General features: G+C 47.2%; 1 protein-coding gene across 1 annotated transcript; it reads right to left on the bottom strand.

The window, feature by feature from the left end:
- Window positions 1-32,108: 32,108 nt before the first annotated feature.
- Window positions 32,109-109,611, bottom strand: OTC (ornithine transcarbamylase). Its single transcript, XM_056862049.1, has 10 exons — window positions 109,535-109,611; window positions 106,597-106,741; window positions 50,484-50,565; window positions 48,246-48,333; window positions 42,420-42,573; window positions 38,516-38,638; window positions 37,365-37,418; window positions 37,131-37,280; window positions 35,524-35,661; window positions 32,109-32,168 (listed from the first exon to the last, which is right to left on the bottom strand). The coding sequence occupies exons 1-10, from the start codon at window positions 109,609-109,611 to the stop codon at window positions 32,109-32,111; spliced, it is 1,071 nt and encodes a 356-aa protein (XP_056718027.1).
- Window positions 109,612-116,680: the final 7,069 nt, after the last annotated feature.

Genomic DNA, 116,680 nt, shown 5'->3' with positions numbered 1-116,680 from the left:
CAGCTCTTGCTGCTACATGCTGCAGATGTTCCACAGCTGAAATCATGGCTGAATCATACAATCTACAAATGGATTTCTCCTATCATTGTGAATGAAATGCTTGAGATCATGGCTCACAATGTTCTATGTACACTAGTGGGAGAGATTAAAGCAGCTGTTTATTACAATATAAGTGTTGATCTGAGGCGCAGAGTGGTAAGCTGCAGTACTGCGGTCCAAGCTCTGCTCACTACCTGAGTTCAATCCCGACGGAAGTTGGTTTCAGGTAGCCGGCTCGAGGTTGACTCAGCCTTCCATCCTTCCGAGGTTGGTAAAATGAGTACCCAGCTTGCTGGGGGTAAAGGGAAGATGACTGGGGAAGGTACTGGCAAACCACCCCATAAACAAAAGTCTGCCTAGTAAACGTCAGGATGTGACGTCACCCCACAGGTCAGTAATAACCCGGTGCTTGCACAGGGGATCTTTACCTTTTAATAATTGTTGATGAGACCACAGATATCACCACACAAGAACAGGTTTCATTTTGCTTCTTCATTACTACAGTGGATATGTTTGTGGAGGAATCTTTTTGGATTTTATGAAACTGAATCCACCTGTCAGGCCTGCTCTCTACTGAGGCTGCTGGACTGGGATTGTTTTGGTTCCACCAGGTGCTGTTCAAGGACAGCTCTGTCAACCGCCAAATTCCTAGTCTGACTCTGTCCCCCGTGGGAATCTACCCTCATTGGGAGGGGGGTTGCCGTGGCTCTGTTGCTATCTTGATATGACCATTGCTCTTTCATATAGGCCCTGCACCATGCTTCTAATCCCCATTAGTGCCAATCTAACTGTTTGCTGCTGTAAACCTGTAGATCTTCCAAATAAATCAACTCTCTTTTGGACTATTCATCTGTGAATGTTGTTTATGGTATTATCATGGGACAAGTGCTCACATTTTGGCACTAAACTCCTTTCTTCTCAAACTGGTTTTTCGTCCCTGGCTGGAGCCCTGGAGGGATCGCCGGGATCTCGGGTTGGAGCATAGGACGTGCTCCCCTAGTGGACTGTCTCTGGCTGGAGCCCTAAGGGGATCGCCGGGACCTCGGGTGGAGCAGAGGACATGCTCCCCGAGCGCATAGATTGTGGCTGGAGCCCTGGAGGGTTTGCCAGGATTCTCGTCTCCTCGACGGGAGGTACGCGATGAGGATCCAGAGTTGTTGCAAGACATTTTGGAAGAAACGCTGAGGACTGACGCGGAGGCCACCAGACTCATTGGTTTCATGGGTGACCAGTGGCATCGCCTGGCTGCGGCATCCCCCTGGAAGTCTGGGGACGCTGATCAACTTGCCCAGGACGACCTTCGGCAACTGGACATTTTGCTTGAGGAAGTCCGGCTGGCGCAAGAGGACCTCGCCACCTTGATTCGTTTATTGGCGGAGCTCACCCTTCGTGAGTCACCACAGACACCAGTGGCCCCGATCCAGGGGCCGGAGGATTTTCCCACGATGGCGGATGCTGTAGGAGAAAATGTCCCGTCAACTGTTCCTGATCCCGTTTTGTGCCGCCAGGATGCACAGAACATGGCAGCCCGGACAGTCCTGCTCCTCATGGACTTACCGCCGGCCACAGCACTTCACATCGAGGAACCGGACCATGAGCCTTTGCCAGCGGACCCGTCAGGGTCCCGGATTACAATTACCCCCGCAGAGGATGGCTGTGCATCGTCGGAAGAAGTCCGCCACTGGGACCCCCCTGCCTTGAATCTGGAGTCTCCCCTGGATCTATCAAAAAATGGACTGGGTCTGTGGTGAGTGGAGCGACACCGCAGACCTCCGCAGATGTTACTGCAAGACCCAAGGCTTCCCTAATGGTGAGTGAAGTGGCAGAAACAGTGTATGTGGATGTAATATTACATCCCCCGTTACAAGTTAAAGCCCTTATAGACTCGGGGTGTGCCCGCTCTTTGATTAATGAAACAGTCCTGGATAAAAGCTTTCCTGAGCTTGGGATTGTCAAGATGTTCCACTGTTCAGGGTTAGATGGGCTACTACCACTGCAAGGCATTTCATGAATGTCCTGGGAGCTGTGGACAATCCAAAAGGCAGCACTTTGTATTGATAACATTTCCCATTGCATTCGGACCTCAGGTACTGGCGACACTCTTTATGAATTGCAATGAATTGCAATATGGAAATAGGCATCGTGGAGATCTAACACCACAAACCACATATGTGAATCCAGGAGGGGAAGGACGTCCGGAAGCGTAAGCATACGGAACTTCCTGGTCTTGACAAAAATATTCAGGTCCTGGAGATCCAGGATAGGCCGTTTTCCCCCTCCCTTTTTATCAACAAGAAAGAAGCAGGAGTCCTGGAGATCCAGGATAGGGCGTTTTCCCCCTCCCTTTTTATCAACAAGAAAGAAGCGGGAGTAAAACCCGGAAGGTGGAATCTCAGAAATGGCCCCCTTGGAAAGAAGAGTGTCAACCTCTTGTACAAGCAATTCAGGAGCCGGCGAGTGAACATGGCCCGCAGGCCTGTATGGAGGTAAAATATCAAATTCTATAAAGTAACCAACATTTATTATCTTGAGAACCCAAACATCGGTGGTAATAGCAAACCAAGAGTGATAGAAAGCCGACAGGCGATCACGAAAACAAGTAGACATGACTAGTCATGCCTGCTTCTGTTTGTTAAAGCGAACCCCTGGGGCCTCTGCAGGCCCTTGGTTTGGGTGGACATTTCCTGTCTTGCTGCTGGCGGGGAACGGATGGATGGAAGGAGGACTGATGGAAGGAACCCTGGAAAAGGTAAGGGCTGATTGGTCTGACGACCAAATTAATGCCATTTCATGGTAGGAGCTGGGGGAGCAATCCCTAGCAATTTAGCATTTGTCTTGTTTTTCTTCAAGCGATCCAAGAAAGTATCAGTTTGGTCGCTGAATAAGGATGTCCCTTGAAAAGGGAGGTCCTCAATACGGGCTTGAGTGTCAAAGGGGAGAGCTGATTGTCGCAGCCAGGCATGCCTGCGGATAACCACAGCCGCAGCAATGGCCTTGCTAGAGGAGTCTGCCACATGGCGAGCAGCCGTAAGTTGTTGGCGTGCTAGTGACATGCCTTCAGCCTGAATGGCCATTGCTGAAGGCCGTTGGTCATCCGGAAGGATGGAGATTTGGGGGGAAATATGATCCCAAAGGGCGTATTGGTACCTGGCCATAACAGCAAGGAAATTGGATATGCGGAGGCCCACAGACAAGGAAGTGTAAACCTTCCTGGCAAGGATGTCTAATTTACGGCCTTCCTTGTCATGTGGGGACGAGTGTGCTCCAGACCTATATTTACCTCAACAATAACTGAATTGGGAGGAAGAGGGTACCGAAGCTGGTTTAGCCCAGTTGGTATGTGTCAGGCCTGTATCTCAGTTGATGTTTACTTTCGCTTTCCCGCCGACCAGACTCAAGGACTGTTATGCCTACTGAACTCTGTTTGAAGCTCTGGGAACACAGCTTTGGTTTTGATATGTAATCTCTCGCCTTTTCAGTGCTTTTATATTACCAAGTTCAAGCCAGCCAGCTTCATTGCTGTCACCCTTTCCTATTATGCTCTGTTAATCTGTTTGACCAGTAAAGACCAGCTTCTTTGGACCTGATTGTCTATGATGTGGTTTCTGCTTCTTTTGGACCAAGGGCTTACATTGTGACAGCAATCCTTCTTTCCTCTGTCAGGCTGGAGCCCTGGAGGGTTCGCCTGCCACTCGGATGGGAGCGAGGAGAGCGCTCTCTGAGTGATTCGACAGGGGCTGGAGCCCTGTGTGGTTCGCCCCAAACCCGCCGGTTGTGATCCCCGGGTTGCGGGTTCCTGGAAGAACCCTGGAAGACGATCCCAATCTCGTGCGGGACGTTGTAGCTGAACTGAGCAGGACTAGCACGGAAGTTAGTCGCCTAAATGGATTAATACAGACCCAGTGGCGTTCTCTAGTGACTTCTCCCTGGATTTCTGACGTTGAGGATGCCAACACCTGTTTAGACCTCCAAGCCCTTGATCGGTTGGTGGATGATGCCCGACTGGCAGTGGAGGATTTACAAATATTAACTGGTTTGTTGATAAACTTATTGCTCGTGAGACTCACTCAACAGGAGCCATGGCAGGAGCCACGCCGGCAAGTTTTTCTTTGGTGCCGAATGCAGCTGACTGTCAAGCGGAGGCGAAACGGATCGCTATCCAAACGGCACTCCTATTTGTGGAACTAACAAAGGATACCACGGTAGCCACTCTATCACAATTGTTGTCCCCAACTTTCGGGGCTGATGCACCTGCGCTAGCAGTCCAGGTTCAACCGCTGCTGGGCGGGGAGTCCGAACCGCTCCTCGCCCTCTTGGAGAAGGAACTTCTATCGCTTGTGACTGCAGCTGCTGCCCTGAAACTCGAGTCCGCCCAAGTTCTCGCGGATAGAGAAGCAGCTATGGCAGCGGAGGTGGCGGCCAAAGCTCAGGCCGCACGGGAAAAGGAGCAACAGTTGGCTACGGAACGGGCACGGGCGGGTGTGCGCCCCAACGACCCCGGTCGAACCGGCCCTTCGTGGGGGCCAACGTTTTCCCCAGCTTTTGCCCCGTCCCGCACTGCCCAACGCGCGCGGCGCCTCGCAGAACGGCTTCAGGGATCCGACGATTCTGACGAGGAGGACTTGTATGGGGACGGCTCCCAATGGGCCATGGGCTTCCGGGCCAGCCGAGCACATCGTACAGGTGGACCTGAGGAAGAGGTGCACTTATTGCGGGCTCAAAACCGAGAGTTATATGATCGTGTAGACCGTCTCCACGATCAAATGGAACGTTTGTTCCAGGAAAACGAGCACTTGCAGCGGGTGCTGATGACTCCGGCGCAGCCCATTCTTCCTGGGCCCGCCTCACCGGTTCACCTACCAGGTACGCCAGTTGTGCCAGCTCACCCAGCTCAACCACCCGCTAATCTCCCCGTTCAGCCACTGGTCCCCGGAGCGCCAGTCGCACCAGCTCCCGGGGCACCCGTACAGCCGGGACAACCCATACACGGCCCATGGAAGCAACCCCGGTTGAAAACGACCTATGATGGCTCGCTTGAGACTCTACCCTGTTTCCTATATCAAGTGGACAGTTACATGCGAGAACAAGGACAATTCTTTCCCACAGAGGATAGCCGGGTTCGTTTTGTAGCTTCTCTATTGACGGGGAAAGCAGCTGACTGGATGGTCCTCCAATTTGACACTCGGTCCCGTTCCATCCGCTCCCTCAACAATTTTATGACTGCCTTGCGGAGACGGTTTGAGGATCCCTTTATGGGAGAATGAGCCAAAGCAGAACTTCTGCAACTCAGGCAAGGTTCTTCTCCAGTCCGAGAGTTTGCAGATTAATTCCAGAGACTACCCAGTAGAATAGTGGACTGTCTGGAGGCCACCCTAATCCACTACTTCAGGGAAGCCTTACACCCTGACATTCTGAACTGGTCATATATGAAGGGCGATCCTGATACCCTCGAAGATTGGATTTTACTGGCTGAAGAGGTTGAAAGCCGCAGGCATTTCATTTCCCTGGTCCGGTAACGTAACAAGGATAAGAGCGCCCAGAAGCCCCCGTCAAAAGCACCGCTCCCCAGCCTGCGGAAACCAACTCGACCACCTCAGGATCGCGAAACAAGGTTCCAGAGGGGGGCTTGCCTCGTTTGCGGTGAACTGGGTCACTTTGCGGCAACCTGTCCTCAACGCCCAGAGACTTCTCGCCCCAGCATGCCGCCCCGGGCTTGAGGGAGACCTCAACGCAGAGGCACCGCGGCTACCCACAGCGCAGCGCCGGGACGACCCTCTGCACTTCATGTTGGGGAATCGGCTAACCTTTCTGCACCAAGTGACCCCCGCAGGGTCCCAGATTACAAGTGCCCCAATAGGGGACAACTCTCCTTCTTCTGACGAGGATAACCAATGGAATGCTCCAGCGCTAAACCTGGAAACCCCTCTTGATCTGTCAAAAAACGAATACGGTCTGTGGTGAGTGGAGAATCTCCACAGACCCCTGCAGAATCTTCTGCTAAACCCAAAGCTCCTGTCAAGGTGAGTGAAGTAGAAACCACTGTTTATGTGGACGCAGTGTTGCAACACTATAGAGGGGGTCCCCAACTGCCTGTCAAGGCACTTATTGACTGGCTGCGGCCGCACTTTAATCAGTGAAGCCACATTTGCAGCCCTCAAAGTCAAGTCCGAGGCTTTACCAGCTCCCGTCCAATTTGCCCAAATGGATGGGAGCCACTTCAAGGGGGGACCAGTCGATCATCGCACACGGGGAGTAGCGATGGGTATTGGTTCTCATTGGGAACAAATAGACTTTACCATAGCCCCCATCCGGTTCGAAGTTGTCCTAGGGATTAATTGGCTTAAAGGACATAGTCCCTGCATAGACTGGGAAACTGACACTATTACCTTTGCCAATCCCAAATGTGAACAGCACCGGCAGGGAGTCGCGGTGGTGCCTCCACCCGCTCCAGCTTTAACCTCCGATGCCGCATCGCCACCGCCTTTGCCCGAAGCATACAGAGACTTTGCAGATGTCTTTGATGTTAAAGAATGTGATGCCTTGCCCCCCCACCGTACCACTGACTGTGCAATTGAGGTGGTAAAAGATTGCACACTGACTAAGAGCAAGATTTACCCCATGAGCGTTTCCGAACGCGCTGTGTTACGTGACTTTTGGGATAAAAATCTTGCTTGAGGGTTCATTCGGCAATCGAACGCTCCCAACTCAGCCCCAGCGTTCTTCGTCCGGAAAAAGGAGGGTGACCTGCGTTTATGCATTGACTTCCGAAAGCTAAATGCAGTTACCCAAGCCAACGCCTACCCCATACCGTTGATTTCAGATATTATGGGGCAATTACAGGAGGGTCGCTTTTTCTCCAAATTGGACTTAGTGGAAGCTTATTATCGCGTCCGTATCCGCGAGGGAGACGAACCTCTCACTGCCTTCTCTAGCTGTTTTGGAATGTATGAATTTCTTGTGATGCTTTTCGGATTAAAAGGGGCTCCGGGGGTCTTCATGCAACTCATTAACGAAATCCTCCATGATTTGCTGTACCGCGGCGTGGTAGTTTATCTGGATGACATTCTTATTTATTCAAAAACCATGGAGGAACATGTTGCTCTGGTCAGAGAAGTTTTACAACGACTGCGTAACCACCAGCTCTATGCAAAACTGTCTAAATGCGAATTTCACCAAAAGCAAATAACTTTTTTGGGGTACATAATCTCTCATTGTGGCCTTACCATGGACCCCGCTAAAGTCCAATCGGTACTTGACTCCACCCTCCACCCGCAAGCAAGTGCAGCAATTTCTGGGCTTTGCTAATTTCTACCGCAGTTTCATTCCCAACTTCGCTCAAGTGGCGTTGCCGATCACTGACCTCCTGAAAACAAAGGGTAAGGGGGTTTCTGTAATGTTGCCCTCTGCCAAAATACTGTGGACTGATCAATGCCAATCCGCCTTTGTAGCCCTCAAATGGCTTTTCACTTCTGAACCGGTCCTGCAGCACCCAGATCCGAACCAAATGTTTATTGTACAGATTGATGCGTCCGACGTAGCCATGGGGGGTGGCCTTCTCCAGAGAGGACCAGATGGTCTCCTTCACCCCTGTGCCTACTTCTCGAAGAAGTTTGCGCATTCCCAATTAAACTGGCCCATTTGGGAAAAGGAGGCATCAGCCGTCCACCATGCCCTTACTCTGTGGAGGCAGTTTCTGGAGGGATCCGGGGTCCCCTTCGAAGTCTGGACCGATCACAAAAATCTAGCTGCCCTCATGGGGACCCATAAATTGTCCGCAAAACAACAGCGTTGGGCGGACTTCTTTGCTCAATTCCGTTTTGTTCTTAAACATGTGCCCGGGAAACAGAACGTGCTTGCAGATGCTCTATCCCGATTGCCTCAATACCCAGTAAAACGTGATTGGCCGATGGACTCTTTGTTCACCCCGGCACAAAGAGAAGCCCTGCCCCTGCTGGCCGTGCAGACCCAGTCCCAAACCCGACTCCAGCAGGGGAATCACGCAGTGGCCGACAAGGTATCCAGCCCTAACCAGCAGGCTCCCTCGCCAGCCCCCCTTGCGCCACCTGTATCCGGCGCCCCGCAGCAACCAGTTTCTTCCCCCTCCAACACCACCAGCTCCTGGTTCACCCTCTTCCGCGAAAGGAGGGGGGTGATCATCTCCAATTCCTTCCTGGACTCCCTTTGGGCTCAGTGCTTAGCCGAACGCACTGCCCAAACCCTGCCCCAAGGTGGTTGTTGGTACAAAGACTCGAAACTATACGTGCCTAGGATACTTCGAAGAGAAGTTCTGCAGTTGGCCCATGGAGCTAAAACCGCGGGACACTTTGGGTTCCTGAAAACCATTCACTTGTTGCGCAGACAGTTTTGGTGGGGGGGAATGCGTTCTGATGTGGACTCCTTCATTGGCAGCTGCCCTATCTGTGCCACAGTCAAACGATCTCAGGGCAAACCCCCAGGACTACTGCAACCGCTGGAAATTCCCAGCAAGCCCTGGGAAGTGATTGCCATGGATTTCATGATGGATCTCCCCCTTAGCGGGGGCAAAACTGTACTATGGGTTGTTACTGACTTATTTTCCAAACAGGTACATTTGGTTCCGTGTGCGGGTATTCCCTCCGCCCCAAGTTGGCCCACCTCTTCATGTCACATGTTTTCCGTTTGCATTCGTTCCCGCGCAAGATAATCTGCGACCGCGGAAGTAGTTTCGTGGCTAAATTCTGGAAAGCGTTCCTCAAATTGGTGGGGGTAGAGCAAGGGTTGTCAAGTGCTTACCATCCCCAGACGGATGGACAAACTGAACGTGTCAATGCTGTATTAGAATGTTATTTACATTGTTATGTCAATTACCACCAGGATGACTGGGTAGAACTATTGCCTTTTGCAGAATATGCGTACAATAATGCTGTCCATCAATCTACAGGGTTCAGCCCTTTCTATGCTGTGTACGGTCAGGACTTCAGTCCTATTACCCCTACGGAAATTCCAGAGGGGGAGGGGGATCCCGATGTAGCCTCTTGGGCACATGCCCTCCGCACTACATGGCCCTGGCTAGTGAGCAACCTAGATAGAGCCAAGCACAAATATAAGGTGCAGGCAGATAAGCATCGGTCCCCCAGCAAAGAATTCCGGGTTGGTGAATTAGTGTATCTTTCCACAAAAAACCTGCGATCCACTCAACCATGCCACAAACTTAGTGCCAAGTACATTGGACTATATCCCATTGCCCGGATCATCAACCCTCTGACTGTGGAACTGACTCTCCCCAAAACCCTGAGACGTATCCACCCTGTCTTCCATGTCAGTCTCCTTAAACCTCATGTCGCCTCCTCGGAATGGCACCCAGACCCGCCTCCCGAGCAGCCCGTGATGGTGGGGGGGGGAGGAGCATTTTGAAGTATCAAAGATCCTGGATTCACGTATACGGCATGGATCTCTGCAGTACTTAATTCGCTGGAAACACTTCCCCCCTGCCTACGATGAGTGGATGCGTGCACAGGATGTCTCCACCCCGCACTTAGTGACTGCCTTCCACACCGCCTACCCAGATAGGCCGTCCCCCTTGCAAGGTGGGAGGGGGCCTTAAGGGGGGCAGGATGTCAGGCCTGTATCTCAGTTGATGTTTACTTTCGCTTTCCCGCCGACCAGACTCAAGGCCTGTTATGCCTACTGAACTCTATTTGAAGCTCTGGGAACACAGCTTTGGTTTTGATATGTAATCTCTCGCCTTTTCAGTGCTTTTATATTACCAAGTTCAAGCCAGCCAGCTTCATTGCTGTCACCCTTTCCTATTATGCTCTGTTAATCTATTTGACCAGTAAAGACCAGCTTCTTTGGACCTGATTGTCTATGATGTGGTTTCTGCTTCTTTTGGACCAAGGGCTTACAGTATGGATCACTTCCAGGATGCTCTTAATCATAGGAAGAGCTACTGGACCTACTTCAGGAATATGGAGGATATCCATGATATCAATAGGGCCAGAATCCTCCGGCTTAAACTCAATTTTGAGGGCTTTCGCCATGCGGATAAATTGTTCCGCATATAAACGGACATCTCCCGTAGGAGAAATTGGTTTAGAGTCCCCAACAGTGTCCTCGGGTGAAGGAATTGAAGTGCGGGATTCCTCATCCTCATCTGGAGAGAAAGAGGCATCATATTCGGACTGATCAGTGTCCCGTAAGACTAAAGGGGATCTAGACAGCAGAGGCTTCCGAGATGACTCTTGCCTTGGATAAGTGGGGTCCTTGGCACGGGAGTCGGAATGGCGAGACGGCATGGGCCGATGTCGACGGGAGCCTCCAGAAGGCAAATGAGATTGGGAACTTCAACTGGAACGGCAACGGTCGACAGGAGAACCCGAGTAGACCGACGGGGTATGATATCGGTTTCGGGGGATTTCTCGGTGTCGACGGGAGGGAGACCGACTCCTAGCGGACTAACGGTGCCCATGTGATATCGGACTGCGTGAGTGATATGAATGGCTATGTCCGGTGATAGGCTGTTGGATGACTGAAGCATGTGGTTGAAGTGAACGGCAATGTCCAGAAGTTGACTGCTTGGGCGATGTTTGAAGTTGATGAATGGCTGGTGAGCAGTGTGAACGGCAGTGACCTGAAGAGTATTGAGTGGATGAAGACCGGTGAGACCTGGAGCGGCAAGAGGTGGATCGGCGTCGAGGGTATTGTCAGGCCTGCTCTTTGCAGAGGCCGCCAGACTGGGGTTGTTTTGGTTTTGCCAGGTGCTGACCAAGGACTGCTTTCTAACCGCCGAATTCCTGTTATGACTCTGAGTTGCATGGGAATCTAACCTCAGCGGGAGGGGGGTTACCATGCCTACCAATGCTATCTAGATATGACCAATGTTCTTTCATATAAGCTGCACTGTGTTTCTAGTCCCCCATTCATGCCAATTTACCTATAGCTGCTGTAAACCTGTAGACGTTTTCCAATAAATCAACTCTATTTTGGACTCCTCGTCTGTGGATATTGTTTATGGAATTGTCATGGGACAAGTGCTTAGATTTTGGCACGAATCCCTCTCTACCTTTTGACTAACTCTACTTCCTGGCTGGAGCCCTGGAGGGATCGCCGGGATCTCGGATTGGAGCAGGGGACGTGCTCTCCGAGTGACTTGCCCGTGGCTGGAGCCCCGGAGGGTTCGCCTGGGCCCCGGGTGGGAGCAAGGAAAGTGCTCCCCAGGTAGAGTGTTCCTGGCTGGAGCCCTGGAGGGTTCGTCTGAACACTGGTGTCTTCCCCTGGGAACGTCGGACGAGTACCCTGACGACCCTACTCTGCTGCAAGATACCCTTGCTGAGGCGCTACGGACTGACGTGGAGATCATTCGCCTATTGTTCAAGTTCAGTGGCATCTCCTTGCTGAAATGACCCCCTGGATGACCCACGACGCAGATCAAAGTGCCCAGCACGACCTCCTGACACTGGATAGTTTGTTGGAGGAAGTTCGGCTGGCGCAGGAGGATTTAGCGACATTGACCCATTTGTTAGCGGGATTAACTTTACACGAAACGCAACAGGACTTGGCGGCGGCCCCGATCCACCCTGTGTGCGGCTCTCCCATGGTGGGAATGCGGGAGGAGGGTGTCCCGATGTCAACCGTTCCTGATCCCAATGTGTGCCTGAAGGAGGCACAGGATGTGGCGGCCCGGACAGCTTTACAATTTGTGGGATTGACCTCAGCCACGGTGGCCGAGATCGCAAAACGACTAACCCCAGAGTTTGGACCGGACGCAGCTGCTCTGGCAGTCCGAGTTCAACCGTTGTTGGACCAAAATTCCTCTGAGTTCCTTCTGCTTCTGGAGCAAGAGGCCCTCCCGATCGTCACAACGGCGATCGCCGTTAAGCTCGAGGCCGACCAATCGCTCGCCGATCGGAAGCGAGCCGAGGAACAGTTGTGGGCTGCCGATGCGGCTGCAGCTCAGACGCTGGCCGATCTGAACAAGGCTGAGGAGCTACGTTTTTCTCAAGCGGCCAACGCTCGAAGCATCGCAACAACGGCAGCGGACGTGCGTCCCAAAGAAAGCACAGGGTTCGGATTGTTCCCCTCATTTCCCCCGACCTATGGCCCGCCTCGAGACGTGCAACGCGCACGTTGGCTCGCTGGTCGCCGGGTCGAACCGGATTACTCGGATGAGGAGGACTTATACTGTGAGGAGTCTCAGTGGGCTACTGGCCTCCGAAACAGCCAGGCCCAACGTACTGGGGGAACTGGGGACAAAATGCGTCTCTTACGGGGCCAGAACCGGGACTTGACTGATCGTGTGGCCCATCTGCAGGACCAAATGGAGCTCCTAATGCGAGAAAACGAACATTTACAATGAGCTCAAATGCCCCCAGTTCGACTGATGCCAGGGCATCCAACTCAGCCGGCTCCACAGCCACAGGTTCCGCCGCTGAGACCGCCAACTCTGCCCCCTCCGGGGCAACCGGCTCAGCTGGACCCGGGGGCACCAGTTCTACCGCCTCTGGGGCAACCAGTTTTGCCTCCCCCAAGGGCAACCACCAGTGCTACCCCCAGCGCCCCCTCATATACAGTGGAAGCAACCACGGTTAAGGGTGACTTACGACGGCTCAGTTGAGGCTCTGCACTGTTTCCTACACCAAGTGGACAGTTATATGAGGGAACAGGGGCAGCACTTCCCCACGGAAGACAGCCGGGTACGATTCGTTGCCTCACGATTGACTGGAAAAGCCGCCGACTGGATGGTTCTCCAGTTTGACACTCGGGCCCGATCCATACGCTCACTCGATGATTTCATGCGAGGGTTGCGGCGACGTTTTGAGGACCCCTTCCTGGGAGAGAAGGCCAAGGCAGCCCTCCTGCAACCTCAGCAAGGCTCTACACCAGTGTGGGATTTCGCTGACGAATTCCAAAGGCTCGCCAGTAAAATAGTGGACTGGACCGAGGCTACCCGAATACATTATTTCCGGGAAGCCTTACACCCTGAGATATTGAACTGGGCTTATATGCAATGAGGCCCAGACACTCTAGAAGAATGGATTTTACTGGCTGAAGAAGTGGGAAGCCGCTGCCAATTAATTTCGCTGGCCCGACGTCGGGCCAGGGAGGGGGGCAACCAAAAGCCCCCGCCTAAGGCTGCAACTCCTACACCGCGGAGACCTGCTCAACCCTCACAAGACCGCGTGTCTCGGTTTCAAAGGGGAGCCTGTCTCGTTTGCGGCGCCATGGGCCACTTTGCTGCAGCCTGCCTGCTTCGACCGGACCGGTTAGTTCCTTCTTGACCAGATGGGCCGCCTCGGAATCGGGGGCGAACTCAGCGAAGAGGCACCGCGGCCAACCGTAGCACTGCACCAGTACGGACTGTGCCGTCAGCGCTTCACGTCGGAGATGCACCCAACGAGACTGCACCAATGACCCCACCAGGGTCCTGGATTACAAGTGCCCCGGGAGGGGACAGCTCACCTTCCTCGGATGAGGACAGAAGCTGGGACCCCCCAGCTTTAAATCTAGAGTCTCCTTTGGATCTGTCAAAAAACTGGTGGGGTCTGCGGTGAGTGGAGCGACACTGCAGACCCTCGCAGCTGTTCCTGCAAAACCCAAGGTTCCTGTACTGATGAGTGAGATCGAAGATACTGTGTATGTAGACATAGTGTTACAACACTACAAAAAGGGCCCCCAATTACAGGTCAAAGCACTAATAGATTCCGGGTGTGCCAGTTCCCTAATCAATGAAGCCATTTTCAAAGCGCTCAAAGTTAAGTCAGAGACTCTGTCAGCTCCCATTCAATTTGCCCAAATGGATGGCAGTGACTTTAAGGGTGGGCCAGTTGATCGTCGTACTCGCGGGGTAGCGATGGGCATTGGCCACCATTGGGAGCAAATAAACTTCACCATAGCCCCAATCAAATATGAAGTGGTGTTGGGAATAAACTGGCTCAAGGGACACAGCTCACATATTGACTGGGGGGCTGGGACTATAAAGTTCTCTGGTCCTGATTGCGACCAACACCATCACGAGGTAGCCATTGTACCTCCATCAACCCCGGCTTTAGTCTCAGATACCCCCTCTTCCTCTCCACTGCCTGCTGAATATCAGGACTTTGCAGACGTTTTTGATGTACGGGAATGTGATGTACTACCCCCCCACCGCAAAACTGACTGTGCTATCGAGGTGGTGGGGGATGGGAAACTACCCAAAAGTAAGATCTACCCCATGAGCGCTTCTGAACGTACAGTGTTACGTGAATTCTTGGACAAGAACTTGGCTCGAGGTTTCATCCAACCATCTACCACCCCTTCTTCGGCCCCCGCTTTCTTTGTGCACAAGAAGACGGGTGACTTGCGGTTATGCATCGACTTTCGGAAACTCAATGCAGTCACCCAGTCCAATGCCTATCCCATTCCTCTGATCTCAGATCTCTTGGGGAAACTAAAGGAGGGGTGTATCTTTACTAAATTAGACTTGGTAGAAGCTTATTACAGAATCAGGATCCAGGATGGGGATGTACCCCTAACAGCCTTTTCCAGTTGCTTTGGCATGTATGAATTCTTAGTGATGCCGTTTGGATTAAAAGGGGCCCAGGGGGTCTTCATGCAATTCATTAATGAGATCCTACATGACTTGTTATATAAAGGAATGGTTATTTATTTGGATGATATTCTCATTTACTCTAAAACTATGGATGAACACGTTGCCCTGGTGAGGGAAGTGTTGCAACGTCTCAATCAGCTCTATGCTAAGGTGTCCAAGTGCGAATTTCACCAAAAACAATTGACTTTCTTGGGCTATATAATTTCACACCACGGTCTCACTATGGACCCTTTGAAAGTGCAGTCTGTCACCAGTTGGGAGCCTCCCTCAACCAGCAAACAGGTTCAACAATTTCTTGGGTTCGCTAACTTCTACAGAGGTTTCATCCCCAGCTTCGCTCGAGTCGCACTCCCCATCACTGATCTCCTGAAGCCTAAGGGAAAGGGAAGTGCAACCACATTGCCTTCGACTATATATTACTCTTCCTACACCCTTGACACTAAGAGACACTGTCCTTCAGTGTTACTCCTCTGAAGATGCCTGCCACAGTTGCTGGCGAAACGTCAGGAAAGAAAATTCCAAGACCACGGTTACACAGCCCGGATAACCTACAAGAACCAATTTCCTCATTATCAGATGGAGGGACCACAGCATGGCCAAAGACGTTAGAAAAATAATCAACCCATACTTGAGGCGCAATACCTGAGTCAGGAGAGGGTTTGTTGTTTAATAGACAAGAAATTGTTCTCCAAAAGATTTTACTGTCACTTGATTTCAGAGATAAAAAGAGCTGGTCCCATCTTTTTTGATAATAGGCTTTCTTTTTATTAACCACTAATTCCTGATAAGCTTTTTTTGACGATAAATGTTGCTCCATATCGATTGTTTGGCCTCCTTTCCTAGATTTCCCAAAAAAACCGATCGCAAATTCCTTTTTTGAGTTAAACATTCATGATCAAACCAGGTCGATGTTTCAAAAGTAGTTTTACGTATCGGTTTGGCTATAGAGCTACATTGAGCCGGCTGAGTTGGATGCCCTGGCATCAGTCGAACTGGGGGCATTTGAGCTCATTGTAAATGTTCGTTTTCTCGCATTAGGAGCTCCATTTGGTCCTGCAGACGGGCCACACGATCAGTCAAGTCCCGGTTCTGGCCCCGTAAGAGACGCATTTTGTCCCCAGTTCCCCCAGTACGTTGGGCCTGGCTGATTCGGAGGCCAGTAGCCCACTGAGACTCCTCACAGTATAAGTCCTCCTCATCCGAGTAATCCGGTTCGACCCGGCGACCAGCGAGCCGACGTGCGCGTTGCACGTCTCGAGGCGGGCCATAGGTCGGGGAAAATGAGGGGAACAATCCGAACCCTGTGCTTTCTTTGGGACGCACGTCCGCTGCCGTTGTTGCGCTGCTTCGAGCGTTGGCCGCTTGAGAAAAACGTAGCTCCTCAGCCTTGTTCAGATCGGCCAGCGTCTGAGCTGCAGCCGCATCGGCAGCCCACAACTGTTCCTCGGCTCGCTTCCGATCAGCGTCCCGATGGTCGGCCTCGAGCTTAACCCTCCTACAGGACCACATTGGAAAAACCACTTCTTACATCAAAGATTCAACTCACTTCATCAACAAAATCAGTCCGTTGAGACTCAATCCACAGGATATATTAATCAGTTTTGATGTTGTATCCCTCTTTACCAAGGTTCCAGTAAAAGACACAATCTCATTGATTAACCAGATTTTTCCAGAAGACATAACAGCCTTATTTCACCATTGTTTGACAACAAGTTACTTCCTATGGGATCAAGAATTTTATGAACAGATTGATGGAGTAGCTATGGGAAGTCCACTCAGTCCAGTAATAGCAAACTTTTACATGGAATATTTTGAAAAGACAGCATTAGAATCAGCACCTTACAAACCTACAGTCTGGTTCAGGTTCGTATATGATACATTTACTATTTGGAGCCATGGTGAAGAAAAATTAATGGACTTTCTAAACCATCTTAATAATATCCATCCAAACATTCAGTTTACCATGGAAAAGGAAATTGAGGGTAAACTCCCATTTCTTGATACCCTTGTCATCCGTAAAACAAACTTTCAGTTAGGTCACAAGGTCTACTGGAAACCAACTCACACAGATCGCTACTTACACAAAAACTCCAACCACCACCCCCGACAGAAAAGAGGAATAATCAAAACATTAATGGACCGTGCAAGACGGATCTGTGAACCAGTTTCTCAAGGAAGAAACTAATCATCTAAATCACGCACTGCTAGCAAACGGCTACTCCAAGAATGAAATCAGAAGGGCCATTAAACCAAACAAAAATCAGAAAACTCAGGAAAAACAGTCTCCCATAGGAAAGGTATTCTTGCCATTTATTAAAGGAGTCACTGATAGGATGGAGAAACTTTTGAAAAAACATAACCTACAAACAGTGTTTAAACCCACCAAGAAAATACAACAAATGCTACGATCAGCAAAAGACAAAAGAGACCCCCTCACCTCTGCAGGAGTATATCGTATACCTTGCAGCTGTGGAGAAGTTTACATCGGGACCACAAAATGCAGCATACAAACAAGGATAAAAGAACATGAAAGATACTGCAGACTTGGCCAACCTGAGAAACCAGCAGTGGCTGAACATGGACTGACACAAACAGGACACAGGGTCTTATTCCAAGACACTGAAAGACTGGACAATTCTACCAACTATTTTGTCAGATTGCACAGAGAAGCCATTGAAATTCATAAACATCAGCACAACTTTAACAGAAAAGAGGAGAGTTTAAGAATGAATAAGGCTTGGCTTCCTGTTCTAAAAAACATCCAAACTAACAAAGACAACATTCAACAATAGCCATGCAGATTAGCTTTGGATTACACACATTAACAGATCACTTCAGGATACAATGGTTCCATATTAACATACCATACCATCATTAGCACATTGTCTTGATACTTACAGGACAATGATTAGCACATTACTTTTGCAGGACAATACTCAGCTCAAACCCAACCCCTTTCTGACTATATATTACTCTTCCTACACCCTTGACACTGAGAGACACTGTCCTTCAGTGTTACTCCTTTGAAGATGCCTGCCACAGTTGCTGGCGAAACGTCAGGAAAGAAAATTCCAAGACCACGGTTACACAGCCCGGATAACCTACAAGAACCAATGAACTCTGACCGTGAAAGCCTTCGACAATATAATGAGGAAATTATTCCCGCAAATATCCCTCCATGGCATGCAGTAAGTAGGGAAGAAATTATGACCCTAATTTCTAAACTAAAAAGCGGTCGAGCACCAGGTCCTGATGGGCTCCCTGTCGAACTTTTTAAGAAATATGCTGACTGGTGGGCTCCACTACTAGCCAGTCTTTTTACATCAATTGATCATTATGGTATCCTTCCTGATTCATGGCTGAACTCAATATTAATGCCATTCTATAAAAAGGGAGACCCCAATCTACCGGGAAATTATCGTCCTATTAGCTTGCTATCAGTACTGGGCAAGTTATATGCTAGACACCTTGAGACCCGCCTTTCGGAGTGGTCTCAAGCTAAATCCATTATTGGCCCAGAGCAAATAGGATTCACTAAGAACAAATCATCTTTAGATCACTGTATCGTTTTAGCCTTTCTTGTGGAAAAATACATGAAGATAGGTGGGGGGAAATTGTTTGCAGCTTTCATAGACCTAAAAAGTGCTTTTGACTCTATTCCTAGAGAGAAACTGTGGGACAAATTGTCAAATCTAGGAATTGACCCCAGGCTGCTAATACTTTTAAAGAAATTACACTTAAATACCACCTGCCAAGTTAAATACTCACCTAATGGTGGACTGACTAAGAAAATCTTAATTCAAAGAGGCATTAAACAAGGGTGTGTTTTAGCTCCCCTACTTTTTAATATTTTTCTTTCTGATCTAGCGCAGTCATTGGGTTCAGTTAATGGTCATCCACCTAAATTAGGGTCCCAGTCTTTACCTCTACTTCTTTATGCGGACGACACCGTCATTCTTTCTTTCACTAAAGTAGGCCTCCAACGATATCTAGATGCTTTTAATAATTATTGCCATTTTAATTTACTTTCTATTAACTCCTCCAAATCAAAAGTAGTGGTATTTTCCAAAAAATGGTCCTCATACAAATGGCACATTGGGAAGGATTCAATTGAACAAGTTAAAAGCTAAAAGTATTTGGGAATTACTTATAACTATAATCTCAATTGGTCTATACATCGACAAAATACTATTAAAGCCACCAGGATTTCCTTAAATCAACTCAAGTAGTTTTTCTACGCGAAGGGGAATCAGTGTGTTCCTGCAGTGATCAAAATCCTGAATTTGAAAATATTCCCCCAACTTCTGTTTAAGGTTCCCTTATGGCTTGGAACTCTTAATCAAGAAGTGGAGAACATCCAAGCCATATTTCTTAGACAAATATTGGGGATACCTAAATGTGTCTCATATTTCACAATTTGTCATGAAACTGGGCAAAACTTGATTGCCACCAAAGCCTGGATTCAAACAATAAGATATTGGCTCAAATTATATTTTCAAACTGAGCCAGGTTCCCTTTTATATTTCTTGAAAAGTGAACTTCATTATTTCTCATGGGACATATTGATTAGATCTAGACTCTGCCAAATTGGAATTGATTTAGATAATCTTGCTCTGGCCAATGAATCTTACATCTTTAAAAGAATCAAGCAACGTCTCCTTGATGTAGAATTGCAGAATTTTAACCCAGCTCTTCCTGCCATCTGCTCTCCGGCGGCCCTAGGCCTTAATAATGGATCGGGTAAAATGGCTAGGTATCTAGATAACCTAGAGATACCTTCTCAACGCCGTGCTTTTCTATTAGCTAGGGTTAATGCATTCCCATCTAGGATGCTCTTAGGCCGATACCTCCAGATCCCTAGACATGAACGCCTATGCACATGCGGTTTAAACTTGTTAGATACAATTGACCACATCCTTTTAGATTGCCCCTTCTATGTGACTCTGAGGGATAAACTGCTGTCTACTTTGCTCCAGTACAAGACATACAGGAGTAATGAAGTGAAATGCAAATTTCTTTTGAGTGACCATGATCCTAAAATTACGGCTACCGTGGCTGAATTTCTTACAGGAGTTCTTAAGAACAAGAAAAGTTTTATTAACCCGACTGTAACTCATATGTATTGCCCTTTGGAGGTATATTGTTGTTTTTTTCTATCTCTGTCTTTTGGTATGCCAATAAAGGTTAATGAAATGAAATGAAATGAAAAATGAGGCGAGCGCGGCAAATTGCCTTGAGAACGGCATCGAGGAGACGCTGAAGGCGACCGGCGTCGAAGGGACTTTGGTGATTTCGAAGGTAAATGACGCCGAGGCGATTTTGAGCAGGAAGCATGGTGCGATGAACCGCGGCCGCTGCCATCTTGAGAGACCGGAGCGATAAATTTCGCTGGCTGAATAACTACTAAGGAAGGCTTTTTAGAAGTGCCGAGCTTTTTGGACTTCTTTACAGTTGGTCCTGCCTGAGTCTGGGACTTACCAGTTGAAGTACTGGGTTCAGCAGAACGACCTCATGGACTAAGTGATTCCTTGTAGAGGTGGGAAAGTAGTCGAGAGGAACGAACCTTCAAGGCCTTATTTGTAAGTAGAACAACTCTTACAAGCAACCGGAATGTGGGCTTCGCTCAAACAAAGAAGGCATTCAGTGTGGGTATCATTCTTAGTCATTTTTGTACCACACACAGAACACTTTTTGAAAAGTGGAGCTTTTTGGGCTCCATGGCTAGAGAGAGGTGCTGACACGTTCTCTCTCTGTGGCGGCAGAAAGAGAACTGGAAGGAATAGTGCTCCCTCCTCCTTGGGTCATGTGACCGTGGGCGGGGAGATTGCATGCCCAAGGGGAGGGGAGCACTCTCTTTTAGATTTTGCTAGAAGCTGACAAATCTTATCCATGGCTGGCCTGCACCTGCGCAGTCCCAATGTGTTACTGCATAGGAGCCATTCAGATGAACAGTTTTTATAACACGATCTATCTGATTCAGTACAAATTTTTAAGCAGGCGATGGATGATTGCCTCTGAGTACCTGAGTCAGTGATTGATTTATGATAGACATTAATGACTCATTTATGTGGCCCTTACATGATTTCAGCAACCAGGATGGATCCAAAGCACTAGTGGTAGCATTCACAGATCCCAGGATCCTGTCCACATCTTCACAGTAATTGGGTCAAAATTGTCTATAAACAGGCCAGACAATGTTTTAGATATTTCTTCTGTTTGATCCAAGTTACAACCACCATCCAAGTTGGAAAGTATTCAAGAGATTTTATCAGCAAATTTTTTTGCAAGGGCTTTGTAACTAATTTCCTGTTCCTGTGACAATAAAGGCTCAGATTTAGGAGTCAATAGATGCCAAGATACCTTAAGCAGAAGGGATGGCCCATGAACTGGCTGATGTAACGATAACAGAGAAGTAACACTTCTTTGTAGTTGCTGCCGCTGCTTCATAGGTCTTCCAATAAGCTCTATAACACAATCTGTCAGATTCAGTACAAATTTTCCACCAGCCTTGTTGTATACATCTGTGAGCTCCAAGCTGGGAGCGCAGCTGGAGTCAAGGTCGCGTAGCTCAGCAGTTTGATAGCCGTAATCTATCATGGGAACCAGAGTCAGCCTGGTATCTAACGGTGCCTTTCTGATGTATAACTGATGTATATGTTTCAACCTGCCCACCTTTCTCCACTTGAGTCCTCATCCCTTTTCCTGTAAGTTGTTGCCTTTCACCTTAGGCTTCCCAAATAAATGGCTTCTTAGACAACTCTGTTTGGATGTTCTGTTGTTTAGGATTTGACAGGTGGACTCAGACCTTACAATAGAACTCAAGACATATTTTTTTTATTTTACTTTATTATTTTAATTTGTTGTATTCTACTGTCAGGAACATGGTTTTCCTCTCGTTCCTAAGGTGCATGGCAGCAGCACCTGAGTCCACTGATTCCTCGTTGGGAAGGGCAACTGAAGGGGGGGTCAACCAACAGCCTCCACCGCTCAAGAAATCCTCCGACAGCTCCTGCAAGGGGAGTCTGGGGATCAGTTCCGGAGTCTACAGAGGGAGGTCGACCGGCGCCGGCGTGAGGAAAGAAGGAAGGCTACCCGGTCTTACCTATTAAACCAGTTCCGCCGCTTGACTACTGGTGCTGCTGGGGAGGCGCCAGAGGAGCAGACTCTGCTCGCCCAAGAGGGGATTTCCCTACTGACACAGTGGGTCGTGCCCACCGCAGCTCTTGAGGATTTATTGGACTGTCCTTTCTTACAGGACACTATGGCTGAAGGCTCCGGAGGCGACCGCTTTCAGTTCGAGGTGAGTAACGCTGCCGCTAAGATTGTGTTACGCATCATGGAGCTACCCCCGTCGGCTTCGGAAGCCCAGATTGAAGAACTGTTACTGTCTGATTTTGGCTCCGCTGCTGCAAGCGTGGCTCGGCAAATAATGCCACTATTAACCAACCTGGAGGAGGTAAAACTGTTTTTAACTCCCCTGTTTGTGCAACTTCTCCGAGACACCGCCGCAGCTCAGGGGCAGAATCAGGAGCAGCTGTGGCCAGAGCCGAGGCCTGGATAGCAGAGTCGGTCGCAGCCCATGTGCTCGAAGTCACCACAACCACAGTGGTCGCCCTAGGAGCGCGGCCCAAGGAGACTGGGCAGCCAGGCTCGGGACCAGGAATGGGAGAGGAGGACTTCTCTCTTTCACTCTCTTCCGACTGGTCTTTTATGGCTCTCCCAAGACACTTAGCTCGTCGTCAACAAGCTACTGTACACTATGCCCTGACCCAGGATATCTGTGCATACCCGGGGGAGGGGGATTCTGACAGAGAGGATGCTGGGGACTGGAACGCTCCTTTCGATCTCTCTCAGGGACAGTACAGTCGGGACGCAACCAAGGATTGGAATACACAATTCGGCATTTCCCAAAGCCGGCACGGAAGCGGACCGCAGATGAAGTTTCTTGTTTGCGCCTCCAAAACCGAGAATTACAGCACCAGATGGCCCAAATGCAAGAGCAAATGGATGCGCTATGCCGGGAATGGAGGCAAAGATAACACTCCCCGGTAAAAGTGCCGCCGCCGCAGCAGCAGCAACCCGGCATCCCTCCGCTAGGCCCGCCACAAGCGCCGCCACAGGCTCTGTCACAAGCGCCCCCGCAGGCTCTGCCACAAGCGCCCCCCTGGCACCGCCGCAAGTCCCGCCGGGGTGGCTGGGGGCTTTCCTTCTGCATTGGCAGTACCCGCTGTCCCGTCCGCATGCATCCTTAAAAGACTTACAAGTGACTTTTGATGGTGCTGCGGAAGTGTTACCCTATTTTTTGCATCAAGTTGACAGCTTCATGAGAGAACAGAGGCAGTGGTTCCCTACTGAAGATAGCGGGGTGTGGTATGTGTCCTCACTATTACAGGGGGAAGCGGCGGATTGGATGGTCCAGCAATTTGATTCACGGGCCAGATCCATACAAACTTTAAATGGTTTCATGTGGGCCCTGAGACAGCGTTTTGAGGATCCCTTCAGAAGTGACAAAGCTAAGGCAGCCATCCTTCAATTGCGCCAAGGCACCAAGTCGGTCTGAGAATACGCCGGGGAATTCCAATGTCTGGCCAGCAGAATTACTGACTGGAATGAAGCTACTCGAGTGCAATACTTCTGTGAAGGCCTGCATCCTGAAGTCCTGTACTGGGCTTACATGCAATGAGATCCACCTAATCTCGAGGAATGGGTCCTGCTTGCGGAGGAGGTGGAAAGCCGCCGAACATCCCTTGCTCTCTCCAGGCTCAGAGTGAAAGAGACGGGTCCATGACCAGACCGTGCCGCCGCCCCTCCATGGAAACCAACAGCTCCTGCTTCAGACAGAGCCAAACATTTCCAAAAAGGAGCTAGTCTTGTATGTGGTAAGATGGGGCATTTCGCTGCTGATTGCCCTACCCGTTCCGCTCATCCCAACCCGGGCCTGCAAGCAGAGAGCCGCCCCCAGAGTGGTGGGGAGAGCCGTCGCAAAAGCACTATGCCAGGCGGGCGCAAACCACCCGTCGCCCTCCACATTACAGACAAGGTTTCTCCTAAAGGGTCACCAGCACTCCTTCCCACCTCGTCGGGGGCTCAGATTACAAATGAAGCCCCACCGGGGGCCCAGATTACAATCGCCGCTAGTCCCGCCGATGTGGATACATCAGAGGAAGAAGAAGACAGGACATGGGGATCCTTACAGCCCTGAATCTCATTCCCGCTCAGGAGCCGGCAAAAAACGAGCAAGGTCTGCAGTGAATGGAGCGTCACTGCAGACCAAAGTGACTGCACCGCCCACAGCTCCACTAATGGTGAGAGAAGTAGAAGACACAATGTTTCTTGATATAATATTACAACATTATAAGGGGGGTCCCCAAGTAGCAGTTAAAGCTCTAGTAGATTCTGGATGTGCTCATACCCTAATCAGTGAGGACACTTTTAGAACCCTAAACGTAAAAGCAAGTGTTTTACCGCAGCCCCTACGATTCTCCCAGATGGACGGGAGTGACTTGAAAGGGGGCCCGGTTGACAGGCGAACGGGCATAGTTGCCATGGGAGTGGGAGACCATTGTGAACAGATCAGCTTCACTATAGTGCCCAGCATCCACTTTCCAGTAGTCATGGGAGTGAATTGGCTTCGGGGGCATAGTCCCAGCATTAACTGGGCAGCCCAAACACTTGCATTCATCCAACCGCAATGTGAACAGCACCAAAAAGAGGTAGCCATCCTCAGTTCTGCCCTGATGGTAGAGGATGCTGACCCACAGTTGCCTCCCGAATATCAAGCCTTTGCAGATGTCTTCAATGTCAAAGAGTGTGATATACTACCCCTCCCACCGCTCCACAGACTGTGCTATTGAAGTGGAGGGGGGGAACGATTAACTAAGAGTAAGATTTATCCCATGAATCCCAAAGAAAAGGCAGTGTTGAAAGATTTTATTGACAAGAACTTGGCACGGGGCTTCATCTGCCCCTCCACAGCCCCCCATTCCTCACCTGCCTTCTTTGTACGTAAGAAGACAGGTGACTTAAGACTATGTATAGACTTTCGCAAACTCAACGCAGTCACGCAGACTAATGCCTACCCCATTCCCCTCATTCCAGATCTCCTAAGCCAGTTGAAGGAAGGACACATTTTCACCAAATTGGACTTGGTTGAAGCGTATTATCGCATACGGATTTGTGAGGGGGATGAACCATTGACTGCCTTCTCCAGTTGCTTTGGGATGTTTGAGTACCTTGTAATGCCGTTTGGGGGTCTTCATGCAAATGATTAATGGGGTCCTCCATGATTTGTTGTTTAGAGGAATAATTGTTTACTTAGACTCTAAGTATTTACTCTAAGAATTTAGATGAACACATCACCCTAGTCAAAGAAGTTCTACAACGACTCAGGGAAAACCACCTCTATGCTAAGGTTTCCAAATGTGAATTCCATAAAAGGGAACTAACCTTCCTAGGCTATAGAATTTCGCACCAAGGAATAGCCATGGATCCGGACAAAGTACAAGCAGTAGTTTACTGACAGCCACCATCTACTCGCAAGCAAGTGCAAAAATTTCTCGGTTTCACAAATTTCTACCGCCATTTCCTCAGAGACTTCGCACAAGTTGTGCTTCCAATTACTAACTTACTCAAAACTAAGGGTAAAGGCGTTGCTGCTACCCAGCCCTCCGCTAAAATAGAATGGACCCCAGACTGTCAGGTAGCCTTTGAGACTTTGAAACGTTTGTTCACAACTGAACCGGTACTGAAGTATCCGGATTGTAACCGCCCTTTACTTATTCAAGTAGATGCTTCTGAGGTAGCCATGGGAGGGGCCCTCATGCAAGAGGGAGAAGGTGGCCAGTTATACCCATGTGCCTATTTCTCCAAGAAGTTTTCTCAGTCTCAGCTCAACTGGCCGATTTGGGGAAAAGAGGCGGCAGCTGTAAAACATGCCTTAACAATCTGGAGACATTTCCTAGAAGCTGCACAGACTCCTTTCCAGGTTTGGACAGATCACAAAAATCTGGAGGCTTTAACTGGGACTCACAAACTCACCGCAAAACAAACCAGATGGGCGGATTTCTTTTCTCGCTTTCGTTTTGTAATCAAACACATCCCGGGCAAAAGAAACCTTTTAACTGATGCTCTTTCTAGACTTCCTCAATATCCTGTTAAGGTGGAACGACCCACCGAGTCCCTGTTCACTCCAGAGCAAAGAGGTATCCGTCCCACCTTAGCAGTCCTTACGCGTGCCCAGATGCAACAAGCCCAGGCCGGGAGCGACACCCCGCAACCCACTACGGGTGGTACCCCTCCTCGCCCTCCGCCCAGGATCGCTAGTGGCGACTCTCCTACCCAGGCTCAAGGGGGGGCAATCCTATTATTCCAGGGCTGCCCCAGTCTTTCTGTGAGACTTTGATACGTGAGTGCCTAACTGAAAGGAACAACAACGAACTGCCTTCAGGTCTTGAGCAGCGGGGAGAAATATGGGTTAAAGACTCAAAGTTGTACGTGCCTAAAACTTTACGAGCAGAGGTATTAGAACTAGCTCATGGAGCAAAAACCTCTGGACATTTTGGATTTGTAAAAACACTGCATTTGCTTCGCCGTCAATTCTGGTGGGCGGGTATGCGTTCCGATCTGGACTCCTTCATTCACAGCTGTCCAGTATGCGCCACTGCTAAACGTCTGCCAAGCAAGCCCACCGGGCTGCTAAAACCGTTAGAAGTGCCTTCAGGGCCATGGGAGGTAATAGCCATGGATTTCCTCACTGATTTACCACTCAGTCGTGGAAAAACTGTCCTGTGGGTGGTGACGGACCTTTTTTCCAAACAGGTTCATTTAGTCCCTTGTGCAGGCATGCCTTCCGCTCAAAGACTGGCTCACTTATTTGTGACACACATATTCAAATATCATTCCTTCCCATGCAAGATAATCTCGGACTTCGGCTCGGTATTTGTTGCCAGATTCTGGAAAACTTTCCTCAAAATGGTGGGGGTGGAGCAGGGTCTGTCTAGTGCTTTCCACCCTCAAACAGATGGACAAACTGAAAGAGTGAATGCTGTACTAGAATGTTATCTCCGATGCTATGTGAATTATCATCAAGATGACTGGGTTGATCTGTTGCCTTTTGCAGAATATGCATATAATAATTCTGTTCATCAGTCTACAGGTTTCAGCCCCTTCGGCCATTGTGTATGGCAAGGAGTTTGGCCCGTTGGGCAGGTGGATATGTCAGGGGAGGGGGGAAGTACTGAGTTATCAGACTGGATTCAAACCATCCAGTCTACTTGGCCTTGGTTAACTAAAAATCTGGAACGGGCCAAATGGAAGTATAAGGCTCAGGCAGACAAGCATCGGTCTCCAGGCAGGACGCTCAGGGTGGGGGATCAAGTATATCTCTCCACCAAAAACCTACAGTCTCTGCGACCCTCCCAAAAACTGAGTGAAAAATACATTGGCCCTTTCCCTGTCACCCGAGTGCTTAATGAAGTCACGGTGGAACTACAACTCCCCAAGAAATTAAGAAGAGTCCATCCAGTTTTCCATGTCAGTTTATTGAAACAGTATGTACCCACGTCCCAGTGGCATCCAGAGAAGCCCCCAGAGGTCCCCAAGATGGCAGGAGGGCAGGAATACTGTGAAGGTTCCAAAATCCTTGATTCCCGCATTCATAGGGGGGGCCTGGAATACCTAGTCCGGTGGAAGCATTTCAGTCCCGCCCATGATGAATGGGTTAAACATCGTCACATCTCTGCCCCTCGCCTGCTACGTCAATTCCATGCTATGTATCCAGATAAGCCTGCCCCGTCGACTGACGTGGGGAGGAGGGAGCTCTAAGGGGGGCAGAATGTGAGCTCCAAGCTGGGAGTGCAGCTGGAGTCAAGGTTGCGTAGCTCAGCAGTTTGTTATGACGGCCAATAGCCATAATCTATCATGGGAACCAGAGTCAGCCTGGTATCTAACGGTCCCTTTCTGATCTATAACTGATGTATACGTTTCAACCTGCCCGCCTTTCTCCACTTGAGTCCTCGTCCCTTTTCCTGTAAGTTGCTGCCTTTCACCTTATGCTTCCCAAATAAATAGCTTCTTAGACAACTCTGTTTGGATGTTCTGTTGTTTGGGATTTGACAGGTGGACTCAGACCTTACATCTCCCATCCTTTTCAGGTCACCCGGTTTCATGGTAAACCATGAAGCCAGGTTCTGCCCCAAGCACAGGAGAGGTTGATGAGGGGCAACCTTGCCAATAGTTTCCAGGATCTTCCCATTCCAAGCTCCCAACCACAGCCTCAACAGAGTATGTGTTTGGAATCCTGAAATCCCCCAGAGCAAAGTAGGATCCATGAGTCTCTATGTGGGTGAACCATTTTAACCGGGTCCCCTGTCCAGCACAATGCTGGAGCCACCGTCACCCTTGCTTTGAGTAGACAGTGGTCGGACTGTGGTTCAGGACAAATCTCCAACCCAGAAACCAGACCTTCACTCAAAGTTTCAGTGCCAAAAATTTAGTCCAAGGTGTGACTGCAGCCAGCAGTGTTGCCTAATGGTGACCATCTTTGAAAATTTCCATCCCCATATCTATCAGCTCCAATCTGCACTGAAATAGCCCATTCATCAACCATCCTGCCCCAGTTACAAATTTCCATCAGCACCACTAAGACACCTCCTACCCCATTTGGCTAACGACACAATATGATTTTTGGCAGGATGGGTCGGGGTCCCTCACTTTCCTTTCTACCACATAGCAACTGTGGGGAACATCATTTTAAAAACCAGTGGGAGCCTAATTCTGACTGGAAATGTGGGGGGAAGGGCTCCTGCTTTCCCGTGCCATTTTCCCAAGCCAAAACAGTCTGGGTGGGAGTAGATTCATTTTTAACTCCCGCTGACTGTTTTGCTCAGGAAAATGGCACAACAGAAAGGTAGGACGCTGTTCTCCCCTAACAATGCAGTTCCAAGCTGAATCCATTTCCCACCCAATTTTAAAATGATGTTCCTTACAACTGCTTTGTGGCTGCATGGAAAGTGAGTCAGGTCAGGGTTGCCCAGATCTAATTCACTTAAAACTTTGTTGTTTAGTTTGGCCCTAAGGCACAGTCTTTTGGATGTAAGCATTCCATTAAAGTATACCCAAAAGGATCTCTTCAAACTGGAGGAATGGGCATTAAAATGGCAAATGAGAGTCAATGTGAAGTAATGCATATTGGGGCAAAAAATCCCAACTTCACATATACACTGATGGGAACTGTGCTGGTAACGACAGACCAAGAAAGGGATCTTGGGGTGGTAGTGGATAGCTCAATGAAGATGTCAATCCAGTGTGCGGCTGCTGTAAAAAAGGCAAATTCCATGCTGGCCATATTTAGATGAGGAATAGAGAATAAAACTGCTACTATCATACTGCCCTTGCACAAATTTATGGTGAGACCACACTTGGAGTACAGTGTACAGTTCTGGTCACCACACCTAAAAAAGGATATTGCAGAGCTTGAGAAGGTGCAGAAAAGAGCAATCAAAATGATCAGGGGGCTAGAGTAACTGCCCTATGAGGAGCGGTTAAAACGCTTAGGGCTGTTTAGCTTGGAAAGAAAGTGATTAAGGGGAGACATGATAGAGGTCTATAAAATTATGCATGGTATGGAGAGATTGGACAGGGAGAAGCTTTTCTCCCTCTCTCATAATGCTAGAACGTGGGATCACCTACTGAAGCTGGAGGGTGAGAGATTCAGAACAGATAAAAAAAATATTTCTTCACATAATGCATAGTTAAATTGTGGAACTCCCTGCCCCAGGATGTGGTGATGGCTGCTAACTTGGAAAGCTTTAAGAGGGGGTTAGACATGTTCATGGAGGAAAAGGCTATCCATGGCTCCTAGTAAAAATGGATACTAGTCATGATGCATACCTATTCTCTCTAGTACAGGGGTGCCAAACATAAGGCCCTTTGAGAGCTGTCATCCGGCCCACAAGCCAGCTGGCAACCCCACACCCACACCCCCACAGCTCCGTCTGTGCTGGCGAGGCCCGGCCCCATCAAGTGACATTTATGTCATACCCGGCCCTTGTAACAATTGAGTTTGACACCCCTGCTCTAGTATCAGAGGAGCAGGCCTATTCTATGAGGTGCTGTGGAACACAGGCAGGACAATGGTGTGGCTGTATCTTGTTTGAGGGCTTCCTGGAGGCACCTGGTTGGCCACTGTGTGAACAGACTGCTGGACTTGATGGGCCTCGGTCTGATCTAGCATGGCTTTTCTTATGTTCTTATATTTTCTTTACTATATAGAACATGTAAACACTTAAAGTCTGAACTTTAGAAGACAGACCATATGACTTTCTTTCCTCTATTAGACCAAGAATAAAGGGAGGTATAACAGATCAATTGAAAGTGTGTTAAGAAGGGAAATAATTCAGATTTATTTCTATAGAATTTTGTTTGGAGAAAATGTCTTCCCTCTCCCTGATACATATCCCACTTCAAGGAAATATGACAGCTTTTGAGAAAACACAGTGTTTTTACTCCAGGACATATTTATGAGATCAATTCTACAACTGCATTGACAGAACCAGATCTATTCATTTCATTTCATTTCATTTCATTAACCTTTATTGGCATACCAAAAGACAGAGATAAAATAACAATATACCTCCAAAGGGCAACACATACAAGTCACAAGTCGGGTTAATAAAACTTTTCTTGTTCTTTAAGAACTCCTGTAAGAAATTCAGCCACGGTAGCCGTAATTTTAGGATCATGATCACTCAAGAGAAATTTGCATTTCACTTCATTACTCATGTATCTCTTGTACTGGAGCAAAGTAAATAGCAGTTTATCCCGCAGAGTCACACGGAAGGGGCAATCTAAAAGAATGTGGTCAATTGTATCCAACAAATTTAAACCGCATGTGCATAAGCGTTCATGTCTAGGGATCTGAAAGTATCGGCCTAAGAGCATCCTAGATGGGACTGCGTTAACCCTAGCTAATAGAAAAGCGCGGAGTTGAGAAGGTATCTCTAGGTTATCTAGATACCTAGCCATTTTACCCGATCCATTATTAAGGCCTAGGGCCACAGGAGAACAGATGGGGGGAAGAGCTGGGTTAAAATTCTGCAATTCTACATCAAGGAGACGTTGCTTGATTCTTCTGAAAATGTAAGATTCATTGGCCAGAGCAAGATTATCTAAATCAATTCCAATTTGGCAGAGTCTAGATCTAATCAATATGTCCCATGAGAAATAATGAAGTTCACTTTTCAAAAGATATAAAAGGGAACCTGGCTCAGTTTGAAAATATAATTTGAGCCAATATCTTATTGTTTGAATCCAGGCTTTGGTGGCAATCAAGTTTTGCCCAGTTTCAAGACAAATTGTAAAATATGAAACACATTTAGGTATCCCCAATATTTGTCTAAGAAATATGGCTTGGATGTTCTCCACTTCTTGATTAAGAGTTCCAAGCCATAAGAGAACACCAAACAGAAGTTGGGGGAATATTTTCAAATTCAGGATTTTGATCACTGCAGGAACATACTGATTCCCCTTCGCGTAGAAAAATTGCTTGAGTTGATTTAAGCAAATCCTGGTGGCTTTAATAGTATTATGTCGATGTATAGACCAATTGAGATTATAGTGACAGGTAATTCCCAAATACTTATAGCTTTTAACTTGTTTGATTGAATCCTTCCCAATATGCCATTTGTATAAGGACCACTTTTTGGAAAATACCACTACTTTTGATTTGGAAGAGTTAATAGAAAGTAAATTCAAATGGCAATAATTATTAAAAGCATCTAGATATCGTTGGAGGCCTACTTTGGTGAAAGAAAGAATGACAGTATCGTCGGCATAAAGAAGTAGAGGTAAAGACTGGGACCCTAATTTAGGTGGGTGACCATTAACTGAACCCAATGACTGCACTAGATCAGAAAGAAAAATATTAAAAAGTAGGGGAGCTAAAACACACCCTTGTTTAACGCCTCTTTGAATTAAGATTTTATTAGTCAGTCCACCATTAGGTGAGTATTTAACTTAATTGGGGAGGTAACATCAAAACCCATAGAGGTGGACCATTCCTGCTGGTTTGACCGAATTCGAGCATTTAAATCTTCCAAAAAAACAATTTGAGCCAACGGATGATTTTGAGCAATTTTAAAAGTGAATTTAGGGAGGTTGGACCACATAGTGTCCAAGTCCTTAATATTATTAGAGGGTGGCAGATAGGTATTAATCATAATAAGGCTCAGAGTAGAACCAGATCTATTTATTAAACCATAACTGTTTGGAAGAGTAATCAATATGCAGAATGTAGAGCAAAACATAAATCAAAGAAAGAAATGCAGCTGCATTGCTTAAATGTTTGAACAAATGCAGAAGTACAATATTCCCATATTATAGGCACCATCGCACTTCTTTTAAATAATTATCATTGCTTTTATCTTGTTTTTGAGAGAAAAAGTGATTTCATGGACCAGAATATTCTGCTAGTGAGGAATTTTTTCTCTTGGCAGAATCCTAAAAATCAAAATACAGGCCTCTTTAGCTGTGGTGAGTAATCTGTCAGCAGGGAAACCAGGACAGCCTAGAAGAAAGAATATGAATGAATGAAATAACCAATCATAGAGGGAAAGGTTACTGCATACAAAAGATCTACATACTTCAGAAGTTCCTGTGAAAATGTGTTAATAAAGAAGTGTGCCTATGTGCATATGCAGAGCACCTTTATCATAACATTGCTAATCTCTGCAGGATGGGTGGCTAAGAAAGGGGACCAAGAACAAAGAAGCATGGTGACTGGAGGGAGCATTCTGGGCAGGAAAGGAGGAGGCAGAATGTCCAAAACACTCCAAAAACTTAATCCATTATCAGCTCCATCACCAACCAAAAGTACTTATGTATTGTCTGTATTAAACTTAAGCTAATAAAACCTTTACAAAAGGTAAAGGTCACCTGAGCAAGCACTGGGTCATTCCTGACCCATGGGGTGACGTCACATCCCGACGTTTACTAGGCAGACTGTGTTTACGGGGTGGCTTGCCAGTGCCTTCCCCAGTCATCTTCCCTTTACCCCCAGCGAGCTGGGTACTCATACCAACCTCGGAAGGATGGAAGGCTGAGTCAACCTTGAGCCGGCTACCTGAAACCAACTTCCATTGGAATTGAACTCAGGTTGCGAGCCGAGCTTGGACTGCAGTACTGCAGTTTACCACTCTGCGCCACAGGGCTCCTGATAAAACCTTACCCAGTCCTTAATTAACCCCAGGTACTAGTTCAGAGCCTCAACTGCTTCTTGAGGAGATAAAGAGCTGAATGTTATCTGCATAATGAGGACATCTCTCCCCAAATGTCTGAATAATCTTAATTAACACCTTCATTCAGATGTTGAATAGCATGGGGGATCCTTGCAGGACCCCATAAACCCAATTTCATGGAGTGAAATAGCAGGTCGTCCAGCATCATGTTCCGGAACCTGTCCTCTGGGAAGGACTGGAGCCACTGCCAAGTCCTTCTAAATTCATCCTGGGCAGATGATCCAGAAGGGTATGGTAGTAACTAATCAATAGTAACAAAACCAGGAGAGAACCAGGAATATTATCAGGTCTTCCAGTGTAGTTTGTCAGCTACAGTGACCAGAGCAATCCCCCTTCCGAAACTAATCATGAAGCTTGTTTGAGAAAGATTCAGATAACTAGTATCATTCAAGAATCTCTGGAACTGAGATGCCAACACACGCTTAAGGAATGAGAATGTAATATTAGAATGGGATGGATAATTGTTCTCATTGGCACCGAAAGACCATTTCTTCAGGAGTGGTCCTGTGACCACCTTCAAGAGATCCAGAGATCCTTAATGAGCCATTAACCACCTCAAACACACAGCAGGCCAGTTTCCTCTGGCAGAGGTTTATTGCCATGATGGGAAAAGATGTAACACACACGACTGGTTTAACTTCTTCAAGGATCTTGTAATAGTATTAGGCAAATATTGGATTAAAAATATAGTAAATGCTTGCAAATTACAGCAATTAACAATATTAAAGTTATACTCCCGACTGGAACCTGGCATATATAGATTGTTTTGGCTTTGCGAAGAACTGAGAGTGAAGCAGATACTGAGGCTCCCTCTGAGCCTGGGCATTCAGCCAAGGAGAACTTTCTTAGAGTAAATAAAGATAACGAGCAAAACACTTTTGTCCTTTTAAACTGTGGGGGTAATAGAAATCTATTATTTTTGCATACAAGCATTTTTCTCACATCCTTGTAAGTGTGAATCAAAGTATTTCTCAACATATTGTATAATTAGCCATTCATATCATTATCTGAGTTGATGTTTGAAGTTAGTGAAAAGATGAGATTCTAGATTTTGTGAACCTACCTGCAAATGCATATTCTTATCACTGACTATGTCATTTTGCAGCTGTAACTTTTGGTACAATGGATGTAAAAAAAAGTAAAGGTCCCCTGTGCAAGCACCTGGTCATTCCTGACCCATGGGGTGATGTCACATCCTGACATTTTCTAGGCAGACTTTGTTTTACGGGGTGGTTTGCCAGTGCCTTCCCCAGTCATCTTCCCTTTACCCCCAGCAAGCTGGGTATTCATTTTACCAACCTCGGAAGGATGGAAGGCTGAGTCAACCTTGAGCCGGCTACCTGAAACCAACTGGGAAGATGGAAATGAATGCTTGCTGGGGGAAATTTTGTCTTTGTATTTTTAATACATGAGAATGATGTCTCTGATCCTGGGAAAAGATTTTATGTGAAAGCTGTTATAGATGAGAACAGATTTGAATTCTCATGAAGAAAGAGTATATAAAGGGTTAGAAATTGTTCAATAGTTGGAAATTCTTTGGCAGACTATGCTGTTTTGTGGTCTGTCTAAACAATTTTCCCCAGCATGGCCCATCCAAAGGTATGTGAACTTTGTATTTTTACTGTAATTTTTACTGAACAGATCTGGTCATATTCTGCAATATTCTGCTAATATTCTGTAATATGTTGTTGGATGTTTCATACAATATAACTTTTATATTGGTTCTTCTGGGTTATCCGGGCTGCGTAACCGTGGTCTTGGTATTTTCTTTCCTGACGTTTCGCCAGCAGCTGTGGCAGGCTACACACTTGACACTGAGAGACACTGTCCTTCAGTGTTACTCCTCTGAAGATGCCGGCCACAGCTGCTGGCGAAACGTCAGGAAAGAAAATATCAAGACCACGGTTACACAGCCCGGATAACCCACAAGAACCAATGAACTCTGACAGTGAAAGCCTTCGACAATAACTTTTATATATTCTGAAGTTAGCACTAAAAAGAGTCTTAACTGATTTAATTAGATTGCCTCATTGCTTTGGGTGGCTATTTTTAACAAGGAAACATACCTTTCAGTGAGGTATAAATCCTAAAGATTTAGTCACTGATAACAGTAATTGAGCTTCTTCAATCTTAGTGGTGTCAAGATGTATAAGATGAAAAGTAGCCACAAAACTGGATGGGAAGAATCCCCAGGTTGATCTAGCATTATGCGGTGGTGACACAGAAGTCCATAGGTTTGGGTGGGAGAACTACAGTCCTGGTGCAACATCACAACTGTTGTGTTAGTGCTGAGCTTACTACTCTAACGTAGCAGCAGGTCTTGATGGAACCACAGCAGTAACAGCATCACTGTCCAAAGCAGTGATAGATTTAAAGGGCATTATGCAGCATGGAAATAGGTGGAGGGCTGAGGTGGAGGCTAACTAGAGATGACCCACGAGCCATCCTGAAGGTCTTCTGACCCTGACTGACCCAGAGTCTCACCAGTGCAAGCTGAGCAATGTGTTGTCATAATAGTCATAAGGGAGTCTGTAACTGCTGAGTAGCACAGAATGTCACAGTGGCCATGGTGGCTCAAAATACTTGGTGCTGTGAGAGCAGTGCACTTCTGAGAGCACCTCGTACCATAACTGTCCATTTCCTGTTTTCAGCCTCCTGAAAAACCAGTGATTGTGGTGAAAAGAACACTTCGTCATCAACTTCTTCTGGCTTCCTGGGCAAGCAGTGTAGAAACGTCCAGCCAGGAGAAGCCACTTTCCCAGTCTAAGGATTGGAACGAAATATATAATTTGAAACTGAACAGAATTATAGGCTACTTTAATAACAAAAGACCATATATAACATGACTAAAGTGAAAGCTGAAATGCTACACAACGTAGGCTGCTTCCATGTGGTAACAATTCACCGTGTAGCTCTCATGGCTGCTGTGAATGCAGGAGCATCCGCAGCTGCAGTAGAGCTGCCACTCTGCAGTTTTTGCGGCATTTTCACTACCCTCAGTCCCTTGTGAGGCTGAAAGGAAAGAGACACTTTCCTTGCTCTCAGCACCCTGCAGCTGCCACCCTCTTGGGCCACTGAGGGGCTTTTTAAAAAATCTGTAATTGATATACGTGAAATCATAGAATCGTAGAGTTGGAAGGGACCACCAGGGTCATCTAGTCCAACCCCCGGACAATGCAGAAAATTCACAACTACCTCCCCACACACACCTCCAGTGACCCCTGCTCCATGCCCAGAAGATGGCAGAAAAACCTCCAGGAGTAGTAACTGTAGAAGACCTGGTGGAGTCTGGCAGATCCTTGAAAGCAGGGGGCAACTGTGTACCCTCTCACAGACCTCAGGCTGAAAGAGAAGGAGGTTTCCTTCACCTTGTTCTCTATCTCTCTCTTGGTCCTCCTCAGCCAAGTTACATTTACCTTATGAAGGGCTTGTCCTGTCTTGTGGCCGTCCCCTTTAAAGTCTCCAACCCTCTGGAAATGTCATGGAGTCTGAGCAGTTCCTGTGGGAAGCTGCTGCTGCCCCTCTACACCCCAGCTGTGCTCATTTTGCTGTTATTCCTTTTTATTTTATCAATAAAAACAAACTTTTAAATTCTAACTGCTCGTAACTCATATAATGCTATAGAATCAGCAACCTGATATGCCTAGCTTCTTATGTAATGTTTAGGATCTGTAGAAAAGTAGGGGCTTGGGAAGTCAGAAAAACACCATTCTAAGAGACCAGCTGTTATACATCTGTTCTTGTAGTGTACCACTCTATGCCATTTCTTGGGGCAAGGGGGGGTCACCTGCCTTGAAGGAGAAGTCATATACAGAAGGCTGATGGCAGCAATCTACCTCTGTGCAAAAGTCAAGAAGAAGACTTTTCAGTCAGAACTCATAAGGCTCCTCATAAGGGAGTGCTAAACTTCCTCAGGTGAGCAGGTTCTGGTTCATGATACCCAGGATCCAAGCAAAAAGGAGAGAGATTAGTGCAAACATTAACCTGCCTTTCCATGTCGGCACTTCAGAAAGGTGGGAAGGTACCTTCTTCATGGGGTGTTCATCCTTAAAATGTATTCACTGTCAGTAGGGATTTAAACACACTTGACACATCCCATTGGGGTAAAAGTTTCTTCAGAGTAGTTAGAAATACTCACTCTTCATAAACAAGAACTACAAATATGCATATTTTTTTAATATTTCTCTAGAATCCACAAAGCCACAGACTGAAAAAACCCCTCTGTATTTTACCTGCATTGTGATCTGATAACCATGGAAAGCTCTCAGTCTCTCTGTCTTCTCCTCTTCTTGCCCCATGCTTACCCACGTGTCCGTGATTAAAACATTGGCTCCACAGGCAGCTTCCAAAGGATCACTTGTGAGAAACAATTTGGTGCCACACTAATGTGAAGAAAGCAGGGGAAAAATGAGTCAGATTCATGTGCAGCAAAGAAGAAATTGTGTTTTAAAATTTCATGCTCATACCTTTATAGAGGACTCTTCAGCTATTTTGGTTATTATAGGATCCGGCTCAAAACCCTGCCAAAGCAAATTACAACAATACACTATATTCCAGCAATATTAAAAATTATTCACTTTTGTCAACGCTGATGATCTGCCCTGTAGATTCATGGTCACCTGATGCCCTTTATAATATTATGCATGTTCCTGGCCAGGGGCTAGTTGTTAAGACCCTTCGCAAGAAAAGTGTTCAACTGGAAGCTACAGGGTTTCAATCATTCTTTATTTTGAGATCTGCATAAATCCAAAACAGTTCAGGGTTACTCACAACCTGAATAGATGATATCTGCAGTCCTTTTCTAGATGAGAGTCCAGTTTGTAGCTATCCGTGAAAACATGATGGAGTTGTGAGGGTTCCCAACCTCCCTGTGCAAACTCCATAAAATCACTTGCTCAGACGGTCATGCAGAAACAAGGAACTTTATTGGAAGCTTCAGGTTAGTATAGGCCCTACAATGGCAAAGTTGCAAGTGCTAGCAGTTTCACAAAGACAGAATTATAACCCCTACAGGGAAGCAGATGTCAAATGCATGTTATGGGAATCTACGAGATAATTGTGCATGGTACAGGAACAGCAAAGATCTCAGGAAGCTCGTTAGTGCTATCTACACACCAAGGCCATAGCTGGTGGGAGGGAGTCGGAGAGAGTAAGGGAGGTGGATGGTGGGAAGAGACATTCCAACCTGGGGCCTGCTGGACGCAGCGCCTGAACTAAAGAAAGGCAAAAGGCCTGGACTGCTTTTATGAGCCCAGGGGGGGAGCACACAAAGCAAAAGCTTACAGACCCTTACATTGCAAAAGCTTACAGACCCTTACAGGAGTCACACACCTCTCTATTCCTCAGTCTCATTAACAGTAAGAAAAAAGGCGCCTAATGCCGGAACATGTGACTACTGAGTTCCCCTGACTACAATAACTAGCATGCACCTTTCTTAAAGGGCACGTACTATTTCCTATCATATAACTAATACAAAACATGAACTACAAATCTACACATTCTAGAAAGCTACTAATTCTGCCTGGGGGGCAGCACAATGAAGCTTAATTGAAAACCAAAGCACCTGAAAAACATCAGACTGAGACCATGTCACTAGACTTAGATAATGTGATTTTACCTTTGGAGTGGCAACCTGCAGATTCATCCCAAATTTGGAAGCACTCATCATGATGGAATTCAGGACATTATTTCCATCTCCTATCCAGCCTAAGGTCAGCCCCTTCAGAGACCCATAGTGTTCCTGCAGAGAAGGTGAGAGGAATATGGCTGATCAAGCCAGCACCGTCACAGTACAGTTACCTTCCAAAGCCGGTGGTTAACTATGAAGACTGACATTATAACCATATTTGCGTCCTGACCCACAGAAGCTTCCTCCTTCTGAATTGAAAATAAAATGGCTCATACTATAATGCCCCTATAGAGATCTATGATGTGGCCTCATTTGGAACACTATGTGCAGTTCTGGTCACTGTATCTCATAAAGGACATAATGTGCCCACGATCTCACCTCACCTCCACCCCAAAAACCTCCCTCTGGAAGAGAGGGGGGTCCTGGTAAGCCTATCCATTTAGATGGACACAGTAATCTCCTCAAGTAGCCAGCTAAGCCCTCTGACTCACCCTGCCAGAACCTTTCCAGCCTTACTTTCATTTCCAGTTCTATAGCCCTATGTTCTGACACTCAGCCACAAGTACCTAAATTCTGTTTCTGATCTGCCTCACCTCCAAGGTTCTCTTCCTCCTCCCTCCTCTTAATCCCATCTAGAGCAATCAAGCCTTTGTCACGGGCAATGACCAGCCATTCCCCGGCGCACTGAGACACGGCCTCCAGCAACATCCCTGGGGTATAAATAGATCCCCATTTGCCACAATGAATTGCTGGTTTCCCTTTGGACCCAAAAGCGTGAGCCCTGCACTTGTGTGCAGTTCCTCTTCTCCTTCCCTTCTTGCAGCTGCCATTCTGGACCTCACTCCCCGGACCAGGTAATTATAACCCCCCTGGGAACCTTCAATCCTTGTGTCCAACCCCTGATAACTTTACTCTCTGAGTTCTGTATGTATTGGGAATTTTGTGTGTAAGTGCAAACAAATTGGACTATTTTAATAAAACCCTTAAAATTCACAAAACGCTTCTTTATTGGGAACCTTTTCCACGCTCATCAGGCATAGAAATTGGTTTTAAAGATCCCCATGTCAACCTCTTGCAAAGTTTTACCAGTCTCAAGAAAGAAAGAAAGAAAGAAAGAAAGAAAGAAAGAAAGAAAGAAAGAAAGAAAGAAAGAAAGAAAGAAAGAGAGTGTGTGAGAGAGAGAGAGAGAGAAAGAAAAGGAGAGAGTGTGACAGAAAAAGAGGAAGAAAAAAGAAAAGCCTCCCCACACACACACATACCTGGCCGTGCACGTGGCCCCGCAGCCCGGCACAACTGGGGAAAGGAAAAACTGTACAGTCAGACATATAGGTTGGACTTTAGGAGAGCAAATTTTAAAAAGCTTAAACTTACGCTGGGTAGAATCTCATGGTTGGAAATACTTAAGGAGAAGAGAGTTCAAGAAGGGTGGGAGTTTCTTGAAAATGAAATACTGAAGGCTCAATCACAAACCATTCCCATGAGAAGGAAAAATGGGAGGTGCCTAAAGAGGCCAGGGTGGCTCCATAAATAGCTTTTTAAAGAGTTGAGAAATTAAAAAAAGACTCATTTAGGAAGTGGAAGGAGGGCCTTATAACCAAAGTGGAATATAAACAAATAACTAGTGCTTGTAGGGAGAGTGGAAAGTGAAATTATAACAGGAGATGAAGAGAGGGCAGAACTGCTCAATTCCTACTTTTCCTCAGTCTTTTCTTGCAAGGGAAGCGGTGCTCAACATGCTTAGACAAAATACCTGATGAGGGAAGGAATTTGCAGCCGAGGATTGGCATTGGGGTAGTGTTGTGCCTAGAAACGCTATCCAGATATATCTGATCAAGAATAGTGCACTGGAGATCAGGAGTTAGTTTATTATTTGATAGTACTAAGTTTTAAATTGTACAAGCTGGGATCCAAATCTCTCCAGCAGAAACACAAGGATTCAGACTGCAAAAATAATCACCTTGCTGTTCTCCATTGAGCAGCTTTTATACAATTCTTGACCATGAATATTAATTAGATACATTCATAATGTTCTCATGCGGTCATCCTTACCAAACAATGCTGCATTAAACCAGATCTTTTAGCTGAGACATGAAGGTCTTTTCCACCAAGATAACACTCTTAGCAAAGCACAAGAGAAGCCAGTACTGTTCAAGATGTTGTGAATATACAGAAGTGTTAGTGTATGTGTGTGCTTTTGTGCAACTGTTGAATAGAGAGAGAACACAGAAGGATAGAGGGAAGAGGGGGGGTTGATTCTTGACACGCGTTTATCTACACAAGTGTTCTGTCTAAAAGGAGGCTCCCCACACCTGTTCATGTACACCGGGCAGTTCATAGTGCCACAGGTAAAAGACCTTTATTGTGGGCACTTCAGTAGTGCACAAACACCTAGTTTCTTTAAATGAAACAAAGTCCCTAGGGCCAGATGAATTGCATCCAAAGGTAGGAAAAATCAAATGCATAATTATAGAATGGGGGAGACTTGTCTTAGCAGTAGTGTGTGTGCGAAAAGGATGTTGGGGTCTTAGTAGACCAAACACTGAACATGAGTCAGCAGCGTGATGCGGTAGCTAAAAAGGCAAATGCAATCTTGATGTATAGTGTCCAGATCACGCAAAGTGATGGTATCACTTTACTCTGCTCACCTAGAGTACTGCTCACCTAGAGACCTCACCTAGAGTACTGTGTTCAGTTTTGGGCACCTCAATTTAAGAAAGATGTAGACAAGCTGGAATAGGTCCAGAGAAGGGCAACAAAGATGGTGAGGGGTCTGGAGACCAAGTCCTATGAGGAAAGTTTGAAGTCTGAATAGAAGACTGAGAGGGGATATGATAACCATCTTCAAGTACTTGAAGGGCTGTCATATAGAGGAGGTGCCGTATTGTTTTCTGTTGCTCCACAAGGTCGGACCAGAACCAACGGGTTGAAATTAAATCAAAAGAGTTTCCGTCTAGACATTAGGAAGAATTTCCTAACAGTTAGAGCAGTTCCTCAGTGGAACAGGCTTCCTCGGGAGGTGGTAAGCTCTCCTTCCCTGGAGGTTTTTAAGAAGAGGTTAGATGGCCATCTGTCAGCAATGCTGATTCTATGACCTTAGGGAGAACATGAGAGGGAGGGCATCTTGGCCATCCTCTGGGCAAGGAGTAGGGGTCACTGTGTGTGTATGTGGGGAGGTAGTTTGGAATACCCTGCATTGTGCAGGGGGTTGGACTAGATGACCGTGGTGGTCTCTTCTAACTCTATGATTCTAAGCCACGTGATTACTAGAAAAATTGTCTACTCTTAGTGATAAAATACATTCTAACAGCATAAGGTTTATCAGACCAAGAGAACCAGTGAAAGTTATTTCCTTCACTCGCATTTTAATGAGATCTTTACTTTTATTTTTATAAGGACTCATATTACCTCTTTCTAAGCAGATCACAGAGGTTGACGAAACATCAGGGAGCTTAATTTTTATTTTTGCTTTACCCCACACAAATAATTGCTGTTTTACCTGCACTGAAGAATGCCCCTTCACAGCTTCACTTGTGTGATTTACCTTGTCAAAGGAGTTACTTCACACCTTACAGAAAGATGGTGCACTCAACAGATCTTATCTGAGTACCCGTTACAATTGCCCTGTAAGGTATTATTCATCCAGTGTTGCAGATTGGGGAGCATCAGCCTGGCTAAGGCTGCCTTGAGAAAGTGGGGCTTCAGTGAAATGTGAACTGGGAGCTTCTCAGTTTGCACCTCCCACTCTGGACTGCTGGACTGTATCCCTTTCTGTGTCTTTTTGGAAGCTTCTGGTTGCCTCAAATATTTAGGATTAATGTCCAAATTTCCAAATTTTTAGCAGAGTGCAGGATGATGAAAGTGTGCTGCTAATTGGAAAACAGACTAATATTACCTGAAGCGTAAGATAATCAGCTAAAATCTGGACCGGGTGGTCGGAATCAGAGAGTCCATTTATCACTGGGATTGAGGCCTCTTGTGCCAATAGTTCCAAATCAGTCTGTTTATATACTCGGGCCAGGATTGCGTCTGTCATGCTTGACAGTACTCTGCAGAAATGCAAAATAAATATCAGAATCAAGCCTAATAAAATCAGATTATGTCTACTGCCTGGATAATTCACCATATGTGGAGCAAATTTAAATGTAGGTCATTTAATGTATATTTTTGACAATTTAATACTTTTTTTTACAATCCAGCATACACAAGGAAAGAACAACTCACTCGTCTCTTTATATTTTGAACTATTTAACAATCAGCTTGTGTTTCTAAACAATTTGTATGAAAGAAATAATTCATTTAAATGGAATTCCCCAAATATACTCTACAGCTTCACACTGGAGAATAGAAAATCTAGGTTTTTAAGATCTAAATTTTTTTCTTCTTCAAAACTTTTTTCCAAAAACTTTTAATTTTTTTACACAACCACCAGGCATGCATAAAGGTTCTCCTTTCAATTCCACATTTCCAATATAGGTCCGAGTCTCCATTTTTCATTTTGCTTATCATCACAGGGGTTATATATAGTCTATAAAACATTTTATATAGATTCTCTCTAATTTCATTAGTAATTGTAAATCTATACTCTTTTTTCCAGAGATTTTCCCAAGTTTCCAAATCAATATTATATCCTAATTCCTGCATCCACTTTACCATCACTGGTTTAATTCTTTCTTGTTCCAAGTTTAATTCAATTAATAATTTATATATTTTCCCTATCAATCCTTTATTTCCCTTACTTAATATAATTTCTAATTTAGATTTATTTTTACTAAATCCCATCAACTTATCTTTATTAAATATATCTTTTAGTTTATAATACATAAACAAATTTTTAATTGTAAGTTCTTCTCTACTCTTTAAAAACCATTCCCCTTCCTTACAGTCCATAATTTCTCTATAGATATCCATATCTAAATTTAATTGTATACCTCTCTTCATAAAAGCTTCTACTGGATTAACCCATCCTGGGGTTTTATTTTCCATGAACCTTTTATATTTTTTCCAGATTTGGAATAAACCAGATCTAATAATATGAGAATAAAATTCTCTGTTCACTTTATCTTTTTCATACCATAGATATGCATGCCATCCAAAACGTAAATTAAATCCTTTCATTTCCAATATTTTGGGATTCTCTAAAAAGATCCAATTTTTTAACCACACAAAACAGGATGCTTCATAATACATTCTTAAATCCGGTAACACCAACCCTCCAGTCTCTTTTAATTCAATTAAATTATTATATGCTATTCTAAGTCTTTCTTTACCCCATAGAAAGTTTAAAATATCTTTCTTCCAACTTTTAAATATTTGTACTCCTTTTAGAATTGGTAAGTTTTGAAACAAAAAAAGCATCTTAGGTAGTACCATCATTTTAACTACTGAAATTCTACCCCATAATGATAAGGGTAATTTTTCCCAATTTTTAAGATCTATGACAATTTGTTGCCATAGCTTACTATAGTTACTTTGAAACAAATTAAGATTATTTGAGGTTAACCATATACCCAAATATTTTATTTTGTGTTCAATATTAAAACCTGTCTTTTTGGATAATTCTTGTTGTTGTGATAGAGTCATATTTTTAACCAATACCTTGGTTTTATTTTTGTTTATCTTAAAACCTGCGAGCTTTCCCTAAACCTCCACAATTTTATTCCAGTTATCAATTTGACAAGTAGGGTTAGTCAAAAAGCATACGAGATCATCTGCATAAGCTTTAATCTTAAAGTGATTTCTCCCAAATTGAAATCCAATTATGTCATGAGTTTGTCTAATCTTTTTCAATAAAACTTCTAACTAAGATAAATAACAAAGGTGAAATAGGGCAACCTTGTCTGGTGCCCTTTTGAATTTCAAAGTGTGAAGATAGTGTCCCATTATTCAGCAAACTAGCTGATTGATATGTATATATTTTTTCAATAGCTGTCTTAAAATTTACTCCGAAGCCCATATACTCAAATATTTTCTTCATAAAATTCCAGTTCACATTATCAAAAGCTTTTTCTGCGTCTAAAACTATCATAGCTACAGGGGAATACATGTTTCTGCATATTCCAAAAGATCTATCACTGTTCTAACATTTTGGCAAATAGTCTACTTGGTAAAAAACCAGCTTGATCTTCATGTATAACCTGGTTTAGAACCGTTTTTAATCTAGATGCTAAAATGGCTACAAAAAGTTTGTAATCATTATTCAATAATGAAATGGATCTATAATTCTTTACTTCTAACAGATCTGAGTTTGCTTTTGGTATTAATACTATATTTGCCTGTTTCCAGGTTTGAGGAATGGCTCCATTCTGCAAGCAAGAGTTCATTACTTTAATAAATGTGGAGATAATTGTTCCTTAAAAGTTTTATAATAACATGCTGTAAATCCATCCGCACCTGGAGATTTATTTAATTTACTTTTACCTATAAAATCATTTAGTTCCTCCATAGTTATCATGGAATCTAATAGCTCCCTATTTTCTTGTGATAATTTTTCCCAATCAAATTGTTTCAGATAGACATCTATTTCCTTCTCTGAAACTGGATTTTTCCTATATAAGTTTGTATAATAATCTACAAAGGTTTCCATAATTTTTTGTTTATCCATTATTAATTTGCCCTCTTTCTTAATTTTCAGTATTGGTACTCTTTTTTCTTTATGTTTAAGCTGCCAAGCAAGCAGCTTACCTGGTTTATTAGCATGTTCAAAGAATCTCTGTCTGTTAAACATTATTTTCTTTTTTATTTCTGAAGTTATTAAAAATTCATATTGGATTTGTAGCTTTTTAAAATTATTTATCTGTTCCTGTTTAAGTAATTTATATTGTATTTTTCTTAACTGTCTTTCTCCTTGCCTAATTTCTTCTAATATATTTTTCTTTTGTGCCTCTTTCTCTTTAAACCATCTTGTATTTTGTTGAATCAAGAGTCCTCTGATTACTGCCTTACCGGCATCCCATACTACCTCATCAGTTACTCCCTTATCTACATTATCAGAAAAAAATTGTATATCTATTTTTAATTTGTCTACAATTTTTTTATTTTTTAATAAAGATTCATTAATTGACCAAGGCCTATGTCTTCTGTCTCCTAATTTAACCCTGACTGAAAGAGCGTTATGATCTGACAATACCTTGGGCAAAATCATCACATTATCTGATTGATTTATTATTCCTTTGGAAATCCATAACATATCTATTCTTGAATAAGTAAGATGTCGAAATGAAAAATACATGTATCCCTTTTTGTTGCCATTTACCAATCTCCAAATATCAAACATTTCCCATTGATCTACAAGGTCGTTAAAAATGCTAAGTAATTTACCCTCAGACTTTCCCTTTTTTTCCTTTGCGGATCTATCCAGCTTTGGGTCCATTACCCCATTAAAATCCCCCATCTAAATCCTTTTTTCTTTAGCATATTCAGCTAAAATTAATGCCATATTATTATAAAATATTTTTGATTTATATTAGGCGCATAGATACCCACCAACAATATTTTTTGAAGACCACATACAATTTCTATCAACAAAAGTCTCCCCTCATTATCACAATTATCTTAGGTTCCAAGATAATACATTGCTATTCCATTAATTTTTCTTTTTTCATTACAAGATGTAAAATGTTTTCCCAATTTTAATTGTTCCAGTCTTGAGATATCCTTAGATAAAATATGTGTTTCCTGTAAGCAAAAAATGTTAGCCTTAGACTTTTGTAAGTGATGAAATACCTTCCTTCTCTTATTGGGAGAATTTAAACCATTAACATTCCATGATAATACCTGTAACATATTAAACTTTAGTTAACCCCCTTTCTTATTTTCCAAAATTATTACCTATATTTTTATTATTAATCCACAGAGGGGGGGTATGAAGTTTGCTGTTTAAAACATCAGTTTGAGTTCTACATGAAAACAACAACTGGGAATCCAACTTGTATTATAGTCCAGACCTTAGAGAGAAAGTTTACCACATCTTCTTCTTTAATTTGTCATCTCCTGCCAGCTGTTTTTCATCCCCCGCTCCTTATAGTTTATTACAATGGCTGGCAAAGCTGGCAAGGTTGAATTATAGCTGTGCCACAGCTGGCAAAAAGCCCAGTTTCACTTTGGATTTTGTTAGTGGAGTTATAGACAAGATTCAGAGTACTTTCTCTTAGATAGTAAGACTGTCAGACACCTTAGTTGTGTTGTTAGTAGAATTCAAATGAAGAAAAGAAAACTTGTGTTTTATTTTTCAAATCGGGGTCTCCCGCCGCTCATTCCGGCTGCTTCCAAGAATAATGGTGTCCGCTCTTCGGCTAGACCCGTCCGAGCGATCCCCACCGCTTCCAGGACAGGAAGCCCGCCGGGATCCAATCCAGCATCCCCTCGTACTCCGAGGGGTGCCGCTTGCCCGATGGTGGGGGGCCGATTTCCCTGCCCCCTGGCAGCTTAAAGCTGGAGCGCGATCAAACGCGCTGCCGCGGGCACCCCCGACCTGGAAGTGAAGATCTAAATTTGTTTAAAATTTGTAAATGAAACTGGGGGTTTATCATAATCCCAGATTTCTGTAAGAAACTGTTATAGAGTAACTTCTTAAGTACACTACCATAATGTTACCAAAATGTCCCTCAGCTTCTTATCCAGACTAGAAAATATAAATTTAACCCTTAATATTTTTTCAAGTCTGGTTGGACCAGTGCCCGGCTCTTAGGGCCAAACAAGACAAGAATGACATTTAACACATGACCACCACAGGGACTTGCAATCAGACAGCAGCTGCAAAATCCCTGTGGGAACTCAATTCCCAAGAGACATAGGAGCCCAAACTGGATCACGGCAGTGGCGTGAAGGAAGGGAGGGCTTCAGCCTTTCCCTTGTGCCATTTTCCAAACCTGAAATGGCCCTGGGGCACTATTTGACCTATTAGGGGCTGCACGTGCATAAATACTGCAGGTGCTGACCCAACTGGGGCAAACAGTGCCCCTTGGAGCTACTGTGGGTCAGGGAAACATGGGAGACAGCACTCGCCTCGCCTCTGCCTGCATCCTGATCCCAATCGGGCCTCGGTGGCTCTTGGGAATTGAGTTCTTGTCATGGGGAACTTGCAGCTGCTGTCTGACTGTAAGCCTCTGTGGTGACCACATTTTAAACATCACATTGACCCTTAGGCTCAAACATATGAGGCCAAGAGATCAGTTATCGATCTCCCAAACTTTTTAAAAAAGTGATTTGCAGTCTCACAGAGTTGTGATGACTAACCCTTTCCCTTTGGGCTGCTTTGGTGAAAAAAATTCACTCACCTTCCACACTTTTTTCCACAGTAAGCAAAAAAAAGTACACATTTTCCCACATATAAGAAAGCAGATTGGTGGGAGCAATTCTGATCTCACAAAAGTGGACTGAAAGATCATCTCCTCAAAACAGTACTACGTTTGCCATCACATTTGCAGTTCGCTGAGAGAAGGAACATGTGAGTCTGTGAATAAACCAGACTTTCAGGCTCATCACCAATAAAGTTTGTGATGTCTGAACTCAGCTTTAGTCTCAAACTACTCATCAAACTGGGGCATCTGGGACTGATATCCTACTCTTTTTAAATGTGAACTGTAGAATTGAGGAGGAAATTGGTTCTTCTGCTTACAGCAGAAGCTGGTTGTAGTCTGCCCACAATGGTTGGGGCACCATCAACAAACAGTCTTATAACACCTTTTGGAAATGGAAGAGTCACAAGATTATTACCAACCGTGCTGTGTCGGTGATGCTTTCATTAGTGCCCAGGTGAATATCTTGTGTTGTGAGGAAACAAGGATGTCCACCAAGGAGAGCAAATCCTAAAACAGATATAATGCTCAGTTCTTTCAGTTATCCAACCAATATGTGACATGTAATTTGTCACCACATTAGGGGAGAAATTCTACATTTTAAGCTTCTCCTGGCACAAAGATGCAATTAGGGGGAAAGTTTCACTTATTGAATTTCAGGCTATTTGACAATATTCTATATAGTTAAAGAAGCAGGAGTCCCTATGTCACCAAGGATCCTCTTCCTACATGTAGACTGTCTGCCCAACTCCATCTTGACTAAATTCACTTTGACAGCTATTTTAGGAACTAGCGCCATGTCACTTTGGAGAAAGTGAGGACATTCATCAGGCTATGCTAAATGAGTGGCCAAAACCATAGGCAGCAGACTGATTCACTGATGGGACATTTGTATGCCTACCCATCTCTGAGGAAGGAGTTCCATAAGTTTGGTGCCATGACTGAGAAGGCCGTCTCTTGGGTTGCCAGTTGTCTAACCTCAGAAAGTGGGGCATTTGAAGCAGGGCCTCAGAAGATGACTGTAGCAGTCTGGTAAGTTCATATGGGAATAGGTGGTCCTTACTCTATGCTAGTTCCAAACCATATAGAGCTTTAAACATCAACACCAGCACCTTGCATTGGGCCCAGAAACAAGTTGTGAGCCACACTAGAATGATGTGGTCCACACAACCCACTCCGGTCAGCATCTTGGCTGCAGAATTCTGAACCAACTGAAGTTTCTGAACACTTTTCAAGGGCAGCCCCACATACAGCAAATGCCAGTGATCTAATCTAGATGTAACCAGGGAATGCACCACAGTGGCTACATCTTTTCTGCCCAGGAAAGCCCACAGCTGGCTAACCAGTCAAAACTGGTAAAAGGCACGCCCGGTCATGGCCTGCCACCTGCTTATTCAGCAGTAGGCATCAGTCCAAGAGCACCCCAGACTATGGACTTGTTCCTTCAGGAGGATTGTAACCCCACTATGAACCAGAGAAATCCTGGCTCACTCATTCTTCTCCCCAGTAGCACTTCTGTCTGGTTGGGATCAAACTTCAGTTTATTAGCCTGCATCCACCCCAAAAATGCCCCCAGGTACCAGTTCAAGGTTTCTACCACCTCCTTGGGATCAGCTGGAAGTACAAAACAGAGCTGAGTGTCATCTTCATACAACTCAACCCAAATCTCTGCATGACCTTGACCCAGCAGTTTCGTGTAGATATTAAGAAGTACAGGGGACAAAATGGAACCTTGTGGGACCCCACAGAGCAAAGGGCTGAATAGTTGTCCCCCGGCACCACCTTCTAAAACCTGCTTTTATTGTACTGTAATCTTTTATATTTTAATGGTAGTTTCTGTGCTTTTTCATGCTGCTTTGAGGACTTGTAAAGCAGAAAAGTAGCCTATCAATGCAACCACTATTGCTAATTTTTAATAGAAAAAGGGCTAAAGTCTAGTATTAAGGAGAGAAAATACAGCACAAATCATCATTTTTGGGAACATTTTCACAGTACTTTCTGGAACAAAACATTAATTTTAGTCAGAAAAAAAGTGCCATAAGGTTTAAAGGTCATCTGCTAACTTATTAGGGTGAGAGCCCTTCCCCCACCTCCACGGGCAGTCTTCAAACAGCAGCTGGAGAAACACATGTCAGGGATGCTTTAGGCATTGAGCAGGGGGCTGGACTAGATGGCCTGCGTGTGGCCCCTTCCAACTCTATGATTCTATAATCTACAATGTATCTTCAAGAAAAAGGCAAAAAATTAAAGAGCTCCTTAATTCTCACCAGTAGACGGCACCATAGCCATTAGTTTTGAAAGCCTGCAGGTGCGCCTACATCACAAGTTACCTGATAAAGAATACAGAATGTATTTGTTTTTATAAAGAAGGAAATGGTAATTGCAACCCCAAAATTGGCACCGTCTTGTCAAAAATAAGGACTTCTAAAGTCACACTGATTGAACAACTCTGTCTAGACTCTGCCCATTACTTTCTGCTGTCACTTGGTTTTCTTGATATTAATGATCAAAGAGATGACCAAAGTATCAATGGCCAGAATTCGTAATAAAAAACTACAAAGCAACTGGTCATTTGTTTTAAACTTGCATCTTCTTTTGAAAAGAAATATTGTACATTTCATTCAGAAAAATTTACCGTCACAATATTGGTCTGTATTCACCTGTCTCAGTAGATAATCTCGTTCTTGTGCTTCTTTTCTCAAAAATCATTGTTAAAGATTTTCCTTGTAACAAAGGCAGATACTGAAAGACAAGAAGCAAAGGCACTTTTTGTCATCTTAGGTATGCATAATGACCATGGTGTATCTATTTGCCTTACACTCAATAGATTACTCAATAGCGTAATCTATAATAACTAAAGATCCATCCAGCTGTCCATCCAGCTGCCTGAGGCATGCATAACTCCACAGAAAATAAAGCCAGGGGTCTCAAAATTGGCCACTGGCTTCAGGATTGTCATGGGAGTAACAGTGCCAACGATGAAGGGAATTGGAACATCCTGGCCTACATAATCACCAGATTCTCCCCCCCGCCCAGCTTTTTGCATTGGAAGTCATTGTTTTTTATGGATGGCTGTCAGGCTTCAGTACCCCATTGCGTCTCAGCAATAAACTTTACTCCAGACGTACAGAGAGTTTAAAGATTTATTAAGGAAAGCTAACGGGTCAGTAGGTCTAACGAACTTAAGGTCAGAATGCAGGTATGGGGAATACAGGGTATCTTTATAGGGAACATACAATACATTTGGTTACATCATTGGGAGGACATGAAAGGGTAAGCTACATCAAAGGAAGAGTATTTGTCACCTCGAGAGCAGATAGCAGTTTTACCATTGGAAGGCTTACTTTGAAGTGGAGATCGCTGCCTCTGGTCTTCACACCAATACCTCAACTTCCCACGGGAAAGGAAGTGGCTTTGATACTGAACATATGCTTATCCAGGGTCCAAATGGATGCCCTGGCTGATACTCCGCCTCCCCAAAGACCCCTCCCCAGGACATCCCGGTTTGGCGGGGTAGAGTCGATGGAATTCTGCTATCAGGGTGGGGGCTTTTACATGCATAGCGGACACCCATTAATCGTGGCTAGAGTTCAGATGTTTCCAATGCACGAGATACTCCAGCTGGCTCCTCCGCACCCGAGAACCTAATACCTTGGAAATCTCGAAGTGTTGTTCCCCCTGCACCATGATTGGGGTCGCAGCCGCGGGTTCAGGGTGCCATTCAGGTGCCAGTACAAAAGGTTTTAACAGACTTACATGGAATACCGGGTGTACCCCCTGTAAAGTTTTTGGCAGCTCCAACTCCACCGTAACTTCATTGATAACCCGGGAGATTGTGAACGGCCCCACAAACTTCAGAGTTGGTTTCTTGCACGGATGTAAAGATCTGAGATTCTTGGTGGAGAGGTACACCTTCCCTCCGACCTTTAATTCCCATTGGGGTGATCTGTGTTTGTCTGCCTGCGCCTTGTACTTTTCCTTCGCCTGTTCCAAATTTTTTACCAGCCAGGGCCAATTGTTCCACACTGTGTTGGCCCATGCTGATACTTCGGGGGGATCGCCGCCCGGCGGGAGGGGTACGGCCCCTAAGGGTCCGAAGTCCATACCATAGATTGCTTTGAACGGACTTATATCAGTAGCAGAGTGTACCGAGTTATTATAGGCATATTCTGCCAACGGCAGCAGGTCGACCCAATTGTCCTGGTGGTAATTCACAAAACAACGCATGTAACATTCTACCACCGCGTTAACCCTTTTGGTTTGCCCATCCGTCTGCGGATGATAGGCTGAAGACAAACCCTGTTGTACACCTACAAGTCCTAAAAACGCTTTCCAAAATTTTGACACAAACACGGACCCCCTGTCACTCACGACCTTCCGCAGAAAGCCGTGCAATCTGAAAATCTGGTGTACAAATAAGCGAGCCAATTTGTGTGCAGAGGGCATCCCCTCGCAGGGGACGAGATGAACTTGCTTAGAGAAGAGATTTGTAACCACCCACAGAACCGTTTTGCCCTGGCTAGATGGGAGGTCAGTTACGAAATCCATCCCGAGCACCCGCCAGGGAGCCTCCGGAGACTCTAGGGGCTTGAGTAATCCAGGGGATTTCCCCATTAAGCATTTGCTTGTTGCACACACGGGGCAAGATTTTATGAACACATCGATGTCCTGGCGCATCCCCGGCCACCATCCCAACACCTCCCTTCGCAGCTCCGTGGGGATGTAATGTTTATCCTCGTGGGCGCCTTCTCCTAATAGTACCTGGGATGGGAGTGACTTCTCCCTCCGCTCTTGCTGAAGAGCCTCCCCCCACCTACGCTTGAACGCTTCTGGGAGCTCCTCTGGGATTGCTAAGGAGTGGGGGTAGATGCAGGCGGCCCCAGAGGGGGGACCAGGACCGACTCTACTGCCCTGTCTCCTTGCTCTCGTTGAGAGGACTCTCTCTCCCCCCCTGTGATCGTGACCAGAGGATCCCCTGGGATCGCCGGGGATGGGGGAGCCGAGGCAGCTCTCACCTGAGAGGAGTCAGGGGCAGACCCTCTCGCCACTGTGCAGGATTGGGCTCTGGTCAGGACTCCCATGCTACTCCCCTCTGTAGCCAAGCCCAGGCATTCCCGGGTGAAAAGGGAACCCACCGACCGCTCGACTTGACATTCGTATTGTGGCATCTGGGACAGCCCGTCGGCCAGGCAGTTGTCCTTTCCGGGCATGTGTTTAATGGTGAAGTGGAATTTGGAGAAAAAGTCTGCCCAGCGCAGCTGTTTGGCCGACAGCTTCCGCCGACCCAATATGGCCTCAAGATTTCGGTGGTCCATCCAGACCTCAAAGGGTTCTGCCGCCCCCTCCAGGAACTGCTGCCAGACCGTGAGGGCATGCTTGATAGCCATGGCTTCCTTCTCTCCGATCGGCCAGTTTAGCTCCGGTCCTGAGATTTTTTCCGAAAAATAGGGACAGGGTTTAAGCACCCCTTGTTCATCCCTTTGAAGGAGCGCACCTCCCATTGCCTTTTCCGAGGCACCTAATTGAAGGGTAAATGGTCTAGAACAATCTGGGTGAGCCAGGACGGGCTCGGAGGTAAAGCGCTCCTTCAGAGTTTCGAATGCCGCCTGACACCGGTTGTTCCAAGGCACTTGGTAATGTGCCAAGGTGGCCTCCTGCCCCTTCCCCTTGGTTTAGAGTAGATCGGTGATCGGTAAGGCTATTTCAGCAAAGTCTTGAATAAAACCTCTATAAAAATTTGCAAAACCCAGGAACTGTTGTACTTGCTTGCGAGTCCTGGGGGGTTCCCACTCCCATACTGCCTGAACTTTTTCAGGATCCATAATCAAACCTTGGGGGGAAATAACACATCCGAGAAAAGACAACTGGTTTTGGTTGAACGCACACTTGGACACACTTAGCATATAAATGATTATCCCTTAAGTGACGCAAAACCTCCTGCACCAAACCCCGGTGTTCCTCAGGGTCCCTGGAGTATATCAGAATATCGACCAAATAAACGATTACCCTTTTAAACAGGAGATCATGGAGGATCTCATTAATTAATTGCATGAAGCACAACGGGGCCCAAGAAAGACCGAACGGCATTACCATAAATTCAAAAAATCCGTAACAACAAGAAAAGGCCGTCTTTGCTTCATCCCCCTCTTTGATTCGGACCCGGTATTAGGCTTCTGCCAGGTCAAGCTTCGAGAACACACAGCCCTCCTGGAGAGCACTCAGGAGGTCCGGGATTAAAGGAATGGGGTATTGCGTTAGACTCTGTAACTGCGTTAAGCCCCCTATAGTCTACACACAGTCTGCGATCAGAGGTCCCCTTTTTTTCACAAAGAAGCAGGGGGAAGAAAACACAGCCTTGGACGGCCGTATGAAACCCCACTCCAAGTTCTTGTCCAGGAATTCCCGCAGTACCGCCTTCTCTTGGGGGCTCATGGGATAAACTCGGGCTTTGGAAGGCTTAATGTCCTTAAATAGTTCTATAGTACAGTCCGTCATGCGGTGAGGGGGTAACAGGTCACAGTCCGTCCCCTCAAACACATCCGCAAAGTCACTATACTCCGGGGGCAATGAGTGGGTCTCAATCGCAGCGGCATCCCCCCCTTCACCTCCGGGAATGTCGTCCCGGCCGTGTCTCTCGCACTGGGGAGCCCCAAACACAACCCGCCTCTGTTCCCAATTGATGCTCGGGTTGTGCCCCGCCAGCCAGTTGCTGCCGAGAACTACTGGGTAGGAGATCTTAGGTACTACTGTGAAGTGGATCTGTTCCCAGTGGTTTCCCACCCCCAGCAACACTTTCCGAGAGCGCAAATGGACGGGCCCCCCCCGAAGATCGCTCCCATCCATTTGATGGAAATACAAGGGTTGGTCCAGTTCTCGAGTTCCGACTTTCAGGCTACCACAGCCTGATCAATCAAGGTCCGAGAACACCCGGAGTCTAGGATAGCAACGACAGGTACAGGTTCCCCTCCCCGGGGGTTCCGTAACACAATGGGTAGCAGCAGCGTTTCTCCCTGGTCACTCACCCTAGATGGAGCCAGTTTGGTTTCTCCCGAGGGTGCCCTCCGTGCCGGCTCACTCACAGAAGGCTGTCCTCATTTTTTGCCGGTGAGGGTTCACTGTAAAGATCCAGGAGATTATGGTCATCTTCCGGTTCTGCTTGCAGAGCCGCCGTCCCGCGCTGGCTGGTAGTCCCCTCAGCCGTCTTACGATCCTGGACCTGAGGTGGCGTAAACTCTCATTCTCGGGTCGCCCGGTTGCCAGACCCTTCCACCGATGTGCCGGGACACTTGGCCGCGAAATGACCCACCTTTCCACACTGGAGACATGCTCCTTCCCTGAAGCGGCGCACCCTATCCAGGCTAAAAGTCCCTCGGTTCTTGCCCTCCCACCGCAGTTCCGCTGTGTTGCCCCCTTTGGTGGGAGTTGCGGGGGTTACCTTTGACGGGCGGTCCTTAGAGAACTGGAGGGTAAGCTTGCGAGTCTCCACCAAGGCTGCCAATTTAATCCAGTTCTCCACCGACTCCGGATCTCCCAGGGTCAAACAGCCGTCCAGCACTTCCCAACGCAGTCCTTCTCGGAAGTGTTGGACCTTAGTGGCCTCGCTCCATTCCCTTATCTTACAGGATAGGGATTGGAAGTCCTGAGCGTACTCACTTACGGAGCGGGTACCTTGCTTCAAATGATGCATGGCAATCTTAGCCTTCTCCCCACTTTGGGGATCCTCAAAACGACGGCGCAACACAGACATAAATTCCGTCAGGGATTTCAAGGTCCCAGGCATAGTTTCAGCCGCCGTTACTGCCCATTCTACCGCTTCCCTCTCCAGTAGGCTGATCACGTACCTGACCAGGGCCTCCTCTGAAGGAAAGGTTTCCCCTTGATCCTTCATGAACCCGGACACTTGGAGTAGAAAGTGGGGTAGCTGAGTGCTGGATCCGTCGAAGGACACCTTCAGATCTCTGGTGGTAGGTCGCCTGGGTGTGGGTGCCTCTCTACTGACGGGAGTTTCCGCGGTGGCCAGAGAGCCCGCTGGGGGTTGCTGTGGGGTTTGTCTGAGCTCCTTCACTTCCCCCAGAACAGTACCCAAGTCCCTCTGCAGTGCGTCCATCCGGGTCTGCAGGTCCTGATTCTGTACAACCAACATCTGGTTCTGGCCGCGAAGCAGAGCAACTTCCTCCGAGGTGATGACAACCGGGGTGACCGGGGAGCGGGTGAACGAGGGCTCCTCCAACCGTTCTGTAGGCACGGCCCCTTGGTTTCGTTCCCCCTCTTCACCGTACCGGGCGGTTAGTGACCCCCGGTAGAATCCGCCGCCAGGGTCCGACGATGCCCGTTAGTTGGCCCCGATTCTCCGTCGCTGCTCTGCTTGTGTGGGCAAGGAGGTCCACGTTAGCATCCCGGTAAGTCCGGACGGGCGCTGCTCGGGGGTCGCCGCCTCCGGACCAAAATCAATCAGGATTTCCTCCCCCGAGAGGAGCAAGGGCGTAGGTCACGTAGACATACTAATACTATTTCCTAAACACAAAAATAAAAAAGAAGGCTTGGAGATTCTGACCTACTGTCAGGCTTCAGTACCCCATTGCGTCTCAGCAATAAACTTTACTCCAGACGTACAGAGAATTTAAAGATTTATTAAGAAAAGCCAACTGGTCAGTTGGTCTAACGAACTTAAGGTCAGAATGCAGGTATGGGGAATACAGGGTATCTTTATAGGGAACATACAATACATTTGGTTACATCATTGGGAGGACATGAAAGGGTAAGCTACATCAAAGGAAGAGTATTTGTCACCTCGAGAGCAGATAGCAGTTTTACCATTGGAAGGCTTACTTTGAAGTGGAGAACGCTGTCTCCGGTCTTCACACCGATACCTCAACTTCCCACGGGAAAGGAATTGGCTTTGATACTGAACATATGCTTATCCGGGGTCCGAATGGATGCCCTGGCTGACAATGGCAAAACTCATCAGAAAATAAAACTAGGCATTTGAAAACTGGCCACCAAGGTCAGGATGATAATGGAAGTTGCACTGCCAATAAGAAAGGGAATTGAGAGATCCTAACATAGATTATTTGCAGAAGTCCCCCAATGTGATTTGTTACAGGAGCTACAGTTGTCTTTAGCAGGAGTAACTCATCCAAAAATAAAGCTAGGAGCCTCAAAAATTGGCCATGGGCTTCAGGATGGTAAAGGGAGTTGCAGCATTGACTGTGAAATGAACCGGAATATCATGGCTTGCACCATTCCCAGAACTCCCCCCCCCAACTCCCCTGCTCTTTGCATTGGAAGCTATGGTTGTCTGTGGCAGGCATAACTCATCAAAAAATAAAAGTAGGGTTAGGATTAAAAATAGGTGAGCAGCTTCAGGATGACAGTGGAACTTGCAGTGAACAAAATGAAGGGAATCATACAGATTATCTCAGATACAAACCTCTGGTATTTGGGGTGGGAGCAAAGGTTTACTGTCAAGAAGGCAGCCTGGGCAGTCAGCTCAGACAGGGAGGTTGGACAATATCCACTCTCTGACAAAACAAAGGGGGCTTAACAACTTCCCTGCTCAGATATTAGAGCCAGTGTGCTGTAGGGGTGAGAATGCTGGGCTAGGAGCCAGGAGAACCAGGGCGGAATCCCCACCCTGCCATGGAAGGTTGCTGGATGACTTTGGGCCAGTTAAACCCTCTCAGCAACACCTACCTCACAGGATTGTTGTGAGTATAAAATTGAGGAGAGGAGAACAATGTCAGCAACACTGATTCCCTGTTGGGGAGGATGGCAGGGTATAATGTCTGTTATGCCTTGACTTGGATGGCCCAGGCTAGCCCCATCTCGTCAGATCTCGGCAGCTAAGCAGGGTCGGCACTAGTTAGTATTTCGATGGAAGATCACCAAGGAAGTCCAAGTTGCTATGCAGAGGCAGGCCATGGCAAACCATCTCTAAATGTCTCTTGTCTTGAAGCCCTATGGGGTCAACATGTCAGCTGTGACTTGATGGCACTTTTCACCACCAATGTTTGTTATAAAACAAATTTTGGCTACAGAGTGTAGGAAGGAATGATCACTCTTGCTGTTGCTTCATCAGGTATTGCCGCAGCTCTATTGTCAGTAGGCAAAATGACTCATTCAGTTTTCAAGGGACCATTCAATATTGCGAGTGCAGCAAGCTTTGGGGTTGGCGAGCACAGCGAGTGGGGGGGGGCAGAGAGCCCTCCCCCTTGGTTGTAGTACTAAAAGTAGCCACTGCATCATGTCCAGAAATATGTTCTTCAGGTAATCCTTCTTGGATGATAAAGAAAATATTTGTATCCTCAGGCATTTGGGTTCTAAATGCAGCTTCTTCCTAATGCTTACATTGACTCGGAGAAAGCATTATTATTATAATGTTCACAGATAACTTTGCATGTATTCAACATCTTCAACATATATATTTCAATATTTGAAATGCTCACACTTTGCTTTTGTTTTTTACTTTTTGAGGAGTCCTTTAAGAATGATATTCTTGAATCAAGGTTCATTGTAACACAAAATATTATTAATATGGCAAATCCCATTCTTAGACATTTTTCAAATGCACAAGGTGCTGGTTTTTCCTTTCTCATCAGCAAGCCCTTCGCTAGCTGCCCCCCCTTCCTACATGCTACGCTTGCGTTGCGCAGGGCACAGACTTGATCACGCTGCTTGTTTTTTCATAACTCCCTTAAATTCAACAGAATAAATTCCACAACTGATTCTGCTGAACTGTATTTAGATTATGAGGATAAAAATTTGACTCTTCCTAAGTAATTTTGAGTTGAGAGGTGATTTTTTTCTTGTCCTTTATTTCAGCTGTAGTAAGATGTGCCACATTGTGAATGTAGTGAAATGTAATTTTAATTAAGGGGTTGGAACAGGGGAGGAGCAACTAAAAGGAAGCAGGAAGTTAGAAGACCGAGGAAGAAAGATGTCAGAGGTTGCCTTTGGTTCTTCACTGAATGTCTTCTGAGTTTTCGCCTAGCCATGCTGGGGCTGACCCGTATAAGCGGTCAGGCTCCTGGCATGAGTTAGGATGTCAGGCTGTTATCTCGGTTTAGATGTTTCCTTTCGTTTCTCTGCTGAACCGTCCAGACTTCAAGGACGGCTACACATACCAAAGCCTGGGAACGCCACTCCTGGGAAATAATGCTCTGTTTATGCTTTGTAATCTCCCGCCGTTTCTCTGCCTTATATTTCCAAATAACGGGCAAGACAAACCATAGCTGTCATCTTGCCTTCAATGAACTGTATTGCCTATTTGACCAGTAAAGCCATCTGCTTGGAATCTGATTGTCTCTGTGGTGATTTCTGGTTTGATGGGTCAAGAGCTCACATTATGACAGCTATCCCCCACTCTTCTTCATCGATTCTTTAGTCAGGCTGGAGCCCTGGAGGGTTCGCCTGCCACTCGGATGGGAGCTAGGAGAGCGCTCTCCGAGTGAACCGTGACTACTGCTTCTTGGAACCCTGGAGTCCTCATCAGAGGATCCTACCCTTCTACGGGACATAGTAGCTTAACTCTTTAGGACTAATTCAGAGGTTTGCCGCTTGAGTGGACTGGTCCAGACACAGTGGCAATCTCTAGTGAGGGTTCTCTGGATGTTAACGTCGGAGGATACTAATGCTCGTTTAGACCTCCAGGATTTTGATCAGTTGCTGGATGATGCCCGGCTGGCAACTGAGGACTTACAACTACTAACCGGTTTATTGGATAAGCTTATTGCCCGTGAGACTCTCTCATCCACGGCTCTAACGCGTCCTGTCGCCTTGGGGGAAGGTACCATGGCGGGAGCCGCACCGGCAGGTTTTTCTTTGGTACCCAATGCAGCTGACTGTCAAGCTGAAGCCAAGAGGGTCGCTATCCAGACGGCCCTCCTCTTTGCGGATTGTACAAAGGATACCACGATAGCCACCTTGGCTCAACATTTGACCTCGACATTCGGGGCCGATGCACCCGCGGTCGCGGTCCGAGTGCAACCATTGCTAGGTGGGGAGCCCGACCCCCTACTCACGCTCCTGGAAACGGAACTTTTACCGCACATTACCGCAGCTGCCGCTCTGAGACTTGAAAGCGCACAAGCTCTCGCGGATAGGGAAGCTCCTGAAGCGGCTAAGGCGGAAGCCGAGGCTCAAGCCGCAAGGGATAAAGAACTGCAGTTGGCTGCGGATCGGGCGCGGACAGGCGGCCGCCCCAAAGACTCCGGAAGGAGCGGTCCTCCATTGGGTCTGTCGTTTTCCCCGGTATTTGCCCCGTCGCGCACGACCCAACGCGCTCGCCACCTTGCGGAATGACGCCAAGACTCCGAAGAGTCTGAGGAAGAGGACTTGTATGGGGACAGTTCTCAATGGGCCACAAGTTTTCGGACAAGCAAACCTCATCGTACAGGTGGCCCGGGTGAGGACGTTCACCTGTTACGAGCTCAGAATCGAGAGCTATCTGGCCGTGTAGATCAACTCCAGGAGCTAATGGAACGCTTGCTTCAGGACAACAGGCAGTTACAGCAGGCCCTGGCAACCCCGGCACAACCCGTTCCACAGGGGGCCGCAGTACCGGTTCAGGGAGTGCCAGCCCAGCCACCCGCTAATGTGCCTGTTCAACCCCCGGTTCCCGGAGGTCCCGTTTTACCTGCACCCAGGGCACCCGTGCAACCGGGCCAACCCATGCCCGGTCCTTGGAAACAACTCAAGTTGAAAACTACTTACGATGGATCTCTCGAAACCCTGCCCTGTTTCTTGCATCAGGTAGACAGCTATATGCGAGAACAAGGACAGTTCTTCCCTACAGAGGACAGCCGGGTTCGCTATGTGGCTTCCCTTTTGACAGGTAAAGCAGCCGACTGGATGGTCCTCCAGTTTGACACCCGATCCCGCTCTATCCGTTCCCTCAACAATTTCATGACTGCCTTACGGAGGTTTGAGGACTCCTTTCTGGGGGAACGAGCCAAAGCGGAGCTTCTACAACTAAGACAGGGCTCTACTCCAGTTCGAGAGTTTGCCGATGAATTTCAGAGACTAGCAAGCAGAATTGTGGGCTGGCCCGAAGCCACCCTAATTCACCATTTCAGGGAAGCCTTACACCCTGACATTCTGAACTGGTCGTATATGTGGGGTGATCCCGACACCCTCGAGGATTGGATTCTATTAGCCGAAGAGGTGGAAAGCCGCCGGCGCTTTATTTCCCTTGTCCGCCAAAGAAACAAGGAGAAAAGCGTCCAAAAACCCCAGCCCAAGGCACCGCCCCCCAATCCACGGAAACCCGCGCGTCCACCCCAGGATCGCGAAACCCGGTTTCAAAGAGGTGCTTGCCTCACTTGTGGGGAACTGGGCCACTTTGCGGCAGTCTGCCCACATCACCCTGAACTCTTTCGTCCCAGCATGGCAGCCCGAGCTGAGGACGACCTCAACGCAGAGGCACCACGGCCACCCGCAGCGCAGCGCCGGGAAGACCCACACCCTCTGCACTTCACGTTGAGGACTCATCTATCCTTCCTACATCGAATGACCCCGCCGGGTCCCGGATTACAAATGCCCCATTGGGGGACAACTCTCCTTCTTCTAACGAAGAGAACCCATGGAATCCTCCAGCTTTAAACCTGGAATCCCCCCTTGATTTGTCAAAAAACGGCTCCGGTCTGTGGTGAGTGGAGCGTCTCCACAGACCTCTGCAGAATCTCCTGCTAAACCGAAAGCTCCCACTAAAGTGAAGGAAGTAGAAACCACCATTTATGTGGACGCAGTTTTACAACACTATAAAGGTGGTCCCCAACTACCCATTAAGGCACTCATTGACTCCGGTTGCGGTCGCACTCTAATCAATGAGGCCACATTTGCAGCACTCAAAGTCAAGTCCGAGGCTTTACCAGCCCCCGTCCAATTTGCCCAAATGAACGGAAGCCATTTCAAGGGGGGCCCAGTTGATCATCGCACTACAGGGGTGGCGATGGGTATTGGCTCCCACTGGGAGCAAATAGACTTTACCATAGCCCCTATCCGATTTGAAGTGGTCCTGGGAATTAACTGGATTAAAGGTCATAGTCCCAGTATAGACTGGGAGACGAACACTATCTCCTTTGCCAACCCCAAATGCGACCAGCACCGACAGCAAATTGCGGTGCTGTCTCCACCCACTCCGGCATTAATCTCCGATATCCCATCACCTACCTGATGTATACCAGGATTTGCGGATGTCTTTAACATTAAAGAATGTGATGCCTTACCCCCCCACCGAGCCACTGACTGTGCAATTGAGGTGGTGAAGGACTGCACATTAACCAAGAGTAAGATTTACCCTATGAGCGCTTCCGAGCGCACTGTACTACGGGACATTTTGGACAAAAACCTTGCCAGAGGGTTCATTCGCCCATCGAATGCTCCCAACTCAGCCCCCGCGTTTTTCGTCCGAAAAAAGGAGGGCGACCTGCGCCTCTGCATTGACTTCCGAAAACTCAATGCAGTTACTCAAGCCAATGCCTATCCTATACCGCTAATTTCAGATATTTTGGGGCAGCTACAAGAGGGACGTATGTTCTCCAAATTGGACCTAGTAGAAGCCTACTACCGCGTCCGTATCCGCGAGGGGGACGAACCCCTCACTGCCTTCTCTAGCTGTTTTGGAATGTTTGAATTCCTTGTGATGCCCTTCGGGTTAAAACGTGCCCCGGGGGTCTTCATGCAACTCATCAACGAAATCCTCCATGATTTACTGTACCGCGGGGTGGTAGTTTATTTGGATGACATTCTTATTTATTCAAAAACCATGGATGAACACGTCACTTTGGTCCGAGAAGTTCTGCACCGCCTGCGCAATCACCAACTCTTTGCAAAGTTGGCTAAATGCGAATTTCACCAGAGCAAAATAACTTTCTTGGGATATATAATCTCCCACCATGGCCTTAGCATGGACCCGACCAAGGTCCAATCCATCCTCGATTGGACTCCTCCCTCCAATCGCAAGCAAGTACAACAGTTTCTGGGCTTTGCTAATTTCTACCGCGGATTTATCCCTAACTTCGCCCAAATAGCGCTGCCCATCACCGACCTTCTGAAAACCAAAGGTAAAGGAAGCTCTGCTACGTTACCCTCCGCTAAGATACTGTGGACTGATCAATGCCAGACCGCCTTTGTAGCCCTCAAACGCCTTTTCACGTCGGAACCTGTGCTACGGCACCCAGACCCAAATCGAATGTTCATTGTACAAGTCGATGCCTCCGACATAGCTATGGGAGGGGCCCTGCTCCAAAGAGGACCAGATGGTCTCCTTCACCCCTGCGCTTACTTCTCAAAGAAATTTGCGCACTCCCAATTGAACTGGCCCATTTGGGAGAAAGATGTTCACCATGCACTTACTCTATGGCGACAATTCCTGGAAGGGTCTAAAGTCCCCTTCGAAGTTTGGACCGATCACAAAAATCTAGCTTCCCTCACAGGAACCCATAAGTTATCTGCGAAACAACAGCGTTGGGCGGAATTCTTTGCTCAGTTTCGTTTTGTCCTGAAGCATGTCCCGGGAAAACAAAACGTTCTCGCAGATGCTCTCTCCCGATTGTCTCAATACCCGGCGAAACTCGATCGGCCAACAGACTCTTTATTTACGCCCGCGCAAAGAGAAGCCCTGCCCGTACTGGCTGTACAAACCCGATCCCAAACGCTGCCCCGGCGGAAACACACAACAGCCGGCGCGCAAGCTCCTCCAGCCCTACCGGCCGCCCAGCTGCCCCCACAACAGAAGCGCACGATAGCCGGCGTTCCAGCTCCTCCAACCCAACCGGCCGCCCAGCCGCCTGCAGTCTGCACACCACCGCATGTAAGCGCTCCCCCCTCGTCAACCCCCATATCTGCTCCTACTACCACCATAATTAAGGGGGGGGGTTTCCCGTCTCCGAGTCTTTCTTAAATTCCCTTCGGGAACAATGCCTTATGGAACGCTCTGCTCAAACCCTGCCTCCTGGTGTAATCGAAAAAGGAGGCTCTTGGTACAAAGACTCGAAATTATATGTACGCAAAGCGCTCCGAAAAGACGTCTTACACTCGGCTCATGGAGTAAAAACAGCTGGACACTTTGGGTTCCTTAAGACCCTTCACCTGTTGCGCAGACAATTTTGGTGGGGGGGAATGCGTTCTGACATTGACTCTTTTATTCGCAGCTGTCCTGTTTGCGCCACAGTCAAACGATCTCAAGGCAAGCCCCCAGGACTACTGCAACCACTTGAAATACCCAGCAAACCCTGGGAAGTGATTGCTATGGATTTTATGACGGATCTCCCTCTCAGCGGGGGGAAAACTGTGTTATGGGTTATCACTGACTTATTTTCTAAGCAAATACATTTGGTTCCATGTGTGGGGATCCCCTCCGCTCAGAAGTTGGCCCGCCTCTTCGTGTCACATGTCTTTAGACTACATTCGTTTCCGCGCAAGATAATCTGCGACCACGGAAGTAGTTTCGTTGCTAAGTTTTGGAAAGCTTTTCTCAAATTGGTGGGGGTGGAGCAGGGGTTGTCTACTGCATACCATCCCCAAACCGATGGTCAAACCGAACGTGTCAATGCTGTACTTGAATGCTATTTGCGCTGTTATGTCAATTACCCCCAAGATGACTGGGTGGAACTGTTGCCTTTTGCAGAATATGCTTACAATAATGCTGTACATCAGTCCACAGGTTTCAGCCCGTTTTATGCGGTGTATGGACAGGACTTCGGTCCTATCACCCCAATAGAAGGATCAGAGGGGGAGGGGGATGCCGACATTGCCTCTTGGGCACACACCCTCCGTACAACATGGCCCTGGCTGGTTAGCAACCTAGACCGAGCCAAGCGCAAATACAAGGCGCAGGCTGACAAGCATCGTTCCCCCGATAGGGACCTGCAAGTGGGTAACTTGGTATACCTTTCCACCAAGAACCTGCGCTCCACCCATCCGTGCCATAAGCTCAATGCTAAATACATTGGCCCATTTCCCATCATCCGCCTCATAAATCCTGTCACGGTGGAACTGTCTCTCCCCAAAACTCTGAGGCGTGTGCACCCCGTTTTCCATATCAGCCTTCTAAAGTCCCATGTTGCTTCCCCACAATGGCACCCGGAGCCGCCTCCTGAACAGCCCATAATGGTGGGGGGGGAAGAACATTTCGAAGTCTCCAAAATCCTGGATTCCCGCATACACCACGGGGCCTTGCAATACCTGATCCGCTGGAAACACTTCCCCCCTGCCTATGACGAATGGGTTCGCGCGCGGGATGTCTCCGCCCCCAAACTCGTCAACGCTTTTCACAATACCTACCCGGACAGACCAGCCCCCTTGCCGGATGAGAGGGGGCCTTAAGGGGAGCAGGATGTCAGGCTGTTATCTCGGTTTAGATGTTTCCTTTTGTTTCTCTGCTGAACCGTCCAGACTTCAAGGACGGCTACACATACCAAAGCCTGGGAACGCCACTCCTGGGAAATAATGCTCTGTTTATGCTTTGTAATCTCCCGCCGTTTCTCTGCCTTATATTTCCAAATAACGGGCAAGACAAACCATAGCTGTCATCTTGCCTTCAATGCACTGTATTGCCTATTTGACCAGTAAAGCCATCTGCTTGGAATCTGATTGTCTCTGTGGTGATTTCTGGTTCGATGGGTCAAGAGCTCACATAGGCCAGTGTTTGCATGATTGCTTTGATGTTCATTCGCTCTGTTATTCCCTGTCCGTTCCCCCTCCCTTGCCTCGGCCTTGAGCGGCTAACGAGCAATGCCGTGTTTAGGCTCCGTCTTCCTCCTTCCTGCCAAGGGCCGTTATCTAGTAATTTCCCCGGCCGTTTGAATTTGCACCTGTGATGTAATCATGCTTTTAAGTTATGCCTCGTAGCCTGGCTCCTCATTAGCAGCTTTGAAACTGCAAGTTGCCTTAGCTTGACCTGTTGCTTCTACAATAAAGTTTACCTGCTTCTGACTTGGCTGTCTGAGCGAGTGGCTTTTAACCTGACAAAAGACAAGCAGGCTCTAGGGACAAACTGTTGACCTTTTTTTGTGTTATAGAAGTTCAATAAATAGCTTGTTATACCAATAACTATAAATAAATTTTATTTGCGGCTAGTATGCCAGATAAAACAGGTAAAACAGAAACTGACCATACAGAGTTGATGTTTACAACCAAGGCCAACAAAATTAGGAATCACCCAATTTTACATTTCCACAGACTAAGGATGTACATTAAGGCGACGGAGCTTCATTGCTACTGCACAGTACTTTGCGACCTGGGTGGTGATTGGTGAGCTGTCTCCCAGCAGAAACCTTTTGGTCCATTCACCCTCATCACCAGAGCCCATTTCCCTAATCAAAGGGTCAATAATATTGAAGCGGGCTGACTTGTAGAGGGGACATCTAAAAAATACATGCTCAATGGTTTCCAGCACCCCTGTGTTACACGGGCAAAGTCTCTCCACCCTGGGGATCTTCTTAAATCTCCCTTCTAATATGGCAGATGGTAGGGTTGCACATTTGGCCAGTGTATAGGCCCTCCTATGTGTGCCCCTTTCCAGGGAGTATAAATATACAGCTGGTGCTAGAATATACCTGGAATGTTGAGGTGCTATAAATGCAGGGGATCTCAAGAGATCCGTTTGAAGCTCAGTATCTTTGACTCTTTCATTTATAGGTAGTCTAGCTTGGTCCATACCCATTTGCAAAAGTGCTGATGGAGCAAGTCCCAAACTATTTAGTTTATCCCCTATAGCAATGATCCATCTTGATCTAAAGGAGTCACTCAGTACCAGTGGCAAAAGACCCCTACGATTAAGATTCATCCTAAACCATTCGTAAAGAGAGGATAAGCAGACCTTTGCCTCTACCCTCATTATACCAGTTTCTAATCGGATTAGGGTATTTGACACACATCTCAGGAGTTGAAGGGTAGCTCTAAGAAATTTGGGTTGCACCAGTTCAAGAGGTGTAAAGCAAGAAGGTGCAAAGCCAAGGTGCGTTCCATAGATCATCTGAGCTAATGTTTTTGCCTGGAAGAGTTTAAGGGCAGCCGGGACATAGTGAGCCTCTTTTGTCTGCAAGAACTTAATTATATTGCCAGCTATTCTTGTGCCTAGATTGGCGGCATAGGTATTGTGGGCGATCTTAGATCCAGAATCCTGAATAGTCACACCTAGGTATTTAAAACAAGACACCTGTTCCAACCTTTGTCCATTGACACTCCAAATCCTATTCCTAGGACATTTACTGAAGGCCATCACTTGTTTTCTCATAGTTGACAGTTAATCGTTAGTTTTCACAGAACACTGCCACTCTTGCAAGTGCTCTCCTTAATCCCACTGGTGTCCTGGATAAGATCACAGCATCATCCGCATAAAGCAAAACAGAGATGTGCCTATTCGCCAGTTTAGGTGGATGAAGTTCTGGTATATTAAGAGAACTAACCAAGTTGTTTATATAGAAGGTGAAAAGCAAGAAGACAGCCCTGTCTAACTCCTCTATAGGTGTTTATAGGATCAGTGAGATGCCCAGTTCTGGTACACCTAACTCTTAGCACTGTCTGCTCATGAAGGGCATGCATCAGCAACAAGAGCCTTCTATCTACGTTTGAGGATTCTAGCTTGGACCAGAGTAGGGGTCTAGATATTGAATCAAAAGCTGTCTTGAAATCAATGAATGCAGCATATAGCGATGACCGACCCGATGCAAGGGATTTGTCTATAAGATGCTGCAAGGTAAGGCAATGATCTGTTGTCGACCTTCCTTCCCTGAAGCCTGCCGGTTTTTTAGCTTGAATGTCCTCTTGATCAAGCCAAACAGGCGAATTGATCAAGCAAATGTCTTGCATATATTTTGCTAATAACATCAAGGAGACTAATTGGCCTGTAATTGGAGGGGTCTTCCCTGCTGCCTTTTTTATATAAAGGCACAATTACTGCTGACCCCCAGTCCCTAGAAATCTGCCCTGTAGCATCAATGTATGTGAATAAGGAGGATAAAAAAAGGAGCCCACCACTCTACGTTATCCTTGATAAATTCTGAGGGGTATTCCACCAAGCCCAGGAGCTTTGCCCCGTTTGAGCCGATTAATGTGTGATTCAACCTCCTTTAATGTGACCGGCAGCCAACGGATATATACCAATAACTGATACTGGATATATAGCAATACCTGAAGTCTCTGGCATTAATAAGACATGGTGTCAGAAGTCACAACCTTCACTCACTGCTCTAGCGCGGTGTTCAGATTCCCCCCCCCCTTCTTTCTCTGCACTTTTATCGTGGCCTCTGGAGCAACAAGCAGACAGGGCCTGTTCCTGACCAGGGGCTAGTTGTTAAGACCCTTCGCAAGAAAAGTGTTCAACTGGAAGCTACAGGGTTCCAATCATTCTTTATTTTGAGATCTGCATAAATCCAAAACAGTTCAGGGTTACTCACAACCTGAATAGATGATATCTGCAGTCCTTTTCTAGATGAGTCCAGTTTGTAGCTATCCGTGAAAACATAATGGATTCACACACCTCTCTATTCCTCAGTCTCATTAACAGTAAGAAAAAAGGAGCCTACTTTTCCCGGGCAAATTAGAACCTAACCTCCGGCCAATCAGTGAACTAATACCAAAACATGTGACTACTGAATATTGTCGAAGGCTTTCACGGTCAGAGTTAATTGGTTCTTGTGAGTTATCCGGGCTGTGTAACCGTGGTCTTGGTATTTTCTTTCCTGACGTTTTGCCAGCAGCTGTGGCAGGCATCTTCAGAGGAGTAACACTGAAGGAGACTGTCCTTCAGTGTTACTCCTCTGAAGATGCCTGCCACAGCTGCTGGCAAAACGTCAGGAAAGAAAATACCAAGACCACAGTTACACAGCCCGGATAACCCACAAGAACCATGTGACTACTGAGTTTCCCTAACTACAATAACTAGCATGCATCTTTCTTAAAGGGCAAGTACTATTTCCTGTGTGTGTGTAAAGTACCGTCAATCGCAGTCGACTTATGGCGACTCCTTTTGGGGTTTTCATGGCAAGAGACTAACAGAGGTGGTTTGCCAGTGCCTTCCTCTGCACAGCAACCCCGGTATTCTTTGGTGGTCTCCCATCCAAATACTAGCCAGGGCTGACCCTGCTTAGCTTCTGAAATCTGACGAGATCAGGCTAGCCTGGGCCATCCAGGTCAGCATATACTAGAAAATCTGCTAACAACTCCCCGCCTGGAATTCTATGAATTCCACCATCTACATGCTTGGCTGGTGGAAAATTCTATAACTTAGCACATATATCATACTACACTATTTAACAGCACAAATATGTAAAGGATCTCCAGACTTGAATTCATTCTTTGGTAGCGAGATGTGCCAGTTCAGTCTGGTCTGTCAAAGGTGTCTTTGGGTGTTCTTGTCTGACAGCACAATTGTCCAGCTTGCAAGTTGTGCTGCCTGTGATGTTGGTCCGTCACTCGTCTTCTGCATCAGTAAAGCTGAAGGTCTTTGAAATGGCTGAGTTCTTGAGAGCTGAGGAGACCGGGGTTACTGATCTCGAGTGGAGGACGGCTGGCACTTCAACTGTGGTGGTGGTTGGAGGACCATGGATGAATGACAGATCCTTGGAGTCTGACCAGCCTGGTAGTAGTTTGATCTTTCCAAGGATGAAGTCTGCATTCAGGCGCCTTTCCCCGCCATCAGTTCTCCAAGCTGCTACTGCTGTCACTATCGATGGGTTAGATGAGGTGACCCCAGAAGGGCTGTGAAGGCTGCGCTGGATGGATGGACTCTCGACGCTTCTGTCCAGGTTCTTCAGACCCATAGGCTGGACTTGTCGTCTGGCCTTGTCATCATCTTGGGTTGTCTGGAATGCTGCAGCCTCCAAGCTCCTGTGTTTCTTTCTGAGAGGGTGGGACACTGGGCATGTTTTTGGGCACATGCTGTTTCCATTGTCTGTTACGCTTTTGGCGAAAGAAGTTACATGGCTTGAAGTGAGAGCTTTCGCCGCTTACGATCCTTAGGATGACCCAACCTAGCTCTAATCTTTGAGCGTACGGGGTACCGAGAGGTCCATTGAGGAGCTCATAACACTGGAGCATCTCAGGACAGTCCATTCCCAACAAGACCATGATCTCTGTGTTGGGATCCAGGTCAGAAATCTGACTGGCTATAGGTCTCAGATGATGATAGCCATATGCAGCATCTGGTGTAGCAATTTGGACAAGTCTTTTTGGGAGAGCACCGCACTCCAGCAGTGGCGGCAAAGCAAACAGGGTTCCACCTGCGAGGCTGGATCTGGAAACCAAAGGCCTTTCTCCCCGTCGTTCGTGTATCACCGACGCACGTGGTCAGAGTAAACTGTGTCTTATTCCCTTTTAGTCCAAAAAGCTTGAAAAATTCAGGTTTGGCGAAGGACCGGTTGCTCTGCCCGTCCAGCCCTATGTACATCTTTATGGCCCTTTCTGGGTATCCTTCAGGGAACACCTTTGCTAGGCATATCTGATGGTAGGTTCTCTGGCTGTGTCCGTCCTCATGAGCTTGGGTACAGTGGGTGTTGCCAACGTCAGATTCACCTTTCCTGTGGTTTTCCTCTGCCGGCGCTTCTGTGGTGGAAGAGTTTGAGGTAGGAGATGATGGCTGGTCGGAGTCTTGGTACAAGGCATTGGGGCGTTTGTTACTGCCACACTCTTGGCATTTGACACTAGCGTGACAGTACTTGGCCATGTGATTTTTAGACTCGCAGCATTTGAAGCACAGTCTGTACTCCTTTATCAGGGCTTTATGGTCTTCCAGTGGTTTCCCTCTGAAGTCTCTGCATCTGTTCAAGGGGTGTGGCTTCTTGTGGAGTGGACAGGATGGTTCCGCTGGTTCCTCCCTTTTGGGTTCTGGCTTGGCTTCCAACACCTCCATCTGTCTCACGGATACCATTGCCTTAGCCTTGCTGTCTTGAGAGGTTATTTTCTCTCCATTAGGGCTGCAGTAGAGTGTAGCCAAGCTGGTTTGTCAGTCATTTCTTTCTTTTGCCATCTGACTGACAAAACTTACAAGGAATGAAAGAGGGGGATAGACTTGGTACTTTTCCTTGTAGTCGAATACTGCCATGCCCCACCTTTCTCGTAGCAACATAGGAAGCTTTTCAATAATGCCCTCTTATGCCCTGAATTGGTCAAGACATACAAGCCCTGGTAGCTCTGGACTTCTTTTGGCTGCTTCCAACTCTGATAGGACTTCCACCAAATTCCAAAGCTTATGATGGTCCTTCATGGTCACCTTGGGGAAGTTCTCTAATTTCTGCATGAGGAAGTCTTCAATCTCTTCTGACTCTCCGTAGTGCTCATCCTTTCCCAAACTTGCTCAAGCGCTTTCTCTGGCTCCTTGACATGTGCCGCGTAGATTCGCGTCATCTGCTCTAAAGATGCTGGTCCCAGCCACGCAGTCAAAAGAGTCAGCTCTTCATCTGCATGTAGTCTCATTTCTCCGATAACTTTCTGGAAAATGGTCTTCCATATCAGGTGGTCCTCTGGGTGGTCCGTACATTTCTGGACGCCTTTGTCTACCAAGTCTCTTCTGGGATTTCATGACAATGCACAGCTCCCACAGTCCCGTGTGGTCTGTCCATAGAGAGGTGTGGGATATCCTGATCCCGCCGGTTCACCACCATGCACGGGGGGTGACTGTGCAGGGACCATAGGCATAGTTGGAGGTGCAACATAAGGTGGCCTGCTCCCGAGAAGTGCTGCTTGTGTGGCATGCATTGTTACAAGGGGCTAGCACCTCTGGGAGGGTATTGATGAAACAAGAGCTGAAGGGTTTGTCGAGATCACAACCGGCATGGCCCGACTCCAAGCTGGTGCAGCTGGGGCAAGGAACTCAGGTGCAGGAACTGCAGAGGTTGCTGGGGTAGCGATGGTTGTGAGCGAACTCCAAACAGGTGCTGTTGATGTCACCTGTGTTAGCACCAGAGTCATAGGAAACGCATGGGGGCCCACAGGCATGGACCAACTTGGGAGAGTCATTTGTGCAGGTTCCGGTGCTCTAGACAGGTTCCCGTGCTCTGGTCGCCCCATGGTACACGTTAATGTTGTTGGGGGCCTTGTTATGGGAACTGTAGGGGTGATTTGATTCAAAGAATGCACCACTGTCATGAACTCTGGTGCGCTAGGGTTGAGAGTCTGTGGGAATTCCAGCTCCTGGTCATTCCCGTTCTCAGTAAGGTTGTTGTGGAAGGCTGTCTGCTTCTCAACATAGAACGACACCCACTGACCTGGGTCTTCTTCTTCTAGATCAGTGGTTCCCAAAGTGGGCATTACCACCCCCTGGGGGGCAAGGGGATTACCTAGGGGGGCACTAAGAGGCAAGGGGGCAGTAGGGGGGCACCAGAGGTAGGCCCCTTCAACTGTGTTGCTCACTAATTTACAATAGATCAAGCTATGGCACCATGCTGGCAAATTTGGTGGAAAAGATCAGAATTTTTTGCCAGACAGTAAAGAGTCGGTACCACTGAATCAAGTTCATCAGTTTTGTTGAATAAATTTCAACTAAAAAGTTTTAATTTGATTTTGAATAGATGTGCAATTAATTGTTACTGTTTTGAAATTTCATTGTTCTTATCTTCTTTAGCACGTCATGCAAACCTCTATTTTGAATAATGTTTTTTATTGGGTAGGGGGCGCTGGGGTTGAGTTTGTGGAACCAAGGGGGCGGTGGCCTGCAAAGTTTGGGAACCACTGTTCTAGATCTTCTGGACAGAAGTTTGAGCTTGGGCGAAAGGCTAGAGCCTCGTCCTGGATTCCCTCCTCGAGGACCTTTGCCCAAGCAGTCATTTCAGCTGCTTCAGCTTCCTTTTTTAGCGTCTCAAACCCGGCTTCTTGGGCCTCCTGCTCTGCCCTTTGCTGTGCCTGTCTAGATTCCCTTTCTGCTTGCCTTTCTGCTTCATCTGCACATAACTTGGCTTGTCGTCTCTCCTCTTCTGCCAGCAACTTGGCTTCTCGAGCTGCATACTCCGCCTGTTGATTTGTGGTCTCTCTTCTTAACCCCTCTTCCTTCTTGGTGAACTCAGCTCTCTTAGTTGCTGCAGCTGCGTTGGCCCTTGCTTTACATGCCTCCACAGTTAAATCAGCAGCTCCGGACTTGTGGGATGAACTGCTGATGTGGGAAGAGGCTCTGGGGGCACCTTTTTGTGAGAAAGCGGCGGAGAGCCTGGACGAGGCAGCAGAAGAATGGTGTGGCGACTTGGAGAGATTCTGACATGGAAGCAGGCGGATTAGCAGTTATCCAGGACACACCACCAGAACTCCTTGCTTTATAGAAAACAGTGTTGTTTAATTTACAGTGCACAGATAAAAGACAAACCGTCACGTAAACTTCTCTCCACCAAACTTCCCAACACAGAGTTACAATTACATAGGCTTATATACAAAACTCCACCTGAAACCAATAAGGCCACCTGCAGACCTGGCCATAGTATTACATCATCCTTACTGCTTCAAACCGGTTAGTTGCAGTTTACCCTAGAACCTGCAAGGCTATTGCTGCCTCTTGCATCATCCTAGATGCCTCTGATCTGACAGCTACCTGTCAGCTGTCTCTGTCAGATTATTATGGGCAACTTGTTACTCTGACACTCCTCAAGTTGTCATAATAATTTTACCGACTTCCGGTTCCTCCGCCGAACACCGCGGCAGCGTGAGGCTCGCGCTCTGGGCTTGAAAGCAGAGCGAGGGGCGGAATCTGCCCCCCCCCGACATCTACACGGCTCCCCTTGGAGGAGAGGGGAAGCTGATCTGGCTGCCGGTCTGCGTCTCATTCTCGGTGCGCTTGCTGCCTCGGAAGCGGCAGCGAGCACCCGGACGAGACAGCGGGAAGAGCCGACGCCATTGAAATTGCTGGAGCCCAGGAAGACAGCGCAGAGGCACGGAACACACAAACAAGGTCTCTTATGTATTCAATTATTTAAGCAACTAATTCACGGGGGTGTCTGACAGTCACTACAACAGGGAGAAGCATTTTGGATTTTTCTTTTCTAAACTCGCTAACGCTAACAAAATGAAACTTGACTTTTTGTCAAGCTGTTGTGCACCTGGAATTCAAGCTGTGCCAGTTCAACTCTGAATCATCTGAAACAGCTGGAAAAATTTAAAGGCGTATGACATGCTGGCAATGGAAAACTGAATGACTATATATTGTGCTAATGTTTCTCCAGATTTGACCTTTGTTATTTGATATTCCAATGAGGAAGGCTTTGATCTGATGTTATAAGCAATAAATCTCACCCCCTCTCTCCTTTCCTGGATTACAAAAGCAATCACCTCTATTCTATTGATGGGAGACAAAGAAGATAAAGCTAAGAAGGATACATAAAAACACCCCAAAGTACTGAGCAAAGAAACCAAACTGCTCCAGATCCAACAATCTCTACAACTTAAAAGAAGAGCCTCTGTCACTAGTTCAGATATCTCACCAGCCACTTCACCAGCAGCAGGGACAACGGTAACTGCAAAGATGACTAAAAAAAACCTGAAGCCACCCTCAACTCTCTACAAGAATTGTTACTCAAAACACTTCAGGAGGTGACATCAGTGAAACAGGAGGTGGTTTCAATTCAGCAAGAGATAGAATTTGTCAAGCAAGGCCTGAACCAAAATACAGTAGCTATCTCGGCACTACAAGATTCTATCTCATCCCTGACAGTAAAACAGGACAAGCTTGAAGCAAAGGTCCAAAAACAATCAAAGGATAATAAAGAAACCAAGAAGAGGGTTGATGTCCTAGAACTGTCACTGGAAGCAAGTCAAGAATGAGAGGAACGACGTGATGACCACACTGCGATGTTGGAAATGAAGATAAAAGAAAGTTGGATTCGCATACGCAGTCTCAAAGAAAGGCTGGAGGGCACAGATTTAAAAATGTATCTAAAAACGTTGTTGGCTGATTTTCTTCAAGAAGAGGAATCAATAGTGGAAGGCATGATTGTAACAGCTTACCGAGTGAACTCAGCCTATGCAACCAAAAACAAAGTTCCAAGAGATTGTTTGATTCAGCTTTTTTCAAGAAGTCACAGGGACCTAATTTTGAATAAACATTTTAATGATCCACTGAAAATAGATGGGAATCTGGTGAGGCTAATGAAGGAAATCCTGGGAAGACTACTGAGGAAAAGAAAAGATTTTGCAGAGTTTGTGGAAAATCTGCAATGTAATGGAATACAACACAGATGGGAATATCCCCAAGGAGTTTATTTTATCTTCAAAGCCAAAAGGTTTAAATATACAGATACTGTTAAAGCTGATCAATTTTTGAGAAGATATGAAGGGGAACTACGCAAACCACCATGTCAACCTTCAAAATAACTGGAGGCAAAGGATCTTACTGAAGAAGAAAAAGCAGCAGAAGCAACTGGGGGGGCAAAATCATAATCGCTGTAGGAGGAAGAAGATGGCTGAACTATATAAGGGAAACAAAATGGGATGGGGGAGGGGGAGATTGAAAATAAGGAGATTTGGAAACAATAATAATAACAAATTCAAAATGGGTTTTTATTAAATATTAAAATGTTGCAAATTTTTATCATGGAATGTTAATGGTTTGAATTCTCCAAATAAGAGGAAAAAATAATTTATTATCTACAAAAATCTAAAGCTAACATTTTTTTGTTTACAGGAGACACATATGTTAACAAAAGATGTTAAAAGGCTGGAGCAAAGAAAATTGGGTAAATTACTTACTGCTTGTAATGAAAAGAAAAAAAGTAATGGAATAGCTATGTAAGTCCCTTTAATATTAGAACCTAAGATTCTGTATAAAGACATGGGTGGAAGGATTTTGCTGGTGGAAATTGTAAGTGGTTTTCAGAAAATAGTCTTAGTGGGTATTTATGTACCTAATACAAATCAGAAAACGTTTTATACTAATTTAGCATCGGTACTAGCAGAATATGCTAATGAAAAAATGATTTGGATGGGAGACTTTACTGGTGTAATGGAGCCAAGGTTGGACAGGTCAACAAAGAAGAAAAAGAGCAAATCCGAAGGTAAACTACCTGGTATTTTTACTCATATAACAGATCAATGGGAAATGTTTGACTTATGGAGATTGATAAATGGTAATTAAAAAAGGATATACTTTTTATTCATCGAGACATTGCTCTCACTCAAGAATAGATATGTTTTGGTTATCTAAAGATATGGCAGGTTTGTCGGATGGTCTTGAAATTTTGCCCAAGGTGTTTTCTGATCATAATGCGATTCTGCTTAAGATCAATGTGGGAAATAAGTCAAATAAACCTTGGAGTATCAATGAATATTTACTAAAAAATAAGAAGATTGTAGATAAGCTGAAAACAGACATACAAAATTATTTTTTGGAAAATGTTGATAAAGGGACAGCGGATGATATTGTATGGGATGCAGGTAAAGCCGTAATAAGAGGTTTATTAATACAACAAAATTCGACGTGGTATAGAGAGAGAGAAGGTAAAAAGAAGAAATTGCTAGAACAAATCAAACAAGGAGACAGTTAAGAAGAGCACAAAGTAAATTACTTAAACAAGAACAGCTGGATAAGATAAAAAATCTCCAATATCAATATGAATTTCTAATAACGGCAGAAATAGAAAAAAGAACCATGTATAATAGGCAAAACAATTTTGGGCATGCAAATAAACTGGGTAAACTGTTAGCCTGGCAACTTAAGTATAAAGACAAGAAAATACCCATATTAAAAATAAAGAAGGATGGTAAAGTCACAACCGACAAACAAAATTTTTTAGAAACTTTTATAGATTATTACTCAAATTTATACAGACAAGGAGAGGTTTCCGAAAAGGAAATAGAGGTGTATTTAAATCAATTTGAATGGGAAGGAATTATACAAGAACATAAAGAATTATTAGACGCCAATATAACTATGGAGGAATTAAAAGCAGTAATAGGTAAAAGTAAATCAAATAAAGCACCAGGTGCAGATGGATTTACATTTTATTATAAAGTTTTTATAGAACAAATATCTCCATATTTATTAAAAGTGATGAATAGTTGTTTGCAGAACGGATCCATTCCAAACACCTGGAAACAAGCAAATATAGTTTTAATTCCGAAAACCAAATTCAGACTTACTGGATGCTAAAAACTTTAGACCAATTTCATTACTGAATAATGATTATAAACTTTTTGTTGCGATTTTAGCAAATAGGCTGGAAAAAATACTAAGTCAGGTTATTCATGATGACCAAGCAGGTTTCCTTCCAGGAAGACTGATTAGTCAAAATTTTAGAGTAGTATTAGATCTTTTAGAACTTGCGGAATTTAGTACTACACCCTTTGCAATGATATTGTGAGGGTCTGTATGCCTGGCCTTGGGTAGGCCTTTGCCTTGTATGCTTCCCCCCCCTGGACTCGTAAAAGCAGTCCAGGTCTCTTGACTTTCCTTGGTTCAGGCGCAGCGTCTGACGGGCCCCAGGTTGGAATGTCCCCTCTTCCCACGTCCCTCCCTTGCTCTCACTGACTCCCTTCCACCACTGTGGCCTTGGTGGGTAGATAGTACTAACAAGCTCTGAGTTCTTTGATGTTTTGTACCATGCACAATTATCTCGTAGATTCCCATAACACACGTTTGACATCTGCTCCCCTGTAGGGGTTATAATTCTGTCTTTGTGAATCTGGATTCACTTGCAACTTTACCAGTGTAAGGCCTGTACTTCTCTGAAGCTTCCAATAAAGTTTCTTGTTTCTGCATGACCGTCTGAGCAAGTGATTTTATGGAGTTTGCACAGGGAGGTTGGGAACCCTCACATTAAGTTGCAAGTCTCTTGCCTCGTTGTCCTGCTCCTGTACCGTTTTTGGACAGCTATGGCAGGCAACGGGGATGACGTCGACAAGAAGGATGACGCTGTACCCAAACAGCCCGACCTGGCCCCTTCGGAAGGGAAGTCGACTGGGAAGGCGCCCAGTGGAGCTGACTCAGGATCGGGTTTGGGTGCAAAGCCCAAGCCCACCTGCTTGGAGTCCTGGCTGGAATCTCCCCGGCATTGGTCGCTCCCGCAGAGCGACGCGCAGTCAAGATGGACTGTGGTTCACGGGTTGGGGTTCGAGGACGATCCCGCCCGAAAGGAAGCCCTGCTGCTTCACCAGATGGATGAGGAGCGGCAGCGCTGGCAGACAGAGCGCCAGGAGTTACTGGACCGGATGGATGCCATGAACGCAGTGATGCTGGACATGGCCCAAGCCATGGACGAACTGAAGGTTCAGACTCCACCCGTGGCTCCGCCGGACGGAGGGCAACAGCCAACCGTGGCCCCCGCACCTCCCATCCGTCCCGCTCCACCGGCCCGCCGAGATTTGAAAATCACGTATGACGGGTCGAGTGACCAGCTGACGTTTTTTATGGTGCAAGTGGACATTTTTATGCGCGAACAGGCCCAGACTTTTACCTCGGAGGAATCCCGGGTCCTACAAGGTGAGGCGGCCGCCTGGATGGTACAGCAGTATGAGCTTCGCTCCCCGGTCTTGCGAAGTCTTGATGACTTCATGGTCGCCCTTCGACACCGTTTCGAGGACCCGCATTTGGGGGAGCGAGCAAAAACTGCCTTACAACAACTGCGCCAAGGGACTAAATCTGTCACGGAGTATGCAAGCGAATTTCAGTCGCTCTCGAGCCGAATTTTGGACTGGAGTGAAGCTACCAGGGTGCAGTGTTTCCGTGAAGGTTTGAACCCGGAATTGCAACACTGGGCTTTCATGCAAGGTAACCCTCCCAATGTGGAAGGGTGGGTCCGTCACGCCGCGGACATCGAAAACCGAAAGCAACTGTTGCTCCTGTCCCGACAACGCACTGGACGGGAGACCAAGACCCGTGGAGACAGGCCCGGCGGCCCGAAGGACTCTCGTCCCCCCTCGGGGGGAAGACCCTCTGCGACCGAACGCCGCAAACGCTTTGAGAGCGGGGTCTGTCTCGTTTGCGGGGGGAAAGGACATTTTGCTTCTCAGTGCCCTTCACGACCCGGACGTCCGGGACCGTCTCATCCGGCAAAGGCCGAACCTGAGAAGCCCCCTCCCGAGGGGCAACCTTGCCGCCGGAGCGGCGCACCGAGCCAACGGAGCACACCCTCGGCCTTGCACGCACGCACCGAGGTCGAAGCCTCGGGCTCTCCCGGCCCATCGGGGCCACGGATTACAAATGAAGCCTTTGACTCAGCGGAGTCACGGAGTACAAATACCGCAGCTGCTTCCTCCAGCGAGGAGGAAAACTGGGAACTGCCGGCAAAAAACGCCGTCGGTCTGCTGTAAAGGGGGCTCCTCAGCAGACCGCCCCGAACGTTGTGCAAGGAGCTCCATTGATGGTAAGCGCTCAGGAAGACAATGTGTATGTAAAAGTCAATCTCTCACTGCCCAAAGGGGGGCCCACATTAGAATTTACGGCCCTAGTTGACTCGGGTTGTGCCCGCACCCTGATAAGCGAAGAGACTGCCCGACAATTGCGCGTTAAGCGAAAGCAGCTACCTGAACCCATCCGGTTTTCCCAGATGGATGGCAGTGACTTTAAAAAAGGACCTGTAACTCACTGCACTGCCACGGTCATCATGGCTATAGGGGAGCATTGGGAACGACTTTATTTTACCATTGCCCCCATCACCGCACCCGTTGTGTTAGGGATGAATTGGTTGCTGGGGCACAATCCCTCCATAGATTGGGTTGAGCGGACGCTCACCTTTCCCCGCAACCCATGTGAACTTCATGATAAAGACCGAGTACTGCACACTCCTGCAGCCGCCCTCGTAAGGGCCCCTTCTATCGGGCTTCCAAAAGAGTATTCTTTGGAATACTCCAAAAGAGTATTCTTTGGAATACTTTGGAATATTCTTTGGAATATTCTTTGGAATTGCCCCAGCTTCCCAAAGAGTATTCCCAGTTTGCCGATGTGTTTGACGTGCGAGAATGCGACGAACTACCCCCCCCCGGGAAACGGACTGTGCTATCGAGATAGTGGGGGATGGCAAATTGTCCAAGGGGAAGGTCTACCCCATGAGTCCTAATGAAAAGGCAGTGTTGCGAGACTATTTGGACACCAATTTGGCACGGGGCTTTATCCGCCCGTCTAAGGCTCCATACTCAGCTCCCGCCTTCTTTGTCAAGAAAAAGACGGGAGACTTAAGACTGTGTATTGATTTCCGTAGACTGAATGCTGCCACTCAGTCTAATGCATACCCCCTCCCTCTCATCCCAGACCTTCTCGCACAATTGAAAGAGGGCCGAATCTTCACCAAATTGGATTTGGTGGAGGCTTACCACCGAGTCCGCATACGAGAAGGGGACGAACCAAAGACTGCCTTCTCCAGTTGTTTTGGAATGTTTGAGTACTTAGTGATGCCGTTCGGACTTTCGGGAGCTCCGAGTGTGTTCATGCAATTAATTAATGAAGTGCTTCATAATTTGTTGTTCCACGGGGTGGTGGTTTTCTTGGACGATATCCTCATTTATACGAAAACCATGGAGGAGCACGTACAACTGGTAAGCGAGGTGCTGCAGCGGCTGCGCGAGCACAAACTGTTTGCTAAGGTTTCTAAATGTGATTTCCATCAACCCTCCATCACCTTCCTGGGGTATGTGATTTCCCATCAGGGCTTAGAGATGGATCCTGAGAAGGTTCGGGCGGTAATGGAGTGGGACCCCCCCACCACGCGCAGACATTTTCAGCAGTTTTTGGGCTTTGCTAACTTTTACCGAAACTTCATCCCTCATTTTGCCCAGGTAGCGCTCCCTCTCACTTCGCTCCTGTGCACAAAAGGGAAAGGGGCGGGAGCCGCCTTGCCCTCTGCTCGGTTGCAATGGACTTCGGACTGCCAGCAGGCTTTCGATACGCTCAAGCTGCTTTTCTCGTCCGAACCCGTTCTTGCGCACCCTGATTGTGAAAAACCTTTCGTGGTCCAGGTCGATGCCTCTGACGTCGCCATGGGGGGGGGCTCTCTTGCAACGGGACGAGAACGGTCAGCTGAAACCTTGTGCCTATTTTTCTAAAAAATTCTCCCAATCCCAAATCAACTGGGCCATTTGGGAGAAAGAAGCCGCTGCTGTTAAACATGCCCTCACCATTTGGAGGCATTTTCTGGAAGGGGCAGAGATCCCTTTTGAGGTTTGCAGCGATCACAAGAATCTAGAGGCTTTAAAGGGGGCTAGAAAGCTCACCGCGAAACAGATTCGTTGGGCACAGTTTTTTGCCAAATTCCGCTTTGTCCTGAAACATGTGCCAGGGAAGGACAATGCGTTAGCGGATGCTCTTTCCAGGCTCCCCCAATACCGCAATGACTTTGACCGGCCAGTGGATTCCTTGTTTACCCCTGAACAGAGAGGGGAAGTCTCGGGACTCGCAGTAACCACCCGGTCCCAGTCCCACCGCCAGGATGTTCCTCCCCTCAAGGGAGTCCAGGAGGCTTTCCAACAGCGACTCCGGGACGCTTCTCTGAGGGAGGCGGATCAGCAGGTTCTCCCCACACACCTCGACCAACAGGGCTCCTTGTGGTTGCAGGGGGGTAAGCTTTATGTCCCCGAGGTACTCCGAAAAGAGGTGCTGGGACTGGTTCACGGGGCCAAACTTGCGGGGCATTTTGGGTTTGTAAAGACTTTGCATGTATTACGGCGTCAATTTTGGTGGCCAGGTATGAGAGCCGATGTGGAGTTGTACGTGCGCAGCTGCCCCATTTGCGCCACGGCCAAAAAACGGATGGGAAAGCCTCCCGGACTCTTAAAGCCTCTGGACACCCCGACCATGCCCTGGGAAGTGATCGCCATGGATTTTATCACGGATTTGCCCCAAGTCGGGGAAAAACTGTACTGTGGGTGATAACAGACTTATTCTCCAAACAGGTTCATTTTGTTCCTTGTGCGGGACTACCATCAGCCCAGAAGTTGGCTAAACTGTTTATTAATCACGTGGTGAAGCATCATTCGATTCCGAGGAAGGTCCTCTCCGACAGAGGGGCTCAGTTCGTAGCCAAATTTTGGAGGGCCTTCCTGAAAGTCATGGGGGTGGAAGAGCAAGGACTCTCTTCAGCCTACCACCCCCAGACCGATGGTCAGACCGAACGTGTCAATGCTGTAGTAGAATGCTATCTAAGGTGTTATGTCAATTACCACCAGGACGACTGGGTAGACCTACTGCCTTTTGCTGAATATGCCTATAATAATGCCCCCCATTCCTCCACAGGTTTCAGTCCTTTTCACGTGGTTTATGGAAAGGACTTTGGACCCTTTGGTTCTCCTAACAACACTCCTGAACTTGAGGGGGTGCAGGAGGTTCAGGATTGGGTACAAGTAGTGCAGACCACTTGGCCCTGGCTGCAAAAGAACCTGGAAAGGGCCAAGCGCAAGTACAAAGACCAGGCCGATAAACATCGGTCTCCGGGGTGGGAACTCAAGGTGGGAGGGCAGGTTTACCTTTCCACAAAGAACCTACGGTCACTTCGGCCTTGCAAAAAGCTTAGTGACAAGTATGTAGGTCCTTTCCCCATCACCCGGGTGATCAATGATGTCACGGTAGAGTTGGAATTTCCCAAGTCTCTTCGAGGGGTGCATCCGGTGTTCCATATCAGCCTACTTAAACCGTACGTCGCTGCCCCTCAGTTCCACCCCCTCCCTAAGTCTGAAGTTCCTACAGTTGTGGGAGGGGAATCGCATCTTGAAGTTTCTAAAGTGTTGGACTCTAAACTGAAAAAGGGAAAACTGTTCTATTTGGTCAGCTGGAAGCACCTGGGGTCCGCCCAGGATGAGTGGGTGGCCGCTCCCCATGTGGCGGCTCCCCGTCTGGTTCGAGAGTTTCACTCTGCCTATCCTGACAAGCCTCGTCCGCCCGGACTCGGGGGAGGGGGGCCTTAAGGGGGGCAGAATGTGAGGGTCTGTATGCCTGGCCTTGGGTAGGCCTTTGCCTTGTATGCTTTCCCCCCCCTGGACTCGTAAAAGCAGTCCAGGTCTCTTGACTTTCCTTGGTTCAGGCGCAGCGTCTGACGGGCCCCAGGTTGGAATGTCCCTTCCCTCTTCCCACGTCCCTCCCTTGCTCTCACTGACTCCCTTCCACCACTGTGGCCTTGGTGGGTAGATAGTACTAACAAGCTCTGAGTTCTTTGATGTTTTGTACCATGCACAATTATCTCGTAGATTCCCATAACACACGTTTGACATCTGCTCCCCTGTAGGGGTTATAATTCTGTCTTTGTGAATCTGGATTCACTTGCAACTTTACCAGTGTAAGGCCTGTACTTCTCTGAAGCTTCCAATAAAGTTTCTTGTTTCTGCATGACCGTCTGAGCAAGTGATTTTATGGAGTTTGCACAGGGAGGTTGGGAACCCTCACAGATATTTTTGGATGCAGAAAAAGTGTTTGATAATGTGAATTGGAAATTTATGAGAACAGTGTTGGAATATATGGATTTTGGGGGGGAAATCAATTAGCTATTGGAAAAATTTACACTTATCAAACTGCTAGATTGTTGATTAACGGAAACTTAACATCACAATTTGAAATCCAAAAGAGTACTAGGCAAGGATGTCCTCTCTCACCTTTATTGTTTATTATAACGTTAGAAGTTTTATTGAGAAAGATAAGAAATAATATAGATATTATAGGTTATAAAATTGGGAGAAATCATTTTAAGAAATCCGCATATGCGGATGACTTAGTTTCTTTTTTAACTAACCCTATTAGATTGCTGAATGGAATAAAACAGTTGAGGTTTATGGAAAACTTGCGAGTTTTAAAATAAATAAAAATAAAACGAAAATAATGGTTAAGAACATTACATATTTGCAGCAGCAAGGATTATCAAAAAATACTGGTTTTACTATTGAACACAAAATAAAGTATTTGGGCATTTGGTTAACTTCAAATAATTTTAATTTATTTAAAAATAATTATGTAAAAATCTGGCAACAAATTAATATAGATTTGAAAAATTGGGAAAAACTACCTTTATCATTATGGGGTAGAATTTCGGTAATTAAAATAAAGGTTTTACCTAAGATGCTTTTTTAATTCCAAAATCTACCAATTATTAGGGGAACTAAAATATTTAAAATTGGGAAAAAAGATATTTTAAACTTCTTGTGGAATAGAGGAAAACAGGATAGCATATAATAATTTGATTCAACTAAGAGAAACAGGAGGTTTAGGGTTACCAGATTTAAAAATGTATTATGAAGCATCATGTTTCACATGGCTGAAGTCTTGGATTATGTTAGAAAATATTAAAATATTAGAACTAGAAGGTTATAATTTACGTTTTGGATGGCATGCTTACATATGGTATGAGAAAGAAAAAGTTAATAGAGAATTTAACATTCATATTAGAGCAGGATTGTTTCAAATTTGGAAAATGTATAGAAGAATTTTAGAAAGCAAAACTCTGGGATGGATTTATCCCGTAGAAGCTTACATGAAAAGAGGAACTCATTTGAATTTAGAATTAGATATATATAGAAATATGATTGAATGGAAAGAAGGGAAATGGGTTTTAAAAAGCAGGGAAGAACTTGATATAAAAGACTGGTTTTTATATGATAGGTTAAGTGATATATTTAATAAAGATAATCAGCTTGGATTTAATAAAAATAAATCTGATTTAGAGAAAATATTAATAAAAGGAAATAAAGGACTGATTGGTAGAATGTATAAATTATTAATGGTAACTAATTTAGAACAAGAAAAAATTAAACCAGTTATGATTAAATGGATGAAGGAGTTAGGATTTAATATTGACTTGGAAATATGGGAAAATTTATGGAAAAAAGAATTTAAATTTACAATAACCAATGAGATTCGAGAAAATTTATATAAAATGTTTTATAGATGGCATATAACCCCAGTGATTATATCTAAAATGAATAGTGGAGGTACGGGATTATGTTGGAAATGTGGAAAGGAAAGAGGCACATATATGCATGTATGGTGGTTTTGTAAAAAGATTAAAAATTTTTGGATAAAAGTACTGAGGGAAACGAACAATTTGATCATGGGTAGAGTAAAAAGAAAACCAGTATTCTGTTTATTGGGAATACCACCAAAAAAATTGAGTGGGTTATTTGCCAGTATAGTTTTGCTGCTGCAAGAATTGTGATAGCCAAAGTCTGGAAGCAAGTGAAGAAACCTTCAATTAATATCTGGAGAGAGAAATTATGGATGTATATGAGGATGGCCAAATTAACGGAATCCCTACGTGGAAAAGATATGGAAGAGTTCAAACAAACATGGTTTAAGGCTGCCACATATTGGGATAAAATGGCAAAAATGGATTTTATAGCTTTAATTAATGAGTTATAGAAATTATAGTAATTTTATATCTTTGTGTTATTAAAATAATAAAACTGTTAAGGCACTTCTTTGGAAGTCGGGTGAAGGGTCACTTTTCTGGTGGATGGAGGGAGAAGGGGTATCTTTTTGAACTTCGGAATTTAGTAATCAAGATTGTATTAGCTAAGGTAGATACCCCTCTGTATTTTGCATTTTGTATTTGTCAGCCCTTGCCCAAGCCCAAACCAATAACCACAGCAAGAGACACACTGGTCCAAGGAAGATGGTTTACTGGAAGCATAGGTAAACAGAGCATACAGGAACTAAGACAGCAATGGAGGGCACTGGGATACACTTGACTATATAAAAGCATAGAAAAAAGCATTCAGCATTCAGCAGCCCAGGACAGGCTCAAGAGATTACTATTTCAAAACAGTCTAGAGATGCCTCCGTTCCCACGGAGTACTGTCTACTTCAAAGAGTCCAAAAATGCAAACAATCCTTGGGAGCAAGTCGGTGAAAAAGTGAAACTGAGACACAGGCCTGACATTCTCCTCCCCTTAGGGCCCCCTCCCAGTCGGCAAAGGGGATGGTTTATTGGGGTAGGCGGTGTGGAAGGCGTGCACCAAGTCCGAGGCGGAGACATCTCGTGCCTTCACCCATTCATCATAGGCAGGGGGGGAGTGTTTCCAACGAACCAGATACTGTAGAGACCCATGATGTATACGAGAGTCTAAAATCTGAGACACTTCGAAATGTTCCTCCCCCCCACACCATCACAGGCTGTTCAGGGGGCGGTTCCGGGTGCCAATCGGAGGAGGCGACATTAGGTTTGAGGAGACTAACATGGGAAACTGGGTGGATGCGACTCAGGGTTTTCAGAAGAGTCAGTTCTACAGTGACGGGGTTAATTATCCGGACGATGGGATATGGCCTGTGGGGCGCTCAGGCCCCCCTGGATTGGTGGCGCCGCCCGCTGGTAGAGGAGGAGTTCGGTTGGAGGAGTTTCCTCGGCCTCAGACCATTCTGAGGGCGAGTCTGCACTGTGCTCCCCCTCAGAAGAAGCCAGGATCACTGTGCTGCCTGCTCAGTCGATCCCCCGCGGGCTTCCTGTGTTCCTCCCCGGCCTCCACTTCCTCCCCCCCTTATATCCTCCTCTCCCCGGTGCCGCCCTCCACCCTTCCCAGTCTCTTCCCCCCCGCCCTTCCCAGCTGCCGCCCCTCAGGGCCTTCCCCCTCTAGCCTGGCCCCGCCCATGCCTGGGCCGCGCATCCCCGCCCCTTTCCCTGGCGGCGCGGCCGCTCGTCAGCTGGCTCGCGGGCTTCCGCCCGCTCTGTTCCGCCTCGGGGCCGCCTCCTCGCCTCCGCCCCTCTCTGCCTCCACCGCCGTTGCTGCTTCCTGGACCGTCCGGCCCCCGGTGTGGCTCGTGGCTGCCTGCAGAGGAGAGCGGGGAGCCTGGTGAGTCTCTGTCGGGGCTGGGCCGTTCCCCCAGGGCCTCTCCTCTCTCTGTGCCGTTCGCCCGCTCTGCCGCCGACCCAACCCCTGCCGCTGCTCGCAGCGGTTTCTCGGGCACCCCCTCCCGTGGTTCCTCCCCCAGCGGGGAGGGTGGGGGAGCCCAGCCGAGTCCGGTGACGCCAGGGGTCCCGGGGGTCGCAGGAACGGCCCCACGTACTTGGCACTGAGTTTATGGCAAGGTCGAGTGGACCGCAGATTCTTGGTGGAAAGGTACACTAAGTCGCCCACTTGGAAGTCTTTACTGGGAGAACGATGTTTATCTGCTTGAGCCTTGTATTTGCGCTTGGCCCTGTCTACATTCTTTACTAGCCAGGGCCAGGTGTTGCGGATGGCTTGAGTCCAGGCATCCACTTCGACGCCTCCCTCCACCCCCGTCATATCCACATGAGCAATGGGGCCGAAATCCTGACCGTACACTACATAGAATGGACTAAACCCAGTAGACTGATGCACAGCATTATTGTAAGCAAATTCTGCAAAAGGCAACTATTCAACCCAATCATCTTGATGGTAATTGACATAACAGCGTAAATAACACTCCAGGACAGCATTAACACGTTCAGTTTGCCCATCCGTTTGGGGGTGATAAGCGCTAGACAAACCCTGTTCCACCCCCACCAACTTGAGAAATGCCTTCCAAAATTTAGCCACGTAGCTACTTCCGCGATCACAAATTATCTTACGCGGAAAGGAATGCAGACGGACAACATGTGACAGGAAAAGACGGGCCAACCTGGGGGCAGACAGAATACCTGCACATGGAATCAAATGTACCTGTTTGGAAAATAAATCAGTAATAACCCAAAGTACAGTTTTTCCCTCACTCAGAGGGAGGTCAGTCATGAAATCCATGCCAATCACTTCCCAGGGTCTGTTGGGAATTTCCAGTGGTTGTAGAGGTCCCGGAGGCTTACCCTGAGATCGTTTGACAGTGGCACAAATGGGACAACTGCGAACAAAGGAGTCCACATCCGTACGCATGCCCACCCACCAAAATTGCCTGCGTAACAGGTGAAGGGTCTTTAGGAAACCAAAATCTGCCATTTTGGCTCCATGAGCTAACTGCAAGACTAAGCCCTTTAGGCACGTACAGTTTCGAGTCCTTGTACAAACAGCCACTCCGTTCAAGCAAGCCTTGGGGTAGAGTTTGAGTGGAGCATTCAGCCAGGCATTGAGTACGAAGGGAGTCCAGGAAGGAATTGGACAGGATCATTCCCCCCCCCACAGAAGAGGAGGAATCCGGAGCCGCTGGCGGTGGCAATGGAGGGGGGGTTGTGGGTGCTGCGGAGCGCCAGTGACTGTCGGCGCAGGCTGATCTGGAGAGACAGCTCTGCTGTCCATTGCTTGGGTCTGGGATTGGAGCAGAGTTTGGGACCGAGTCTTTACTGCCAGGACGGGGAGAGCCCCTTTGTGCGCTGGAGTGAATAAAGAGTCCGTGGGACGGTCAATCTTTATTGGATATTGGGGCAACCTGGAAAGAGCATCAGCAAGCACGTTTTGTTTCCCAGGAACATGTTTCAGTACGAAACGGAATTGGGCAAAGAAGTCAGCCCAACACTGTTGTTTCGCGGACAGTTTGTGGGTTCCTGTGAGGGCCTCTAGATTTTTGTGTTCGGTCCAGACCTCAAAGGGAACCCCAGACCCCTTCAGAAACTGCCGCCATAGGGTGAGGGCATGATAGACAGCCGCCACTTCCTTCTCCCAAATCGGCCAATTCAATTGAGCGTGCGCGAACTTCTTGGAAAAGTAAGCACAGGGGTGGAGAAGACTGTCAGCCCCCTTCTGGAGAAGAGCCGCCCCCCATGGCTACATCGGACACATCTACTTACACAACAAACATTTGGTTCGGGTTGGGGTGCTGCAGCACCGGTTCGGAAGTGAAAAGTCGTTTGAGGGCTGTAAAAGCGGTTTGACATTGATCAGTCCAAAGTATCTTGGCGGTGGGTAACGTACCTGAGGTTCCTTTACCTTTAGTTTTAAGGAGGTCGGTGATTGGCAGTGCCACTTGAGCAAAGTAGGGAATGAAACCACGGTAGAAATTGGCAAAGCCCAGAAACTGCTGCACTTGTTTACGGGTGGAGGGAGGTGTCCAGTCAAGAACCGCTTGTACTTTAGCAGGGTCCATGCTGAGGCCCCGATGTGAAATGATGTACCCCAAAAACGTTAGATGTTCTTGGTGGAATTTGCATTTAGACAACTTAGCATAGAGTTGATGATCACGGAGACGTTGCAACACTTCTCTGACTAGAGCAACATGTTCTTCCATGGATTTAGAATAAATAAGGATGTCATCAAGATAAATTACCACGCCGCGATATAATAAGTCATGGAGGATCTCATTAATGAGTTGCATGAAGACCCCCGGGGCCCCTTTTAATCCGAAAGGCATCAAAAGAAATTCATACATGCCGAAGCAGCTAGAAAAGGCTGTAAGGGGTTCATCCCCGTCACGAATCCGGACCCGGTAATAAGCCTCAACTAAGTCCAATTTGGTGAATATACGCCCCTCCTCTAGTTGTCCTAAAATGTCCGAAATCAATGGGATAGGATAGGCGTTAGTCTGGGTAACTGCATTGAGTTTTCGGAAGTCTATACACAAACGCAAATCACCTTCCTTTTTACGGACAAAGAAAGCGGGGGCTGAATTAGGGGCGGTTGACGGCCAAATGAATCCTTGAGCAAGATTTTTATCCAAAAAGTCTCGCAACACAGCGCGTTCAGAGACGCTCATAGGGTAAATCTTGCTTTTGGACAATGTGCAGTCTTTCACAACTTCAATTGCACAGTCCGTGGCACGATGGGGGGAGGGTAAGGCATCACATTCTTTCATGTCAAAAACATCTGCAAAGTCTCGATATACCTCGGGTAAAGGTGTTGGCATTACAGCATCAGAGGTTAAGGCAGGCGTGGGTGGAGGTACAACCGCAAGTTCACGTCGGTGTTGCTCACATTTTGGGCTGGCGAACGTGATTGTGTCAGCGTCCCAGTCTAGGTAAGGGCTATGACCCTTGAGCCAATTAATCCCCAAAACCACTTCGTATCGGATGGGAGCTCTGGTAAAGTCTATTTGCTCCCAATGGGAACCGATACCCATCGCTACTCCCTGTGTGCGACAGTCGGCTGCCCCCCCTCTAAACTGGCTGCCGACCATTTGGGCGAATTGGACGGGGGCCGGTAGTTCTTCGGATTTGACGTTCAGGGCTGCAAATGTGGCTTCATTGATTAGAGTGCGTCCGCAGCCGGAGTCTATGAGTGCTTTGACACGTATTTGGGGGCCCTTCTTGTAGTTTTGTAGTACTACGTCTACATAAACAGTGTTTTCCACTTCACTCACCTTGACAGGAGCCTTGGGTTTCGCAGAAGATTCTGCAGGGGTCTTGTTGCATACAGGCAGGTCTGAGTCTCTGCTTCCCACACAGCAACTTATCAATGCTGAAGGAAGCAGAGCCTGATGCGTATTTTACTCTTGCCGGGAGGGGCCGGCAGCTCTTTAACACAATACAGGAACAAGATCACAGACAGATACAAGTTCCTTACCCTTAAGGTCTTGGCTGCAGGCACGGCTTTCTTCCAAGTTCAACACCACGGCAAACTGGACTCCTAAATGAAGCTTCTCAAGATAAGAGACAGTCAGCATGCAATAACATTTGCTCCCACGAGGCACTTAACGGTCAGTCTTGCTTATATTGCCTTCGTGACTCTCCAGGTGTTTCAGCTCAACTGTCGGCTTCAGACTCTGATTCCTCCTGCGCCAACTTACGTCTTTTGTCCAAAAGCCGGGCTGACTTTCTCCTTTGCTGCAATGCCATTCTGCCTTTTACTCTTCTTCTCTCCACTGGTGGAGGAGACCCTGAAGGTGAAAGGATTTCTCTTCCCTGTTCTCTTGTTTCGCTAGTCGGCCGATCCTCTGGCTCAGAGGCCCCGTCTTGCTGTTCCGGTGTTATCTCTTCAGAGGGAGTGAGGGCTTGTTCTGTCGCCTCTTCCTCTGAAGAGTAATTCTCAGGCTGACTCACGACAGGTCTGTGGGGACACTCCACTCACCACAGACCGTGCCCGTTTTTTGACAGGTCGAGAGGGGTTTCCAGATTAAGGGCTGGGGAATTCCATTCATTATCCTCGTCGGAAGAAGGAGAGTTGTCCCCCACTGGGGCACTTGTAATCCGGGACCCTACGGGGTCAATTGGTGCAGGGAGGTTAGACGATTCCTCGACGTGAAGTGCAGAGGGTGTGGGTTGTCCTGGCGCTGCGCTGCGGGCGGCCGCGGTGCCTCTGTGTTGAGGTCGTCCTCGAGCTCGAGGTGGCATGCTTGGGCGAGTGGTCTCTGGGCGTTGAGGGCAAGTCGCTGCAAAGTGACCCATTCCCCCACAAACGAGACAAGCCGCTCTCTGGAAACGGGACTCGCGATCCAGAGGGAGCCGGGTTGGTCTCTGCGGGTTGGGAGTTGAAGGTTTGGTGGGCAGCTTTTGTCCGCTTTTCTCCTTAGCTCTATTTTGGACTAGCGAAACAAACCGCCGGCGGCTTTCAACTTCCTCAGCCAACAAAATCCAGCCCTCAAGGGTGTCTGAGTCGTCTCGCATGTAAGACCAGTTTAAAATGTCTGGGTGCAATGCTTCGCGAAAGTAGTGGATAAGGGTAGCTTCTGGCCAGTCCACTACCTTACTCGCAAGTCTTTGGAATTCATCTGCAAATTCCCGAACTGGAGAGGAGCCTTGCCTGAGTTGTAAAAGTTCCGCTTTGGCTCTCTCTCCCATGAAGGGATCTTCAAACCGCCGTCGCAAGGCAAACATAAAATTGTCGAGGGAACGAATGGAGCGGGACCTTGTATCAAACTGTAGAATCATCCAGTCAGCCGCTTTCTCCGTTAATAGAGAGGCAACGAAACGGACGCGGCTATCTTCGGTTGGGAAGAATTGCCATTGCTCCCTCATATAACTATCCACATGATGCAAAAAATGGGGTAAGGTCTCAACAGAGCCGTCGTAAGTAACTCTCAGTTTTGGCGGTCTCCATGGCATTGGAGGCATAGGCGGGTATCCAGGGGGTGGAATTCCTGGCAAAATAGGTGCAACAGGCACTCCTCCGGGCGCTGCGGGGCCAGGAGCTGCTGGTCCTCCGCCCGGTGTGACGGATCCCCCACCAGGGGCTACAGGGCCTCCGCCTAGACCAACAGGTCCTCCATCGGGCTCGACGGGCCCTCCGGCGGGACCTCCTTTGCCAGGAGGAACCACCGGGGCAGCTGGTTGTTGTGGCAGCTGCTGCGGTATCATGGGAGTGAGGGTAACGGGCGCAGTTTGAGCCCGTTGCAACTGGTCATTGTCCCTGAGTACTAAGGCCAGTTGGTCTTGCAAGCGTGCGACCTTCTCTATGAGATCCATATTTTGGTTACGTAGTAAAAACATCTCGTTGCCAGCACCGCTAGTTCGGTGGGATTGGCTGGACTGCAAACCAGTGGCCCAAGAGGATTCTTCTGTATATAAGTCCTCCTCGTTGGAAATATCCGATCTCTCGGGCAAAGTCCCCGCCAATCTGCGGGTTTGTTGAACGCTACGAGACGGGACGAAAGACGGGAAGAACGAAGGTAACTCATAGTCCTTGGGCTGTCGGGGACGAGCGCCACTCCGCGCCCGTTCATGGGCCAAGCGTTCCCTTTCCTCCTGTTCTGCCCGAGCCTTTGCTGCGGCTTCAGCCTCCGCTAGTGCTTGCTCCTCCGCTTTCTTGCGGTCAGCCAAAGTCAGGTCGGTGGCCAGTCGGGCGGCCAACGCTGCGGTAACAAGTGGGAAAGCTTCCTGTTCCAACGTGAAGAGGAGTTCAGCGCGCTTATCCTGCAGGTCCAGCATGGGTTGGATTTGTACCGCTAATGCCGCGGCATCCGTACCAAAATCGGGGGAAAGATGTTTTGTAAGTTCAGGCGCAGAAATAGTAGCCACAGTGTGTCCATGGAAGAGGGCAGTCGCTCGCTCGGCTACTGCTTTAGCTTCAGCTTGGCAGAGCTCGAGGGGTGGTGTGACCGGGGTCGCCATGTCAGCAGAACGGATTGGGAGCACGTTCAGAGCTGATTGCGTTTCACGAGCAATAAGTTCATCCAACAATCCAGTCAGTAGTTGTAAATCCTCAGCCGCCGCTCGAGCATCATCCACCAACCGGTCGAGGGTCTGGAGGTCTTGGCAGGCGTTGGCAGCGTCAGACATCCAGGGGACCGTTGCAACTAGAGAATGTCATTGAGTCTGAACAAGCCCATTTAAGCGACTAATGTCCGTGTTAGTTCGAAATAGTTCGGCTATAACATCCCGTACGAGGTGAGGGTCGTCAGTCGGCGTTCTCAATGGAAGGGACCACGGATGGAAGCCTTCCAGGGCTCCTAGCAGGAACCCACTACCCGGGGATCAGGTCCACCGGGCCAGGGGCGAACCACACGGGGCTCCAGCCACAGTGAAATCACTCAGAGAGCACTGCTCCAGCTCCCATCCGAGTGGCAGGCGAACCCTCCGGGGCTCCAGCCTGACAGGTAAAAGATGAAGTGAAGATTGCTGTCTTAATGTCAGCCCTTGCCCAAGCCCAAACCAATAACCACAGCAAGAGATACACTGGTCCAAGGAAGATGGTTTACTGGAAGCACAGGTAAACAGAGCATACAGGAACTAAAACAGCAATGGAGGGCACTGGGATACACTTGACTATATAAAAGCATAGAAAAAAGCATTCAGCATTCAGCAGCCCAGGACAGGCTCAAGAGATTACTATTTCAAAACAGTCTAGAGATGCCTCCATTCCCATGGAGTACTGTCTACTTCAAAGAGTCCAAAAATGCAAGCAATCCTTGGGAGCAAGTCGGTGAAAAAGCGAAACTGAGACACAGGCATGACAGTATTTTCTTTTCATTTTTGTTTGTATTTTCTATTTTGTTATGTTTGTAATTTTTTTTCTTTTTATGTTAATTTCATTGTATCTATTTTTGTTTATTTTCTGACTTAAAAAATCAATAAAAAATTAAAAAAAGGTTGTCAATAATTTTACCAACTGTTGAAATCTGTTACTATCTACTGTCTTAGTAAACAGATCAGCTATGTTTTCATCACCTGCACACTTTTCAATATATACTTGATTTCTGTTTATAGCATCAGCCACATTCTGATATCTAATCCGGAAATGTCTGCTTTTGCTTCTGAAACATTGCTTGTTTCCCAATTGCATTGCTGCAGCATTGTCTGTATATATCCTTACAGGTACAGGTACAGTTACATTCAGTTCTTTCAACAAATACATGAACCCTTCCAACTGTATTATAGTTTCATTAATTGCACTGTACTCAGCTTCACAAGTACTCATTGCTACAAATGATTGAGTAACTGATTTCCAGTGAATAAGAGCTCTGCCCAAATACAGCGCATACCCTGTGGTAGACCTTGTTTTTCCCTGATCTGCCCACGATGCGTCAGAATAGGCAACCCTATCACAAACTCTCAGGAATAGCTTCCTGTGCATAGATCCTTTCAGGTATCTTAGCACCCTCTTTGCTGCCTTCCAATCAGTTACTGTTGGTGACACACATTTTTTACTCAGGCAATGCACAGCCTGATGAATGTCTGGTCTAGACCAGGTTGTGAGATACAGCAGGCTTCCCACTAAAGACTGATACATAGTCTTGTCACATTCTGCCTGTGCTTGTTTCACCACTCACATATCCTGTTACCATAGGAGAATCCACAACATTTGCATCTATCATTTTAAACTTCTCCAGTAGCTGTTGTATCTTGTCAGGCTGAGGCAAAGAAAACATCCCATCTTCATCTCTGCTTATTTTTACTCCTAGGTAATTACTGATTTTGCCTAGACATTTCAGTTTAAAGCGTTTTCATTTCAATTGCTTTTCAAACTGTTCTATGTCACCTTTATTATTAGCCATCAGACACAAATCATCAACATACAACATTACAAAGACCTCCTTCTGTCCTGAGCATTTAGAAAACAAACACGAATCTGACACGCTCTGTTTGAATCCTAATTGTTTTATGGCTTCAGTCAGGCAATGATTCCACTCCCTTACTGACTAATGTACACCATACAACACCTTGTTTAGCCTCAGGACCATGCTTTCCTGCTTCAACTCAAAGCCAGGAATTTGCTTCATAAAGATTTGTTCTTTTAAAGGTGCGTTTAATTAGGCTGTTTGCACATCATAGTGATACACCTCTAGACCCTTCAACCCTGCCACAGCCAGGGCGGTCTTAATTGTGTCAGCACGAACAGTAGGACTGAAGGTCAGATCAAAGTGCAGATATTTGCGTTGGCAAACCCCTTGCAAACTATTCTTGCTTTACTGTGCCATCAGCCAACTTAAAGACCCACCGGCAACCTATCACAGATTGACACTTTGGAAGTTGAGCAGGAGTGAAAACATTATATTCCTTTAACGCATTCATTTCTTCCTGCATCGCCTTTAGCCATAAGCTCCTCTCTCCCTTCTCCAGAGAAAGTACCTCTTCATAGCAAGCTGGCTGTACCGCTGACACATTATTGACACAATCACAACCAACTCTTTTAGGCGGCACACCTTTGGTGCTGCGTTCAGACCTCCTGACCTCAGTCTCTTCAGAATTCTCTCCTTCTGAAGTGTCAGACTTTACACTTTCCCTTCTTGGGAGAACCCTCTGAAGTTTCAGACCTTACACTCTCCCTTCTTGGAGCCCTTGCTGGAGAACCACTGTTATCTCTGGCTTCCAGCTGCTCATTAATTGGAACAGATATCATGTCAGGCACCTTATCTGAGCAGTGCAACCTTGCCCAGTTGAAACTCTCCAAAATTAGCAGAACAGCTAATTGTTATTCTATTGTAAGTATCAGCAAAACAGTAGGATTTTGCAGCATTCTGATACCCAAGGAACAAAAGTGGTTTGGACTTTTTGCCTCCCCTCCTATGCTTTAAAGGGATATCCACCCAAGCCTTGGCACCAAACACTCTCAAATGCTTCAAGGATGGATTCCTTTTATACAAAACTGTATAGGGATGTTATCAATGCTTGAAGTCCACAACCTATTAATGAGGTAATTAGAAACCTTAATTGCCTCTGCCCAGAACCTAGGCTTTAGATTAGCATCCTCCAACAGAGATTGCATCATGGATTTTAAATATCCTATCCGTCTTTCTGCAACTCCATTTTCCTGGGGGACACAAGGGTTAGCAAGTCTGTGTGAATCCCTTTGCTCTCTAACCACTGGGCTAACTCATTTGACAAGAACTCTCCGCCACAATCAGACTGGAGATTGGCAACTGGCAAACCTAGCTGCCTTTCCACTTTGTTCACCCAGTACTTGATTGTTTTACAAGCTTCACTCTTGCGCTTGAGCAGATAAACCCAGCCAAACCTCGTGTGGTCGTCAACCAGAACCAGAGCCCATCTGTTCCCCGACACACTCTCTTGGAAGGGGCCACAGATATCTACATCGACAATTTTTAAGGGTCTGTCTGTCACCCTCTGGCTGACTTTGGCTACTGGACACCTTCTGCTCTTTACAGATTTACATACAGTACAATCAAGAAAATTATTACATTTGTTTAGCCTCACCTCATTTTCCCCTAGCAAGCTCAGGGTTTTCTGTATTGTTGAAAATGAGGCGTGGCCTAAACGCCTGTGTAACAAATGCACACAATCTGGATGAGGATTTTTGTTTAAAGTTCCCACTGTGCTTGTGGCTTCCCCAGCCCCTCTGCGCACAACATAAACATCCTGCTTTAATTGCCCTTGCAACAGCGTGTCTCCCTCTCTGCTTATCTGGCAGGTGTTTCCTTTAAACTGCACAGAAAAACCAGCCCTGGTCAAGGCAGATATGCTTAGCAAATTATTCTCCAGGAGAGGTACTCAGAGCACATTCTGGAACGTATGGCTTAATTCTGGAAAGTTTAGGCTGCCCTCACACTGGACCTCTAGTTTCCCGTCTGCCAAGCTGACATGCGTTTTAGCAGACTGCTTTGTGTTTGACAGTAAGGAGCTATCTTTAACAAAAATCTTGCTAGCCCAGCTATCAACCAGCCATAAATCCTCACCCTTATTAGTCTCTGCCAGCACTACAGCTGTGTGTGTGGCAGTCTGGAATTGTTTCTTAGCCGTCTTCTTCTTTAATTGGGGGCAATCCTTTCTGAGGTGCTGAGTGCTGCCACAGGAATAACATTTCCTCGCAAAGAGCACACAGTCCTCCCCCTCTTGATTGAAGACGTCATTCCTCCGATCCGTACCAAGCCCTTGCTTCAACAACTTCTGCGCAGAGTAGACATGACTCCCACTTACAGGCTGAATCCGCCGCTGGGCTGAGGTCCTCGGTGTTGACTGTAAATTACCTCGCTGCCAGGGGTGAAAATCCGGGTAGTTAAACTCCTGGGCTGAGGTCTCTGAAGATGGACGAGACGCTGCTCTATCCATCATGGGGTGACTCATTCTCAGCTGGGCTGTTGTCCTCTGAATCCGTCCCTCCTGCCGACGCTCCTCGTCTTCCAGGATTTTGCCGGTAACATAATCACACGTAAGCTGCTCCACAGCCATGCATTCGAGAGAGGCCACGAATTCATCAAAGCTTGCATCCAAGGAACCCAGCATGATGTATACTTTATCTTCGTCTGAGACATTCTTTCCTCTCAACTCTAGCTGCCGAAACAAATCTGCCAGAATTCTCAAGTGCGCCAAGGCAGGCATGTGAGGTGATTTATTAGTCCTGTACAGCCTCCTCATTAGTACAAGTATTGTTCTAGCCGAGTCTCTGTGATAAACGGCTTGCAAAGACGCCCATGCATCCTTTGCGAAAGTTTTGCTGGCAACATAAACAAGCTGGCTATCCCCCAGTCAAAATTATATTGGCAAGTGCCTTCTTATCTTTCTTTTGCCCTTCATTATCATCATCAGCGGGGGTTTGCAGCACAACATCCCATAAACCTTCTCTCTTAAGGTAATGCTCAATTCTCACCGACCAAATACTGTAGTTTTCAGCTTCTCCACTGGGATTGCAGATTGAGCCATCTCACCACTCAATCACTCAGTGTTCCAAAAGCCTCTGGACATCCTGGAAACTTAATTGTGCTACCACTACACGTAACCTGCACAGTGCAGTGAATCTGGGCCCATAGCCCTGATGTGGAAGCAGGCGGATTAGCAGTTATCCAGGACACACCACTAGAACTCCTTGCTTTATAGAAAACAGTGTTGTTTAATTTACAGTGCACAGATAAAAGACAAACAGTCACGTACACTTCTCTCCACCAAACTTCCCAACACAGAGTTACAATTACATAGGCTTATATACAAAGCTCCACCTGAAACCAATAAGGCCAGCTGCAGACCTGGCCACAATATTACATCATCCTTACTGCTTCAAACCGGTTAGTTGCAGTTCACCCTAGAACCTGCAAGGCTATTGCTGCCTCTTGCATCATCCTAGATGCCTCTGATCTGACAGCTACCTGTCAGCTGTCTCTGTCAGATTATTATGGGCAACTTATTACTCTGACAGATTCTTCATTGATGAAGCTCTAGAAGAAGCGCTGGAGGAATGGTGCAACTGGAACAGGATTTTGAGGAGCTGTTAGAGGAAGAAACTATGGAGGGTGCCTGTAAGAGTCCCCAACCTAGCTGGGCAAACTTCGCCAAATCAATTGCTCAGACTTGGATGCAGAAACAAAAGATTTATTGAAGGCTTCAGATAGAGAAGACAGGCTCATGGATTCAAAGTTGCGAGTGACTAGCTTATCGGGGTTACAGTATTTATCTACTACAGGGCATGAAGGTTCACACGCATGGGAGACATGGGAGGTTACAAGGCAAACCGGTGCAACATAAAACATCAAACAGTCCTAGAGAGACAGTGAGGGCTATCTGCATTTCAAGGCCGGAGTCAGCCCGAGGGAGTGAAGGCAGAAGGCACAGCAGGGGAGGAGAGGTGGCACCTGGGCAAGAAGGACGAGGCGGGGGACTCAGGAAGATACACAGAGGTGCGAACTGCTTGTACGAGTTCAAAGAGGGAGAGATAGAAACAGATAGGAGCCAAAACCAGATGGCCCTCACATTCTGCCCCCCTTAAGGCCCCCCTCCCGCGAGTTCGGGAGGTCGAGGCTTCTCGGGATAAGCGCAATGGAATTCATGTACGAGCCGGGGGGCGGCCATGTGGGGGGCTGCAACCCATTCATCGTGCGCGGCGCCTAGATGTTTCCACTGAACAAAGTAAAATAGCTTTCCCTTTTTCCACTTGGAATCCAAGACTTTGGATACTTCCATGTGGGTATCCCCTCCTACAACAGTGGGCACTTCTGGCTTAGAAGGGGGGTGGAACTGGGGAGCGGAGACGAACGGCTTGAGCAGACTGATGTGGAAAACGGGGTGTACCCCGCGAAGGGTTTTGGGAAGATCCAGCTCCGCAGTTACCTCGTTAATGACCCGAGTAATGGGGAAGGGGCCCACATATCGGTCGCTGAGTTTTTTACAGGGTCGGAGGGAACGCAGATTCTTCGTGGAAAGATAAACCTGTTCCCCCACCCGGAGTTCCCATCCCTGTGACCGGTGTTTGTCAGCCTGTTCTTTGTATTTCCGCTTGGCCCGTTCAAGGTTCTTCTGTAGCCAGGGCCAAGTGGAACTGACCGCCTGCACCCATTCCTGCATCTCGGGCACTGCCTCGAGTTCGGGGGAGACGGGGGCGGCACCGAAAGGGCCAAAATCGGTTCCGTATACTACACGGAACGGACTAAACCCCGTGGAGGAGTGAGGGGCGTTGTTGTATGCGTATTCGGCGAAGGGTAACAGGTCCACCCAGTCATCCTGATGGTAATTTACATAACATCGGAGGTAGCACTCGACCACGGCATTCACCCGTTCGGTTTGGCCATCAGTTTGCGGGTGGTAGGCCGACGAGAGCCCCTGTTCCCCCACCCCCATAAGCTTCAGGAAGGCCCGCCAGAATTTGGCAACGAACTGGGCCCCTCTGTCGGAGAGGACCTTCCTAGGAATCGAGTGAAGCCTGAGGACATGGGTGACAAACATTTTGGCCAACCCCTGCGCCGATGGGAGCCCAGCGCAGGGGACAAAGTGGACCTGCTTGGAGAAGAGGTCTGTAACAACCCACAGTACGGTTTTGCCCCTGCTGGGGGGTAGATCGGTGATGAAATCCATGGCGATCACCTCCCATGGCCGGGTGGGGATCTCCAGAGGTTTCAGAAGCCCTGGGGTTTTTCCCCCCCTGTTTTTGGCGGTGGCGCATGTGGGACAACTGCGAACGTACAATTCCACATCCCCTCTCATGCCCGGCCACCAGAACTGCCGCCGTACCAAATGCAACGTCTTGACAAACCCAAAGTGACCGGCCAGTTTGGCCCCGTGGACCAGTCCCAAAACCTCCCTGCGAAGAGAGGCTGGGACATAGAGTTTCCCTTCCTGCACCCACCAGGACTCTCGCTGCTCCATACCGGAAGGGAGCATCTGCTGCTCTGCTTCCTGTAGGGATGCGTCCCGGAGGCGCTGCTGAAAAGCCTCCGGGATTCCCTTGAGCGAGGGACCACTGGGGTGGCGGGTTTGAGACCGGGTGGAGACTGCCAAACCCGGGATCTCTCCCCTTTGCTCAGGAGTGAAAAGAGAGTCCACAGGACGGTCAAAATCGTTGCGGTACTGGGGCAGTCGGGATAGGGCATCTGCTAGGGCGTTTTCCTTGCCGGGTACGTGTTTGAGGGTGAACCGAAATTTGGCAAAGAATTGGGCCCAACGTATTTGCTTGGCGTTGAGTTTTCTAGCCCCTTTGAGAGCCTCCAGATTCTTGTGATCAGTACACACTTCAAACGGGAATTCTGCCCCTTCTAGAAAATGCCTCCACACAGTGAGGGCGTGCTTAACTGCCGCGGCTTCTTTCTCCCAGATGGCCCAGTTGATTTCGGACTGGGTAAACTTCTTGGAGAAATAGGCGCATGGCTTTAAAGCACCACTTTCGTCCCGCTGCAGGAGGGCCCCTCCCATAGCTACATCGGATGCATCCACCTGGACCACAAACGGTTTGGTGCAGTCCGGGTGGGCCAGGACCGGTTCGGACGAGAAGAGTAGCTTCAAGTCCTCAAAAGCCTGTTGGCAGGGAGGGGACCACTGCAGTCGGGCCGAAGGCAAGGCGGCATTGGCACCCTTTCCCTTCGTACGCAGAAGGGAAGTGAGAGGAAGAGCCACTTGCGCAAAGTTGGGAATGAAATTGCGGTAGAAATTGGCGAACCCCAAGAACTGCTGCAGTTGCTTGCGCGTGGTAGGGGGTTCCCAATCTCGCACAGCCTGAACCTTTCCGGGGTCCATTTCCAACCCCTGGTGGGAGATTACATAGCCTAGAAAGGTAATGGAAGGCTGGTGGAATTCACACTTAGACACCTTGGCATATAACTTGTGGTCCCGCAACCGCTGGAGGACCTCCCGCACTAGTCGGACATGCTCTTCCATGGTTTCAGAATAAATGAGAATATCATCCAAAAATACCACCACCCCCCGAAACAACAAATCATGTAACACTTCATTGATTAACTGCATGAACACACTCGGAGCCCCAGAAAGTCCGAACGGCATGACTAAATACTCAAACATGCCAAAACAGCTCGAAAAAGCCGTTTTTGGTTCGTCCCCCTCTTTTATGCGAATGCGGTGGTAGGCTTCTACTAAGTCCAGTTTGGTGAAAATCCGGCCCTCCTTCAATTGTGCTAGCAGGTCTGGAATGAGAGGGAGGGGGTAAGCGTTAGACTGCGTGACAGCGTTGAGCCTCCGAAAGTCAATACACAGTCTCAAGTCTCCCGTTTTCTTTTTGACAAAAAAGGCGGGGGCGGAGTACGGAGCTTTGGAGGGGCGGATGAAGCCCCTCGCCAAGTTAGTGTCCAAATAGTCCCGCAACACTGTCTTTTCACTGGGGCTCATGGGGTACACCTTTCCCTTGGACAACTTGCCGTCCCCAACTATTTCAATCGCACAGTCGGTCTCCCGGTGTGGTGGCAGTTCGTCACACTCCCGCACATCAAACACATCCGAATATTGGGAGTATTCCGAGGGTAGGTTGGGGGTATTGGAAACGGGTCCTGGGGAACCCACTAGGGCGGCTGCCGGGGTCCCGGTCATGCGGTCCCTGTCATGCATGGCGCAGGGATCCTCCGGGAAGGTAAGGGTCCTCTTGACCCAATCAATAGAAGGGTTGTGGCCCCGTAGCCAATTCATTCCCAGTACTACAGGGGCAACTATGGGAGCAATGGTAAAGTACAGCCGTTCCCAATGCTCCCCTACAGTCATGTCTATCGCGGTAGTCCGGTGAGTGACAGGCCCCTTTTTAAAGTCACTCCCGTCCATCTGGGAGAAGCGAAGGGGACCCGGGAGGCGCTTGCGGCGGACCTGCAATTTCCGGGCCGCCTCCTCGCTAATCAATGTGCGGGCGCACCCCGAGTCCACGAGCGCGGGGAATTCTAAAACTGGGCCCCCCGTGGGTAGTGAGAGGTGAACCCGAATATAAACATTATCTTCCTGGGCGCTTACCATCGGTGGAGCTCCTTGCACGAGGGTCGGTGCGGTCTGCTGAGGAGCCCCCCTTACAGCAGACCGACGGCGTTTTTTGCCGGCACATCCCACTCTTCCTCCTCGCTGGATGAGGGGGACGTGGTATTTGTAATCCGTGACTCGGCGGAGTCAGAGGTTGCACTGGCAATCCGGGGTCCCGATGGACCGGTCGAACTGGCGAACTCATCCAGGGCGTGGGCGTGCAGTGCCGAGGGGGTGCTCCGACGTCCTGGAGCGTTGCTTCGGCGTCGCGGTTGACCCTCTGCGGGGGCTTTCTCTGGTTCGCTCGGGACGGGGCGAATGGAAGCCGGGCGTCCGGAGCGGGATGGGCATTGGGAGGCGAAGTGACCCTTTCCTCCACAGACCAGGCACACCCCTGCCTCGAAGCGCTTGCGGCGCTCAGCCGGCGTGGGGCCGCCCCCGCCTGGGGTGCGAGGGTCCCGGATCCCACTTGCCTTGTCTCCTCTTGGTTTGAAGTCGCGGCCGGAACGTTGCTTGGACAGGTTCAGGAGCTGCTTCCGATTTTCGATATCGGCAGCGTGGCGTACCCAACCTTCCACGTCAGGGGGGTTGCCTTGCATAAAGGCCCAATGCTGCAGGTCCGGGTTTAGGCCCTCCCTGAACAACTGCACCCGGGTAGCCTCACTCCAGTCCAGAATCCGACTCGACAGGGACTGGAACTCGCTCGCATACTGCGCCACTGACTTGGCCCCTTGGCGTAGTTGCATCAGAGCGGCTTTGGCCCGCTCCCCCAGGTTCGGGTCCTCGAACCGGTTACGGAGTGCGATCATAAAGTCATCCAAACTCCGTAGCACAGGGGAGCGGAGCTCGTACTGTAACACCATCCACGCGGCCGCTTCGCCTTGCAGGAGGGAGGCCACATACTGGACCTGGGACTCCTCGGAGGTAAAGGTCCTGCCCTGCTCCCGCATGAAAATGTCCACTTGGACCATTAAAAAGGTCAACTGGTCCCCCGACCCATCATACGTGATTTTCAAGTCCCGGCGGGCCGGGGTGCTGGGAGGAGGCGCGGGGGGAGCCGCCGGTGTCCCATCCGGAGGGTTACCCGGCGGGGGCTGTACCTTCAGCGCGTCCATGGCAGCGGCCATCTCCTCCATCACAAGCTGCATGGCATCTATGCGCTCCACCATCGCCTGGCGCTCCTCCTGCCACTGTCTCCGCTCCTCATCCATCAGAGCGTCCCGACGAGCGGGGTCGTCCTCGAACCCCGTACCCGTTAAGGCCAAGCGGCGGTGCTTTGCCTCAGTCCGGGAAAGCGACCAACCTTTCGGCGAGTCCAGCCAAGTGTTAAAGGTGGTCTTGGGACGCGTGCCCAGTCCTGGGCCCGGTCGAGGCGCACCTGGCACCTTCTGGTCCGGTTTGTCTTTCGGGGCCGGCTTGTCCGGGACACCGCTTCCATCCGGGGAGGCCGGAGGGGTCGTTTTTTCCTCGTCGGCTGACATAGCTGTCCCGTAGGGTACAGATGCAGAACGAAGAGGCAAGGACTCGCAACTTAATGTAAGAGTCCCCAACCTAGCTGGGCAAACTTCGCCAAATCAATTGCTCAGACTTGGATGCAGAAACAAAAGATTTATTGAAGGCTTCAGATAGAGAAGACAGGCTCATGGATTCAAAGTTGCGAGTGACTAGCTTATCGGGGTTACAGTATTTATCTACTACAGGGCATGAAGGTTCACACGCATGGGAGACATGGGAGGTTACAAGGCAAACCGGTGCAACATAAAACATCAAACAGTCCTAGAGAGACAGTGAGGGCTATCTGCATTTCAAGGCCGGAGTCAGCCCGAGGGAGTGAAGGCAGAAGGCACAGCAGGGGAGGAGAGGTGGCACCTGGGCAAGAAGGACGAGGCGGGGGACTCAGGAAGATACACAGAGGTGCGAACTGCTTGTACGAGTTCAAAGAGGGAGAGATAGAAACAGATAGGAGCCAAAACCAGATGGCCCTCACAGTGCCCTTGAATGCATGCCCTGGGTTGAAACAATGCTTGGAGAAGGCTGATCTTGGTTGCAGGTCTTTACAAGGGTTCCAACAGCAACGGCTTCTCCGACTCTGTCAACTATTGAAGCAAGATTATCTTCTTCTTCCTTGATGCATCTGTCCAGGGCCGTGCTAGCCCCACTGAATGTGCTCTCTCGTGATCTACTCACTTCCTCGAGCTGATGCCCTTCTTCCAAGGCTTCGTCCGTGTCCAGCTGGTTAAGAACGCCAAGGATGCGTTCTTTGTAGGCCTTCCATTTTACATAATGGTTTGTCATGCGAGTCTTAATGTGGTGCATGTCCTCCAAGGTTGTCATGTGGATGCCCTCACGGAGGTCATCTTGTACCTTTGCCCAGGCACCCTGCATTCTTTCTTGCAGCCTTGCCTTCTCAGTGGCCAAGTGCTCCCTCATCTTGGGTGCCAGCTTCTTAATTCGCCTTTGAGCCTGTGCCATTGGTTCCGATTTTGTGCCTTCTGGGGTGGTGCTGCTTCCCTTGGCATCAGTGAGAATCTCCGGTGCTTGGACTGCTGAGCCTGATCATAACAAGGCCTCTGTGGCAGGATCGGGGTTGCTGCCAATGGACGCATGCACTGCGGAGTCATCGCTATCCAGCATGGTCAAGTGTGATGTACTGGCAGAAAATTCACAGTGGGTAGCCATGTTAGTCTGACTGCAGTAGTAGAAAAGAGCAAGAGTCCAGTAGCACCTTAAAGACTAACAAAAATATTGCCTACAAGAGAGATTATGATCAACCTCATGGAGTTCAGGCATTGCCAAAGCTCACCACTGGGTTGCAGGTGAGAATAAAGCTCGATGACGAAAAGGTATGGTCTGATCCCGCAATAGTTTTGAAACAGTGTCAGACATCATGATCATACCTTGTAGAAACCAGTACTGGAACAATTAGGAGAAACAGAAGACATTTACAACTTGTACCAGAGGAACGTTCAGATACACCACCCACAAAAGCTCTAGAAATTGAAAACCTCGACAACGTGCAAAGCTCACCCATGAATCACCAGACCAGAACTGACTCACCGGTGTCTGACCCTGTCCCAGTTCAATCTACACTCAGCAAATCTTATTCTCCACCTTCAAACCCTGAGAGAATTAACTCAAGAGGTAGAGTGATTCAGAAACCAGAGCTTACAGAGCTTGACCCTTTCCCCCCATAGAAAGCAATAGCACCCCGCAACGAGGCAGAATAAACCCCAGGTGCTATTAGAGGTGGTTGACAGCCTACTCACCACCTCAAGATAGGAAGTTCATAGAGAATGTTGATAGCTTATAATTTAATGTTGTTAGTATACTTAAAATGAAACTGTTGTAAACTCAAAAGAGGGGGAATGTAGTGAAATGTAATCTTAATTAAGGGGTTGGAACAGGGGAGGAGCAACTAAAAGGAAACAGGACGTTAGAAGGAGACTGAGGAAGAAAGAGAAGCAGGCACTCGGAACTGTTGACCTTTTCTTTGTGTTATAGAGTTCAATAAATAGCTTGTTATAGCGATAACTGAAGTCTCTGGCATTAATAAGACAGTGAGAAGACAAGATTCACTGGAAAAGACAATAATGCTAGGAAAAGTTGAAGGTGGTAGGCAAATCCAAACTGAGATGGATTGACTCAATAAAGGAAGCCACGGCCTTCAGTTTGCAAGACCTGAGCCAGGCTGTTAATGATAGGATGTTTTGGAGGTTATTAATTCATAGGATCGCCCTAAGTCAGAAAAAGCTTGATGGCACTTAACACACACATTCAGATATGCATTTCTGTGGAAAGCTTTCATTAATTCAACACTGAATGCTTCAGACATACCACATCTCATAAAGAGCTTTGCCATTCATGAAGTCAAATCCTCAACTTATCTAGAATGTCACATAGTCGTCTCCAACTCCTGCCCCCAAAGAAGTCACATAAACCAATCTAGCTTCCAGTCTACCCAGGATGCACCTGTGGTATCTTCCAAGCTTTCATGAAACCTGGAACAAGGCTGCAAAGCTGCCTCGGAAATTTAATGTGTATAGCTATTGAATGGGCTGCTTTGCGCCTCTGAAACGTGACCAGATCTCAAGACGAAAGAAGCTGACTAAATGGTTAGTTTTCTGCCCGTTGTAAGGATCTGTTATTTTCCTTTGTGAGTAATTTAAATGGCAATTCAGAGGGTAGGAGAACAGGATTTACAGGTGTTTACATATGAAGTCTGCTATCTTATAAGAAACAAAATATGTTCAAAGCCAAAAACAAAGTAACCACATGATCCTATGGATACTTAACTGGAAGTGCCCTGTGGAATCCAGTAAGGCTTATTCCCAAATATGCATGCAGCCTAAAATGTGTAATTAGTTCTTGATACAGTAAACATTAATTCTTACAGGCACATGAATGCTAAAAGGAGATTGAAACAGCTTCACTAATCTCCATGAATAGCTAAGCTACTGTTAAATTAAATTCATAGCTTTCAACAGAAAAATATATATAAAAGGCAAGGGTGCAACAGGATTCGTGTGCATACCTCCTGTTTGTGTTTGATTCTTTCTTTCAGATCAGATGCCACCCAAAGCAAATACTTGATTTCATCTGATGTGTAATTTTGTAGAGTCAGAAGATCACGACCTTTCAACTGCATGCAAGTTTCAGCAGGGTGCCCAAACATATATCTCCTAAAATGACCAAATAAATATATCTCACAATTCAACATTTGGTCTTTAAATACTATCAATGCCACATAATCAGCTATGGTTGGTCCCAAGCAGCCTGTGGCCAATGTACAGGTAATCCAGAGTACCTGATAAGAAGCACACCTAGGGTTGCCAGGTCCCTCTTCGCCACCAGAGGGAGGTTTGGGGGGCGGAGCCTGAGGAGGACAGGGTTTGGGGAGGGACTTCAATGCCATAGGGTCCAATTGCCAAAGTGGCCTTTTTCTCCAGGTGAACTGATCTCTATGGCTGGCGATCAGTTGCAATAGCGGGAGATCTCCAGCTACTACCTGGAGGTTGGCAACCCTAAGCACACACTAAATCCCTGCCTAGACAACATATCATGATATATACTTCCATGATATACTCTGGAAGGCTGACCAGTAGGGGTTTGTGTCGGTGCAGTAGGGTTGCCAGGTCCCTCTTCGCTACTGGTGGGAGGTTTTGGGGGCAGAGTCTGAGGAGGGCAGTGTTTGGGGAGGGACTTCAATGCCAAAGAGTCCAATTGCCAAACGGCCATTTTCTCCAGGTGAACTGATCTCTATCGGCTGAAGATCTGTTGTAATAACAGGAGATTTCCAGCTAGTACCTGGAGGTTGGCAACCCTACTTTGCATGGACTGATGGTTTTGTGATCTCACTGTGGTATTGACGTAAATCTCTGTACACAAGTGAATTGCAGAATGTAACACAACTTCTTTATTGCAGCTAAATTCAGACTAATACAGAAACTGAAAGCAAGAAAAGAGAACAGTCCAGAGGGTGGAGTTTTCCTCCAACCCATAATCAGGTTTCAGTTAATGCTTTACTATCCATTTTACTACAGATGAATATGACATATTAAAAATATTTCTGCTATTGACTTCCACAGGACAGTTTTATTGGATATGCAGCTGAGGTGGGAGCAGAAAACTCCTCTACCTTCAACCCAGGTTTAGTAAGGGTACACGTTCACCTGTACTGAAGCTTGAAAATATGAGCATTGCCCTATCTTCACAAAATGGTGATTGAGTGTATTGGGAGGATTGTGTGTAATGCGCTGTCCAGATACACAAGGTGGGAATGGCAAAAATGTAATGATTGAAAAGTAGGGTTACCATCTCTGGGCTGGGAAACTCCTGGAGATTTGGGGGTGGTGCTTGTGGAGGGGAAGATTGGGGAGGGATTTCACCTAGAATCTATATACAGTACAATTTGCTCTTCAAAGCTGCCATTTCCACCAGGGGGGAACTGATCTGTGTAGTCTTGAGAACAGCTGTAATTCCAGAAGCACTCTAGGACCCAACTGGAGTTCTGCAGGCATACAGGGCCAGGGGTGGGGTAATGGTGGTAGTAGTGGTATCAGAAAAGGAACTGGGGTGGGGGGGGTTACATAAATAGGCCAGCTTTGTTCTCAGAGGTTTCCATCTTGTTCTAAGAGACACTGCTGGAGGAGAGGAAAACCTGCCTCTGACCTGAGTACATTTAACAACACGTTCCCTCACTTCCATTCTTATGCCAAACACAACTCTCTTATTTTCTCCTACATATGTCTGCGGCTCAAGTTGGCTTACATGGGATGAAGTAAATCAGCTGCAATTAATACGCATGTCGGGAAGGCAAGTACTGATGTTGCCAGGATTGGGTGGCAGGTTTAGACTACAACCCATTGTCTTTCATTGTTTATTTATACATTTGTATTTCATTCTTTTTTCCAAGGAGCCCATAACGGTGTACATGATTTGCCTCTCCTGTTTGACCTCAGAACAACACTGTGACTTACATTAAGCTGAGACAAAATGACTGAGACAAAAAACCACCCACTGTGCTTCATAGCTGAGCGGGGATTTTAACCCAGGCCCTAGTCTAACACTCCAGCCACTACACCATACTTGCTCTTCGGTGATATCTCCGATTGCGTGGCTGGTTTAGATAGCAATCCAAGGGTGCCTCTTAGTGCAACACTTTTTCTCACATAAGCAAATGGCTACTATGTGAAAAAGTCAAACGCTGTTGGGGACACCAGTGAGGGTTAAGGGTGAGCAGATAATTTGTTAGTAGCAGCAAAGTTATTTCAAAGTTATTTTTGCAAAATTATTTCAATAATTAATAAAATTACTCACTTGATTAATGTAACTAGTTTACACAAAGATACAATTCTTGTCAAACAACATACACATTTTTCCAGTCTGCAATATCTAGGAAATTAATTCATGTCATTCAGACCATGGTCATATTAATAGCATTTCAATATCTGGTTAATACCAATTTTGCTGCCACTAACAAATTCTCTATTCGTAGTTTATCAGACAACTGGAAATAAAAACAGTTAGTAAAACAATTAGTAGATCCAATTATTCCACTTCCTCCTGTGGGCTATTTATAGTTTCTCTATTCTCCCCCAAGTCATCTGATCACATCTTTGTCAGAAATGAAAAAAGTCAACACCGTTTCTAAATTGAAAGACACAATTCATTGGGAATGAAATGCAGCTACATTTTTCTCTCCAGTGCTGCGTAAAATTGTAGAATAAAAATCTGTAAACAGAAAGTGAAATGGTAGTAATAGCTTTGACAATTTTTACTGTATTGTATACTGGACTGTTTAGCTTTGAGTTTTACTGCATTGATCTTAATTTTGTGGTTTTGTAATGCTACTAAGCAAAAGTGGCATGCTGTATTGTTTTTTTTAGAAATGTGGAGGGCTATGATTTGGACTAGATGGCCCAGGACCAATCCCAGCTCAAAAATATGATGTGTTTGGATTAAACACTTACCGAACATATTGCCCCAGGTGCATGCTGATCTTGTTTGCATTTCCAGAACTGCATAGGAACCTAAAATTAAACAGCATATTTATTCAATGCTATTGTCCTAACTGAAGTTATGAAAGAGGATATGCCTTTCCTTGCAGGGAAAGAGCAAAGGTAAAAGTGCATGAGACCACGTTATCTCTAACGTTTACCTGAGGGACCTGCCCAGGGCTAGTGTGATATGTTACCTTATGCAAATACTAAAGATAAATGTCATTAGTTAGGTGGATTGCAAAATCCTTAGGTTGTGTCATTATCACATGGCCGATTGGGACACCACCAATTTTTAGTTATCATTTTTTTTGTATGCATCGATTTAGCATAGTTTTATTATGTATATTTATTATTAATCCAGAATTTTATTAAGCTAATATTTCCTTTTATTATGTATCTGTGGTATCCTTGACATGTTTGTAATGGGCTATGGCTAAATGCAAATAAAACCATTCAAAAATTCATTATCACATGGGACTAAGATGAAACATTGTAGCAATATCTATGGCCCTATTTAGACATTTACTAAGTATCATTTCATAATGGAGGATTTTTTTTTTACTTTTAAGCTACAATGCAATCCTAAATATGTATACTCAGATGCAAATCCCTAAAAAATGGGTTTAGGATTGCAGCCATGCCATATGTGATGTAGGCACCCCATGCAGACACCCAGTTCACACAATCTTCCACCCTTTTCAAGATAGAAGAACCATACAAACCACATAGGGTTGCCAACTTCAGGTTAGGAAATTCCGGAGATTAGGGGGTGGTGCCTGGGAAACACAGAGTTTGGAGAGGAGAGGGAGGTCAGTGGGGATTTGATACCATAGCATAGGTACCTGATATGCAGGGCCGGATTTAGATGAAGAGAGGCCCTCGGCTATTCCGCTTGTGAGGCCCCTCCCAATCCCCCCACACTCACGGCTAGAGGAAGATGGAAGAGTGTTTGAAACAAAATTCAGTGAAGGCCAGGATGATGACAGGTGTTTAAAATTCCACAATTCCTCCTCTAAAGGACATAAGAGATTATTGTTAAAATACTGTGGTGATATGGGGAGGGGGGGAGCATAAATGTTAAAATTAACACTGTGGAAAACCTTTGCTATAACCGAACTTTGTAAACATTTTGTGGAATAAGCAGGCATTTTTAGGAAAATGAAATTGTAAGTTTACTGTTATATTCTTTTAAAATACGTATTAAGAAATAAGGAAACTACAATAATCAAATACACTAAGACGGCAAAGGGTTTTTTCTAGCCTTTCTCATAGCAAAATCATCCAAAAGTTCATCAAAATTTGTTTGTCGAAGTTTGTCACTTTCAGTGCACAGAATGTTAAGTGCAAACAACCTCTCTTGAGACATTGTGGCCCTTAATTCATTTTTAATTATTTTGAGGCTTGAAAAAGATCTGTGCAGTTAGTAACCATTAAGCTAAGAAACAGCTGCAAGATTGCTTCCGAGTTAGGGAAGGCCATCTGAATTCTTTCCTTGTATGTAATTTGATAAAGGTCCGTATGAGATAGCGACTCTGCTCTTCTGTAGACCAATGGCTCTTTCTCGCATGTAAGTGAAAGTGCAAAGGTTCATCAGCGCGTTATGACAGCATGTGTAAGAAAAGCCAACGGGTTGAAATTAAATCAAGAGTTTCTGTCTAGACAATAGGAAGAATTTTCTAACAGAGCGGTTCCTCAGTGCAACAGGCTTCCTCGGGAGGTGGTAAGCGCTCCTTCCCTGGAGGTTTTTAAGCAGAGGCTAGATGGCCATCTGTGAGCAATGCTGATTCTATGACCATAGGCAGATCATGAGAGGGAGGGCACCTTGGCCATCTTCTGGGCATGGAGCAGGGGTCACTGGGGGTGTGGTGGGGAGGGAGTTGTGAATTTCCTGCGTTGTGCAGGGGGTTGGACTAGATGACCCTTGTGGCCTTTTCCAACTCTATGATTCTATGGCCTATGACAGTGTCAAATACACCTTGGCAGGAGGCCCCCTACATTTTGAGGCCCTAGGCTTCAGCCTGCCGAGCCTATAGGTAAATCCGGCACTGCCAATATGGTGTCCTTGGGCATCATTGCACCCGCCAACCTTTCCTGGTGCCCTCGAAGTGTTTTTAGAAAGTGGGTGAGGCCAGGTGGGGCTTTTGCCAAGCAAGACTTCTAATTGGCCACTGGAGATTTAATAGGCTGTACAGATTTTTTTTAATTGTTATTTAACCACAGCACAAGAATCTTCACTATGTTACCAAAAGTAAGCTTTTGGCAGCCAGTTTTTTACGTCTGGCTTCGCCTTCTGTGGCATCCATTTTGTGGCACCTATTTTGTGGCTGTGTCCAGCACACAGTGTCAGAATTCCACAGGTCCCCACAGGCTCAAAATGGTTGGGGAGTTTTACTGTAGGGTCTGCCCTCCGAAGCTGCCATTTCCTCCAAGGGAACTTGATCTCTGTAGTCTAAAGATACTTGTAATTCTAGGAAGGCCAGAGGCTGGTAACCCTATGAAAACCAGCATCCACATCACATCTGGTATTTTCTGCCTTTATGCAATTTGAAAACCACAATCCAATTGCTCTGCTTGCCATAGCACAATGCAAAAGGCTTTGTCCAGTAAGCGTGTAGGGAGCATGGACCATTCCAGGCTTTTCAGGAGCTAAGGGATGGGCACCCATGCATGCTTGTGCATCCATCTGAGACTGCAAATGTAAAGGTAAAAGCTATCTTGCCTCGTTAGCTCAATAGTGAGGGGGAAAGCATTTTACATATCCTCAGAAGTAATTTTCATTTTGACATTATTGTGCTTATTGAGCCTTGGTATATTTATTGTATGCAATACAATGGAACAGTCTGTTTATCCCCTCTGTTATTTGTGTGTTGGTTTAGTCTCATGTGGTGGAGCCCCTTCTTGTTAGTTCTGTTTGTTAGTTATTGTAGATTTGAGTGCCCTTGCCCTGAAACCAGTTGTTCTCATCCCTGTATCTCCTTACTAATAAATGGATGTTGTTTGGAACGCACCCTTCTCTGCTATGCAAACCAAAAAGCAGGAACCTAAGTACCCTATTCCTGACTTGCATGCAAAAGGGAACAGCAGAGAGCCCATTGAAACAAAATAGGTTCTAGATCTGAGCCATTAGCAGAACCACAAAATATTTTTTTTTAAAAACAACTGAGGTCTGTGGGGTTTTTTTTTTTGTATGTTTCATACATTAAATAAATAAACTGAGTTCTGAAGGACCAGAACAGAAGCATCACTTGGCGGTCCAGATGTTCAGGCACAATCAACCATTAGGAGGCGCTCCAATGGCAAGAGCAGGTCACGCAGACGACGCAGACGACGCATCTCTGGCTCGGATTGTGACGGAGAAAAAACTTCTCCCTGTCCACTCTCTCAAAACCATGCATAACTTTATAGACCTCTATCATGTCTCCCCTCACCCTAAGCGTCTTAACCGTTCCTCATAGGACAGTTGCTCTAGTCCCCTAATCATTTTGGTTGCTCTTTTCTGCACCTTCTCAAGCTCTGTAATATTTTTTAGGTGTGGTGACCAGAACTGTACACAGTATTCCAAGTGTGGTCTCACCATAGATTTGTACAAGGGCAGTATGATATCAGCAGTTTTATTCTCTATTCCTTGTCTAATTATGGCCAGAATGGAATTTGCCCTTTTTACAGCAGCCGCACACTGGGTTGACATCTTCATTGAGCTATCCACTACCACCCCAAGATCCCTTTCTTGGTCTGTTGCTGCCGGTACTGATCCCATCAGTGTATATGTGAAGTTGGGATTTTTTGTCCCAAAATGCATCACTTTACTTACTCACATTGAATCTCATTTGTCATTTTAATGCCCATTCTTCCAGTATGCAGAGATCCTTCTGGAGCTCTTCACAGTCCGATTTTGTTTTAACCACCCCAAAATAATTTGGTGTCATCTGAAAACTTGGCTACTTTACTGTTTAACCCCAACTCCAAGTCATTGATGAACAGGTTGAAAAGCACCGGTCCCGACACAGATCCCTGAGGCACCCCACTGCTCATATCCCACCATTGTGAGAACTGACCATTGATTCCTACTCTCTGCTTCCTATTTTTCAGCCAGCTCTCAATCCATAAGAGTACTTGTCCTCTTATCCCGTGACTATGAAGTTTGCTTAGCAGTCTTTGGTGGGGGACTGTCAGATAGGGCTGCTGACAGCTCCGGTCCCAAACAAGATGGTTTCCCCGCAAACAAGATGGGGTTCTCCGTGCACTCCTTCCCCCCCCCCATTTTGCACACGAATTCCGGCCAGGGATTTACAATTGTATTGGGACCCGCCCATGTAAATCTCCCATCTGATATCGGGTCCCGCGCACAAAGCCAAGAGCTCAGCCATCTCCTCCACTGATTGCTCTTAATGGTTTCTGTTTCAGTTTTACTTAAGTCGTTACCGGCAGAAAACGACTACATTGTCTCTTTGTTCCTATAACCCTATTGTATCAGTCCTATATATGTATCCTCTCCACCCCAGTCATGTATTCCAGCCTTGCTTACCTCCTTGCTGAAATCATTGACTTTCGGAATAAAACTTTGAATCGCTGCTCTGCCTGGATTTGAGTTCTATTGCCTGAAACGCCGTGCATTTGCTGAAGCCTGACATTAGGCTGGAATCCCATCTTTTTTATTTTCTACTAGTTAGTTCTTGAGAAAGATGTTCCCCAGTTCGACCCGATCCGCCGAACTGATCCAGCGGTACGAACGCCTCTGCCTGTCGGAACAGCAGGGAGCCTCTGTCGGAACAGCAGGGAGGAAGCAGTCCCGAGAGGAGCAGGCCCAAGCCAGGAGGAAGTAACCCCGGGAAGAAGCCCCACAGAGGTTGCAGAGGGGGCACCGCGGATCGCCGGACAGTACGTCCACCAATCAACCACGGGGCCAAACTTATATCTTAGATCACCTATATCGAGGCCCGCTGGAGGATCTATTCTCCAGGGAGGAGGAACCGCTCCGAGACCGAGCTGCAGTCACCTCTACCCCGTACCCATGAGAAGAGGAACGCCGTCTTCTGCAGGAGCAGAACCACAACCTGACTCGACAGAACTGGGAGCTTCAGGACCAGCTGGAGATCCTAAGGAGGGAGATGACGGCGCTAGCAGGGACAGTGCGAGGACTCCGATTGTCCATCGGCGCTGCGACTACCCTCCCCGTTCGTTCCCCACGCACAGTCGCCCGGGACCTGCAGATTTCTTTTGATGGGACCTGCGCCCAGTTAATGTCAGGTCTGTGTCTCAGTTAGTTCCGTTTTCTCACCAACTTGCCTTCAAGGATTGTTTTGCATTTTATTGGTCTCTTTGAAGCTGACAGTAGTCCGTGGGAACTGCGGCGCCTCTGTACTGTTTGTACTCTGTAATCTCATGAAACTGTACTGTGCTGTTGAGTGCTTTTTTCCATGCTTTTATATTATCAAGTGCAAGCCAGTTTGCTCCATTACTGTCTTGGGTTCGTTTGCTCTGCTTACCTATGCGACCATTAAACCAGCTTCTTTGGACATCTTCGTCTCCTGCTGTGGTTTGTGGTTCTCAATAGGACAAGTGCTTACACCCCACTTTCTACTACAACTTTCTGGCTTCATGAATGATCAGGGTGAGACTTTTCCTTCCGAAGAAGCCCGGGTGGAGTACGCCATCGGGCTTTTAAAGAAGGAGGCAGTAGAGTGGGCGGTGGTAGCGACAGAGGTTAACCCTGGACTTTTGCGCTCCCTCGATGATTTCCTGGAAGCCCTGCACCGCTGGTTTGACGACCCTCACCGGGCAGAGAGGGCCAAGATTGCTATGTGCAGATTGATGCAGGGGTCCTGGTCTGTGCTAGAATATGCCCAGGAGTTCCAGTCCCTGGCGTGCAAGGCGCAAGAGTGGAGCGAAGCCACCAAGGTCCAACACTTCCAAGAGGGACTGCGCTGGGAAGTGTTGGAGGGCTGCCTGACTCTGGGAGACCCTGACACTGTGGAGGGCTGGATCCGGCTGGCAGGGCAAGTAGAACACCGCAAGCTAACCCTGCAGTTCGCCAAGGATCGCCCGGGGAAGGAACCCCCCTCCAGAGGCCCGACCAAGGGGAACACTACGACGGAGGTACACAGAGGCGAAGGGAATCGAAGCCGTTTCCCAGACAAGAGGGCACGCCGCTTCAGAGAAGGTTCCTGTCTACGTTGCGGTAGGATGGGACACTTTGCCGCCAAGTGCACCAGCAGATCGCCCAGGCAGGCGACAGACAAGAAAACTCTGACCAGCTACCAAGTTCCGGATCTGAAGAGGATGGAGGGAACACCCACCCGGCGCGGGACGGCGGCGTTAAGTGCGGACCTGGAGCCTGTCCCGTGTGAACATCGCTGCTGTTCCAGAGAGGTCTCACCGCCAAAAAACAAAGAAAGCTTCCTGTGAGTGAACCGGCACAGGAGGCTACTTTGCAAGAAACTGAGCCGGTTCCGACCTGGGTGAGTGACCAGGGGGAGACTCTCCTGGTGCCCGTGGTGTTAAAGAATCCCCAGGGAGGGGATCCAGTTGCAGTAGTGGGCATTTTGGACTCTGGTTGCTCCAGGACTTTAATTGACCAAGACGTATTTAACCAATTACAGTTGGGGGCGGTGAAGTTGAACCAGCCCTTGCGCTTCCGTCAAATGGACGGGAGGGATTTTCAGGGGCCCCCTGTTCATTTGCACTCTGACCCTGTGTTGCTAGGGGTGGGGGATCACTGAGAGCAAATCAGCCTCACCATAGCCCCTGGGATCACTTACCCGGTGGTTCTGGGGAGCAATTGGTTGGCAGGTCAAAACCCCAGCATCGACTGGGCACAGCGCCAAGTAGTGCTTGAGTCCCCCCAATGCAGGTGGCATTGCAGGGAGGACATGCCCGATGGGGGGAGGGTGACTGCTGCGACGGCAATTCCTGTAAAGCTACCCCCGGAATATCAGGACTTTGCGGAGGTCTTTGAGGGGAAGGACTGTGACTTGCTACCCCCTCACCGCACCACGGACTGTGCCACTGAGTTAACGGCAGACATGAAGCCCTCCAAGGCTCGGGTTTACCCCATGAGCTTTCAGGAAAAGACTGTATTAAGGGAGTTTCTAAATACGAATCTGGCCAGGGGGTTCA

Source organism: Euleptes europaea, chromosome 16, assembly GCF_029931775.1.
Source record: "Euleptes europaea isolate rEulEur1 chromosome 16, rEulEur1.hap1, whole genome shotgun sequence".
Taxonomy (NCBI): Eukaryota; Metazoa; Chordata; class Lepidosauria; order Squamata; family Sphaerodactylidae; genus Euleptes; species Euleptes europaea.
This window is presented reverse-complemented; position numbering and strand designations above follow the sequence as displayed.

Coding starts and splice junctions, on each gene's coding strand:
- OTC (XM_056862049.1), bottom strand. CDS start 109,611: ATGCTGTTTAATTTTAGGTTCCTATGCAGTTCTGGAAATGCAAACAAG. Junction 35,662..37,130: donor GTTATCAGATCACAATGCAG/GTAAAATACAGA, acceptor TCCAATCCTTAG/ACTGGGAAAGTGGCTTCTCC. Junction 32,169..35,523: donor ACAGGAAATGGACAGTTATG/GTACGAGGTGCT, acceptor TCTTTCTTCTAG/GCTGTCCTGGTTTCCCTGCT.